The following is a 130,492-nucleotide window of genomic DNA, read 5'->3' as shown; positions in this document are numbered from 1 at the left end:
GCTGCAGGAACTCTCTGAAGTCCCCAAAGCTGATAGTTGAGTTGAGGATGTCTTTGGGAAAGGCAGATGACTGGAACAAATACCTGAAGTGTGCTGTTATCATTGGTGGAGCAGCTGGTGAGATTGCTGTGTGATAGGATTTTAAGAGAGAGGATTTTTACAGTGTGTAAGAAGACCTTGTTTTGATGAGGGATGGCTACTGCAGTGTTAAATTTCATGACCACAGGCAAGCCAGGTCTGTCTCCATCAAAAGTGCCAGCGCTTAGCACGGCCCAGCAGCCAGCTCGGGGTCTCAGAGATGGCATAGCGCAGGGTGGACACGGGGCACATGGGCTGTGAGAGAGACGGCGCTCTCCTGGGGATTCAGCCAAGGGTACTTGGGTTATAAACAGGATTCTTCTGCTGACCCAGTCACTAGCAGGAATACTTGAAGCTACAGTATTAGTGCTGGTCCTGTATGTTTGAGTTTCTTCTTTCCCAGGAAAACTCTATGTATAACATAATATCCCTAGCTGGGGTTTTTGCTTTTGTTTTTTTTTGTTTTTCCTTTCATTGGCTTCTAGCATTTGTGTGGCTTTGTGTTCCACTGGAAGGGACAAGTCAGGAAGGGTGCTGCTGGAGGTGACCCTCCTGGTTTTACTGGAGGCTCGTGCCTTGGGCTTATGAGCTTTGAGAAACTTCTTGCCCATGGTTGCCCAGTGGGAAACAGCCCACTGTGCCAGAGGGCAGCCCTTGGCACTAATGTATTGGTGCTTTTTTCTGCATCCTGAAAAAAAAGAAAAGGCTCTCGGGTCTGGCTGATGTGGGGCAGAGAAGAGGCCTGATGAGTTTGCAGGAGCGTAGGCAGCTGCTGTGGGATCCTCCCTGAGAGCTCCGAAGGAGCTGCTGGGAGAGGTCAGGCAATCATTAGTGGATTTAGCTCATTCCTTGGAGTTGAAGTTATCAGAATGCTCTTAATGACATTCAAATTGCCATTTTCCCATCTTCGTGCCCCCGGGCTGTGAAATACTTTGATGTTTTGCCTTGTGCATGTTTTGCCAGCTTTACAGGTGGGGCCTCTTCTTACCCAACCTTGAAAGGGGCTTCCAGTGCTGGGGCATGGTGTGGGCTGCCATGGGGAGAATCCTAGAGAAAGTAAATTCCTCGAAGGGCTTCTCCTTGCGGAGGTGCTTTTGGTTTTGTCTGCTGCTTTTTTTCAGCCAGCGCTTCCTTGCCTTTGCAGTAATGAAACTGAAAGAATATTTTAGCTGGTAAGTATCAAAAGTAGGGCTGGCTGAGGAGGGAAGAAAGACATTCACATCTTCCTATCTTGGTATTTTGGTCTGAATGCCAAAAGCTGGTCCCCATATTTGCAGACTGCTGTTTAAGATGGATTTTCAGGTGACTTTTAAGTGGCATTTGGGTATGTTGTACTTTTTTGAATGCTTCCCTTGTCTCTGCTTGGTGAGCTGTTGCTGCTGTTTCATCTTCTTCGGCTTCCCAGCTGCCTCCCACTTCCCTATAGGGAGGTCATAAGGGAGGGTATGGAAACTAGATGAAAGACTGGAATTGTTCCCTTCATTGTCATCAAGGCGTCTTTGCCATCAGCCTGGGGGGAGACCTAAAGCTTTTCAAGGCAGGTTTGGCCCGTATGGTGTGTCGGGGAGGGCTCCTGGCCACAGGATACAGGGCCGCTTTCACACATCCTTCTCCTGGTGCTTCCCTTTGGGTTTGCATTCACTGCTGCAGCTGCCTGAAGCTGGGCGAGAGCTGCTCCTTCCTTCTCACGGAGAAAAGCAGAAAGGGTAAACAGATTTTTGCTGTTTTTGTGCTGCCAGGTGAGTCCTTCACCTGGGCAATGTGTGTTCTGAGTGGGGGCTTGGCTTGCAGGCTCCATGGCTTTGCCTCTGGGTCTCGGGCTCTCTTCTGTGGAAACCTGCTTGGAGTTGAAAGTCCTGGCTGTCGGGACTCTGACAGGAGCAGGGGGTCACTTTTCCGGGATGGCCACCAGGCTGTGGCTGAAACAATAGCTGAAAGCTGCCAGGTTCGGTAGTGGGGAGGGGATGGCTAGGCATTAAGGCTCATGCTTTATTCACGCTGCAGGCTTTTATAAAGGCAGCATAAATCATGCAGGGCAGTTGTGAGCTCTTCAGACACATCGTTCAGCCTCTCGGAAGTATTGATCTGCATGCTGGAAACTGAACTGTCCCCTTCACCCTAACCCGAGCTGTGGGAGAGGCCTGGCAGGTGAGGATGCCGAGATGCTGTACTGCACATCAGCTCTGCTGCCTGCCTCCCCTGTGTACTAACCTATTTTTTTTTTTTTTACTATTTCGGGCTCCAGCATTGTTATGGTAAGGTTTGCACAGCACAACGTGGTTTTCCCTCCAGTTGATTTTCTCTTATTAGCCCATTTTTTCTCTTGCCCTCATTCTGTTTTTCCCCGCAGTATGCAAACACCGTTTGCTGAGAAACTGTGTCAGCCTTCCTCGTAATTAAGAGTCTGGCAGGAGCCAGCGCAACAGTCATTTTGGAGATGACGCGTCCAGTTTGGAGCTGACGGTAAGCTGGGATGCTGCGGCAGGGGCTCGATGCTGGGGACGCGGGGATGTTCTCTGGCTGAGTGGGGCAGGGAGACCCACGAGGAGCCCAGCGCAGGAGCAGTGAGTACCCTGGGTACATCTCAGGTGGGGTATTTAAACTGTGTGCTCTTAAAAAGCAGCTCCAGGAACATTAAATTCTAGGTTGTATCACAGGTTTAGCCCTTTGGGAGGGAATCTGCATGTGTGTGTATAGGACAGGAACAAATTGCATTGGCCCTAAGTCGGCCACATCTCTCCTGCTCAGAAATAGTTGTAACGTTGGAAAGCAGGGTGGAGAGCTCGCCAATCAGATGGCCTAAAAACGGGTAAATAGAAGTTATTCTTGGCACTCAGTAATTTCGCTTCGGATTTTGTAGTTCTTTTATTAGCAGGAATGCTCAAAGCAAACAAAAGGAGACAGGAGCTGGGGATTTGCTTGCCTCAGGAGGTTGTGGATGCTAAAACCTTAGAGGTTCAAAGAGTGTTTCACAGCAGAAAATCCACCAGGGTCTATGAAATCAAGGCAGCCATCCCTGGCTGAGAAAGCTTCAGGCTGCTGATCCCTGGAGGGTGGAGCATGTGGTGGGGAGATATCTCGGGCGTCTGTCCTGCCCGTGTACCCTCTACAAGACGCCAGGATTTTGGTCTACTGTGGTGGGCTTGCCTGTATGCTTTATGCGAATGGCTGAGAATTTATGTGAATTCATGAAAAATGTGAATTTCATGTCACGTTGTCTTATGGTTTCCAAACTGTCGCGTCCACAATTGCGTCTCTCCTCCTCCTCCCGAGACAGAAGTTGCTGCCGAAGGTGCTTCTGGCCCTTGCTCTGAAGGAGCCTAGAAAGGTGTATGGGATCAGATGTCTCATATGGCCGAAGAAAACCCACTGACTTTTTTTGATCTTCCTAATGACACTGCAAGTGAGACTAGGAAAACAAGTTGTGTGGTTCAGGAGCTCCAGCAAAACACAGTAACACCCAACTAACCACATGCCAAAGCTGACCTCCTTCCTCTCCCACCCCATCCACAGATGCTTTCAGCTAGGGAGAAGTAAAAATAAGAGCATATGAGGAGATATTAAAAAAAATATATAGCCTTTGTGGTACTGGCAGAACAGAATTCAGCATTTTCCCTCTGGTTGCTGTGTCAGATTTGCCTCTTGGGGGCAACCTCGCCCTGCTCCAGCTGGGAGTGCGGCTTCTGTCACTGCAAAGGCAAAAGGGAAAGCAACATGCTTGGGAGGCGGTGACTCACTGCGCATCTCTCATCTCTCGCTGCCTTTGCATTATCAGATCGGTTTTGGCAATCGAGGTCATTATTTGCTGAAAGGATTTAAGGAAAGCCATCGGGGCTGGCTGTTCACGGCCTTTCAGAAATGATGTGATCGGTTCTTGAAGGTCCCTTCCCAGGCTTGGAATCCTTCAAAGTTTTTCCTGCCCTGCTGATCTTCACAGAGAGGAGGGTGGCATGGAAGGACATGTGTCTTGTGGTTCTTGTTTGATGGATAAAGCGTAAATCTGTGCAAGGAAGATTTACAGTGATCTCCCTGCTCTTGTTTTGCCCGGGTTCCCTTGGGCTATCACTAAGCCTATCAGATAGTGCTGTGGTTGCTCTGGCTCGCAGGTAGGGGAGAGAGCAAACTTACTGCTCCAGCTCTGGTTTAGCCCCATGTTCCTGAGCAGGTGTCTCATACAAACCCCATCCATAAATAACCATTTGCAATTATTTAAAGGGTGTTGAGGTATACAGTGGAATAAAAGGAGTATTATTCACGCTGTGTGCTGTGGTTCCTAATGGTACTTTACATGCTGATACGACCTACAAAAGCTTGTGGTTTTGTGCCTGCAGTCCTCTGATGTTCTTACCCTGAGGGTCAGAAACGACAAGAATAAATGATCGTGATGGGTGTCTTGCAAATCTCGGCTCCCTCACCTTGGAAGTGTCCTTGCAAGGGCGCAGCTGGGTGACATTGCTGGCGAGGCGGAGGGGGAGGCAGCATGCTTGTCCGGCTGTGGGAGGCAAACAGGGTGGCCTTTGCCTGAGTTGTGAGGGCAGATCGATTTATCCACATTCCTGTTTCACCTTCTCCCCGAAGTGCAGGGATGTGGCTGGGGCTGAATAAGGGGTGCTGGCCCAAGCCCAATGCTCATAGGACCCCCCCCAGGAAAACACCAGCAGAGGAGGCTGGAGTGAGTGGGGTTAAACACAGACTCCGACGCGTAGGGACTGCCCTGAAGAGGGGTGCAGGATGGTGCAGCCTGTTTCTGCCCTGCCCAAGGAAGGACTGAGTCAGCCCTGCTGGGACAGCAGCTCCTGGCTCCAGCCAGCCTGGATGCTCGGACGCAGCGCCCGCAGCTCATTAACCCAGCCCTCCGGCACCCACCGGCTGGCCTTGACACTGCCCTTAATAGCTCCCTCTTCTTTTTTCTCTCTTTCTTTCTTCCACACCCCCCCCCCCCCCCTTAATAAAGGTAAATTAGCTATATGGATATGTAGGAACATGAATCAAAGGAATTCAGCTGACTCTCAAATGTACCATTTGTACAGAGATGTGCTAAAGCACCAGGATGTGATGGATGCAGTCTGCTCAGAAAACACCTAAGGACAAAAGCTGCTTGTAAGGCATCTCACTGCAGCTTCCCAAAATCTGATTGCGTAGGGGAAGCAAGAATAAAAATAAAAAAAATCAACAAAAGCCCAAGTTCTGGAATACATTAACTCAGTCGAACAGTGCAGGGAGAAGGTACCAGCAAAAAGCAGATTATTTCTTGAAGGTTGCAGAGAAATTTCACTGACTTGGAGCTTCAGAGCAAGGCTGGCTACACTTAGAAGAGTTATGTCTCACCTGAAATATTTAACATTGGCCATTTGAAATGCTCTGTGTATCTAAAGAGCCCATCAAAAATCTACTTATGAGGAGATGTTAGAGGAACCTTGGGCTCAGGCCATGCTTTTGATGGGTTAACCCAGACATCTGATTAAAAAAAAAAAAAAAAAGGGAAGGAAGGATAAGACTCTGGCCTCTGTCACAGAGAATCAAAAATTACCACGTAATGAATGCCGGGCTGCTTCTGGGACATGTGCTGATGGATCTGTTGTTAGGAGGGAGATGTTTCCATGGCAAAACCATCATCCTAAATGGCACTGTAACTCAGCAGAGATGTGGTGGTGGTGGCCCCGGGGACTGTCTTCCTGGTCCATTCTGAGCATCCTTCCAGGGGAGGTGGGAGTGTGATGGCAGGGGACATCAGGGCAGCTCGCGGTGATGCTCCCCGTGCTGCTGCTGCAGTGCCAGGGCTCTGTTGGCAAGGCTGTCAGCTCAGCTTTTTTCAGTCCTTTCCAACTTTAAAAGAATACAACAACAAAAGGCAAGCTTGAAATAGCTCATTTTATCTCTGCAGACAAATAACTTGCTTTGAGCATCATTGTCACTCAGGCTAAATTACTTTTAGATGTTTTTAATGACCGGGTAACATTTTTCAGCTGCTCATTCTGCAGCACCCTGCTGGGGGACAGTCCATCTGTAAAGACCAAGGACTCAGATAGCGTGGTTGTTCTTACTGACATGTGTTTGGCTTTATTATTTGATATGTGATTCCCTCTGGTAGCGACGTTTTCAGCTAAATTTACAGCTACAAGCTCTTTTCTTTACATAAGGGGATCCATTTCCAAACAGGGCTGCGAGGCTGACTATGTGTGGAGCAGCAGGAGGTCAGGGATGTAGCGGAGAAACTCTGGGACATTCAAGGTGACAGTCCAAATCCCATCTGCGTTAAGGTTGACATTACCATAGGGCTGGAGGGATTTTAACCCGTCATTTGTTACCCCTGCCTTTCATTTCACTTGTAATGCACAGCACGGAGAGCTGTGACTTGCAAAATGATCCCAACAGGGACATGGTTTGCAACATCAGCCACGCAGGTCTCCCAAATCCCTCTTTCCAAGGCAGGCACAGCTTTTGCATTCATTCCCAAAGGCAGCTTTTAAGCCACTTGCCTTCGCCATCTCCAGGTTTTGCACTGCTTCTAGGAGATGTATTTTTAAATCCAAGCTCATAAATTTTGGAAGCTCCTCTCCTTCCCCCACCCCCTCGCCCCTATCAAAGTGTCAGAGCTGAAGAAAAACTGTGAGTGATGGATGCCCCCGGCTCTGCTTGCCAGTGCTCTGCCTGGGGGGGTGGGGGTGTTATTTACTGTGCTGCTCGGGTTATTTCTTCTTTGATGGCAGCGATGGCAGCACTGGGGTTCGGTGCCTGGGAAGGAGAAGCAGGCTGCCCACGGGTCAGCCGAGCTTTGGGATGGAGCAGGCAGGGCTGGGGAGAGGTCGCTTGAGCATGGGGGCTTAGATGGCCGAAAGGCGAAGCCATGGCCCAGAGGGTGGATGCTGAGACCCATGATACCCTCCTGGCTTTAGTTCTTCGGGGTGCGGGTTACCTCCCCACAACAGCACCTCTTAAAAGCCACCAGTGTTGTGCCAGCCCCTGTGCAGCCCCGGGGACGCGTGTTGCTGCTCTCGGCAGTGTGCAGCCGGGACCCAATCTGCCGTGCAGGGGAAAACACAGAGGGCTGTGCCCCAGCCACAGGAACAGAGAGAGAAACCACTGTGCTCCCTGGCCAGGCTGGACCCTGCCCGCTTTTGCTGGGAGCAGCTGGGATGACGAGCAGAGGGGCTGCTGGTGTCCAGCTGAGCCAGCCCCTTCTCCTGGGGCTGGAGCTGTGGCTCTGCCCCTTCCCCACCTACAGCCTCCTTGGTCCTGCTTCTGCCCCAGCGCCAGGACAAGACTGTGTCAAGCCCCAAAACGCCACTCTTGCCTTCCCATGGGATTCCCAGTGGCTGCCGGCATTTGCCCCCCGTGCTGCAGGAGCATCCTGAAGCAGACCTGCCCAGTTGAAAGGCAGGTCAGGAGCCCGCCCTCCTGCAGTCTCGCCAGCCCTTCCCCACAGGTGCGCTGCCGACAGATCCCAAGCCAGGGAGATGCGTTCCACTGGCTCAGAGAGGTTTTCAGACGAGCAAACCAAACCCCGCCGGCTCCCCGTGCGAGTGCCTGTCCTCCGTGAACTCCCGCGTGTCTCTCGCAGCCGGGCTTGTGGGAACAGATCAGAGGCTGCTGTGACTCAGCTGCTTCTCCCCTGAGAAAATCCACCCTGGCACCACGCTTGGCTCTGCGGCTGGGGCTGCCAGCACCTGGCAGCCTTCATCAACAAATGGCCTTGGGCAAAACATCCCAATTTCCACCGCCAAACACTTACAGGGGAGAAATCCAACATCTGATCTTGTGGGAAGTCAGGGCAGCAGCTCCGCTGCTGTACTGAGCTGGGGAGAAAAGTCCCATCCCTGCCCAAAACGGAGGCTGGAGCGGCTGCAGCATAGGCTGGCTGTCCAGCTGCCTCACGGCCTGCCCCTGCCTTTTTCCAGCTCGTTATAACTTTCTCAGACAAATTCTTCTGCAATTGTAATTTTCCCTGCTGGCTCTCAGCCCGAAGAAACAGTGGTTTGGAAAGTTTACTCAATGACTTGAAGGGAAGAGGCTCCCGAGCCCACTGGAATATTTTTTTTCCCTGGGGCTAATCTGCAGAGCATCATACTTGGCTTGACGAGTCCATGATGCTCTCAAGAAACAAAGCCAAGCCTGGTGAGCATGCACTCAGCTGCTGGGAAGCCCTGAGTGCCACTGCCAGGCTCCAGGCATCACCGGTGGGTCTTTTCTGCTCCTCTGCTTCACGCAGCGCTGCCAGCCGGGAGTCTGGGCAGGCTGGTCCTGGGGTGGGCAGAGGGGACCGCTAAGGTGGCAGATGCTGGAGGAGTGACACTGACCCCATGGTGTGGGGCCGGAGTGCTCCCCACTAGGCTTCTCTTCCACGGAGGCAGGCAAAGCAGCAGTGCCGTGTCACAGCATAGCTGAGGGATGGAGGGAAAGGCTGGTTTGCTCCTGGGCAGCCCCGCAGCCCAGGGAAAGGCTGGTTTGCTCGTTGTTGCTTTCTCATGTCGGAAGGGAAAGGTACCTGGTTTTCCGCTGGTGGTTTTGACATGATAACGCCCCTTGGGCTGGCACGGCTTTAGCATGAGATTCACGACTCTTTTGCAGGTTTCATAAATCCCCAGCTGCTGGAGTGCCGTGATTTTGTAACTCCCAGCTGGCTTTCAAACCGGTCCGGAGAGCAGCTTGAAATGGTGGGCTGCCTGCTGCCCCTCAAACAGCAGAGGCTAGCAAACCAAATCCCAGAGACTGGGGGTTCGTTGCTTTTCTGGCTTGAGGCGAGGGAAAGGCAGGCTGCAGGCGCTGCCAGGGAGGAGACAGACCTGCCCCGGGAAGGCTGCAGATCCTGGTCAGCCCCATGGGTTTGATAGGCACCAACACCTGTCAGTGCTGCAACCCCAGAACTGAGGGCTTTGTGACACCCTCTGGCATGGTGTGCACCCCTGTCAGCGTATTTCCAATTTAATGCTGCCTGTTACTTGATCCTGCTAAGCTGTTTGTATTTATGCTGCTGTGATCCATAATGAAACCCTCTTCCCAGTCAAACCTGGTTTCCAGCGGTGGGAGCAGGAACACACAGCAGCAGGGAGGGCAGGGGTCCCCTGCCAGTCACCTGGGACACCCCCATGCACAGGGCATCCCCTATGGTCCTGGCCATGCAGGATGAACTTGAGAGGGGGCAAGGGAACTGGAGGCGATGGAGGCTGGGGGCTGGCACGTTTCAGGGCTGCAGGCAGGGTGGGGGTCCCTTGGGGCTCAGGGTGGCTGAGCTACAACCAAATCAGACAACGCTTTATGCCCAACAGAGCCTGAGGCACAGCAGTGTCGTGCACTAAGCGACTTTATGCATGTCTTGTGCTGCAGCTGGGTCCCTCACATCCCTGCAGGAAGGCTGCAGGCTGGTGGTGGCTGGAGCGATGCCTTTGGCTGGGGGACTGGCAGGGAGTACCTGGCAGCGCTGCTGCCCTGGGCGCTGAGCTGCAACCTGAGTGCATGCAGGTCACCAGCTCCCAGCCTCGGGGTGAGCACAGCATGTGTGCTTGGAGAGCTGATCCGTGCTAATCCCATCAATATTTCACGGCGTTGTGGCCCTGTTATAATTCCTCACATCAGCTGGGATGCCAGCTGGGACAGGGGTGCGGTGCCAAGTGAAACACGAGGCTGCTGCGGCTTTGCCCTTGCTCCTTGGGCATCGGAGGGGTGAAAGGGGCTGGCTGCAGGCATTTCTACCTGCTGCTGTGCATAGGGTTATCTGGCAGAGATGGGTGAACCCAAACAAGCTGGCTGAGTGTGGGCAGCGTGGGCATCCACCTGGCTTTGCTGTGTGCTGGAGTGGTGGGTCTGTGCTGTGATGGGCAGCTGCCAACACCGGCCAAGGGCAGCTGACCCTGGCGTGGACAAGGCTGTGACATGGGCTAGACCTGCTCTGCCCACTCCTCTCTCCATGGGACACAGTGTTTAAGCGACAACAAGAAGAAATTAAACAGTAACCAGATTCTGGGCTGGTGATCAGCGCACTAAAGCATCTCCTTTTCCTAAGGGCTGTTTGGATCGAGGGGGAAGAGAGCGTTAGGGATAAAATCTTGCATGGTAGTTTCCCAAGGTGCAGTGGCACAACCTGAAGGCTCCCCTGCTCTTGGCTATCCCCTGGGCTGGGACAGGAGCTGCAGGGCTGCTCAGACGGAAAATTTCCCTTCCAGTGCCTTGCTGGCCCTGGGCTGAAGTTGGGGCACAAGCAAGACCTCCCCACTCAGCAGCACAGCTCTGCGGGGCAGGGGGACGCGGGCACAGGAGGGGGCTGGGGCTGCTCCTGTCTGCATCCTGCCCTGGCTCCTGGGAAGGCCATGCCAGTAAGGGCAAGGCCCTGGCCTTCAACCTTGTGGGGCTCTAAATTCCTTCAGATAATCTCACGGGGGCAGCAGAGCAGGCGAAGGCTCTGAAAATAGATCTGTTTCCAGCTGCTGATGACTTGTGTTAATTAATTAAAGCCTTGCAAGCTCGGGCCTGTAAATACGCAGTGCCGAGTGCGCCAGGTTCTGCTCGTTCTTCACTAATTACCCCACTGCGAGGCCAGGAGCTAATGCAGCTCCAATTTGTGCTGGCTTCAGCTTGCAGCCACGTGGGAGGATGCCTGCCTGTGGTGCCCATGCAGGCAGGGAGTATGGGACGTGCACAGTGCCCTGGAGAGGGAGGGAGCCTGGGGCAGCTCTGTCTCAGCCCTGGAAACCCCTTCCCCAGCGCTCGTGGACCAGTTCTCCCCATAACTGGCCCCACAGCTTCCAGCTGTGCTGGCTGCTGCTGAGGTAGGGGATGGGGTTCAAAGTGGATGTGGGGGACTAGCCACGTCGCAGCACCCAAACCGCCCATCCCTGGGTAAGACAGGCTGGCCAAAAGCATCCCTGCCTCGCAGGCAGTGCCTGCTGCTTCAGCCTGTCCTTCTGCTGCCCACGCAGCGCTCTGGGTCCAGCTGGTCAGGGCTGCAGGTGAGCCTGGCTCCCGGTGCGTGGGCATCCCGCTTCCGCAGGGTGGGTGGAGAGGCGAGGTGCGGCGAGGCGTGGAGGAGATGCTGGGATTTTGCCCAAGGACAGGAGGAAATGGTAATTAGCCTCTGGAGCATACAGCAGGTGAAGGCAGGACAGGGAGCACGGCAGGAGGTGGGTAGTGTATCTGCTCTGCTCTCCTGGGAATGGGGACAGGGAACGGGTCCTGACATCTTGTGCCAGGCAATGGTGGGTGCTTGGTGAGTGTGCACGAGGGTGACAGGAGCCACCCCATCCACAGGAGTACCCAGACGGGTCCCCCCTTAGCTGAGACCCCTCAGTGCATGAGGACTGGGGGGATTCAAGCCTCTGCTGCTCCCCCTCCAACAGACGGTGTTTTTAGGAGACAGGACCCAGGCAGTCAGAGGCCTTGCGAGCGGCATGTTTGCCAGGCTCCCCATGGGAGCACCCTGCCACCCTTACTGATCCTAAAAGGTCCAAGTGGTGGTGAAAGCTCAGCCGGGGCTGACCCTCATCCCCAGACAATGCCCAGCAACTTCAGTGTGACCTGCTCAGCACCAAGCCCTGCCGCAGGTCTGGCTCCAGCTCTGCGGGGTGTGCGGTCAGGGTGGCCCTTGTCCGCTTCCCAGAGACCTCACCCCTCGTGGGGGTCAGGATGGAGTGGAGGGGATGAGCCAGCACCCCGGGTGCTGGTGCTGGGACTGAGCGCAGTGTGGCTTTGTAACCACGGGCTGGCAGCCCCAGGCCACCCTGCCAGCTTCAGGAGCTGGAATTCCGTGTGCGCAGGTACAGCATCTCTTCCCCTCTCACTCCAGCTGATTTCCAATTACCCTAGATCCAACCTGCTGATTGCATCCAGCGCTCAGGGTTTTGCTTTCGGGAGGCTTGCCACCGCCTGGTGAGGAGCCAGGGCTGGCCAGGTGCTGAAAGCTTGCAAAAGCAAAGCAAACACAGGCCTGAACCTGGCAGCTCCTGCCTGTAGGGAGGAGCCACAGAAGCCACCCAGGACAAAAAGGCTCCACACAGGGCCCTGGAGGAGCCATTACCTGCCCCTGTTCCCAAACAAGTTGCCACCACGGGGAAATGCAGAGTGCATGGGGAGGCACGGGCTGGCAGGGGGGACAGGATGGGGTACGGTGCCTCGCTCAGGTGTACGAAGTGGGGTGCGAGGGGCGGGCTTGGGGATCGAGGGGGCTTGGTGGTAGCGGTGTGACAACACGGCGTGTGCTGTGTTGGCAGCGCAGAACGATGCTTATCTGCATTCGGTAAAGCTTCCTCACAGCTACAAGCCCAAACCAAGGGCTTAAGCACAGGCTCACGCGTGAACGCGAACCCCCCAGCCCACCCCACGTGTCGGTGCCGCCCGTCCCTGGGGGGGAATGGGGGGTGGGGGTGTCTCTGCCTGTCGTGGCTCTGCTGCGGGAAACGCTGCCACCTGCCCCCCGGCGTTTGCTGGCCTGGGGTGACCCACTCGCTTCCCCCCCGCGCCGCCCCTGTCCCCCCCCCCCACGCCCCTACCCCCCGGGGCCCCACGCCGGCGGCCGGGCGGCTGCGGGCCGGGCCGGTGCGGTGCGGCTGTGCGGCCGGCAGGGGGCGGGGCGGCGCGGGCGGCGCGGCTCGGCACGGCACGGCACGGCGGGGCTGCGCACAGCCGGGCTGCGCCGGACCGGACCGTGCCGCGCCGCCGAGCCGCACCGCACCGCACCGCAGCAGGCAAGTGCCGGGGGGACGCGAGCGGGGACAGCCGCCGGGCCGGGTCCGCAGGCAGGGCCGGGGCTGGGCGCCGTGTCCACAGGCAGGATCCAGAGCTGGATCCGGTTGCTGGGTCCGGGCGCTGCCAGGCGGGGCTGGATGCCGAGTCCGCAGGCCGGAGTCGCGGGTGCTGGGTTTGGGGTGCTGGGTCTCAGTGCGGGTCCGCAGGCGAGACTGTGGTGCTGGGTGCGGGCGCTGAGTCCCTTGGCTGGGGCTGCGTCTGCAGGCAGGATCTGTGGTGCTGGATCCGGGTGCTCAGTCCGCAGGCAGCATTGGGGGTGCTGGGTGCGGGTGCTGCGTGCACAGCAGGGCCTGGGGTGCTGGGCGCGCAGGCAGGGTCCAGCGAAGGTGGGGCAGGGGTCTGACCTGCTGGGGTCGAAGTGCTGGGGGTGATGCCTTGGGGGCAGGACTGAGGGGGATTCGGGGGGATCTGATGTAGGTGACGATTTGGGGGTGACAAGCTGGAGCGGAGGTGGGGCTATGCAGGACCCAGTGACAGTGCAGGTGGCTTTTTGGGGGACAGGTGTGGGGTGAGGCGGGGCTGGGGGACATGGCGAGCGTCTGAGGAAAGACAGTGGTGGGCATTACAGCCAGATGGGGCACCAGCTCCTGGAGGAGGGCTAGATACAGCCCCTCCCCTCCCCAGCAGGTCGGGGGGATGGGGGCAGCTGGGGTTAGTGTTTGGGGAGGTTGAGCATTACCTGGGGGCAGCGGGTGTTTCAGTTGGCTGGGACGAGGTGCTAAACCAATGCAGGTGGTGCAGTGCAATCCCTGCCTCCCCCCTCCTTCCTTTCGGGAAACTGGGGGGGGGCACGGGACGTGACTTATCTGAGCCCTGAATCTTGGGATTCATCTCCGTGGGGTGCATGGCTGTGGGGCTGGCGGATGCCCCCAGGCAGAGGGGGACCGGCTTGTCCTGGGGGCTTCTCTGCACAGGGCTTTGTGCCGCATCTCCCTGCCGATCCAAGGTAGAAGGGACCTGCTGTGCAGCCGGGCAGGACCGGGATTTGGGGCTCTCTCTGCCCTCCCCGTCAGTGCCCAGGTGGGCCAGTGCTTGTGCCTGGCCTTTAAAATCGAGAGTGGGAGGGGGAGCCATGAAAGGGCTGTTCAGGTGCCAAGAAAAACAGTCTCCAAAGACAAAGAGACTGCCCAAAATGGACGAGGAGTGCAGATTCCCCCGGAGGCAGGGAAATTATTAATAACAGTGATGGCATTTCTTGTGCTAGCTGGCCTCCCACCGCGGGTGCAGGCTGCTTTGCCTCCCTCCGCGGTGGGCGCAGGCTGGGACCCCCGGCCTGAGCCCCAGTCCCTGGTGGGATGGCTGGAGCGATGCTGCACGCCTGTCCAGCTGGACACGTCTCTGCTTCATCTCGCTTTGGCCGCTCTGCCCGGAGGGTTGAAGGGCAGGGAGCTTCCCCCCCCCAACATGCCGAGATTCCTATCTTGACTTTGTTTTTGTGTTGCAACCGGAGGCGAAAAAAACACCAAAACCCCAACAACCCTTTCGGTTCCTGCAGCTTTGTGTGGTAGGCTTGCTCTCCCCCCCTGCCTCTTCCAACATGCATTTGAACCTTTCACCACTTTCCCCACCAGGAATGCAGCAGGTTTGCTGGAGCCGGGGCGTTTATTCAGCAAATCTGGCAGGTCGTGTGCCGGGAAGAAGCATCCAGGTGCGCTCGGCAGGGCCAGCGAGGGGGGGCTGTGCTGGCACCCTGTGCAGGAGGGCAGCAGTGGGTGCGGTGGAGACGCAGTGCCAGCCTTGCCTGGCTGCCTGTGGGGAATTTCCCCCCCCCTCCCCTCCCCGCGCTTGCCCGCTGGCTCCACTTGGCATCCTGATGGGACTTGTTGAGAAGCGGCCCATGTGATGGATGGTTTGGTGAGGGGGAGCTGGTCCCAGGGCACCCGCTGCCTCTTGGGGAGGTGGGGGACAGTCCCCCCTGAGTTTTTGATGTTCACCTGCTGTGAAAGCCCCCTGGCAGTGGCTGGCTGCTGCTGTGGGTGCTGGCCAGGTGCCTGTGCCTGTTCAAAGGTGAGAGCTCTCTGTCCTGCTGGCACGTCAGGAGGAAATGCTGCTGCCACCGTCCCTCCCCACCTGGCTGTGCTGCCGCTGCTGGTGGTGATTTACACGCACGCACGAGGGCTTTGGCTTAGCAAGGTCATCACCAAACCCATCCCCTTCTTCCTCCTGGGGCCCAAGCTCCGCTATCCAGAGACAAGGGAAGCCAAGGGTTTCAGGCACCATGTTACTGCCTGGTGCGGGGGCTGGGATGCAGCTTGGCAATTCAGGGTGTGCTCCGGGTTGTGCTTTTCTTGTTGCTCAGAGTTCCCCCCAGGGACAGCCCCATCTCCGTTACCTGATGGAGGGCTCTCATTTGACTGTTGCAAAGCCCAGCCCATGTAAATAAGGTGGGGAGCTGATTTTGGGGCAGCAAAGCTGGTGGTATGCAAATGGCTGTGGGAAAGGCCAGGCGCTACTGCTTTGCACCATGCAGTTTTGAATGCGGAGTTCAATATCAAATTGGGTTTGACCCCATATTTGAGCCTTTATTGGAGGGAAAGCGAAGGAAACGAGAAGAGTTTGTTAAAGATGGAAGCCATAAACTGCTTCCGTCATCTGGTTCTGCTGAACTTTTGAAAAGAAAACAGTTTATCTTTGGAATAAATAAAAGAGAGAGGGACAGGCTTGTGGTAGAAAGCTCCGCGTTCGTGCCGGGTGAGCTGGGTTGTGCTCCAGCTCTTGCCCCCCCTTCCGAGGGGACCCCAGGTTGTGTGAGATTCCTGAGCCTCGGTTTCCCCTCAGGGAAGGGGGATGGTGGGAACCGCCGATGGTAGGAATCCCGGGCATTGCCAAAAATGTCTTTGAACCTCATACCTGGCTTTGGAAAAAAAATGGAAGACAAACCGGCTCTGAACAAACACCCGAGTTAATTCCTTGTCTGGCATTGTATGAGCCCAGTGAAATGAAACACGGCGCAGCCATGGGGATGAGCAAATGGATTCAAATGTATAAAAAAGCCCCAAAATCTCCTGGTTCTGAAATGTCACTTTACGTTTAGGGTTGGGATTTTTTCTTCTTTTCTTTCTAATTGTTCCTGGGAATTTAATTCTACAATTATTTTCCTGCTTCTGCCGTGGAGACAGCGTGCTTCAGCCACAAAGCCTTTGAAGGCTGAACTGCAGATGCATCGGGTGCTGAGCCACTTGGATGCGAACGCCCCCTCTCTGGGAAGCTGGGCTGTGGTATGGAAGGCTGTCTGTCCAGCTGTCCGCCTGTCTGTCTGGGCTGCTGAGGGGCTACCGGCAAGCCAAGGCAGGAAAGGATGGAGAATATTGGGTTTTTTTGGGGTGACATTGCTAGCACCGAGCGTGCCTCCTCCGTGCAGTGGAGGAGGTGGGAGCCGTGGGGGGTTGCAGCCCGCATTCCAGGGCTTGGTGGCCATACTCTGCCTCCCCCGTGGCCTGAACGTGAGGGCAGGCTGGTGGCAGGTGAAGTCAGTAAGGCCACCATGTCTCAGCATCATCCAGTTTCACTTCCCGGTTCCTGCGCAGCTCCTGGCTGAGTTCTCAGGCTGCGAGGTTGGCCCAGGGCTGCTGCCGTGGGGTTTCTGCAGGGGGGAGACGTGCTGTGTGGGAAGGAGAAGCTGCAGGGACTGTGTCCTCACTGCTGGCTTGTAAGAGCTAAACAGCCTCTGGCACGCAGGGAACTGCTCCTGTGAGGAAAGATTTGCAGCTCAGCCCAGGGATGCTGGGTCCAGGCTGGCTGGGGCACCCCTTGGTGCTCTTGATCCCACCACCAAGCTGCAGGGGCTTGCCCTTCAGCCCCCCCTCCCTGCACCCTTCCCTCCCAGGCCAGCTCTGAGCGAGGCTTCTGGGGCAGTGGAGCCAGACCAGGAACTGTTTCAACTAACAGCCAGTGTTGGTGGGTTTTCCATACGGATGGGGAGCGGAGGAGCGCTCTGTTGTGTCATCCCAGGCAGTGTGCTCTTGCTGTCCACTTGCGGTGTGCTCAGAGCTGCTGGAGTGGAGCCGTCCCTGTGCCTGGTGTGCAGCTGCACAGGCCAGAGCAGCGTTCCTTGTTTCATCAGTTGGGTTTTTCTGGGTGAGTTTGGGTGAGAATGTCAGGAGAGCTCCATGGGGACTTGGCAGTGAGCTCTGTCAGTGCCTGGCAGCCCCTTTGAACCTCCTGCTCCACACCAGACCCAACCTGATGGAGAAGAGGAACGAGTTCTTGTAAGATCAGTGAAAACAGGGAGCTGGGGAGAAGCTAAAATGTCCCGATCCCTGCAGCCAGGCAGGGGGCAACTGTGGCTGGTCCCTGCCCCTTGCTGGGCGAGCGGCATCCCCTGGGGGGGTGCTGCAGGGAGATGAAGATAAAGGCACAGTGCTGGGGCACTGCAGATCTCTCAGAAATGGGGCTGTTGTTAGTTTTACTGCTGATGGATCAGCTTGTCTTTTCAGGGATGTTTAGATGTCTGGCTCCCGTCCGCATCGGTGCCCCTTAACTTGGCCCACATCCCCGGCTGGCTCCGCTCGCTCTCACATCCGTCACTTTGCTCCTCCATGTGCCTCCCCCCTGCTGTGACGTTGGTGGGATCAGAGCTGGGCACTCTCCTCTCGGCAGCGGATGGCAGCTGTGCCATGCCAAGGAAATTTTGAGCCGGTTCCCATGGCCCAGGGTGCCTGCTGCCCGCCCCCCGGCTCCGTGGCGGCTGTGCTGTGTGTGGGGGCTTCACGGCTGGAGAGGGCAGGGTCTTCTGGAGAGGAGATGGTGTTGCTGCTCTCCCTCCCCTCCTCTGTGCTCGAATCCAAATTTGGGTAAAGGAGGGATATATCTGCTTCCCAAATCACTGAAGCTCTCAGTGCGTGTCTGCTGAAGCGCCTCAGGGTCAAGCATGGTTTTGTTTAAAGAAAGCAACTAAAATAAACTCCGCGAGGGGCTCCCGGGAGGTCACAGTGCTCCTTCCCTCCCCGTCCCTAGCCCCCAAACCCAGCATGGCTCCCCTCTTCCTGGAGGGCTTTCGGCAACTTGGCATATTTTTCTTGCTGTTGTTGACAAAAATCCTGGCTGGTTGAGAAATATCTGTGCAGCAGCACCAGCCCAGTCCCACGGGTCAAATCCTGCCCCTGCAAATCTCTGCCGGGAAGGGTGGCTTGTCCTAGGCTGGCCTTTGGGGATGCTGCCAGGGGTGACCCATCACCTTGGAGGGCGTGAGGCCATGAGCAAGCCCCTGTGATGGACAGATGGATGGCTGGACACCACGGGCTCAGGGTGGACCCGACATGTTGTCACTTGCTGTTTGGGCTCTGCGGCAGAAGCAAAGTGCTGGAAGTTCGTCAGGGGCTGAATTAAAGTTGCCTGGCAACCTCCTTCCCTGCTCCTCTTCCCGCATCTCGCAGGATTTTCTGCCTAAGGTTTGCAGGCTCCGGGGAAGGGAGGCCCATAACACGCTGCGCTCGCAGCCGGGCAGGGGCCAGGTTGCCTCTCGCTGCATGGCTGCTTTCGTGTCATTCCTTGGCTCCTTCCCATGCCTGGGAGCCAGCAGCTCTCCCTCCCTCATCCCCCAGAGCAGGTGCCTTTCCCCTCGCGCCCCTGGGCACTGGGAATGGGTCGGGCTGGTTTTGGCTGAACCCGAGGGCAGATCCTGGGGGTCCCTGGCGGGGTGAAAGGGTGCTGGGGCAGTGGGAACGTGGCTGGGGGAGCCAAGGGAGACAGTGGGGTTGTGTGCTGGATTTGGCCCCCATGAGTGAAGCTGGATTGGCTGTGTGGGGTCTGGAGTGCCTGTGCCAGGCTGCTGTGAAAAAGCAAGGTGTAAACCATGTCTTCTGGTGCAGTCTTTGCTGGGAATTTTGTTAAGGCTGTTTTGCAACCCCGTTACCCCGAGGAGACCTGCAGGAAACCCTGCCCTCCCTGGGAAGCCAGCAGGTTGCTTGTAGGAGTGCACAGTGCCAAGGGGGGCAGCCCATGGGGAGGGGAGAAGGGTCCAGCAGCCATCCTAGTAGCCTGCATGGGCTTTACTAGAGCTTGGTGGAGCAACCACAAGCTGTCCACGGAGTAGTGGGATGGGGAAGCGTCCAATCCCACTTTGCAAATCTCTGTCCTGCCATCCAGGATGGTTGCTGGGGGTGAGCCAGAGAAGGGCTGCTCCCACTCAGTGTTTCCATTCTTTCTCCCAGGTTCCCTTTAAATTAAAGAGCTGGCGTTGTTTTCGGCTGTGCTGCCAAGGAAACAACCGTGGGGGGCCCATAAGACCCCAGCTGAGGTCCCTCCATATTTGCCAGCCCCACGGACAGCGCAGTTTCCCTGCATCACAGCTTCTCTGCATCGCAGCTTGTGGCCACCTCTCGGTCCCAGGTTTTGCTGCCTCGTGGCCAGCTGGAAGTGGCCACCATGGCTAGCAGAAGCTCCCAGTGCAGCGGCCATTGAGGGCAGCAGCAGCTTTGACTGGTTTCTTTGGCTGGATCCAGGCTGGCAAGACCTGCCACCTGGGAAATTCACTCATCAAAAGCTTTTTGTGCCTCCCGAGACGCTGGTCGTGGGGATTTTAAGGAGGTGCCGACTGGGCCGGCTCGTTTGGGTGTGCTGTGCCGGCCGGGTGCCGGTGGGAGGCTGAGGCCAGCACAGTCATGCTGGCACAGCTTCCACTGTGACCCAGTAAACCCAGTCAGACCTGACCGGGGCTTGCTGGCTCCCCTGCACACTCACGCATGCCTGCACGCCTCCACCACCCTGCTGCTTCCCTGGTGTTCCCTGCGGACCAGCAAACCTGTCCTGCCGGCGGCGGGAGCTGAGGCTGGGGTCGGGCTTGCCTGGCTCCATGCTGGGAGCCGTGGCTGCATCCCACAGGAGCACCAATAGCTGGCAGTGGAAGGGTGGGCTTTGGCCCCCATGGACGTTGCACATTGCAGTTAAAGTGTCTGGTTCCTGGCTTCACCCCACCCTTGTGGCAGCCATCGGCCCCATGGCCAGATCCTGCCTCCACCACCCTTCTCCTGCAGCATCGCTGGCTGGGGCGGGAGCTGGGGCCTGATTCCAGGTCCTGTGTCGGCCCCCCTTGCTCTGGGAAGTAGGTGAGGTGCCAAGGGGCTTGGGAGCTCACTCCTGGGGATGGGATAGACTTTTCTGGGAAGTTGTTCTCTAAACCTCAGAGTTCATTGGAGCTGCTGCTGCTTTTCAGCCTCTTCCTCTCCCACTTTTGTGTCCCTCCTCCAGAGAAAACTCTCTGTGGCTCTTCCCCATGGAAGTGCTGGGCTTGAGCAATCCAGCCACCCCCAGCTCAACTGGACCCACAGACCAAAACCTCCTCTGCCTGCTGTGCCAGCCCTTGTCTTCACACAGCGCTTTGAATTTGCACCCTGCCAAGGGGGAAGTGATGGGTTTGGGGGTGCTGGGTGCAGCTGCAGCCTGGGGTGATGCTCTGACCAGGGCCAAGGATGGTTTCAGTACCTTCCTCTTTCTCCCCCACTCTATGAAAAATAAAAAATAAATAAAAAAATAGGGAAGCTCAGCACAGCCCTTCCCTTCAAGTAAAATATTAACTGGCTCTTACAGCTAACTGATTAAATGTCCTTTAGGACAAAGCTACATCTGATCTTGGGCGAAGTAGCCTTTGGAAATGGGTGTAGCTGCTGCCCTGGAAAAAGGGAAGGACCCAGCCCTGGCAGCAGGGGAGGCTGCTGCCCCTGCCCGGCTAGGAACCCGGCACAGCTCTGCAGCTTCATTTATTATTTTTTGCCCCCTGTGCTGGCTGAGTGCTCGTGCTGGTTAAATGTTAGCTGGGGCTGGCTCACAGGGCGGCACTTGCCCTGCAGTAAGCACCATCCCTGCCTCCCTGCCCGGCCACACTCCCAGTTCCAGTCCCTGTGATGGCCAGAGCTGGGCAGTAGGCAAAGTTCAGGGCTTGTTTGTTCAGGGGAGATAAGGCGAGGATGCCTGGGAGCACGCAGGCGGCTTGCAGGGCTGTTATTCATTTATTAGACAGTGTTGTTTGCCTTGTCATAAGAAGGTTTTTCCTCCCTTCTGCTTTCCCAGTCCAGGTGCACTGCGGCTCTCATGGCTTGTGCATGATTCTGGGCTCGTGATCCCTTGTAGAGTCCTGGGGAAGGGTCACGACAGCTGCCTAAGTGTCCCCTGTCCTGCTGGCAGGGTGGTGAGGCATCAGCGTGGGGCTGGCCGGAGCACTTTCGGGTGCTTTGGTGCTCCAGATGCGACCCTGCTGCTTGCTTCGTCCAAAAAACTTGGTGGTTTTGGCTCGTGCTAGACATGGTGCCACTAAAGCAACTTCTCACTGACCTCCATCCCCACTCATCTGCTTTGCATCGCCCTGTCAGGCCCATCACTCACAGGCAGACCCTCGGTCCAGACAGGGCTTGTCCCAGGAACAGGAGTTAGTTGAAGGAGGGACACCCCAGGTCACCATCCTCTGCTCCCCGGGGAGCTCAGCCCTGCGTGCAGCACCCTGCCTGCACCCGGCATTGGGTGCTCTGTCCTGGACCAGCGTCTGGGGGGTAGGGAGGCAGGAGGGAGCAGGGGGGAACATCTTCCCCCAGCCCCATTCCTGGGTGGGGCAGCAGCCAGTGCAGGTGCAAGGTCTGGGTCTGACCCCCCCCAAGAGAACAGCAGTTTAGTGCACACTCCAGGACTACGGCTGGATCCCACATCTGGCCTCTTGCTTCCCTTTTCAGCCCCAAAGCCCTTTTCACTTTCATTTCACTTTGGGTTTACCTCCCCTCTGCCTGAGACCCGGCAAGGTATTTGCTTCGGGGAAACCGTCTGCAGCAAGCATGTTTGAACAGCTTCTCTACAGGGCCAGGTATTTGGTTTATATAGATAGATAGAGATATATATTTCAACCCCTCTAAGCAGACGTACAGGTGCTGGTTGTGTATGGGGAGCTCTCCTGCTCAGAGATGGCCAGGTGTCTCCTTCCTCCTGCAAAACGACCTGGTGGCTTCCCCTGATGCAGCTGGGAGAGGTGGGGTGTTATGTGGGAGGCACAGGATGCATGAAAGCAAGAGCCAAGGTAGATGCTGAGCTTCAAGGCAGCCTGGGATGAAAAAGAAACTGAAATTTTGTGGAAAAACACTGGAGGGAAAAACTGTACTTCCCTGAAAAGACTTCAGCTGGAAAGGTGAAGATGCCAATGGCTTCTGTATGGGTTTTCCTTCTCGCTGCATCGCTGTGTGCCTGAAGCATCCTTCCCCCACACCTGTGTCCTCAGGAATCTCGTCATTTTAGGAGGGGTAGAACTTTGGGGACAAGTATCTTGTGTGGCAGGGGATGGCCAGCTGTGCTTTTGAGGAGGAGTGGAGCCTATGGGCTCCCTGGGACCCTCCCCCACCACCTGTCCTGCCACAGCCCAGGGCTAGGGGGCTTGGCCCTGAGCCCCGCTCTTTGCTTTTGGGGGTAAATGTGGCTGCTTTTCATGTGTGAAAGTGCAAGGGGAGATCAGCTGGCTCTGCTGAAGCATGTAATTCGGTCAGGGAGAGCTGCAGGAAAAGATGGCTGAGAGGGAGGGAGGGAGGAGTGCAGAGCAGACCTGGAGGAAAACAAGCCTCCAAGCAAACCAAACCAAGCACTCAGCAAGTGACTGCAGCCCCATGACGGAGCAGATACTGAGCCAGGGGGATGCTGTGGGGGTCGCTCTGCTCAAACTCCCCTCCCTCCCCTGTGCTGGCTGCAAGCTTCAGCACTGTGCCTCAGTTTCCCTTTTGGCAAACGATGTTTTGCTTTTCCCTGAAGCCATCCCTGGGCTGAGGCTGTGCCTGGTCAGGTGTCCATGCTTGTGCATGGCTGGCCTCTTCCCAAGCCCGCTTGTTCATGAGATGCTGGGGACAGCAGGAGCGTCTGACTCGGTGCTGTGTGTTTCAGGAGGTTTTGGTGGCCAGTCCCATCCTGGGGAGCTGGGGAGCCCGTCCCAAGCCTGTGCCAGCCTGGCAGTAGCAGGCTGGGTGGCTGCCCTTGCCAGGGAGCAGGAAGATGAGCGGAGGCACGGCCTATCTCCTGACAGTTCTCTTCATGGTGACTGTGGCAGTGATGGGCTACCCGTCACGGCGGTCTGCCACCGACCTGGATGCCACCCCCAGGACAACAGTCACCTTTGACGGTAAGGGGGTACGGGCCTTGGTGGTGGGTATGAGGTTTAGGATGCCAACACCGAGTTTGGTGCATCATGGCTGCATCCAGTCTTCGCCAGCCCCCCAGAGTGGGTGGCTCAGCATGGGGGGGTGGGGTCGGGGGTGGGCTAGAGAGGGGTCCTCTGGTCCCCTAGGCTTCAGAAACTGGAGCCTGCATGACTGTCCGGTGTTGGGTGCCCAGAGCCGATGTGCCCCAATGGATGGAGCAGGGCAAAAGCATCTCCCTGAAAGCCAGGGGGGACAAGGACATGCAGGGAGCCAGCCTGGGCCAGCCCCTGGCCCTGCCCAGCAGCCCTTGGAGGGTGTCCGGAGCTGGACACCACACCTGGGCTGGGCTCTCACAGCCCAAATAGTCGGCAGGGAGCTTGGCCTCCAGCTCTGTGGTGTCAGCCAGACCCAGCAGTGTCATTGTGCCTTGGGCATCCACACAACTTTTTTGATCTTGTTAGTGAAGCCCAGCTCAGCGGTCAGCAGCGGGAGAGGATTTCATTTGCAGCTGGGGTGCCATTTTCTCCCCAGGCAATGCCTCCTTTTGGGGGACTCATTCCCTCCCTAGCTCCCTCTGGGGTTACAAGCCCTGTGGGATTTTCTTCTCCTGCAGTGGGAGGGTCCGAGTCTGGCTTGGGGTCCCTGTGGCCAGGGCTGAGTCCCACCTCACGCTTCTCAGCCCACCAAACTGGGTAGTTTCTCTGGCTCGGTGGGCAGGGAGCACCCAGCCGCACTGCAGAAGCCCAACCTGTGCAAGGCAGGGCAGTTTTGGTTCAGTTTTTTGCATCCTTCCTTTTGGGCTGGCTGGGTTTGGTTTGGAGCAGGGGTCACTGCCCCAGCGTGTTTTTGGTTCCTCCAGCAGTTCCCCAAACTGCATGACAGGTCCGTGCTGAGCATGGACTTTGCAGCTCCCACCCCTGAGCTGCCATTTTAACTTGCAGGGAGAAATCTCCCCTGTAAGCCTGAGCCAAATTAGTGCCATTCGCCTCTTACCAAACCTCCCCTTTTCCCTTCCTCCTGCCGTAACCGCTGATACCCACCACTGCCTGTCTGATAACCTTGGTGGGTGCTTTCCCACACACCCCTGGCTCCATCCTCTGTCTTTTCCCAGTGGCTTGTGCTACGCCTGCCCCGGGGTCCCCCCTAAGGCCGCTGTTCCCTTTGCAGAGTTGTTGGGCGTCCGGCACTTCAGCGCACGCACCCTCAACTACAGCACCCTGCTGCTGGAGGACGACCGCGGCATCCTCTACGTGGGAGCCAGGGGAGCCATCTTCGCCCTCAATTCCAGTGATGTGGCCGACGGCTCCCACCGCACGGTGAGCCCGGCCTCTGCCCGCTGCTGTCTGGTTGTCCTCTCCTGTCCCACGCTGCCCGGTCCCTGCCTGAATTGTGGCCACCCTACCCCTGCTCATCCCCCCACTTGCCATCTCAGGTCTTGCCTGGAGGTGCTGTCCCCAGTTCTGTCCCCAGATCCCCCGTGTGTGCATGGTCCTTCAGCCAGGCAGCGTGGGGACAGCAGTGCAAGATATCCCCAAGCTCAGAGCTGCCTGCTTCGGGGACACCCCAGCAGGATGAGGGGCAAGGGCGAAGCACACCCATTTGCTCCCCCTGGGAAGGACACCCCAAAATCCTCCAGGGTCCTGTGGGTGCTCTGGGGTTTCTGCCTGCAGGTCAGGGTGTGGGACTGCTGTCGCCCTGGGCTTGGGGGGGATGCAGGCAAGGTGCCATCTCACGCTCTGAACTGCTGTCCTCTCTCTAAATAAAAGAGAGGATTTTAGCATCTCTGATGGCTCTGGCAGAGTCTGGAGCCTGCAGTGACAGGGGGACCATGCAGTGATGGGGGGTCATGCAGTGGCAGTCCCTCTTCCCCTTGCAGATCCACTGGGAAGCCTCCCCGGAGAAGCAGATGGACTGCCTGCAGAAGGGCAAAAACAACAAGGTAGAGCTGGTGGGTGGGTGCTGGGTGTTGGGGGGGCTGCCGCCGCTTTCCACAGCTCGTAATGCCTGTCCTCCCCCTCGCAGACCGAGTGCTTCAACCACGTGCGGTTTCTGCAGAGGCTGAACAGCACCCACCTCTACGCCTGCGGGACCTACGCCTTCCACCCACTCTGCGCCGCCATCGTGAGTACTGCTCAGCCCCACAGCTGTCCCCTGTCCCCTTCCACCGTGTCACCCTGGGGTGGTGCAGCCCTCCTCCTCTCCCACTGTTCCCGACCCACAGCCCCACTCCCTTTCTGCCCTCATCCCAGCCCCTCCCCAGCTTGGGAGCAGGCGAGTGACCCCCAGCCTGGCATGGGTGGGTTTGAGGACGCAGCCACCGTGACACAGATGCCCAGAGTCCCCACCCCGGTACTGGAGTTGGACTCTGATCCCATAGCAAGGTGGCTGGGAGTGGATCAGTGCTGGAGGGGGACACATGGGCTCAGCGGCACCGGCAGGTTTGGATGTGCCAGCACTGGAGCTGGTCCCCAGCGCCTGCTGTTGCAGGGTCCCTTCCCAAAGTAGGGGGCAGACTGGCTGGTGGTGGGTGGCAGGTGTGCCAGGGGAGGGTGACAGTGGCAGGGATGACTCAGCAGCCTCTCCCTGGGGATTTCCCAGGTGAGGCCAGGGGTCCCTGTGTGGCCGTGACTCACAGCAGAGTGGCTGGGGACAGCCACGTCCCTTGGCAGCGGGACTTTCAGCCCTGTGCAGTGGCTCCTCAGTGACTCAACTGCCCACCTCCCCTCCCTGAGCTGGGGGGCAAAGAGGCCTGAGGGTCACGTCCCCAGTGTGGCCGGGGAGCCCTGGAGGGGCCATGCCCATTCCCGTGGCTGTGCCACCGGTCCGGTTTGGCCATTGCACACCCTGGGAGCCAGGCGGAGGAGCTGCCGAGCTGGAAGGGCTCATTATTTAACATGCTTTGAACTGCAAACCCCAAAGAACGTAACTCCTGCTGTGATGAGGACGTCACCTGGGGGGACCCAGCCCGGCTGGGCAGCGTCTGCTGGCCAGGCACAGCCCAGGAACATCAGCTGTGCTGGCCAGGCCCTGCCTGGTGCCCACATGATGCCAAAGTGGGGTGCTGCGGCTCCCCTTCACATCTTCGCCCTCCCCTGCTCTTGGCTGGGGGCTCTGGCTGCCCATGTGGTTTCTGACCAGCTGGAGGGTGCTGGGAGGGGTTGTCTTGCTCAGACAAGGGCACAGCCGTGAGCATCACTTTGTCCCCACTGGCAGCTTCTGCAAAGCCTGGGGCTGGCAAGCATGTCGGGTCTATCCCCTCCTGTCTAACGTGGTCCCCTGTCCCCCTCAAGGACGTGAACAGCTTCATGTTGCCATCCCACTTTGAGGAGGGCAAGGAGAAGTGTCCGTATGACCCTGCCCGTGGCTACACCGGCCTCATCGTGGGTAAGCGACACCTTTCTCAGGGCTGGCGGGAACATGCGGGATGCCACCAACCGTGGCCCATCCCCAACACCCCCATGGGAGGTCCCCAGCCAAGTGAGCTTTGTGGGGGGGGGCCTCAGCCAGCCAGGACTTGGCCCTTCTCCCCCTCTGTGTGGGGCGTGGGGGTGCTGGTGGCTTTCAGGGCTGTCCGAGGGGTGTGGGGCCATGCTGATGGGTGCCTGCCCTACCCAGATGGTGGCTTGTACACGGCCACACGCTACGAGTTTCGGAGTCTCCCCGACATCCGGAGGAACCTGCACCAGCGACCGCTGAAGACGGAGGAGTCCCCGCTGCACTGGCTGAATGGTGAGATGTCCCTGTCCCCTGCGGGACTGGCGTCACGGACTGTGGGATGCTATGTATTGCCTTGGGGAGCTTGGAGCAGGGGTGGGGGGGAGCCCTGGGGTCCTGTGTGGTTTGCCATGAGAAAAAACCGAGGCGGGGACAGATCCCCCATCCTGTGGTGGATCCCCCATCTCTACCTCTTGCTTTGTGTCCCCTAGATGCTGAATTTGTGGCCTCTGTGCTGGTCCAGGAGAGCAAGGACAGCCCTGTGGGTGACGATGACAAAATCTACTACTTCTTCATGGAGCGGGCAGGCGAGGAGACCACGTCCTTCTTTGACAAGAGCCAGGTGGCTCGAGTGGCCCGGGTGGCCCGTGTCTGCAAGGTAGGCATGTCCTCAGCCACAGGGAGCCGAGTGCTGCTCCTCCCAGCGCAGGCTCTACTGTCCTGCACCTTGGGGGAAACTGAGGCACGGGCAGAGCGGGGCACACACCGCTGCCGGCCAGTGCAGAAATTCTCCCTGCACCCTTCCAGAGTGACGTGGGGGGCAAGAAGATCCTGCAGCGCAAGTGGACGTCCTTCATGAAGGCACGCCTGGTCTGCTACATCCCCTACTATGAGGTGCTGCGCAGTGTCTGCAGCCTGGACGGGGGCGGCTGGGCCAGCACCATCTTCTATGCCGCATTCACACTCTCAGCACAGTGGTGAGTGGGGCAGTGGCCAAAACGGCTGGGGCCAAAAGTCTGCGGCACGGGGAGGACTGAAGATGCTTGAGGGGATGTGCAGGCAGATGCTGAGCACCTGGGGGTGCGTCGGTGGGGCGCAGCCATGTGTCTGCCTGGGCTCAGGCAGGGCTCTGCCCCCCAGGAGGACCATGGAGGCCTCGGCTGTATGCCGCTACAGCATCTCAGCAGTGCAGCATGCCTTCGAGGGCCCCTACATGGAATACCAGGACTCAGCTCGCAAGTGGTCCCGCTACGATGGTGCGGTACCCGAGCCCCGGCCCGGCTCCGTGAGTGCCATGGGGTGCAGAGTGAGGGGAGCATGGGGCAGCCGCATCCCCCCCTGACCCCCCATCTCCCCCGGGCAGTGCATCACGGACCACTCCCGCAGGAAGGGCTACAACTCCTCGCAGGACCTGCCCAACAGCGTCCTGGACTTTGTCAAGCTGCATCCGCTCATGTTCGAGGAGGTGAAGCCGGCTGGCGGGGAGCCGCTGCTGGTGAAGAAGAGCGTGGCATACAGCCAGCTGGCTGTGGACAGGGTGCGAGCCCTCGATGGCCGCTCCTATGATGTGCTCTTCATGGGGACAGGTGAGCATGGGATGAGTTTACCGGGTCTCTGCTGTGCCGGGAATGCACCCCACAGTCCCTCCTGACCCCCGCTCTCCTCTCCAGGAGACGGCTGGATCCACAAGGCTGTGGTGCTGGGCTCTGGCATCCACATTGTGGAGGAGATGCAGGTGTTCAGGGAAGCGCAGCCCGTGGAGAGCCTGGTGATCTCCCGCACCCAGGTGAGGGGTGGAATTAGTAGGGGGGTACCACACGCGGGGCATGTTTGTGCTGCGAAGCTGCCATTGGGCTGTTAGAGGCACAGGGAGGGACATGACTCCTGGGTCACCCAACTAGGATACGTGCCAGTGCCCGGTGGGGCAGCCTGGGGAAAGGGACCGGCCTGGCCCCCACCTCCTTGGCAGGTGCCAGCTGCAGCCATGGGCACTGATTGGAGCTGGGGGCCCTGCCCCATGCACCCCCACCAAGGGAGAGCTGTGCTGTGGGGCTGGGGGGGGGGGGAGGGGATCTCTGGGCACCATGGGGCACCCCACAGCCCAGCTGCACCATGGCAGGGCAGTGCTGAGCCAGGCCTTTCCCCCCCAGAGGAGCCTGTATGTGGGGGCAGCCAGTGGGATCCTGCAGGTGCCCCTGGCCTCCTGCACCAGGTACACCTCTTGCTATGACTGCATCCTCGCCCGGGACCCCTACTGCGCCTGGGATGGCAGGGCCTGCCGCGCCACCGCCACCGCAGACAGGTAGGAACAGGCTGCCTGTCCTTAGCGGCGTCCCTACGAGCCTTCCACCTGCCCCATCCCTTCCACCTGCCCCATCCCGTGCTGTCACATCACCCCATGGCACAGCCGCCCTGGTGCCACCACCGAGTCTGGCATCTGGTGGTGGCTCTCCCGGTGGCTGTGATCCTGTAAGGGTGGGCTCAGCCAGGGCTGTATGGCTGAAGCCCCCTATGCCTTGCAGCACCGGGCTGGTGCAGGACATTCAGAACGGCAACGACGGATGCCGGAGCAGCTCGGGGCGGGGTGAGTCTGTGCTGCCCCTCGGGACCACGGGGGATGCCAGTGTCCAGTGTCTCTTAGGGTGGCTGGGATGGGTGTGAGGCGGTGTGTGTCCCCGCAGGCTCCCTGCTGTGGAAGAACCGGACGGTGCTGCAGGGGGACGACGTGCTGCTGCCCTGCGACCAGCGCTCCAACCTGGCACGAGCCATCTGGCTGCTGAACGGCAGCGAGGCGCTGGGCTCAGGGCAGGACCGGCTGCGCGTCGGGGTGGACGGGCTGCTGGTGACGGACACGCTGCCCCAGCACAGCGGCGAGTACCGCTGCTACGGGGAGGAGCGGGGTCTCCGGATGCTGCTGGCCACCTACAGCCTAACCGTGCTGCCCGAGCTGCCTCGTGGTCCCACGGCCACGCCCCAGCCCCACACCGCCAGCCAGGTGTCTGGTGACACGAAGGTGGCTTATATCTCCGTCATTGTCACCTTGGTGGTACTGTGCGCCGTGCTCAGCACCGTCCTCCTCTATGTGTCCTGCTTGGAGAAGCGCAAGGGCAAGTATGTCCTGGGGGAGCCGCGGCCAGCCAGCGTGGAGCTGCAGACCATCTCGGCCAACTGCCTGCGCAAGGGCCGCCGGGAGGAGGAGGAGGAAGAGAAGGAAGGGCTCACCTACCCTGACGGCTGCCTGCGGATCATCCCTGGCGAGGCACCCACAGCTGCCACCTCCCCAGTCAAGGAGCTGCCGGCCGCCGTGCCCCCGCTGCCGCCGCCGCTGCCAGCCGAGCTCACCAACGGTGTGGGGGCTCTGCCCAACGTCCTCCGCAAGATGAACGGCAACAGCTACATGCTGCTGCAGCAGCAGGAGGAGCCCCTGACCTCGCCGCTCTACAGCGCGTCCTTCACCGAGGAGCTCAGCAAGATCCTGGAGAAGCGGAAACACACGCAGCTGGTGGAGAAGCTGGATGAGAGCTCCGTGTAGGGGCTGGGGGGGGTCCTGCCAGCGGGACCCTCCTCCCCTCCAGCCCCTTCTCCCAACCCCTGCCAGCAGTGTTACAAGACTCAGGCAAAACTACCTCCTGGATGGCAGAGCCGGGCCGGGCCCGGGCTCAGCCGTTCCTTTGGCTTTTCTCTCTCCTTTTGAGACTCACTGTACAGAAAAAAAGAAAAAGAATCTATTTAAATTTGGGAGCTCTATTTATGTATAAAAACCCACTGACGGTGGCCACGAGCTGGAGGCAGGAGCTGGCACCTGGCTGAAGGTGGACACCGGGGGGAGGGTTTCTGTCTGCCCGCTCAGGTGTGAGACGCTGTTGTGGACGCATGGACTCAGCCTGCCCTGCTGGGCATCCCTCGGCACACAGGAACGGGATGGCTGCTGAGAGGTGGGTGAGGAGCAGGGAGGGAGGCTGGGGGCTCTCACAGGGCGCAGGGTTCCCTCCCAGCATGGGGCCAGGTTGGGTTTTCCCCAGCTGCCCACTCACAGGTGGGAGAGGGGCTGCGGACACGTCTCATGGGGCGGGGTGGCCTTGGTGGCTGCCAGCCCCTGCCCGCCGTCCCACATCTGCCCCCTCAGGGTCTCCTCTCCAGGAGAGGATGGTTTGGCAAGGGATGGAGCCGGGGCAAGGAGCTGACATCCCAAACACCCCAGAGCAGCTGGTGGAGAGGTGCATGCCCGCTGCGAGGAGGCCCCAGGTGAAATGCAGGGCTAGATGCCCTGGGGAGGTGGCACCCCTGCAGCCTCTGACCCTGACAGGGCTTTACCCCCTCTCCCCAGGGTGCTGCACAAGAAGAGTGGGATGCAGCAAGATGCACCGGCAGCAGGACCAGCACCGCCATGCCCTGCAGCATGGCAAGGGACCAGCACACCACCCACATCCCCCCAACGTCTGCAGCAGTCCCATGGCCCTGGGAAACAAGTTTCTGCCCTCCTGCGTGGTACCATTGGAGAACTGGGGTTCAGACACAGCCCTATCCCCTGCGGACAACATGTGGGAGAGGAAAAATCCTCAACACAGCAAGGAGGAGGAACTGTGGACAAGGACCTGCCTCCCTGTGGGGCCTCCTGCTCTTCATGGCACTTTCCAGGGGCAGCCACTGTCCCTAAATCCCCCCAACTACCTCTACTCCTGCCGCCTCCTGGGGGACCCAAGGGATTAGGGTGACAAAAGCATCTCTGCCTGAGGACAGTGCAGTAACACCAGAGAAGCTGGGGAGGGACAGACTTGCTGGGGTGTGTGTCCTCCCTTCTGTGTTCCTTGCTGGCACCTCCAGGATCAGGACATCATCTGGAGCTCAGCCCTGCAGAGGGGGCAGGCGGGAGTGGCAGCCCCTGGGGTCCCTAAAAAGGCTGGAGCCCAGGGCCTCCTGCCCTAGAAGAACAAGGCTTACTGGGAAAAGGCAAGAGCTGGATGGCTGGGCTCTCCCACCCTGCCCCCACTGTTGCTTTTGATGCAAGGGGTGGGGTGAGCCACCCCCGAGCACATATGCACACACCCTCCACCCCACCCCAGGAAGGGTATTGCCCTCTGTGTCTGGCGTCCCTCGTGCACAGCCCCCACACACGCCCTGGCAATAAACGCGGCTCTGTCTGGACACGGCGTGGTGGCATCTCTCTGCAGGCAGGAGGAGAGATGGATGCGGAGGCTGGGGGCAGAGGCTTTATTTGGGCTGCAGGCGTGGGCCCTGGACAGTGAGGATGGAGGGTTTGTTGGTCAGAGGGTGCCACTGGCCCTGGATACTGGGGTTGTCAGTGTGGAAGGGTTTGCGGATGCGGATGATGTCCAGGCCAGACTGCCCAGCTAGCTTGGTGGCCAGCTGCACGATCTCTTCACACGTCTTGCTGGCGACGAGCTCCTCCCGCACAGTCCCGTTCACTGTGACAGAGCAGGGGGGTCAGGCCAGACCCACGCACCCCCACAGCCCACATCCCCCCCCCCCCCCCCCCCAGGGAGCAACTGCTGTTCTCCCATCCCACAGGGCTGCCAGCCCCAGCACCGACTGCAGCTGAGCAGAGACAGCTCCTGTCCCCATCCTGCCCCTCCCCAAACCTCCGTGCCCCCCTCAGCACTCACAGTACTCGGCCAGCAGCAGCGGGGCCCGGCCAGAGCGGGGGCTGATGTAGAGGACGACATCGGGGTGCTGCCGGGCAAAGTCCAGCGCCGCCTCCTCCACGAAGTCCCTGTGGGGGGATGGGGGGGCCGTCGGCCCCAGTGGGGTCACAGAGTGGCGATCACCGCAGCCCCCGCCCCAGAGCAAAGAGCAGAGGTAGGGTCACCCCCACCCTGGTGCCCCTGCCCGCGGGAGGGGTCACAGTGCAGCGGTCGGGGCAAGTCAGAGGCCACCACCAGCCACCCCTGCGCCAGGGGGGCCGAGGTCAGGTCGCAGCGCCGCCTTCGAGCGCCGCCCCCGTCACGGAAGAGGGCCCGAGTCACGGCGCCGCCCCTCCCCCCGCCTCTGTGGGTCAGAGGTCAGCAGCACCTTCCCCTTCCCTATACAGAGGTCACCACAGCTTCCCGTAGGCCCCTCCTGCAGCAGGTCGGGTCGCCAGGCCCCCGCGCCATCCCCGGCGCTCAGGGGCGGCGGGTGCGACGCCTCCGACGGTACCTGGCGCCGCGGGCGTCGGCCGCGGTCGGGCTGAAGAGGAGCTGGAGGCGCTGGAGCTGCCGCACGTAGCGACCCACGCCGTTGTGCAGGACGGCCGTCAGGAACCGGCTGGGCGTCCCGCGGCCCGTCATGGCGCCGCTCTCACCCGGCACCGGAAGCGGAGCCGCGCGTGGCGGCCAGGACATCCGCCCCGGGTCCGCTCGCGGAAGTGACGCTCCGAGCGCGGCGGCGGCGGGGTCAGGCAATGGCGGCGTCCGTGGAGCTCCACGTGAGGGGGGCAGTCTGAGCGGCACCGGGCCGGGGGCCGGGGGTCGAGGGGCCGGGGGGCCGGGGACCGCGGGGCAGCCGCCGATGCGGACCGGCAGCGGCGCGGGCGGGTGCCGCGGCGGCCCGGGCTGGGGCGGGCGCCGGCGGGATGGCGGCGGTGCCGCTGCGGCCCTGCAGAACCGCTGTCCGCCTCCTGCCGCTGCTCAGCGGCGGGACGAGGAGCAAGGGAGCCTCCCTGAGCCCCGGCGTGCCGGGCCGCCTCACCCAGCGGCGCTACAAGAAGGACGTGCTGCCCTCCCCCGAGGGGCCCGTGCCCTCCGTCTCCATCACTGAGATCCGGCAGTACCTGCGGGCCCAGGGCATCCCCTTCCACGATGGGTACAGCTGCCTGCACACCCCCAGCCTCTTCACCAGTGGCCAAGAGGCCCAGCCGCCGCCCTCCAGCTCTTCTTACACGCTTTTCATTGACAAGACCACGGGCAGCTTCCTCTGCACGGCCACTCTGGCTGAGGGCACCTGGCAGGACTTCCAGGCCAACGTGGAGCTGCGGCACCGCGGCATTCCCCTTGCCAGCTCGGAGGAGCCGGAGGAGGACACGCAACAGGCTCGCAAAGATGCCCACAGCATCTGGGACCGGGCGGTGCCACTCTGGGAGCTGCTGGATGAGGAGGAGACCAACGAGACCAAGGCCATGTTCGGTATCTCCCTGGTGACAGACACCACCCTGAAACGCTTTGGGGTGCGTTATCTGAGGACTGCCAAGTCACTCGTCTTTCCCTGGTTCAGCCCCCGCGATGCGACGCTGAAGGGCTTGAAGCTCATGAAAATGGAGAAGAAGGGAGATGTGATATCTTACGTGGAAGAAACATTACCCCGCTTCGATTCCTATCGCAATCTCTTTGGGCTGCCCCTGATCAGCCGCCGAGACACAGAGCTGGTCTTAACTGGGTGGGAGCTGGACGCCCTGGCCCTGCACCAAGCTACGGGGGTAGCCAGCCTGGCCCTGCCACGGGGGACCACCTGCCTGCCCCCTGCCCTTCTGCCCTACCTGGAGCAGTTCAAGCGCATCACGCTGTGGCTGGGGGAGGACCTGCGCTCCTGGGAGGCCGCCAAGCTTTTTGCCCGCAAACTGAGCCTCAAGCGCTGCTCCCTGGTGCGCCCTGGTGACCTGCAGCCCCGGCCTTTGGAGGCTCTAAACCAGGGCCTGAACCTCACTAGGATCCTGCGTGCTGCCCTGCCTGCCAGCCACAAATCCATCATTTCCTTCCGGAAGCTGCGCGAGGAGGTGTTTGGGGAGCTGGTCAACACCGAGCAGGTGGCTGGCATCAAGTGGGCGCGCTTCCCCGAGCTCAACAAGCTTCTCAAAGGGCATCGCAGAGGGGAGCTCACCATCTTCACAGGTGATGGGCAAACAGCTAGTGGATGGGGGGAGCAGAAGGCTCTTCAGTGGCTTCATTCTCCTGGTGGTGACAGATCACGAGCCTTCCAGGTCGCTTTCTGCTCATGGCTTCAGCTGAGCCCATCTTGAGGATGTGTGAGAGGCTGGGGCATGTTCCTAGGTGCCGTGGGGCCGGGCATGCCAGTGTGGCGATGGGTCCCTGCCTGGGGTGGCACAGGATGTCCTGAGATGTCCCGAGAGGTCTCTTACCCCTGCTTCCATCCACCATCTACTGTCTGAGCCCTCCCTGTGCCCCCGCTACTGGCTGCCAAACATTTCCTTACACCCCACAGGGACCTGCTGGCTCTTGAAGATGACAAATGTGTGCCCAGACATCTAGCCTAGCACAAGATGCTGCCTGTTTATGGTGGGAGCACTGTGGGTGGGCTGGTCTTATCCCTCTCCCTGTCACTTCCACCTCCAAACAACTCCCCCCCAAGTATGTTCAGGATGGGTCAGGTCGTCTCCCCCAGCTAATTCATCCTGTTGTTGTCCCTGTGCCAGGCCCAACAGGCAGCGGGAAGACGACCTTTATCAGTGAGTACGCGCTGGACTTGTGCATGCAGGGGGTGTGCACACTGTGGGGCAGCTTCGAGATTAACAACGTTCGCCTGGCCAAGATCATGCTGACGCAATTTGCCACCCAGCGCCTGGAGGACCAGCTGGAGCTGTATGACGAGTGGGCTGATCGCTTTGAGGACCTCCCGCTCTACTTCATGACCTTCCATGGCCAGCAGAACATCAAGTATGAGCCCACATCTTCATCCCCAGTGGCGTTTACCCGTCATGGCGCGTGCTGCAGGACCGTGGGGAGCCAGGGCTCGTCTCCTGCAGTGGGTCACAGACTTGGGGCTGGTAGGGGGCACGTTGGGGCTGTTCAAGTCCCGGTGTTGGCCTGTGGGAACTGCATGGCTCACCTGGGTGCATTCCTGCTGATGCGGGGACTGTCACAGCCTCCCTGTGTAGTGGGGGTGAAGGGACGAGACAGGTCCCTGCGCTAGGCGGCTGCTCTACAACCACCCTCTGCCCCTGGCAGGATGTGCCCTGCCCCGGGTCACCTAGCAGCGCTGCTGTTTGCTGAGGAGCGAGGACAGGCACCTCCACCTCCTCTGATTCACTAGGTGCTGTGGTGTGTGCACGCATCCTCATGTGTTCTGAGGGTCCCTGTGGGCTTGGGGGATCATGGAATAGTGGGCAGGGGCCACGTGGGCAGCAGCTGGCCTTACCTGTGGGGATGGGGCTGTGTCTGTCCTGTGACAGGAGATGTGGGGGTGGGACATGCCCAGGGCCCAGTGGGAGCCAGGCTGGTACCTCCTAGCTCTGCCTCTCCCTGTCCCCATGCCTGGCTCAGCATCCCCATCCCTGCCTTTGCTGATCCCTGGGGCTGATCCCGGTCTCCCCCTGCCCAGGACAGTGATTGACACCATGCAGCATGCCGTCTACATGTACGACATCACCCACGTGGTTGTTGACAACCTTCAGTTCATGATGGGACACGAGCACCTCTCTGTGGACAGGTAGCCTTTCTCCAAACCACCTCCTTCCTGCGCCAGCCTGTCACTGGAGCTGGCCCTGTTGGGTGTCACACGAGGGCTGGGGACCCACGCAGCAGGTCCCCTTTAGTCCTCTATGGCAGCCCTGTTTTGTTGAAGGGCAACTACCGCCCTGGGGAGGGAGAAGTGGGGAAGGGTAAGCTGGTTACCTGTGACCGCTGTTGTGCCCTATCTCTTTGGCTGTGTGGGTCTGGCTGCTTCACAAAGAGTGAGCCCAGACCCCTGGATGCTTCCTGCTGTGGGGCAGAACCTGGCAGCATCTTGCTGCTCCCCTGCACTGAGCAGTGGCAGCCCCTGACCCCATTCTTGCTGCTGTGGCAGGCTCGCTGCCCAGGACTACATCGTTGGTGCCTTCCGCAAGTTTGCCACGGAGAACACTTGCCACATCACACTGGTCATCCATCCCCGCAAGGAGGATGATGAGAAGGAGCTGCAGACAGCCTCCATCTTTGGTTCTGCCAAGGTGAGCTGGGCTGGGGTGGCCCTCCTGTCCCTCAGGCACAGCATGTTCCCAGGAAGAAGCTGGGATACATTGGGAAGCCATCCACAGCTGTCCCCAGCACCCTGAGTCGTCACTCAGGGCCTGAAAGATGCTGTGAGAGGCAGGACATCCCCAGGCCTCCTGTCACCTGCTGAAGATGTGGAGTCCCAAATTGGCCAGGCCTTGGTAGGGAGATGCAGACGGGGAGGAAACCCTTTGCCAGCTAAAGCTCTGCTGGCCCTTTAGGTGCAGTTAATTAATACTCATCAGCTGTGAGTGGGATGTAGTATGAAATAATTAAAGAAGGAGCTAGGGAGGGTGCAGGGTTGGGCTCTCTGAGTGCTCCAGTCTGCTGTGATGCTGAACAATCCTGCAGTGGTGGACAGGAGGAACTCTTGAGTGCATGGCCCTCCCGTGCTCGCTTGTTTCCCTAGGGCATGCTGTGGCTTCAGCTCATGCCTGTCTGCCCAGTGGGTCCCTGGGAAGTCCTGGGGGAACACAATGGGTAGATGTTTGGGAGGTGCTGAAGCTGCTGGGGTCTGGGATGCCCTGTTACAGTGCTCGAAGGAGCTGGGCAGGCAGCCTGTGAGCACCTCTGAGCCCTGTGACTGGCTGCATCCCCAGCACCCTCCTGGAGATGTTTTCCTCCCCCCCCCCAGGCCAGCCAGGAGGCTGACAACGTGCTCATCCTGCAGGACCGTAAGCTGGTGACAGGGCCAGGGAAGCGCTACCTGCAGGTATCCAAGAACCGCTTTGATGGAGACGTGGGCGTCTTCCCCCTGGAGTTCAGCAAGGCCTCGCTCACCTTCTCATCTAGCAAAAGTAAGGTCAAGGTGAAGATGAAGGAGGAGAAGGCGCTCTTAGCCAAGAAAGCACCGGAGGGAGGCTCGGGAAGCTCCAAGAAGCGATGAGCCTGGCAGGTCTCTTCCTTGGTCTGTCAGGAGGGATGGGGACTGGTGCTGGGGGCATGGACCTGGGGCGTGTCGGTCCCTCCTGCCCCAGGAGCAGCAGCCGCATGCCGCTGTGGCCCTTTCTCCTCCTGTGTGAACAAGCCTCATGGCCACCAGCATGGTGTCTCTGAGATGTGGGGCCATCATGAGAGAAATGGGCTCATCCCAGATAAGAGTGGCCAGGGGAAGGTGCTTTGGCAAACACTGGCCGCTCTGTACTGGTGCTACGTGCGGGGGGAACTGAGTCAGCAAGGGTTGAGTGAGGGGGGTGGGAGGGTCAACTCTGGACCTGGGGCAGGTTGTTAAATTGTGGCTAAAATGGAGCAAAAGTCCCGGGCTGTCACTGGTGGGGGGAGCTGTGCAGAGGGAAACATAGTGGGAACCCTCCAGTCACAGGTGGGGCCCTCTGGGCTCGATCCTGGCTGGTATGGAGCCAGCGGGGGGAAGGAGGTGGAGGGAAGCGTGGGAGATCGTGGATGGCTTTTGCCCCAGAGCTGTGCACTCCTCGTGGGATGTGGTGGGAGCTGAACCCCCACAGCACCACTGCTCGTGGCAGGGAGGGCAGCACTGTCCTGCACCGGCAGCTGCTCTGGCCGCTCGGCTAACGTCGGCTCAGGGTCTCACCCGGCCCCTCGGGGGGCCGTCACCAGCAGTAAAACCTCGGGGGGCGCAGCCCTGCCTTGTTCTGCGGGACTGGGGGGGTGGCCACCCCCGTGCCTTCTGGGCTGGGGGCAGCGAATACTGTGACCTGGCCAGTCCTTGCTGTGGTAGGACAAGTCCACAGCTGGATCTTGGTCTAATCCCTTTGGGGTTGTTTTTTTTTCTTTCCTAGTTTTATTAAAACATAAATGCGAGTGCCATTTCTGTGCTGCTGACCCTGTGACTGGGAGACCCTGAGGCTGGGGGGTGGGAGGGGGACTCCAGAGGACTTGGGGGATGCAGTGCCCGGGGTTGTCCCCTCTGCGCAGGGCATCCCGCCCGGCCCTGGCACACGGGTTATTGCCAGCCTCCGCACCAGGCATAGTTTTAACCTGAGCCATAATGAGGGGCCGGGGCAGGCAGGCAGCACACACCCAGCCCCGGGTTTCCGGGGTGCACTGGCTCTGCCGGAGAGCACCCTTGGGTGCTGCTGGTGCGGGTGTAAGCGCCCCCCTGCCCCGGCAGGCCACGGTGATGGCAGAGGAGTGTCCCAGGGAAATGGAGGTAAGGCAAGCGGGTAGCCGGGCTCCCAGTGGAGCTGGGTCAGGATTTGCATGGGGGGGTGGGGAGGGGCTGCGGGTGTCCCCCCTCAGCCCGAGAGCCCCCTCTGGCCCCCATTTTCCCCTAGTGTAGCCCGGGGCAGGTGCTGTCATGGGGCTATGGAGTGGAAGTGGGGCAGTGGGAAAGCCCAGGATCCCCAACTCCCACCCATCCCTTCTTGGGGCTGGGAGGGGGTGATGGAGCTGAAGCTGAGGGGGAGCCTGGGTGACCCCAGACCCTGGGCGGCCCCAGACCCTGGGCGGCATGGAGGTGCCCACAGCTCCCCAGGCTGTGAGTGGGTTGATGTTGGTTTTTCTCCCTTGTCCCCCAGTTTGGGACTTTTGCGGAGCTAGGGGATGGCAATAGCTGCAACATCTCATGGTAGGGGGGTGGGTGGGTAGGGTGATGTCCAGTGGGGCTGACACACGCACCCCATCCCCCTTGGCGGGGTGCTGGGCTCCCCAAATAATTTCGGGGGGCATATCCTCGGAGGCGACCTTCACCCCGCGGGTCTGGGGCTGTACTGGGGGACGCAGAGCCCTGAGGTGGGGTGTCTCAGCTGATGCAAAGAAGGGGACAAGCTCTGCGACCCCGACCCCGACCCCCCCCCCCCCCAAGCCCGGAATCCCCCGGAATCAACGCGTCTGGCACTGTCCTAGGCGAGGGTGACCCACGCGGGGGCTGCCCCACGCAGCCCCCCCGTACCCCCATCTCCTTCCCGCTGGGGGCGTGGCCTCGGGAGGGGGCGTGGCCTCGGGAGGGGCGGGGCGGCGGGGCGCGGCGCGGCGCGGGAGGGCGGCAGCGGGGCCGCGGTGAGTGCGGGGGCCGGGGCCGGGGGGTCCCGCGGGGCCGGGGGCCGCTGCGGCGGCCCTGGGGGCGAGCTGTGGGGCGGCCGAGCCGCGGGGGTCCCGGCGGCCGCTTCGGGGCGGGGGGGGGTTGAGGGAGCTGCCGGCGCTGGGGGAGTCGGGCCCCCGGGGCCGCTCTGCGGGCGGCCGGGGCGCTCTGGGGGTGCTGGGGGGCGGCTGCGGCCCTGGGGGTCCGTGGGGCGCTTCGGGGGTGTTTCAGGGGCACTTCGGGGGTGTCCTGGGCGCGCAGAGGCCCAGGGGTCTGCAAGGCAGTTTAAGGAGTCGCGGGGCAGTTTGGGGGTGCTTTAGGGGCGCTCCGGGGGGGCTGTGGGGCAGCGCAGGCCCAGGGGCGCCGTGGGGCGCTTTGGGGGCGTTTCAGAGCACTTTGGGGGTGGCTTAGGGCCACTTTGGGGGAGCTGTGGGGCAGCAGAGGCCCAGGAGCTCTGTGGGACACTTTGGGGGTGCCTTAGGGGCACTTTGGGGGAGCTGTGGGGCAGCAGAAACGCAGGGGCCCAATGGGGCACTTTGGGGGTGTCATGGGGTACTTTGGGGGAGCTGTGGGGCAGTACAGGCCGCGGGGCTCCGTGGGGCACTTTGAGGGTATCATGGGAAACTTTCAGTGTGTTTTAGGGCACTTGGGGGGAGCTGTGGGGCAGCAGGGGCCCAGGGGTGCCGTGTGGTCGGGCAGGTGGAAGCACCGTGGGACAGGCTGGGTGCTGTGGGGCTCAGTGGGGCAGTGTGGGGTGGGTGGCAGGGCAAGGGAGGCAACACCACCCAGGGAGCCTCGGGGGGTGGGATGGGCTGGCAGGAGCATGGCTTGGCATGGGGGGGTGCCCACCCCACAAGCGCCGGGTGCGTGGGGAGGGGTGAAGGGCTGATCCCCCCTGCCCTGGGGGCCCTGAGGTGCCGTCGAGGCACAGGAACCCCTGGGGGCCTGGAACACCCACAGCTCGGGGTTGGGATCCAGCCGAGCAGGGGCCGAGGCTTCCCTTGTTTCGGGGTCGGAACGGTGGGATCCGGCCTCGCTGTGCTCCGGCCGGAGCGGCCAGTGGTGACGCCACTCCAGTTGCTGACTGGTTTTACTGGGTGGCTGGAGGGAGGTTTCCCAGGGTGCTGGCGGCCGGCTGGGCTGGCCACCTCACTCCCCAGCCACTTGCCCGGGGGGCAGTTGGACCCTCTCGGTGGGCCGTGGGGGCTCGCGGGAGAGAGAAGATGGAGTTCCTTCCCAGCGCCTCCCAGCGTGGCCACTGAGCGCAGGGCCCCAGCGGTGGCAGTGTCCCCTCCGTGGCTGTGCGGGGACCCGGCTGTTCCCAGGGGTGTCCCCCTGACCCACACGTCCTAGGGGAGTTTCGCTGCGGTGGGGTGCTGTGCTTTGGCTGGCTGTGGCTGGGGGACCCCAAAATGTCCCTTTGGGAGTTCTGTGTCCCTGTCTGGTCCCTGATCCCTGCTCCTGCCCCTCCAGCAGCAGCAGGTCCCTGTGAGGGGCCACTGTCCCCACCACCCCTCCTGAGGTGGCCGCAGCCCTCCAAGGGCACTGAGAGTGGTGTACCTGCTGCCGGCCCCCCCTGCCACCCTCTGTGCCACGCTGGCACCACCTGCCCCAGATCTGCATGTTGAGGCACTTGGGCGGGGGGGGGGCTGTGGGGTACACAGGGACCCCTGATGCCATTTGACCCCCTGACCCCCTCCTCTTTCCCCTTCCTGCCTCAGGGGCCGGTGGAGCTGTGTTTGCAGTGCGGGGGCCAGAGTGGACCGGACGGATGGGCAGCAGCTGGCGAGGTGAGCAGAGCTGGGCAGGGGGTGTCACCCAGTTTCCCACCTGGGGGTGTCAGGGGCACAGTGTGAGGTCACGGTACACGGAGACGGCACGTGTTGGTGGGGGTGACGGTGGCAGGAGGGCTGGCTCGCTGGCATCTCTCCCTTGCTTGCCCCACCCTGGGCCCTGGCAGGCGGATTGATTTCAGGTGACAGCTCTGCAGGCGAGACCGTGCGGGCAGTGGCCCCCCTGACCCGTGCCCCATGCCAGCCGCAGCCATGTGCAAGATACGATGAGGCAGCAGGGGACAGATCCGTCCCGTCAGCTGGCTCCCGTCACGCAGGCGTATGGCGTGGGTTGGGGCAGGGGGGGTGCAGCGGGGCACTGGCGGAGTGCCCTGGCTCAAGGGGGGTGTGCGGAGTGGGAACAAGGGGCACCTGTGTAGGGGCTGGGAAAGGGCCTGGTGCCCCCATTCTGGACCACTCGTCTACCTAGCATCTGCCCCCTCAGTCACACTCCCTGGGGGACCCTGCACCCTGTTGTGGATGGCTGGGGGTGGGGGGCACCCTCTGTGCAGTCACTTCAGAGAGGTGGTGGCTGTGGGGCAGGGGAGATGGTTGTTTCCAGTGTGTGGGGCTGCCCCCAGCTCTCCGTGGGGGTTGTACTGGTGGGTGCCACGGGACAGGCAGCGCTGTGGGGCAGGCAGACGGGCAGGCTGCCCGGGAGTCGGCTCTCTGCAGGCCTCTCAGGATTCGCCTCCAGCCCTGGCATGCTTCCCGTGGCAGGGTCACACCGGGGCACAGCAGGGGGCAGGACCGCATCCTCGCTGCCCCACGGTGCCACCAGCACCCCACAGCCCCCGGCAGCCCCAGGTTGCTACGCCAGGATGCTGAGTCCAGCTTGGAGGGGTGCTGGTGCTGCCCCCCCAGCTAATCCCGGTTTTATTACGGTTTGTTTGGCATTTCCTTCTGCCTGCTTCCCTTGGGCTGGCCTGTGCCCACAAGATCAGGGACAGCGGCCAGGGGTCCAGGGGTGCCCCCATGCCCACCTGGGGATGCTGGCAGCTGGTGGGGCATAGCCAGCGGCACCCACAGCTCTGATGCCTTGTCTCCCTTGCCCACAGGCTGCCCGCGTGCCCCTGCTTGCCGGGGGCCCCCCTGCCATGGCCATCGTGCAGACGCTGCCTGTGCCTCTCGAGGCTGCTGCTGAGGGGGCTGCGCAGCTCCACACCACTGCCCACTCGCCCACCACCACCATGGGCAGCGTCGGCAGCCTCCTGCCCAGCCGGCCCCGCCACGACCATGCCAGCCAGCCCTGCGACGAGGAGCCACCCAGCACCTCCTTCCGCAAGCAGGAGGGGCTGCTCCGGGTCACCCCCCGGGACCCCCTGTCACCTGAGGAGCCCCGCGTGGCCATGCCTGGGGTCGCCCATGCCTACGCCAATGGGGGCTTCTGCAGTGACTGGCTAGATGCCCCCTCTCCCACCAGCCCTTGCAGTGACTCGGATGAGCCCCGCGATGACCAGGCCCTGAGTGATCACCTCCGGGGGCCACCCCCCAAGCTCGTCCCTGTCTCTGGCAAGCTGGAGGAGGTGAGGTGGGGGCAGAAGCAGGGCGGGTGGGTGCTGGGGTCTTGACTTTTCTCCCTATGCCACACTGGGGCTGTCAGTGCGAGTGTGTGAGCTGGGGCCACATTTTTGCTGTCCCTGGGGAGGTGGCAGTCCCTGTGCCCTTGATGTCTCCCTCTTCGTGCCAGGGGTGTGTTTGGGAGCCCACCCATGGATGGGGGATGGAGCAGACAGCAACTGGCCCTTGTCTCCTTTGGGGTGCAAAGGCATTGGGGCTGGGGGCGCGCCCCCCAGGCACCCTGTAGGAGGGGTGGTGGGTCCCCCCCAGCCCCCTGCTCTCCCCTCTTCCCCTGGCAGAACGTGGAGAAGACCCTGATCCGCCCCATGGCCTTCAAGCCGGTAGTACCCAAGCTCCGGAGTGCCCAGTCAGGCACGCGTCCCGGGCTCTCGGAGAGCCAGGTGAGCCTCACCCACTTGCTGGCTGCCGAGAAGCCCAGCTCTCTGAGCTGCCGTGCCAGCACCCTCTCGGACTCGGGGCGCAACTCGCTCTCCAGCCTGCCCACCTACAGCACAGGCTGCAGCCAGCACCCCGAGGTGGGCGCCCTGCCGGCCACCCCCCACGGTCCCCCTGACCCCCCGGGGGGCTGCCGCCCCTCCAACTCGGACAGCGGGCGCTCGTCCTCCAGCAAGAGCACGGGCTCGCTGAGTGGCCAGGGCCGGCCCTCCTCAGAGAGCGGCTCCTGCGGCCGCTCCCCCCTGCCCGGCGAGGAGGCCATGCTGGTGCGGGAGCTGGAGGACAAGCTGCGGGAGAGGGAAGCCGAGTTGCAGCTCCTGCGTGACAGCCTGGATGAGAATGAGGTGGCCATCTGCCAGGTATGCCCCTGGCGTCAGCCCGTCCTGTCCCTGTCCCTCTGTCCCCAGGGCGCCCCTTGCAGACAACCCCCCCTGGTTGGGGGGTGAGGGACCCCCTTTGGGGACCTACTACAGACCCTTGTGTGGGGATGCTTTTTTCTGTGGGTCTGGGAACGGGGGTTTTCCCACTGGTGGGCAGTCACATGGAGTCCCTGGGGGAGCCTTGTATGGTCTGGGGGGGGGTAGTTGTACAGACTGGGGTGTCTCATCTTGGGGTGCCCTTTTATGAGTGTGCCTGGGACCTGCAGCTTCTCCCTGCTGGTGGTAGAGCTGGGGGAGCCCTGTAGGCTCTGGGGGTGCTGAAACGGGGGGCCCAGCATGCAGAGGGATGGGGGGGCACCACCACATTGCACCCTTTCTGGACCCCTCCTCCATTTATGGGGGATGAGTTGCCCCCCTTCCTGTGGGCAGAGGGTGCCTGTCCTGGAGAGGGCAGCAGAAGTGGGGGGGTGCTGTGCCATCCCCCCAGCGTGTGTCTGTCCGTGCCCCCCCTGCCCAGGTGTATGAGGAGAAGCAGCGGCGCTGCGAGCAGGAGCTGGAGGGGCTGCGGCAGCGCTGTGCAGCCCAGGCACGGCAGGCAGCCCAGGCAGCGCAGCGGGGGCAGCAGGTCCTGCAGCTCCAGGTGCTGCAGCTGCAGCAGGAGAAGAAGCAGCTGCAGGAGGACTTTGCCCAGCTGCTGCAGGAGCGGGAGCTGCTGGAGCGTCGCTGCGCCTCTTTCCAGCGTGAGCGCACTGAGCTGGCACCCCGGCTGGAGGAGACCAAGTGGGAGGTGAGTCGCCTGACAGTGTTGGGGGGTGCAGACTCTGGCAGGGGCAGGTCCTGGCCGGCGCCTGAGCCCCGTCATCCCTGCAGGTGTGCCAGAAGTCAGGGGAGATCTCACTGCTGAAGCAGCAGCTGAAGGAGGCGCAGGCAGAGCTGGCGCAGCGGGGGGCCGAGCTGCTGGGGCTGCGGGCTCAGCTGCGGGAGGCGCGGGCGCAGCTGCAGGTGGGTGAACGGCGGGCGCAGGGGCTGCAGGAGGCCGCCCGCCTGAAAGCGCTGGAGCTGGAGGTCTGCGCCAACGAACTGCAGCGGCGCAAGAGCGAGGCCGACCTCTTCCGTGCCAAAGCTGGCCGGCTTGAGCAGGAGGTGGCGGGGCTGCGTGAAGCTGCCCGCGGGCGATGCCCCCCACCCAGCGAGGGGTACCCCTCACCCAGTGAGGGATGCCCCCAGCCTGGCGAGGAGCCCCGGGGTACTGTGGGGCTGCGGCGGCAGCTGGAACGGCTGCGTGCAGAGGTGGCCCTGGAGCGGCAGCGTGGGCAGGAGCAGCAGGATGCCTTTGAGCAGGAACGTGGCACGTGGCTGGGTGAGAAGGAGCGGGTCATCCGCTACCAGAAGCAGCTGCAGTACAGCTACATCCAGATGTACCGCCGCAACCGACGGCTCGAGCAGCGGCTCCAGCATCTCCGGCTCCAGGGCGAGGACCCCCTGCCCGAGCCCTGCGACCCCCCTGGCCCTGACCCACCCTTCGAGGAGATCACAGCCACCGAGATCTGAGATGCTGCCTGCCCTCGCCCTGTGCTTAGAGGTGGGGGGGCCTCCAGCCCCTGGGATTTTGGGACCTGTGGGGCTGCAGGGGATCCCTGCTCTCCCCCCAGCTCTGGAAGGACTGCTGGCACCGGGAGGGGGCAGAGGGGACTGCAGGTGCTGCCCCCTTCCCAGCATGGAGGTGCTGGGGTGAGGGTGTGTTGGCACCCACCACAGCTGGGGGTGCCCATGAGATGTGAGGCCAGGTGGGGGCCGACTCCTGGCCTCAGGGCTGCCCAGAGCTGGTTCCTGCTGATCCTCTTAGCGCCCAGGAGATTAGCGGCGCTGGCTTCAGCCGGGGTCACCTTGGGCAGCGGGAGGGCTGGCTCGTCCCTTCCCTCTCGTTCCTGCTGGCACTGTCACCCAGCCACTTCTAGAGGGACAGAACCTGTGCACTGTCCCTGCCCATGCCAGACTCCCCCCCTGCCCCCCATGTGTTTGTCAGGGGATTCGTTTCTGTGCCATTTTAAAGAACTCTATTTTTATAGGACCTACCAAAACATATCACCCTCTCCCAGCTCATACCTTGCCTGTCTGTGCCCCCCTCACCCCTGTCATGGGGCAGCTTGCCCCCAGTGCCTTTCCCATGCCCTCGGCCCCAGCATCCCTCTGTTCCCCGCCCCCCCCCTCAAAAAAACCAAAACCCACCTGGTCCATGCCCCTGTGATGCCCAGCCTGCTAGGGGAGAGGGGCAGGCTGCCAGGGGTGCCAGCTGGGGGCACCCTGGGGACATCCCCAGGGTGGGCAGAGGTGGGGGGCCATCTGGGCCCCTAGGGGTGTCAAACCAAAGGAAAAGCCTGGCCGTGCCCAGCTCTGGCTTGGTCGTCCCCGGCTCTGGGGGGGATTTTTGTACTTTATTTCGGTTGTGTCCCGTTCCCAGAGCCCGGCTCGCCTGTGTACCATGCGGAAATGCCGATTAAAAACAGGCCCCTGGCTGCGTTTTTTTTTCTCAGGGCTGCATCTGTGTGTCCGGAGCAGGGTCAGGGGCTGCTTGTCCTTTGACAATGTTGCCGGTGGTGCCCCCTACTCAGGTCCTGTTGCAGGCAGCTCCCCTGCGCCTGTGGGGCAGGTCTGGCTCTCGCATCCTCCGGCTGTACTGACTGGCCACAGCTCGGTGCAGGAATGAGCCGCGTGGGATGGCTCCTCGAAGCAAGGGGGTACAGCATCACTCCTGGGGGGCTCCAGGCACCCGCACCACCAGCTCCATGGGCTCCTTGGCTTTGTTGCGGTAGGCCTGGCGGATGATGTCCACAGCCCGCTGGTGGGTGACGTTCTGCAGGCTCTCACCATCCACTGACACCAGTTCCTGCCCAGCCTGTCCCCCCCAAGGGAAAGCAGTGGTGTGAAGTGCAGCTCCTTTTGAGGTGCCAGGGGACTGCCAGCACCCAGTGGCACTGTGGGATGGGGGTGTCTGGATGCCTGCTCACTCCCCAGGGTCCCCATACCTTGAGGATGCCACTGAGGAAGGCAGCTCCTCCAGGGAAGATCTTCTCGATCTTCACAACAGGCTGTGCTCTTGACTCGATGCCGCCAGAGATGCTGATCCCTGTGAGGGAGCCGTGAGACCCTCACACCTGCGTAGGCTGAGACCCCCGCACTCGCTCCCAGACACAGCACCCCCTCCCGTGGGCAGCCATGCCTCCATCCTGCCCTGTTTTGGTAGGCCCTACCCAGACATGCCAGGCTGGGGCATGGGCAGGGGCAGGTCCTCTTCCCTTCTAGTTCCAGAGGAGCACCTGGGGTTTTGCTCCCTGCCCCTTAAATGGGGATGCCCCTTGCCAAGGAGGTGCAACCCATCCCAGTGATGCTGGTGCCAGGAGGAGGGTGCCCACCCCACCTCTGGGGTACCACCCATGTGCTACCCACCCAGTGAGTGCTTCAGCTTGGAGAGGGTGACGGTGAGCAGCCGATACTCCTCCTCTTCTTCCTCCCCGCCAGCATCCCCGGGGCCATTGGTGGCTGCCCCAGCCCCCCTCTCACCCCCTGGCCCCCCACAGAGAGGTGCGAGGGGGGATCGTGCCCGCCGGGGCCTCCCCAGCACCTCAGCCCCTCTGTCGGGCGCTGTCCTGGGGGGCTCCCTGTGCCAGGTGGGCTGGGGGCTGCGCGAATGCCTGTGCCCCTCACCCGGTGGGGGCTCGGCCAGCAGCCAGTTGGGGGGACGGGGGCCAGCGGCAGGTGGGGGGTGGCTGGTGCAGGCGTAGGCATCCACTGGCACGTCGGGGAGCGGGGTGTAGGTGCGGGGGTGAAGCCGGCGGGGGCTGGGGGAGGCCCGCAGCCGGGCTGGGCTTGCCTGCAGCCCCCCAGCTTCCTCCGGCTCTGGGGCCCCGACCGGCTTCAGCAGGAACCCTCCCCGATAGTCTGCAACAAGAGGGGCTCAGGGATCCCCCCCAGAAACCCCCACAACCCCACTCTATGGGACCCCCACCACCCACAGATCCCCCAGGACCCCACAACCCAGCTGTCTGGGACCCCCACTATCTAGAGATTCCCTGGGAACCCCAAAGCCCTGGGACCCCCTTGGTGCTAAAGGCCCCAGATCTTCTTCCTCCAGGGACATTCAGACACCCCAGCCACCCTCCCTCGCACCTCTGACACTCAGAGACCCCCAGGCACCCCAGCTCTCACCACAGACTCCCAGTCCTCCTCCCCAAGACACCCCTGGCACCCAGGATCCACAGATCCTGCTACTCCAGGACCTCCCAGCACCCAGGCGCGCCAGGTGCCCTCTCCCCTGGGACACCCTGCACCAAGACATGCCAGCTCCCTTTCTCCTCCCCCAAACTGCCCCCATACCCCCTCCACCCTGTACCCCCACCATGGGGCAGCCCAGTGACCAGGCAGACCCTATAGGGTGGCACTCACCAGGCACTGGTGTGATGAGGTGTCTCTTGGGGGGGACGTCATGGTGGGCTGGGCGGAGGGCAGGTGAGCGCACTGCAGTCAGAGCGAGCCACCAGTTACCCCCTGGGCTGTACCCACCCTGCCCACTACCACCCCCAGCCAAGGTCCCCAGCAGGCCAGGCTCTACCTGAGCGGCTTTTCAGGGCGTCGAAGGCTTCCAGCTCCAGGGGCATCACCATGCTGTCAAACCGGCCCAGGTCTGTGGGGGCCACCACGCTCCTGCCACGGCAAAGGGAGGGGACAGGTTGTGGCAGCCTCTGGGATGGAGTGTGATCAGGGCTGGAGAGCATGTGTGAAGGTCTGGGTCCGTTCCACCCAGCTGGGCAGTATCGGGATACCCTGGGGTACCTCCAGTACCACCCACCTCACATCCCGCAGCAGCAGGACCTTCTCAGGCCGGTCCAGGATGGCTAGCAGTGGCCGCACCAAATCCTCCACGCTGCCCTCGTGCAGGTACTGCGGGTGCAGGAGGGGTGTCAGTGGATGGGTGCCTCCACGTGCCTCAGTTTAGCTCCCAGAGCTTAATGTGGGCAGGTAGCGCTGACTGCGGTGACCCCCCGGGATGCAGGAGCTGCCCAAGGATGAGCCCGGGGTGCCAGCACTGCTCTGCCTGTGCCCTGCCTGCACTCTGCCTGCAGTGCCATACCCGGGAGCAGTGGCGGAGCACGGCTGTCACCTCGTCGGGGCTGAGGAGGCGTGTGGCGGTGTCCTGGATGTGCGGGAGCCGGGCCTCGGGGTCACTGCCATTGGGCTGCAGGGTGGCAAAGCCCATGGGACCCAGGATGCTGGCACGCCGGCTTTTCTCTGGAGGAGCACAGCAAGAAGGGGTGGCCAGTGGGGCAGGGACTGCCCCAGACACCCCAGAAAGCCCCCCACCCCAACAGATTGCTCCACACCAGAGTCAGGCACATGCAGCATGGAGCCAGGCGCATGCAGAGCCTGCCCCCACCCCCCCACCCGCTGGGCACACAGGCACCCCCGTTACCCCGCTTCAGGCTCCGGATGACAAACTTCTGCACAGCACCTACTGCAAGGGAGATGGAGAGGGGTGAGCAGTGAGCACCCAAGGAAGCTGGGCCCATCGCTGCCCATTGCCAAAACTGCATGGCTGGGGACCCCCCGCCCCCCCATGCACCCCCTCCATGCCAGGACTGCCACAACAGGGCCATGGTGCCCACAGAAGGGGGGGACAAGTCCCAGATTGGGTCCGTCTCTGCCCTGTCCCCCACCAGTACCTCTGTCCCCATCGGGGCGCCCCAGGGACTTGGCGCGTGCCCGGCGATCGGAGGCGGAGGGCTCCTGGCTGGGGGGGGCCCAGCTGTGGGTGGTGGCACGGCCCCCCTTGAAGAAGAGATTGACAAGGGTCTTGGAGCGGTGCAGCCCCGGGGGGGTTCCCCGTGCCCCCTGTCCCTCTGGCTTCTCCTTCTTCCGCTTCTCCTCTGGGGACAGAGCAGGGGGTTGGAGTGGAAAGACCAGGGGATACCACCCCAAATCATGTTTGGGGGCAGGGAACTTGGGAGGGGAGGGGCGTCGGAGGGGCTACTGTGGGGCACTGACTGGAAGAGCGTCCTGCTGTGTGGTGTAGGGCTCTCCAGGGATCATGGAGCTGGGCTTTGGAGTGCCCAGAAAGCCCCAAGGACACAGGGCTGGGGCTATGGAGGGCTAGAGGATGCCCAGGGTTGGCGGCCAGGGGTCCATATGGTCTGGGGGCTATAGGGTGCCAAGGTAGGGGCCAGAAACTTGGCTACAGGATGCCCAGGAGCATGTGAGCCAGGTATTTGTGTGGGTATCTGTGGGCTATAGGACGCTCGAGCAGGGGACAGGCTCCACATGGGGCAGGGGCTGAGCCATGGGACCCCCAGGGCTGGGAGTGTAGGGTTGGAGAGGGACCCTGGCCAGGAGGAAGTCCCACACGTGGGGCCATGTCCCGGTGCCTACCGGCGACGGTGAGGTCGCTCTGGGAGCGCGTGATGGGCTGCCGGGGCCGGCTCAGCGCCAGCAGCAACGCTGTCTTGGGCGAGTGGGTGAAGGTCCGGCGTGGGTGGGTGGCAGGGGGCTCGTGGGCGCCCTGGCCCCGGATGGCCGTGTCCCGCAGCAGCTCGGGGGGCCGCACCGTGCGCCGCATCTCTGGCAGCCCCTCGGTAGCCGGTTCAGTCTGCATGGCCCGCTCAGCGTGCTCCCGCACCCAGCCCCGCCGTGGCCCGTCCTCTGTGGAGATGGCCACGTCCACGGTGCGGGCAGGGGGCCCTGGGGTGGCCGTCCCCAGCCCGTTCACTGCCCCCGGCACTGGCCCCGAAGAGTAGGAGGAGATGGAGGAGCTGGTCTCTGAGGCCTGAGACAGCTGCTGTAACTGCCCGTTGGTCACTGCAAAGGCACAGCAGGGACTTGGGGTGACATACCGTGGGGCCACAGGGAGCTCCACATCACCCCTGAGGACAAGGGACATCAAGAGGACCCACAGGGCCACAGGGACTGCAGGCCTACTGGTGGTCACAAGGGAAGATCTGCATCCCCTACAAGGGACATGTGGGGTCCCACAGGGTCATGGGGACCGGTGGGCTAATGGCCATTGCATAGGGATCTTCATGTCCACTCCCAAGGATGAGGACAGGTAGGACCCTGCAAGATCACAGCACTGCTGGCCATGGCACGGGGCTCTTCATGTCTCCTCCAAGGATGGGGGTCAGGTGAGACCCTGTAAGCCCACGAGGACTGCAGGTGCTAACCATGACACCGGGAGCTTCATGCACCCTCCAAGGCCACGGGACTCCATAGCATGTGGACCTTCTCCCTCCCCATGGTGACCAGATGCCACTTGCATGGCCCAGCCCCCCCACACCCCAGCCGTGTCCCTGCCAGTACCCGCATGGCACTGCCCTTACAGCGACTGAGCCAGCAGTACTCGGCCACCATCTCCTTGTAGGCAGGGAACCGGCCCGTCTCCTAGGCACAGAGGGAGGATGAGGGGGTCAGTGCATGGCGGCCGAACCCGATCCGGTGCCAGCCATGAATAATGCATCGCCCCCGCTCGCCACGCGCCTGAAACCCAATCAGCCGGCAGCCACACCAGCCCCACAGGCGCCGGGCCGAGCTGGGGCAGCGCCAGCGTGGGGACACATTGACACCCCTCCTCGCCTGGGAGTCCTGTGGGGCTGGACGCGGGTACCTTAATGGTCAGCATGATGTGGGTCTGTCCCTTGAGCACCTCCACTGCCTTGCTATGGCTTATGTCTTCAAACTTGACTCCGTTGGCTGCAAGGACTTGGTCTCCCACCCGAATGCCGTTCTGCTCTGCCAGGCCCCCGGGGTCCACCCTAGGGCAGCAGAGGGGCAGGATGGGGCCAGACCCTTGCCGAAGCCCTGCTCCTACCCCACACCTCCGCCCAGGCAGCTCCGTGCCCCCAGCACCCACAGTGGTGATGCCCACGATGAGGGTGGGAGGCTCAACCAGGGAGGGTTTGCCAAGCCCCAGCACGGGCACCGCAGGGATCGGGGTGCCACGTGCCCCTTGTGCCCCCTGGCGCAGTCGTACTTGGAGACGTAGATGCCGAGGCCGAACTCCCTGCCGCCGCGGATGTTGAAGCCCAGGCAGTAGTCGTCGGAGGTGGTGTAGAGGTGGACGATGCGCCGCAGTCCATCCTCGGAGCCACTCTCTGATGGTGTTGAGCCGCTTTTCTCCACCACCAGGCGCCTGTTCACCACGTCCACCCTGGAGCATGGGCACAGTGCTGGGGGGGGGCTCGGGGGTCCGGCTCTCACCCTCCAGCAGGATGAGGCCATTGGTGTCACCCAGTCACCCAGTGGCAGAGAGTGATGGGGATGGGGGATGTTGAGGATGGGGCTTGCACCCACTCTGCCTGCTCCAGACCTTCCTATCCTACCCTGTGCCCCACTCTGGGCTCTCCCCACCTTTGTCAGAGGCCTCTGATGACCACCACCCTGGGTGTCCCCCAGCTTTGGGATCCTTCCTGTCCCCCAGCATCCCCCACGGAGCCTCCCCACCATGCCCTCCATGGCGTTAGACTTTGGGGTGCAGGCATGGGGTTTGCCCTGCTCACCATGCTGTCTTCTCCTTGGAGAACTTGATGCCTGGCACACGGCCCATCCGCCGGACCACCATGCGGAGGCGGTTGTTGCCAGTGAGGACCTTGACAGCACTGCTCATGGTGATGTTCTCCAGGCTCACACTGTTCACCTCCGTGATCTTGTCACCAACACACAGCCCAGCCTGCTCTGCATGGGAGAGATGGCTCAGCTGGGCACCTCACCTGGCACCAATGCCCTTGTTTGACATCTTCTCCCTAATTGTATCCCCAACCTGATCCAAACCCCATGGGAACAGAGTTGAGGATGCCTGGTAATCACACTGAAGCCATGGCAGGTATGGGGAGCTTGTCACCTTGCTGTGGCTTGGGGATGGAGCTCAGATCCATCAACATGGGGCTGCCCACTCCTGTCCCCTGCCCTTCTCCGTGGGAAGCCTGAAAACCCCACACAGCCAGAGGCAGCAGGGAGCGAAGGGTGGCATCATCGCTGCAGCACTGTGTCACTGGGAGCTCCCCAAGAGGGTCTTGCTGGCATCTGCCTGTCCCCACCAGTGTCCCTCACCCTGCCCCCACTTACCAGCAGCGCTGCCCTCCTCCACTTTGCTGACAAAGATGCCCAGCCCATGCTCAGAGCCACCGCGGACACTGAAGCCCAGCTTGCCGTCCATGCTCTTCTCCACTGTGATGGCGTTGATGATGTCGCTCTCATTGCTGCTAGCTGTGGGGATGGGATGCAACATGCAACATGTCACCCAGGCTGGGTGCAAGCAACGGCAGGGGGGTGTCTCTTGCCGGGGATGTCCCCAGTCCCAGGACAGCTCTCCCTGCCCCCAGACCCAGGGATCCCAGGCATCCGGCCCCCCGGCCACGCGGTGGGCAGAGGGCTGGGACACCCCACTCACCTTCGATGGGAGTGTTGATGAGGATGACGCGGCCCATGGGGGACGGGGCTCGGCTGCCCCGGGCGGCCCCGTTGAGCAGGCGGCTCTGCTTGCTGAGGAGGCAGTGGGGAGCCAGGCTGGCCTCGCTGCTGGAGCTCCGCGACCAGCTGCCTGCCGTCATCCCCGAGTATGCCGTGTCCCAGCTCTGGGCCATGGCGGCGCTGGGCACCCCGGCGTCCGGGTGTCTGGCTCGGGGCTGGCTGCGTCCTCACGGGGCCGGGGCTGCCCGCCGGCCAGGGGGGGACATGGCATAGTCCAGCAGCACATGCCCGGGCTCGGGCACTGCTCCCTCTTAGCAGCACAATGCTGGAGCCAGCTGGTGTGGGTGCTTGGTGCTGGCAGGATGGGTCCCGGGCGCAGCGGCAGGGCCTGGGGGGGACAAGGAGCTGCATGATGCCCTCTCCAGCCCTGTACCCTCCTGCCCTATAGCACCCCGGGGGCCAAACTGCTGCAGGACCCCTGGGGACCACCAAGGGGGCCATGGGCACAGCCTGCTCTGCCCTGGGGCAAGGATGCCAGGGTGCAAAGGGGCTTTTCCTGGCAGCGTAAATCCGGAATAGGGGGTGCACAGGGGCTCTGCCTGGCAGCGTAAGTCTGGAAAGGCTCTGGAGAGGGGGTGCAGGGACCTCAGCTTTACACCGGGGAGCAGGATGTGACCCCCCCGGCCCCTCCCTGGGGAGGCTTTGTAGCAGAAGAGGAGGGAAAGCCGCTCCCCATCCCGCCCAGCGCCCCTCCGGATTTACACCGCCGAGAGTTGCCGTGGGGCAAGGGGCGGCTCCGTGGCCCCCCGAGGTAGTTCCCGCGGGGATTTTCTAGGCGTGGGTCAAACGCCACCACGCCCACGCCCCCCCCCCCCGCCCCCCGCCCCGCTTCGTTCCCCGCTCGCCCCAGCCTGACCTCAATAAATAAGTGATGGCCCCGGCCAGGGGGACACGCCGGTGTCCCCGACGCCTGGCAGCCCCCGGCGGCGCCCCCCCCGCTGCCCCCTCAGCACCAGCCAGCGCTGCCCGCTCCCCGAGGGGACGCCGGGGACCCCCCACTACCGCCGTCTCCCCCCGCCCCCGCCCCGTGCCCTCCTCACCTGTCCCCATGGTGCCACCTGCGAAAGAGACACCTGGCAGCGCGGGGGGATGGAGAGGCCGGGGGGGGGCAGAGCCGCCTCCCGCCCCCCCGCCCGCGGGGATTGGCTGCCCCTGCGGGACCGGCACGGCCATCGGTCGCGGGAGCTGTCAATCAAGAGCGGCCAGGGCTGGCCCCGCGGCTGGTGGGGGGGAGCCCTGCGTGTGTCTGTCCCCACGGACACGGCGTGGCGGGGCCCGGGGGGGCGCGTCCCCCGGCGGGGCTGCGTGGGGCGAGGGCAGCGGTGCCCCACCGAACCCCTCCCTTCGCGCGCAGCATCCCGGGGGCACACGGGGGAAACTGAGGCACGGCCAAGGGAGGGGGCGTGTCGTGTTCCCCCGCTCACGCCGGTGAGGCGAGCCGGCGTCCCCCCGTGCCCCCTGCCCCGGGGGGCGTCGCTTCCACCCCAGGCTGGCCGTGACCCCCCGGCGGGGCCCGGCGCCGCCACCGCGAACCCGACACCGCGGCGGTTTCAGGTGATGCGCGGCGGCCGGGGGGGCTGCGGGGGGGCTGCCGCCGGGCGGCGGAAGCGCTGACCGGGGTGGGGGGGTCCCCCCACTCCCACGGGGCCAGGGTCCGCGCGGCGCCCCGGCGCAGCCCCCGCGGGGAACCGCGACACCGGGTGGGGGGGGAGCGCCTGGGGTAGGGGCGGGGGGGGCCCGACGGGCGTGGGGACACGCACCCACAAGCACATACACCCCATGCACTCGCACCTCCACGGCATGCGTGTCCGTGCCCCTGCGCACGCGCACGCGTGCAAGCCGGGCCGCGCCGCCTGTGCGCACACTCACGCGCACCCACGGAGCGCCGCTGAGCGCGCACGGGCGCACACGCGTGTACACCGCCCCGCTCGCGCACCCCCAGGCGGGCGCAGCCGCGCACGAGCAGCCGCCCGCCGCTGCGGAGGAGGCGCTGCCCGGCACGCGCGCGCTCGCCGCTGCCCCGCCACGCGCGGACGCTGACGCGGCACGTGGGGGCGCGACGTTACAAGCGCGCGGCGCCTGGCGCCGGCATCAAAACCCGCGTGAGCCCGCGGATGCACGCGGCGGCGGCGCGGCCGCCCGGGTGGGCCCGGCCGCGCGCCGGAGCCCGCACGTGGACGGCCACGTGAAAACACACGCGGGCACCCGAGTGAGCGGAAGCCGACGTGAGCGCGCGCAAGCGGAGACAGACCCGCACGTGAGCGCGCACGCGCGCACCCACGTGAGCGCACACGGGCACACCCACGTGAGCACGCGCGCCCACGCGCGAGTACTCCCGCGCACCCACGCGCGCAATCGAGGGGGGAGGGGGGTGGGCGCAGACGCCGCGTGCAGCTCGGCACGTACCGCCCCCCGCCGCCGGCCCGGTCCCGCGTGTCCCCGCCGCCCCCCGCGCGGCGCCGCCCGGTTCCCCCCGCCGCGGGGCCGCCCCCCCGTGACGAGGCCGCACGTCAGCGCGCCGGGCGGCAGCGGGGCGGTGGCGCGGGCGCGGCCCGGGGAGCTGTGAGTGCGGGGGCGCCGGCGGGGGGGGGGGCAGAGCCCCGCTTCGCGCGGAAGGGGGGGCGCGTTTCGGTCCTTGCCGGGAGGGGCATTCCGCCTCCCCTCGCCCTTCCTCGCCCCGCCCCGGGACTGGCGGCAGCCGTACCCCCGAGGTGGCGGTCCCCGCCCCCCCCTCCCCCCAGTGGCCAGGTGCTGTGCTGGGGTCGGGGTCCGTAACTGTCCCGGTGCTGGTGTAAATCGGGTGGGGGGCTCCCCACTGCCTGACTGCAGGGTGAGGAGGGGTGCAGTGGTGGGGTCACCCACCCACCAGCTGCCCCACCTGCTGGGGGGGCTTGGGAGTCCCCACACAGATCTGCTGCAATGGGGCTCCCCGTGTGTCGTCGTGGTCCCCCCCGTGTCGCCCCCCGGCCCCCCCTCCGTGTCCCCCCAGGCTGGGGATCAGCAGGGATGGGATGCACACGCGGGCACTGCATCCCACCTAACCACCCCCCCTCCCCAGGAGATGCCGCCCTCCCTGCCGGCTACCATCAACATCCGGGAGCCCCGCTGGGACCAGAGCACCTTCCAGGGCCGGGCCAAGCACTTCTTCATGGTGACCGACCCCCGAAACCTGCTGCTCTCGGGGGCCACGCTGGAGGAGGCCCGCCGGGTGGTGGAGGAGTACAGGTACCCGGGGGGGGGGGGGTTCGGGGGGGGGCATACCCCCAGCGCCCATCCCAGGCAGAATACAGCCTCGGAGCCATCCCCATGGGTGGGAACGGGAGCGGTGCTGGCCCCCCTTGCCAAAGCCAGCCCCCCAGATTGCCTGGCTGGTCCCCACATAGGTTGGGGGACCAGGCAGGACATGGGTGCGGGCAGAGGGTCTCCCAACGGGTGCTACTTTTACCTGCCAGAGCAGGCACGGTACCCCCGGGGCTGACGGAGGACCAGCTGTGGCGGGCAAAGTACATCTACGACTCAGCTTTCCACCCTGACACGGGCGAGAAGATGCTCCTGGTGGGGCGCATGTCCGCCCAGGTCCCCATGAACATGACCATCACCGGTTGCATGTTGACCTTCTACAGGTACCTGTCCCCTTCTCACCCCAGGGCCAGGAGGGTGCCCCAGGGCTGGGGGAACCCCACAGTGCGCTGGTGCTGTAGGAGCACCAGTTGGCATCCCCCAGTCCCACCAGCATCCTCCTTTCTTTGGTAGGACCACGCCGGCTGTGCTGTTCTGGCAATGGGTCAACCAGTCCTTCAATGCCATTGTCAACTACACCAACCGCAGCGGGGATGCACCCATCACTCCTAGGTAAGCACCCCTCTGACCAGGTCCTCGGGGCACCCCAAAATGCCGAGGGGGTGCCTTGAATAGCTTCTTGAATAGTGCGGGGCTGTGAGATGGGATGGTGGGGACCTGGTGCTGCCAGAGATGGACAGCAGTGGGGCCGTCAGGGTTGGTGGTAGAGCTGGGAGAGGAACCCAGGTGCCCTGGTGCTATTGGAGGGCATACTGTCCCCTCATGTGGAGGCTGGGGGTGGGATGGGGGATCCTGGCTTATCAGTGTCATCTCCTGCTCTTGCAGCCAGCTGGGGACAGCCTATGTGAGTGCGACCACAGGAGCAGTTGTCACAGCGCTGGGGCTCAAATCTCTTACCAAGGTAAGGTGGCCCTTGGCCATCACTGGCCAGGGCACCTGGACCCTCCCTGGGGGGTCTCCCTGGAGCTCTGAGCTGAGCAGGAGATTCACCCCATCACCTGGGGCAGGGGAGAAAATGGAGGAAAGGGGCTTCCTGGGGACACCCACACAAGGCAGCCCCTCTCCCCCGTGACAGCTCTGGAGGTGACCTGTCCCTCCAGCCCTGCTCCATCCCCAGCTGCATGTCTCCAGCTTCCCCCCAGGGCTGGAAGGGGATGTGGGACCCCCTGAACCTCCTGGGCTTTCAGCAGCTGGGAGTTGCAGGGGTGGAGGGAATGGTTTCCCCAGTGGGGCTGGGACACCCTGAGGTCTTGCAGGGGGACGGTGGCAGACCCAGGGACAGCCAGCTCTGCCCCCAGACCCTCTGCATGACGTGCTTCCTGCTTGCCCCCCCCCAGCACTTGCCAGCTATCGTTGGCCGGTACGTACCTTTTGCAGCTGTGGCTGCTGCCAACTGCATCAACATCCCGCTGATGAGGCAGAGGTGAGCCCCTGGGCTGGGCTGGGGTGCTGGGGCTCACATCAGGGTTCACCAGGCACTGGTGGGGATGTGGGGAGCAGTGCCCTGGGCTTGCAGGGGACTTCTGTCCTGGCCCCGCTGGCATCCCTTACCCTGGGGGGTTGCTTTGAGGGTACAAGCACCCAGTTGCATCCCAAGGGGTTATTGGTTAAGCTGGCTGTGAACTCCCCATCCCCATCCAGCCCTGTGGAGGACCCCTCAAGTGAGAATGTCGGTCTAGCTGTGACCCCCCCCCACTTATTATGCAAGCAGTGGGTGGGGGATACACGAGGATGCCAAGCTCCCTTGGAGCTGTGCCCCTGTGCTGTGTTCCTGCCCTGTCCCTTGATCCCCCCACCCGTATACCCTGGATCCCCCTCACCCCTGCTCTCCCTGCAGAGAGCTCAAGCTGGGGATCCCTGTCACGGATGAAAATGGGAACCGCCTGGGCGAGTCCACGGCTGCAGCCCAGAAGGCCATTTTCCAGGTGGTGGTGTCCCGCATCGGCATGGCAGCCCCGGCCATGGGTGAGTGTCCCCTCTTCCACCTGTGTCTGGGGGCTGCAGCCAGTCCATGGCAGCATGGGACGGGGTCTCAAGGCTGGCAGGGGGCTGTGAACACTGGGTGGTCATCTCCTTCCCCTCTGCCGCAGCCATCCCCCCGATGATCATGAACATGCTGGAGAAGAGAGCTTTCCTGAAGGTACTGGTGGTCTTGGGACAGGAGGGTGGGCAGGGGTGCATCCCCGTAACTTGTCACAGTTCTGGCACCCCTCGGGGCTGGTACTCCATGAGGGAACAGCCACCTTCGCACCCTGTCTGCCCCACTGACACGCAGCATCTCCCTGTCCCCGGCAGCGGTACCCGTACCTGAATGCTCCCCTGCAGGTTGGCCTGGTGGGACTCTGGTAAGTCACCCTCCACCGATGGGCATCACCCCAGGAACAGACCGAGCCTGGGAATGGGGGGAAGTGCTACTGGGGGGTCTGCTTGGCAGGGGAGGGAGGTGAGGGCCAGCCCAGAGCTTCTTGAGGGGATGCCAGAGCTTGGCCAGGCTGGTGCCCCCACCACAGGCACCAGGTATGGGATAAGACATCCTGGGACTGGGAGCTATTTTGGTCTGTCTTACGTCTCTCAAGCTTGCCATGGGCTCCTGCTCAGCATTGCTGTTCCCCAGCACTGATGGGGACAGGCTTTGCCCCACTTCAGGAGCCGGATGTAGGGTCTGTGGAGCTTGGAGAGGGCATTCCTTACCCCTTTCCTGGCTGAGCACCCAGCGTAGCTCTGGGCTGTCTCATTGTTGCTTGGGGATCAGGCCACGGGCGGGAGCAGGTGATCGATGCAGCCCTGCTTCTCTCCATGTCTTTCCCTGGCAGTTTGGTGTTTGCGACCCCGCTGTGCTGCGCACTCTTCCCACAGAAAAGGTAAGGACGGGCACCTTGCCTGCATGTGTGGCTCCCATGGGGCAGGGCATGGGGTGCAGGCAGGGGGTCTGTAGGCTCCTTGTGCTCCCTGACTCCCAAGAGATGCTTTCGCTCTTTGAGCAGCTGGAGGCTTGAAGCTCTGTGCACACACATGTCCCCGTGCACCGACAGTGATGCAGACCCAAAGGTCTGCACTGGGCCATGGGGACAACGTCCCTGTGGGGTGCAGCAGGTGGTTTCCCAGCCTGAGGCCACTGGTGGATATTCCCCCTCCATCCTCTGTATCCATGTCCCCTTGGCAGCTCGATGGCCGTGAGCCGCCTGGAGCCTGAAGTCCAAGCTCGGATCCGGGAGAAAGACCCACAGCTGGAGACTGTCTACTTCAACAAAGGGCTCTGAACAGGGGTCCCGGGGTAGCCGAGATGCGTGCTGCAGAGCCAACACATTGCTGAGCTTCGCCCCTCAAATCCCTTCAGGGCTGCCACCTCTTTCCCTTGGCCATCTCTTGTCCGTAGGTCCCAGGTGCTCTGCCCTGCTTCCCGGGATGCCTGCAGCCACGCAGCACCGCGCTGCGCTGAACCCCATCCCCACACCTGGGCTCAGCCCGGCTCTGGGGACCTGCTTGGCTGGCTCACCCTGTGTGTGCCCATAGCTGTGTGCAGTGCACAGGGAAGCACTAGCAGCAGCACCAGGGACCCTGCGAGCGGAGGTGTGGGGTGGAGAAGGAAATGGTGCTCCCCAGCTTTAGGAGGCAGCAGACAATCAAGGCGACTGACAGTTGAACCCCCTGCAGGCACCCCGTGTTCCCCAGCGGTTCAGCAGCTGGTGCCTGGGGATGGCAGAGCAGCTTTCAGAGAGAACTCCCCATACCCAAAATAGCTGTCTGTGTGTGAGTGATTTCAAGTGCACATGGTGGCTCAAAACCAGGGGGGCCCTCCCAGCCCAGGCTTGTGCTCTCAGCTCACCCTCTGCTCTCCTCTGGGCTCCTCTGGGGATTTAATCTGGCTTTCTGCTTCTTCCATCCCCAAAGCAAATGGCACATTTTAATCCCAGTAGAGAGTGCCCCTTTTTCTTCTCATGTTAACGCCATCTCTGTTCAGGCTGGGCTCCCCCCGAGGGGTCACTACCCCTTCCTGGAGTTCTTGCTTTCAGGTGGACCTTCTCAAATAGCTTTAAGTGCACTGTGGTTTCCTCTAGTTATTTTTTATATACATATAATGTACCTATATATACCAAATAATAAAGGCAGATTGTTTATAGAAAACAAAAAGCAAAGAGAAGCGTGTTGCTTGCTAATTTGTATACGGTGGAAAGGGACTGCCGTGGGGGTGAGGATGGGAGTGGGAGGGAGGGGCAGATCAGCTGCCAGGGTGCCCCTGTGCCCCCCAGAGCTGGCCTCTGCTCCCCGTTTTCCAGCCTGCTGCCTTTGCAGCAGCTCCTGCTGGCTTGGCGTGCGGTTAAGCTCATCCAGCTGTCAGGAGGGCTTTTTTTAGCACAGTCAGCTTTGCACCTCGCTGCTGTGCAGAGGGGCTCTGCTAAGCTGCTGCCCTGGATACTGGTGGTTTGGAGAGGCCAGAGTGTCCCCCTGGCTCTGCCCATGCTCCCACCCCCTCTTGCAGCCCGTTCACAGGATGCTCTGCTTCAATCCCAGCCCCGAGCCTGCGCCTGCCTCTCCAGTGAAGCTATTTTTATCCCGCTTTCTATACATGGGATCTATCACAACATCTCTGCTGTTGGGGACCCTGGCAAGCCTGCGGGCAGCAGCTGCCTCCCCCTCAGCTTTCTGTCTGGCCCGAGCAGTCAGGAGCAGCAATCAACGTCCATGCAGGGAGAGGAGGGATGGAGGCAACGGTGCTCTGCAGAGCCCCTGCACCAAAGAACAGAGGAGTGAGAGTCACTGCGAAGCCCAAGACGGGCAGAAATGGCAGCTGGTGAGATAAGGGCCAGGCAGCCCAGAGCCACCCTGTGGCTTCCCTGGTGGGCAGGGGCTGGCAGAGGCTTGGCTGGGGGTGCTCCCCCCAGCAGGGACAGCCAGCAGGACACCTGCACCCAGCACCCACCCAGGGTGGAGGGGTGTAACTGGGACAGGCATGTCGGAGATCTGTCCCCCTCCTCCTGCTGGCCCCAGCATATTGCAAATATCTCCCCTGAGCCAGCCATTGGCGGCTTATAAATAATGCAGCCCCTTGCGGTGCAATAAGGGCTTGTCAGTAGCTATTCTGCTCTCATAAATTAAAGATGAAAAGGTACAAGGCTCTTGCCAGAAAAATGAAGACAAATTTTTAATAGCTTGCCAAGACACAGGGAGATGGAGCGCTCGGGAAAAATGAATTACGTTTTTATTATGTGTTTTATTGTGATGTAATTGAACGGGATTAGCTGAGAATACAATATATTTCCAGGGCAGTGCAAAGAAAACAAAAATAATAATGACACCTGCACACCCCCAACCCCCACCCCCAGGCCCTGCACCACAAGCCTGTATGGGGACATTCCCCAGGCATGCAGCGGCTGGGAGGTGGCCCTGAGCTGCTGGTGGCTGTGAGAAGCAGAGGTGGGGATTAGAGGGACACTGAAGGGGACAGGGGAACTGGAGATGCAGGGGCTTGGGGTGGCTGGGTTAGGCTGGATGGGCAGGCAGGGTCTGGGCTCACCTCAAGAGCCCTCAGAGCTGTGGGGCTGGGGTGCAGGGTAGAGTGGCACAGCAGCACTCAGCCACACAGAGCCACTGGGTGTCTTTCACCTGTCCCTGTGTCCCCAGCTGTTTTCATCCCATCCCTGAGATCCCCTTTGGTCTGTCCCCCACCTGCACAAGCTGGCACTGCTAGGCTGAGACCTGGCAAACTTGGCTTGGGTGGGGAGCAGGTCTGGGATGCTGCCCTGCAAACCAGCCATGCTGGCTGTCCTCTCCCAGAGCTAGCAGCACTGCTGTGAGCTCACTGGCTTTGTCACTTTGCTGGGCTAGGGAGGACCTGTCCCCATGGATCCCTTGGTTGAGTGGAAAAAAAGATGACCTACTGGCTGGTGAGTTTTGGGGGACTGACAACCCAAAGGGAACACTGTTGCCTCTGCGGGGGAGCCCAGGACGCAGCAGTAGATAGAGGGTAGCAAGGATGCTCGGTCCCTTCCTGAGCTCGCTCATCCCAGAGGTCACAGGCCAGTCCCCAAAAGGCAGCAACTGGGTGCCCTCAGAGGTGCTGGGTGTGCTGGGCTGGGGACATTGATTGGTCCCTGGCATTTTTAATGAGCTGCCCGACCACAAGCTTTAACCTTGCCCGTAATGAGGGCAAGCAGCAGCAATTCCTACCACCACAGCCGGCTCCCCCAGCCTTAATGAGCTAATCAATACTTGTTCTCAGCTTAATTTCCAGCTAATTGCTCTTTAATGACGCCTGGAAATGGGCAGCCTCTTGCGGGGGGGGGAGGCAGGCTCCCCCTCCCCAGTGCCCATCCCCAGCGAGAGGGGGTGCCGGGGTACTGATGATGGGTCACCTTCCTTGGCTGTGTCCCAGCCCCGCTGATGCTGCTGGAGGGTGGCAAAGGGGACAGCGGGCAAGCGCCACTGAGCTGGCAGCACCTTCTGGAGCACCCACCCGAATCGGGGGCGCTATGCAGCCCCGTGTACACAGGGCAGGCTGAGCAGATGGTCCCCGCACCCCAGGAGGGTCCCCAAGCCCCTCAGGACACTACGTTTCGGTGGGAGCCCCCAGGGTGTGCTGGAGGGGGAGGGTAGTTGTTTTGGGGTGCAGGGAGATGGGGGGGCGCTGAGGTGGCCATGCATTGCTCCAGGATCTGCGAGTCCCAGGTACAGGGTCGGTGCCGCAGCAAGGGGACGGGGACGAGGCCAACAGTGCCCTGGAGGTGGCAGCAGAGACCCCGCTGCCCGCAGCGCCTGCCCGCACCTGTGCTGGGGCAGCCCCGGGCAGTGCGGGGGGACAGGCGGGGACCTGCAGGAGGTGCCCCCGTGTGCGGGGGGTCAGCGGGGCGGGGGGAGCCTGGCATGTGGCGGGGCGGGGGGAACCGCGCCGACCTGGCCCCGAGGTGTCAAAGTTGGCACGGCTGTGTCACCCGAGGGGACGGGCGGGGGGACGGGCGTCCCCGGGAACGCAGCCCCCGCCGCCCGTTTGGTTCCTGGCCCCGGGTTATGCGACCTGCTCTTGAATGGGGCTGGTGAAAAAAAAAAAAACAGCGAAAGCGGAGGGACGGATTCCTGCGGGGAAGAAGCCGAGCCGCATCCAGCTCTGCGAGCCACGGCTCCTACAGGAGGGGCTCAGGGGGCTCCGGCCGGGGAAACCGTGGCAGCCTGGGGACCGGAGCATCCCTCGCCACTGGCCATCGCTCCTCGGGGCCAGCTGAGCGTCCCTTCTGCACACTGCTGCAACCGCTTCCCCGAGAATTTGCTGGTGGGTTTGTTCTTGGGAGGAATTTGGTCTGGAAAAGCCTGGGGAAACCTGAGTCTGGCTGCGTCCCAGCATGGGTCCTGCCTGGCACGCAGGTGGGAAGGACCTGGCTGCTGCCCATTCCTTGTCCCTGTGACAGACCCCCAGGATGCGGGTGGGACCTTCCAAGACCCATGTGGCCTTGCAGTGGACTGGCTGGATCTTGGCTTCGTGAGGCTGCTCCAAATGGCAGGAAACAGAGCAGAGCATCAGTGTGCTTGAAGTGAAATGAAGGAGATTTGGTTTATGATCAGAATGAGACCTCCGTGGCTGCAGGCAGTGTGTGCTGGCAGCACCCCTGTCCCAGCATCTCCCAGTGACAGTTGCTTCTGCCATGACATAACCCGCATTCCCATCCCTGCCAGCCCAGCCCCTGCACTGCTTGCCAGCCCTCCCTGACATGACATGCATTGAGTCACTTGGCCCAGGGCTTTTTTTCCACGGTGAGTTTTTTCCTTGGCCTCATCTGCTGTGAGACCCAGATCCCCATGGGGTGGTCCAGGAGATCAGCCCAGGGTTGGGATGAAGGGGGGCTGTCAGTGGAGCCAGGAGCAGTGGGGCACTCCAGACCGGCTGAGACATCTCTGCCATCAGAGGCACATCCTGATGACAGAGTTCTGGAGGGATGCCATAGCCATGGGTCTGCTGGGAGCATCCACAGCCTCCTGGCTTCAGTGGGGCCATCATGGGGAGGGGAAATGGTGATGGGGAACAACCTGCCAGGGAGGGAGGGAGGGGCTTTGGTGCTTGAAGCTCACTGTGCCTTCAAAGCCCAATTTCAGGAGCTTCACTGGGCTCACGGCAAGTGAGGAGAAAGGTGGGATAATTGGCCAGCATTGGCAGGGAGCAGGAAACGTAATTTACCCCAGTGCCAGGCCACGCAGGGCTGCAACCACCCTTTTTTCCCCCAGATCTGGTCCCAGCAACCAAAGCCACAAGCTCCAGGTGTAGCCCCTGGCTGCACTGATTGAATCGAGGTGTGATTGAGCACAACTTGTTAAGCACAGGTTAGATCTTCCACCCCTCCTCATTCATAGCTGTTACTATTTATTAGCACATTCAATAGTCTCATTAAGTAGGAGGTTTAATTACCTGTCAGGTTTGAGCTCCATCTTACTTAGCTGAGTCACACTACCTGTCGCTTCTAGGTGCTGGGTTATATTCACCATGGCTGGAGCTTGCCCTGCTCAGATCTGTGGTTGAATTTCACCTCTGACTGGGCGATGTCCATCCAGAGATGTGTCCTCTTTCCACCTTGTGAGTGGCAGATGTTGCAATGATGCTCAGATGAATCTGGCACCCAGAGGCCATGGAAACACCAGGCCCCTGGGCCATGGCGCACAAGAAGGAGCTAGGGCTGGGGTCCTCGTGTGTGGGGAAGGACAGCAACACTGGGGGCTATCCCCCCCTGCCAAAGGCAAGAGAAGCAAATAACCAGGGGACCATTGCTGGACCCGCTTTTCAGCAGTGCCTGGGGTTTAAGTGTTAGCTTTGCTCCTGTGTGGGCTGGCATCTGGGGCCAGGCTCACTCCACTGCTTTGGCCCTTGTGTGGGGCAGTGAGGGTGCACTTGGTGGAGGGATGCCCAAATATGCAGGCAATGCTTTGTCCCAGGGTTGGAAAGCAGGGCACGGCAGGGGCAGCCTGGAAGGCTCAGCACCCCTGGCTGGATCACCTACAGCCTGTCCATCCCCTCTCTGCTCCAGCTCTGGGGGTGCATGTAGGGAGACCTCAGCCCCTCCTCATTTTTTCCTGGCTCACAAAGCAGCTGTAGCCCCAGCTGCTCGGTAACTTGTGGATGTGGGGCCCAAAAACCTGGCAGGGCACGCCAGGACCGCGCTGGATGGGCCAGGCGGGGGGAGCCAGGGAGGGAGACAGCCCTGAGCCAAGGGGCTGGGGGCCGCGGAGGGGGAGCGGGATGCAAGGCTGAAGGCAGAGCCGGCAGGAAGCCCCCCTCTGCAGCGAGGGGCTGGAGGGGGGGTGGCTGGCAAAGGTGGGTTTAGGGGGGCTGAAGCCTGGCACGTTTTGTGTTGTTAGGCACGGCTGGATTCACAACGTGACTGAGTGAAAGCACCGGAGCCCGGAACGAATTTGCAGGAGGGCGCTGGAAAGCAAATGCAGATTTTTGCTGCGTGGTGAAGGAAACCAGATCCTCTGAGGGGTCCTGCAACGACTTCGCTTTGCCTGAGCTTTACCAGGAAAGCAAATCCCACAAATTCCTCGCCTGGAGGAGGGGAGTGGGCTGTGGGATCCCCCCGGCACAGCAGTGGGAGCAAGATGCAAATGCACAACGTGTTTGTGCTGCAAAGGCATGCTGGGTCCCCTGCTTCTGGGAGCCAGGGAAACTGAGGCAGGGAGCAGCTCTGGAGCCCCAGCTCTGTGCATGCAGATTTTGTACTGCTGTGGCATGGAGCAGCCCTACCACTGCTCCTGAGCGCTCTGCTCCAACCAAGGTAATGCCATTGCTTGCACCCCAGTACCCCTTTTTACCTGGCCCATAGTGTGGGGTGAGCACAGACATCCCGCAGAAATTATACCCCCGTTTAATTAAAGCAGCTGCTCAGTGTTTTAGCCTGTGTTTCCCACCCAAATTAGGTTGAGAGATGCTTTTGCTCACTTCCCCAGCCATGCCCAACCCTGGTTTTTTCCTTCCCATTCACTTGTCTCCACGGACCCCTGAAAAACTGGTCTCTGCCCCATAGCCCGGTCCCCTCCTGCCCCATGGATGGAGCTGAGCATCAGCTCAGGTCCCGACACACGGCTCGGGGTGACCCCGGTGCGGAGGGGGCCGGAGCGGCAGAGCGCCGGGGCCGAGGTGCGGTGATGGCGGGACCCCGGCAGGGAAGGGGTGGCGGCCAGCTCGGGTCCCGGTCCAGGGACGGGCCGCGGGCCCGGGAAGGGGCGGGGGGACTCACGTTTCGCTGACATCACGGCGGTGCGGAGCAGCCGGGGGCCAGCAGCCCCGCGCCACGGCCGCTGCGCACCCCCGGCCCCCCGGAACAGCCGCTCCTCGGCGCCGGCACCTCCGGTAAGTGGCGGCTAACGGCGGGGGGGGGGGGGGGGAGGGGGGAGCGGGGGGCAGGGGACCCGTGCCCCTTCCCAGCACTCAGCCAGGACCCCCAGCGCCTGCACCCCGGACCTGGGGAGCCAGAGACCGGCTTTGCCGTTATCTCCCCACTTCCCTGCATGCCCCCCTCCCCAACCATCGAGGGCTGGAGCCTTGCTCAGTGCAGCCCGGCATAGGGAGGGCTGAGGGGGGCTCCGGCACCGGGATCCCCTGTTCCTTTCCACCCCTGGGCGCTCGGTGGTCTCCGATGAACAGGACAAAGCTTTGCAGTTTGTTATCCGGGAGGTGTGTGTTTGTGTAACCCATTGACCTGGCCATCCCAGTCACCCCTGCCCAGCGCTGGGCTGCGTTAGCCCCAGAGGGGTGGGGGGGTGCAGCTTGGGGGGCTGCAGCCTGCCCGTGGGTGCTGCCCCCTTCTCTCCTGCTGGGAGCAGCCCAGCTGCCTGGGTTCCCTCCCCAGCCCCACTCGTGCTGGGTGGCCCAGGGGCAGGGGACCATAATTTCACTCCATCTCAGGGAAGGCAGCCAGGGTGTAACCAGGGGCCCGGGGATGTTTGCGGAGGGGCTTGGTTCATCATCACCCCCTCGGGACAGGCTGCAGGACCCCGTGTGTCGTCCCCCCCAAGCAGACATGGGAAGCCCTGGGCAGATCTGCCTCTCTGCTTACTCGGGGAGGGGGGATGGTAATGCAATTTGGGGACAGGGTCTCTGCTGGGTCAGCACAGGCAGACCATGCTGGGCCTGCTGCCAGTCCGCTGACTGGCCACTTGTGCACTGAGTTCCCCTGTGCTCAGCCTCAGTTGCCTGTGTGATAACTGAGGGTTCACAAAGCTTTCTGGGGGGGTGTTTCTTCCCCTGCTCAGGTGGATGGTGCCTAAAAAAAGGGGTTAGGGTGCTGGGAGGGGAGGAGGACAAAAGCCAGGCATGACCAGGAGCATCCTTCTGGTTCGGCTCCTCTTGGCTGGCTGCCTCCAGCATGGAAAAAGCCCCTTGTCTGCAGGATCAGCCACTCCACTGCACTCATCTGAATGGTGAGGGAGGAAAAAAGGGCTCGTGACTCTTGCAAAGCAATGGGGAAAGGGACGGGACGCCTGGTTTGAGAGCAGCTTCCTGAGAGGAGACAAGGAGCAGCGTACAAACCAGCTGAGCCATGACGGTATAGAGAAGCCTGTCTGGCTCCCAGCCAGCCCTGTGGCTTCCCAGTCCATGGTGGGGACAGGGCAGGCTGGGAACTGCCTGCCAGCCTGCCAGGGAAGGATGAAACCTGGTGGGTCTGGGTTCAGCAGCCCTGTCCCACTGAAGGATGCTCAGTGTCTCAGGGCAGGAGCTGGCTGGGGAGCCCAGGGTGGGAAGGACATGGCTGGGGGTGAGAGGGGCTGGGACTGACCCTCCTCTGCACATCATGCAGCGCTGTGGCTCAGGGCAAGCCAGCCAGGAGCCAGAAGGGTGGGAGATGCTCTCTGCATGGGTAACACATCCTTCTTCCTCACAGGCCAGGATGGCTCCTCGGATCTAGCCAGGGAGGCCAGAGCAGTGCTGGAGATCCCTGTCCAAGTGACAGTGGGACCAGGATACAGGAGCTGCCGCAAGGATGTCTGAAGCCAAGACCCTGAGCTCCTCTTGCCTTGTGCTTTCCTTGCTCTCCTTGCACTGGGCTGTGCTCCAGCTGGGCCAGGCTTTTCCCAGCACCTCCGACTACCTCCAGCGGGGCTGGCAGCGGCTGCTGGAAGAAGGGGAGGGCTGCGCTGAGTGCCAGCCAGAGGACTGCCCGGCACCACGTGGGTGTCTTGCTGGCACAGTGCGTGACGCCTGTGATTGCTGCTGGGAGTGTGCCAACCTGGAGGGACAGATCTGTGACCTGGACAACACCAACCACTTCTATGGCAAGTGTGGGGAACACCTGGAGTGCCGGCTGGACACCGGGGACCTGCGGCACGGAGAGGTGCCAGAGCCCCAGTGTGCCTGCCTCTCCCACCTGGCCCTCTGTGGCTCCGATGGTAAAACCTACGCCCAGATCTGCAGGTTCCTGGAGGTTGCCCGTGCCCACCCTGATGCCAATCTCACCGTGGCCCATGAGGGTCCCTGCGAGTCAGGTACTGCCCCAGGAGCAGCTGTGCGAGCAGCAGTACAGAGGCTTGTACCTTGCAGGAAAGGACAAGCAAGGGGGTCTTAACTATTCCACCTGGCAGCAAATGCATGGTGTTCATAGGGGCATGGCAGTGGTGGGGGCTGCTCCATACGGTGACAGGTCCCTTCTAGTGCCCCCACTCTGCTGCTCTGGAGCAGCTCCTGCAGATCTGACTCCTGGAGAGTTCTGGGAGCAGCTTTGCCAAGTGGGAGTGGGGTTTATGGGAAGCAGCAAATCCTGCCGGAGCAGATGGGGAAGTTGCAAGGAATTGTTAGCAAATTCTTGGCGGCAGTGCTGGGTTCACACTGGCCTGGCGCTCCCGAGAAACGTGGCTGCTTCCTGCAAGTGGAAACCTGGGTTGATTTGACTTGGCTGCGCAGTTTCCATCTCCTGTTTAAAACCTGGCAGGGGGGACAGGCAGTGGGGGGGGGCACAGGTCATCTAATGCTGTCGCCACAGCCTGAGAGGCATCAAAGTGGACTTTATTTTCTGTAGATCACCATGTCTTTGAGTTTTTCCCCCAGATATATTTGGAGGTGGAGACCTTCCCTTGACTTCTGGCTCATACTATGGTCCAGATCTTGGGGTAGGTGTGGGTAGGAAAAGTAGACCTCACTCCATCCCTCCTCCAGGGAAGGGATGTGGGACCTGGCGGTATTTGCTCCATACAGCTCCATACAGCAGTCAGCTGACCTGACCCTGTGCCAGAGCAGAGTCCTCATTCAGCTGGAAGCTCATTCACATCATCCATCCCCACCAGCCTTGAGCTGGTGCCCCTGGGCCTTTCCCCCGCAGGAGTGTGCTCTGATTGTGCAGGAGAGCTTTGCTCTGTAGCATTGCTGCTACTGAACTGTGCCTGCTGCCTGTGTGTCCTTGAGCACCACCATGCAGGCAGGGACAGCAAGACCAGGAGGGATGGCAACGCCTCATGGGCTGGGGGGGGCTGGGGAAGGATCCTCCAGTCCCAGCTGTGAGGAGGGACTGTCCTGGGACAAAGTGATGGTCTGCCATGGGTGCGAGAGGAGATGGGCATGGGAAGAGTCCCAGCATTTCTACGTGCGCCAAATGCTGCCAGCCTAGGAGAGCCCAGGGGGCCTGCTGAGGGTGGGACCTCTTCTGAGACCACACTGCCCTCCTGTCCCCCCTCTCCAGAGCCCCAGATTACCTCTCCTCCCTATGACACGTGGAACATCACTGGGCAGGACGTCATCTTTGGCTGTGAGGTCTTTGCCTACCCCATGGCATCCATCGAGTGGAGGAAGGATGGCATGGAGATGCTGCTGCCTGGAGATGACCCCCACATCTCTGTTCAGGTGAGTGGTGTGACTAGGGTGTTGGACATGGCTCCAGGGTTACCCACCCCTTCCCAGATCCCAGGGGCAATCAGACCTGAGGGTGGTCATCCTCTGGGGGTGGCCAAGCCTGGCTACCTGGGGATGGGAGGGAATGACTGGAGCCTGCACACCGTGGCTGAGCCAGGGCTGGTGCCTCAGTGGTAGGAGCCATCAGCATAGCTCTCTTCTGCAATTGTATCTAGTAGTTTTTGAACTTTTTGTTCTTTGGGACATGCAGAATCCTGCAGCAAGGAGTTTCCCACCTCCTTGCCTTTAGTTTGCTCTGCCAGCTGGCTTCACTTGCAGCCCCACCAGCAGGGCTGAAAGAGGGGACCTGCCAAGGCACCTGGGTTATCCACTCGTCCCACCAGCAGACTCAGGCAGTCTGTGCCGTTTTCTGCCCATTGCTCCAAGCAGGGTTCCCTTCCCAGAGCTGGCAGGGGTCAGCATCCTGCCTGCGGCTGCCCCAAATATAGTACCCAGCTATTAGAGGGTGTGGGCAGAGCAGAGGGGCCGTGCGCCGCAGGCAGGCACCAGCAGGGAGAAACTGGTGGGGCAGATGGGGGGAGGCAGGGGAGCAGGTGGGACCTGGCAACATTGTGGGGTGACGTGTGGGTCCCCTTCCATCTTTCTGCACTTCATGCCACTCCATAGCCTGTTGCACGGTCTGACTGAGCCTTCACCCCAAGCCATGCTACCCCTGCCTGGCTGGAGGAGACTCAGCTGGCCTCCACCCTACCACCACACCATAATAGCAGCTTGCAAACACAGCTGCAGCCTAGCTGGGTCAGGAAAAGGTTATTTCTTGCTGGGGACGAACAGAAAATAGCATGGTTGGTGCCAGAGCAATCCCAGGACCTCACTGTCTGCTGAAACAGTGGACTTGGGGCTCCTCTGAGCTGTCCTGGGCTAGCTGTGCCCATGGCACAGATGCCCTGTTGCTTCTGCCACCCTGCAGGGCAACAACGCCAGCATCCTCCTGCTGTTTGGGGACCACAGTGGCACTAGCGACACAGCTGGGGCTCTGGTCACATCTGCAGGGTCCTGCCCAAAGCAGGACTCCCAGGCTGAGGGCAAGAAGATGCCCATTCCCACCACCCTCCCTGGGTAGTGGGAAAAGGGGGGACCTGCATCCCATACCCTCAGAGTGGTACTTCGTGAGAGGCAAAGAGTCCCTGGGCTTGCTTTCCCCTTCCCATCCACCCAAGCCTCATGGGGGGCTTTTCTGGCCTCATTGCTAACCAAAATGCCCCTGTCTTCCAGTTCAGAGGTGGTCCCCAGAAATACGAAGTGACGGGCTGGCTCCAGATCCAGGGTGTGCGGGTGACAGACGAAGGCACCTACCGGTGTTTTGCCAGGAACAGGGTCGGGGAGGTGGTGGCATTAGCCAGCCTGACAGTCTTCACGCCGGGTGAGCACCACGTCCTTACCCCACGCTCTCATGGGGACAAGGGAGGGGATGTTTGGGCAGGGTGCACTGGTACGGTGGGAGCTGCTGGAGCACAGGGCTGTGCTGGGGGTGCCCCAGCAAGCTGCCATGCACAGTTTGGCTTTGGTCCTGTGGGGAAGGAGATAGGCACTGGGGGGGACAGTGTGACATTGTCCCCATGCTGCTGTTTCAGACCAGCTCAACCTGACAGGCTTTTCCCTGCCGAAGCCCCGCACGATGCCTGAGGACTACGAGGAGAGCGAGGAGGACTATTACTAGCCTGGAGATGGGATGTCTGGCTGCAGAGATCACCTTGGCCGTAGTGGCTGTTCCCAGGGGTCAGGGACATCTCCAGAGCAAGCACCCCCCAGCCCAAAACTTCTTTTCTGAACAGTCCTGGCACAGCAGCCTCTTTTTGGGGTGGGAGATGGGGTGGCACATCCCTCTGCTGGGTTGCTGGGGGTGGGGGGATGCTGGGTGGTTGATGGCACAAGACTGAGACCAAGGGTGGCTCTGCCTGGGGCAGGGAGAGCGGGACGTGGTGGCAGGTGGGACACCGCGGAGACAGCCACACTGTGTGTGACAAAGACTTGGTGCTGGGGGTGGAGGCAGCGCCCCCCGGGAGAAGGAGGCCAGGGCAGAGGCATCTCTACCCTGTGTGAAGTGTTTTGGGGAAGCCAGAGCAGAGGGCTGGGACCTGGCTGTGACAGCCAGTGCATCACCCCCGGGGCTGATCTGTGTCTCCCAAGCACAGGGAGAGCCAGGCTTCTCCCCAGGACCCGGGGAACCTGCTGCCAAAACATCCTTCTCTTCTGTTTTGTTTTTAACCAGAAAAGTAGTGATTTGAGGAAACCAGACACCTGTGGTCTTCAGTGCTGTCTTTTCTCTGGCCCAACCACCCACGTGGTCAGAAACACTCTGGCCTTTTTCAGCCAACATTGTGCTTTTCCTTCCATGGAGCTCTTTACTTTGCCATTTCAGCTGTTAGTTAAAATATACATGTAGGTCAAAGCCAACACAGACCAGTCTGCTGTCCTCCATCCACAAGAATTATTCTGGGGGTGAGGGAGGGTGCAAACGCTGTGGATGCTACCTTGTCCATTGTGGGGGTTCTTGGGTTGAGAAGCCCTCCTGCTCATCTTGGTGCTCACAGCTGGTCTTGGCATAGGTCCTGGCTATCTCACCACATGTGAGGATGGGGGTCCGCAGCAGACTATCCCCTGTGCAGTGGGGGTGCATCAAGCTGGTTGATTGCACCCCCCATCAATTCGGATCTCATCCCACTTCTGCCCATCTTCATCTTGGGGTTCTGCATCCCATGACACTGTGGTCGTCACCCAGGTGACCACAGCTTTGCCAGCGTGGAGGGGGCAGAGCAGCTCTGTGCCTGGCTGGGGAAGGACAGAGAGGCTCCCATTTCCACTGGAAATGCTCCATTTGAAAAACAAACACCTGCCTTCCAAAGCTGGTGATTTAGAGCAAACCGTCATTTTGGGGGAGTGTGGGAAGGAAGCCTAGAGCTGTGCTGTGCTGTCTGTGCCTGGAGGGGGCTGGCAGGACCCCTTCCCGTGGGCATCCCAGGGCTAAGCTCACACTCAAGAGGTGCTCTGTCACCCCACACCCCCCAGCCAGCAGTGTTTACAGGACTTCTGAGACTCAAAACCTCTCCATGGACCAAATCACTCCTGGTTACTTGGTCCCAGCTCCAGGGGTCTCAGAGCTGCGGCAGGGAGCCAGACCCCAGGCAGGATGCAATGAGTCTGGCAGCTCGGGTGCCATGCTGCTCTCCGTCCCTTGTTTTTTCTTTTCTTCCTCTTTATTTTGAGAGCTGGCTCAGGCGATGCAATTACAGCATCGAAACCTGAACAAGCAAATAAAAGGGATTTGTCTGGAGTTGGCAGCAGAGCCAAATTCCTGCAGCCGGTGAGGCTGGGCCAGCCCCGGCCCCTGTGCTGCAGCTTGACAGGGCACAGCCAGCAGTGCTGCTGCCCTGCCTGCCTGTCTGCTGGGCTGCCTGTCCTCTCTGGCAGCAAAGCCCTTTGTGGCTGGGGAAATGCAAGAGCCACCTGTGCCTCAGTTTCTCCTTCCATATAATAACATCCTCCTGGGGCTGCTACATCAGAGTCACAGGGTGGGGTCAGGAGAGTACCAGGGACAGAAACGTGCCCTTGGCTTTTATTTTGCTTTTTTTTGGGTGCAAAACCCAACTTCAGAGAAGCCAAGGTGTTTTCACCCGTGCTGATCTCCTCCCCGTTTTGCACACAAATCAGCTGGTGGAACTGGGCCATGCTCAGGCTGAGGCTGCTGCAGGGAAACCCGAGAGCGCCCGGAGCTTCAGCAGGCAGGAGCGGCTGGCTGGGCTCCCCGCCGGTGCCTGGGGCTGGCCCCCAGCCAGGGCTGCCATGCCAACCCTCCCCAGGGCCAGGCCCCACTCCCCCTGCTCCCCCTGCCCCCCCTGCCCATGTACACACGAATCCAGGTCGTACAGGGTGTGGGTGCAGCACTGGGCTGCCTGGGGGGTGACGGATGGGTCAGACCCCATCCATGGCTGTCCATGTGCTTTGCATGTGATGCCCTGCCCGGACACAGGTGGGCATCCACATTTTGGTGGCACTCCTAGCCTCCCTCAGCCTCGCACCTGGTCACTGTGGTATCCCACAGGTACCTGGCAGGGAAAGCTGTCAGCTCTGGCTCTTGCCCTGCAGGGTGGGCAGCGGGGACGTGGTGGCTGAGAGAGGGGGGAGCTTGAACAAGAGCCCTTGGCTAAAATTACCCAAACTGGGGGATGTCTCTCCTAGCTTTCTCAGATCCCACTATGGGAGAGGGTTGTCTGAGTTGCAGGCTGGCAGCTCAGCCAGTATTGGAGCTCCACTGCCCCCAAGATGAGGGACAGCAGAGTAGCTCCAAGGGCACAGAGGTGGCTGGTGTCCCCCTGCCCCAGCTCCCAGTTTTGCCATTTCCAGCCGCTTAAAAATTAAAGGAGCCAATATCGCTGCACAGCTGGAATCGGTCACTGCCACAGACCTTAATTGAGGTTATTTGTTGGCTCTAAAAGTGTTTGGTCAGCTCTGCTGCCAGCTGCTCAGATGCTTCCCAGAGCCCCTGCCCCTGAGGAGGGAGTCCCCCCGGGCTCTGCAGGTGGTCTCCTCAGCTCTGGGCACCTGGATGGTCCCATGGACCCAACCAAACCTGGTGTCAGTGTGGGACAGAGAGTGTGCCCTGATGGCGTTCAGCACCAAATCCCTTTGTTGCCCAATTTTTGGAGTGGTTGCTTTCTGGGGGCAGTGGGAGCAGAGGGGGCTGAGTGGCTTCTGCTAGCACAGCTGCCTGCTCTCAGAGCAGCAGCTCAGCCCAGATGTTGGGCTGACGTCAGGGATGGGGTCAGCAGGATTGGGAAGCGCTGCCATGGCCACCACCAGCCCTGGGCACGCACCAGCCCTGGCACCTCCCAGCTGCCTGGGGTGAGCAGGGTGCGGGTGCCTCTCCCAGCACTGGAGGTCACTGCCAGGCTGGGGGCAAAGAAAGGGGGGCTCATCCTGCTGGCACCTGAAACACCTTGAAGACACACGCTAATGGAGCCAAAACTGTGTGGTTAAAAACCCACTGGACCCCAGTCCCTGGAGGACATGCACAGGGCTGGCACTGCTGTGCCACCATCAAGCATTTTGGCCACCCTGCTTGTGTACTCGCAGCACTGGGTGCAAGGGGGGTTATTCAGGAAAAACAGCCCCCCCCCAGCTTCTAAAACAGCTGCTTTCTGCCCCAGGCTTGCAGTTCGTGTTGCACCCAGCCCCTGCTGCAGGCTGTTGGAGGGACCTCGGCACTTGTCACTGCTCCAGCCTTAACTATGGGGGCACCATCCAGGTCCCCAGACCACTCCAGGGATCACCATGGGTCAGGAGACCACCGAGACAGTCGGAAGCTGACCCAGAAATGACACCGGGTTGCCCTGCTCCCCGAACAGCCGCTCCAATACCCCCAGCACCTCCCTCATCCTTGCCCCCCAGTCCCGCAGCGCTGCCCAGAGCTCGCCTGGCAGCAGCCACCAAGCCACGGGGTTTGTGGTCTGTGGGGACACCCCACCAGGTTTGGCAGGTAAATATGATTCAGGAGCGAGAACACACTGTCCCTGTCCCTCTGTGCCCTCGGGGGTGCCGGGACCTGCCCCCATCTTGGGCCCGGGCAGGAGGCACGTCTGCTCCTGCATCCCAGAGTCCGGACGGGGCCACCGGCGGGATTAGCCGCTAAACAGCGCCACCACCTGGCAGAGCCACCGGCTGCGCCGAGCCGCGCCACCGCGCCCGGGGGTCGGCAGAGGCACCGCTGGAGCACCCCGACCCCTACATCCAGCCCTGCCCGCCCCATGCCCTCCCCCTGCCCCCGGCAGCAGCTCTGCCTTGCTGTGAGGGGCGATACTACCTAAGGGACATGGGTGATAAACTGTCCCCCGCGATGATGACGGGAGTCAGAGCATCCTCTTGATATCTGCTTTGGGCAGCTGTGGCTGGCGCAGCTGGGATGGGGCAGAGCTTGGAGATGTTCAGTTGCTGTCCTTGGGGGTGTGCTTTAACCCAAGGCTGCAAAAGGGTCAAAACGCCTCGTTGCTACCCTGCCCATCCCCATGTGCTGTGGGTATCTCCCACAGACAGTCGATGGCTTCTGGCAGGGGTCTCAGCCAGCCTGAGTGCTGGTCATGTCTGGATGTGATTTGCAGCACCGTAACCTTGCTGTGCTAATGGGTAAACTGAGGTACAGAGCAATCAGGTGTGGGGAACTCAACCAGAGCCAGAGAGACAAGCAGGGCAGAGCGGCCAGCTACACACAGGACTTCTGTTGCCAACCTGTCCCCATCCCTGTGGGAGGTGACATTTTCCCTTGTGCCCCCTATATGGCACCTCTTTGCCCTGCTGTGCTGGCTCAGGGAGAAAATAAAAAGAGCAAGACCACTTCCCTACCTCCACCCAGCACTTATGCCATCTGATAAACAAAATGGAAATAAATCCTCCTGTGTTTGCAGCAAATAGGTCTCCATGGGGGGTTGCTTTCAATAATTCAAATGCTGTTGCAGAGCAGAGCCCACGCCAATGGGTTTTAATAAACACAGCCATAATGTGACATGCAATTTATTATTAAGCTTAAAACAGGAAGCAAAGAGTTTAATAAAAGCACCAGGATCCCTGTATCAGTCACAGCAAGCGGCGGGGTGCTGGCTGTGGGGGGAGGCTGGCCAAGCTGACTGCAGAGGCACACAGAGCCGGTTTGCTTTGCTATGTGCCCCCTCAAATGGGACTGCAGGGACCATGAGCAGGACATGGAGATGTGAGCCAGACCAGCGGGAAATGGGAATTAACACATGGACAAGGGTAAGGCATGAAATGATGCCTGCACCCTGCGTGCTACGCCCCTTACAGCTGCCCATCCACCCAGGGCAGCTTTAGCCCTAGCATCACAGCTTAGGTTTTGTCCCTCTTGCCCCAGACTTTCTCACCCACACCCCTTCTTAACTCAGCTTCACATGGGCAGCCCTGCCCAGCTGCTCCACCTTTGCCGCTGCTGGAGCTGCCTTTAAAAGCAGGCAGAAGGGGCAGCTGAGCCTTACACTGAATGTGTATTGTATGGCTGTGTGAAGGCGAGGTGCTGCAAGGTGTGGGGTACAGGAGCTGGTAGCTGGCACTTGCAGCTAGCCTGTGTGTTGCCTACTGGGCTGCATGGCTATCCCTTTGTGCCATGGATCTGCTCCAGGGCTGGTGAAAAGCAGGAGCTCTGCAGGGAGGTGGCTGAGCTGAAGGATGGAGCTGGGTGTGAAGTAGGCAGTCCAGCTACCTCTGGAGGCACTTCTGTGCGTAGGTGAGTCACAGAACCACAGAATAATTTGGGTTGGAAAGCATCTTAAAGATCACCTAGTTCTAAGCCCCCTGCCATGGGCAGGGACACCTTCCACTAGACCAGGTTGCTCAAAGCCCCATCCAACCTGGCCTTGAACACCTCCAGGGAGGGAGCATCTACAACTTCTTTGGGTTCCAGTGCCTCGCCACCCTCGCAGTAAAGAATTTCTTCCTAATATCTAATCTAAAAATGAGGGGTGAAGGAGGTGGCAGCATCCCATGTTTATCACCTAGAAGGAGGTGGGCACTGTTTTCTCACTGTGGGCTTCCCTGGGCACTTGAATGCTGACAGTTCCCCCAGGGATGTGGCCTTTTTGTCTCCACTCCATGGTCTTGCATCCTTTCTGTTTGGGAGGGGTTCTGGCAACCCCCAGTACATAGTCCTGCAGAGACTAGCACAGCAGCTGGAAGAGAGGTGAGAAGTGGTGCAGGGACTGCCCGTGCAGGTTCTCTGGGGAAATGGGGGTTTGTATGACTGCCTGTGCTCTGGCTTGGGGGAATGGCCTCAAGGAGAGGCAATTCCCTGGATGCAAGCTTTGCCCATCCTATACGAGACAGCAAAGAGTCCCTTCCTCACCGAGGCTGTAGGAGATGGCAGGCTTTGTCCCAGTCCAGCCAAGTGACAGCCTGGGGCCAAGCCAGAGTCTCCAGGGCACCTGCGGCTGCTTCAAGCAGAGTGAGCAGCCTCCTATCTTAAGAAGGGCTTTCCAGCCAGATAAAGCCACACAGGCAGCTTCCATCTTACAGCTTGGCTGAAGTGTTGGCAGGGCTGTGCGTGGGGCAGCTTTCGTGGGCTCTTTAGCTGGTGTTGACAGCAGAGGGTTCATGCTGGGATTGATGCTGAGTAACACCCTCAGGCTTCTGCCAACACCTTTGCCTGGTGGAGCCTGTAAAAGGTTTTAACTTGATACTGCTTTTTTTCTCAGCTGTGTTTGCTGAAAGCCCTGCTGCCTCTGGCTTTAAAAGTCCAAGGGCTGCTGATGTCACTCCATGTGTCCACTACTGAGCCTGCAAACGGGATCTTGAACCTGGATCCGGTGAAGGGGCATGGTGTCTTGCCTGTCCCCTTGAGGTGACGATCATTGTGCAAAGTTGTCAAGAGTGGCACCAGCCCAAGCAGAACTGGAGGTCCCCTGCAGCTCTCCAGATGGAGTAGAGTCTCCTTGCAACACAGGTGGCTTTTTGACCTTCACCCATGGTCAACTGGGAGAAAGACGTGCCCTTGGTAACATGTGGGGACGGCGTGGAGATGGTCCTGATTATACCTCTGCTCATATGCTAGTCTGATGTCCTGGGTCCGCTCCCTGTGCCCAGCACCACTCCCCTTGGGCTGGGCTTTCCCCTCTGCACGGGGGGGCTTTGGCAAATAACCCGTGCCAGGGCACAGCCTGCAGAGAGCACGGGTACCCTTCGGGGAGTGCCTGGGGTGCGTTATCTCAGAGGCAAGGAGGTGCTCAGCAGGGACCTGCCTTATCTGAGCACTGGTTGCTGTCTCTCCTCGCAGCCCCCCCACCCCCCACCCCGCCCCGGCGCTGCTCTCTGTCACTTCTCTGCTCCATAACAGCCAGAGGCAGGCGGAAATGGGAGCCCCTTCCCCTGGTCCCTGCCGGAGCACGCTGTTTCGGAAGTGGGGGGGTATCTGGCTTGCAATTACTGTGCCTTTGGCTTGGCAGGCCTGAAAGTGTGAGTGATGGGGTCTCTGCAGAGCAGCCCCTGAGCCCTCATGGGCTGGGGAGTGCTCAGACCCATCAGCAGTTTCCCCAGCTGCCTGGGCTCAGCTGGTTTGGAAACATGGGAGGGAGCATGGGACAGCAGCTTTTGCCTACTAGCGAGAACCCCAAAAAATCACCTGGCTGGATGGCCACACTCAAAGCACAGCCTGAGCCCTCCTCTTTAATAACCTCCCTCTCCCAGCCACAGCAGGGGGGAGAGGCAGAAGCACTAGGAGACTCACAACTCCTGTTCCCATCTACCATTCCTGCTTTGCTGCTGTGTGTGGTGGAGGGCTGGGGTTGCCATTCAGCATCTCTGAGACATCTACTGGAGCCAGTCCTTCCCCTCCAGGAGAGCTCAGGTAGGGAGGAAAAAACAGCAAAAAAAAAAATAATCTGCTATTGCATCTTGGCTGGGGTCAGTGGGACCAAGAGGTTTGGGGAGCCCTGGTGTGGTGTGTCCTGCAGGTACAGCTGCAGCCAGTGGACTGAAGCCTTCATGTCTGTAGGTAACAAGCCATCAGCTGCTGGGCTGCTGCGGTTGCAGGGTGGGAGTGGCAGCTCCCCCGAAGGTATTTTGGGAGGGAGGATGCTGCCTGTCCTGCCTAAGGGCTCACTTTAAACATGGGGAGAGGGCCGAAAGCACTGAGCATGTTAGCATGGTGTCCTCAGGAGTCGTCCTCTCTCCCACCACCAGGTTGCCCTGACCTTGGGGAAGGAAGGGTTAAGTTGCAGGTCTCAGCAAAGAGAATGCTTTCCAAAAAAGCCAGCCAAGCTACCCAAATGCTGGTCTCCCCTCTGCCCCCACCCTTATCCATCTCTCTTATCTGCCCTGGGCAAGAGCAGGGCATTTCCCCTCCTTGGGCTGACAAGGACCAGAGCTGGCGACAGGCGGAAGCCAGCGCTGATGGCGTGCAGGGCTTGGGGAGGCCATGGCCATGGTGTCCTGGCCGCAGGGTGGCCTCTGCAGCCGCAGATCGCAGATGTGGAGGGGCAGTAATGTCCACCATGGGGCCAGACCCACTGAGGGGGTCCCCTGTCCCTGGCTGTCTCACACCCCAGAGACCTCCAGGGGAACCTCATTTCTGTAGTAGGCATGTAATGAGCTGCTGGGTCTTAACTCCTCTGGGAGTTAAGCTCGCATCATAGGGGATGATGGCTCTGCAAGGTTTAAGTACCCTCTGGGCACTGATATCTGGGCATGGCAGCCCAGTTTGGGGTGGCGTCATGCAGCTGGGGCTCAGCTCTGCCTGTGCTGGGGGTGCAGATGGAAGCGGGGGGTGGGGGGTGGGGTGGGGGTGGGTGTCCAAGTAGCCCAAGTAGGGGTGCTTCACCCAGTGAGGGATGCAGTGTAAGGTGCCAGGGCATCTCTGGCAGCACAGCAAGTTCTGCTGACGTGAGGCAGGCTTGGATGGGCTGTTTAATTAAATGTGAAGGTCTCTCGCACTTCACAAGCTGCAGCCCTCACCACAGCCTGAGCGACTTCAGGAAAGAGGCCTTTTATTAAAAGAGAGAGAGACTCTGGCTCTGCCAGGCAGCCATCAAATGGCACATTTAATTGTCTCTGCTTGTTTAGCTGTCGCACGGGGAGGGATGCGCTCTGAGCTCTTCAGCCTTCCCTATACGTCCTCCCTGGCAGGCACACATGCTGCCTGCATCCTGGGTGCTCCTGCTGCTCTCCAGGAGGGTTGGTGAGGAGGAGCTGGGAGTTGAACCTCCATCCAAGGGCACCACTGGGGGCTTGCTAGGGAAAGTGGGCAGAGCCCTGGCTTGCTCAGTGCACTGATGGCCCAGCCTTCCCAGGGCTGAGCACTGGGGTTTGAAAGGACTTGGGAAAGCCTCTGGGGAGATAGGAGCCTTCTGGGGTTGTGGGAGCTGTCTGGAAGGCAGGGGGTAACTAAATGGCAGCTTAAAAGTGTCTTCTCAATTATTCTCAGAGGAAGAACACTTCTGGCTCTGAAGAGGCCATCCTACTCTGGCTGCAATTTGGCAATCTCAGTGTCTAAGCTGTGGGGCAGGCTGGCAGTGGATTAGGATCATTGTGCTGCTCCTCTCCTCTCAGAATTTAAGTCCTTTGAAATATCTTCTGGGCTCTGCACCATCCCAGGTGGTCTGTTCGGGGTGCACATGGAGGGAGAAAGAACCTCTGAGTGGCTTTGCATTAAATTTGCTGGGTGATATGGAGGGATTGAATTTGGGTTCAGCTGCTGGTACCGAGCACATCATCCTGGGCCAAAGGCTGTTTGGCTGAGTGAGGGGAGATGCTGCTGCAGGGGGGAGTCGCAGCCTTTCCCTTGGCTGTGCAGGAGCAGCCATGCCAAAGCTCACCATATGAAGAGGGGAAAGGAAAAAAGATCAAGAGGGGAAGGAAATGCAGGCTTTTATCAAAACCTCCTACTTCAAAGTTGTCCAGCTGAAGTGCTCCCCCTTGGTTTAATTTGAAGTGATGTTTCCTTCAGCAACTGCAGCTAAATGGCATCAAACGAGACTGAAATGGCCGGAAAGCCTGGAAAGGCACCGTTTGGGAATGGCTTGAGGCACACCTTCCCATTAGGGTCATCCATGAAAACCTTTCCATGGGGATAAAAACTGCCAATGTTGGCATTTCTCATCCCTCAGCTCATGGCATGGGATAAAATCCAGACCTCTTTGGGAATGGGAATGGGGGTAATTTCCCATCCTGGGCACCTGGGGGTGGCTCTACCACTCTGAATCAGCTGCAGTGTCTGTGCTCATGAGCAAGGGGAAGGCAGGAGATGGACACCTGGGTGCTGCTCTGCCCTGAGGAGCCAGCACATCTCCTAGGCTTGTGGTTCCCAGCCTGCAGCCCACCTGAAGTCAGATGCTGAGAGCTGCTTTGGCAGCCCCTCCACACGAGTGAGAGCTAAGCCAGATTTCAGGGAGCACCAGGGGAAGGGGCATGAACCAACCTTCCTGATGAACCCCTCCAAACCCTCCTGGAGCAGAAAAGGTCACCCTCTACTCCCATTGCCTGGGGAATTCCTGTGGGGGGGCAGTGGGGAAAACCAGCAACAGCAGGGCACGTGCTCCCCTGTCACAGCATCCCTTAACTACTAAAAAACTGCCTGAGAGGCAAAGCAGCTGGCTTTTCCTGGGAGAGCCCAATATGCTCCTGTCTGCTGCATAGGAACTGATTTTCCACATCTGGCTGAAAAATGGAGAGAAGCTACTTTGAAGGCAGCTGTGTCCTGTCCCTGCTGGGACAACGGGGCTGGGTGCCTCCTGGGCAGTGGGTCTGTTCACTGGGAGGGCAAAGGTGAAAAACAGGCCAGCAAATCTGAAAGCTTCTCTGGGAAAAGATATGTGTCCTGGGAAACAAAGAGAAAGATCATGGTCATCTCTCAGCTCCAGCAGTTGAAGCGAGTTTTAATGGCAATGATTACGTTAGCACTAAAGCCGCTGGCCAGGGAGGAAAGTGAAGGACAAGTCACTTGTCACTGCATGTGGAGGAGGGATGCTCAGTGCTGTCTGTCTGCTGGGGACTGCTCATAATAGCACCTCCAAACCTTCTTCCACCCAAGACTTGAATGTTGATCCAGCCAGAGGCTGCTTTATGGAATGGGACTTCAGAGACTTGTGATGGTAGCAGAGCTGGGACCCTGATCCCAGATTTTCTTCCAGTAAATCTCGAGGGAGAGATGCTCAAACATGTGTTTGTGCTTGCAGTGATGGGAGCTCCATGGAGCAGAAGGCATCCGACCATGTGCTCTTTCTCATGCTCTCCTTGATGTTTGGGAAAAGATCTCTGCCAGTCTTACGTGAAGCCTTGAAGCTGCATGAAGAGGCAAGAAGGAAAAAAACAGTCCTCCCATAAAAGTGGGCTGAAAGAAGCTGTAATTTCTCTTCTCCTGGTCCAGCAACCCCACGTCCCCCACAGCAGCACTGGTAGAGTTGTTGCTTGCTCGACTCTCCCCTCTCCTCGCCCCCTCCTCTGCCTCCCCCCAGCTCTGCTCCATGCACTCCCAGCTGCTCTAGGATGATACAGGCAGGCGTGGAGTTCATGGGAGCCGTACCTGTGCTTTGTCTTCATCTGTCACCCCTCCTGACAGTCAGATCCATCTTAAAACGGGAGCGAGAGGGGAAGAGAAGGAAGCAATAATTAACCTCTGCGCAGGCCGATCCTGAAATGCTGCAGTCTGGTGATGCACGAAGAGATGTCCCTGACACTTTTATTGCTACTCCAGTGCCGTGCTGCGTCTGTAGGAGGTGATTTGGCCGAGCTGGGATACCTAAGACTTTCATTATGGTTGAAGAGCCACTGGCACCTGCTGCCCTTCCTTGATGGGTGCATTAGCAGGGGCTGCCTACCACCCTCATCTGGGGAGCTGGGGGGCAAAGCTTGTTTGAAGGTGTTTGCAGACAGATTGGGTCAAGGGTTTCATGGCGTGCTTTTTGGAGTGGTGTGTGTGTGTTAGATTTAGGGGTCGAAGTTTTTTGTGGTGTGGGTAGAATACAGGCATGCAAGAACAGAGATGGCAGGGTGGTCTGGGATGGGTAGTCCCAGCCCCAGAGTGAGCTGCCAGGATGTGCCTGAGGTCTAGGGCAGGACCCCAGGTGTTAAGGAGCCTGAGCTCCCATTACTTGCAACAGATCTTTGGTGGCAGCCTTGTCCTAGACTGGAAAATTTTCTCAATGGGGAGATGAAGTGAGTAGAGAGGCTGGGAGCTTTTGGGCTCCCTTGTGATGCTGTGCTGGACCATAATGCCATCTTGGTAAGGGATGGTGCTGAACGTCCCCCTGGGTCCCTGCAGACCCTTGCCTGGGTGCCTGTGGGTCCCTGTGCTGGCACCCTTGGAGTGGGGTGGCCCAACAGCCACCTCCCAGCAAGGCTGGGACAGCAGTGACACTGCACAGCTGACAAAGTTAGCTATGCACCTGTCTGCTCGGGTCCTGGTAGCAAAGGAGCTCAGCAATTAAAGCTACTTTAATGGCCAAGCTCCATGAGATGCAAAGACAACAGTTGTTTTTGTGAACCCAGTGGAGCCCAGGGACAAATACAGCCTGACCCTGCATGGAAATCATGAAAAGCTGTCCACGGGCTGGTGTCTAGCTTGGTTGTCCACTCTTTGGTTCTTCTGCAGGATTGCTGTGCTGTCAATCAGAACAGCGACTGCATTTCATTACATGCCAATGCCCATTCAGCAGATGTTGCAACCTCATCTCATACAAGCGTGAGAGAAAATCAATGCCAAAAGCACTTGGCAGCCAAACCCTGGGTTGTGTTGATGGAAAGTGGCTCATAGGCAGGCTGGTGGTGTATCAGACTCCTGGTCCTCCATGTGGGAGTGTGGAGGATAGGACAGCACTGGCCAGAGCTGGATACCAGGTGTAGGGCCAGATCCTGGTGTGGGATACGCTGTTCTGCAGCATCTTGCAGCACCTTGGACATGGAAGGTCCTGTGTCTGGGGAGTGGAGCAGAAAGGACTTCTTGGGATGCATCTTTGGGATAGCACTGGCATGTTGTGTTTGTCCATGAGATGGGTTGCAGCAGCTGTTCCTCACCAAAAATGATCCCAAGTAACCAGGACTGTGAGTGGGCAGGAGCCCAGCATCAGGTTCCTCTGCTGTCTCCAAGATCTGCAGCAAGGGGCAGCCATGCAAGGGCTGTGAGCTCCCCAGCATGGAGGGTCGGTAGGTCACCGCCATTTCTTGGGTGGGAGGATGGAGGTGCCACTGGAGCTGGCACAGGGAAGAGCCACGGTGGGATATTCAGGCCCAGAGGAAACACCTTGTAGGGTCTAGTGGATTGAGCTTACCAAAATAAGCATGAGTGCCCCTGGTCACCTTGTAAGGAGGAATCACCAGGTGCTGAAGGACTAGCTCATGAAACTAAGAGAGAACATGAATCTGGACCCAAGTTCAAACCAAGAGAAAAATATTTTTAAATAACATTAATTTTGGTTTTCAGTTATTTTAGCAGTGAGGGGGGCTCTAATAAGCTCATCCACTAAAATCAGAGGTGGCTTAGCCTGGTCTTGTTGTCTGCAGAGTAAATTGGGATCCTTTTCCACCTATTTTTGTCATAGAGATGCTTTGAGCAAACCCAAGTTGCAGCTGGTCATGTTTGGAGGCAGGCTGATACAACCTGCCCTGGGTAATTTCAGAGGCAACTGCAGAGGATCCTGGCATCTCTCCTAGCCTTGAATTTTCTTGTTGCAGCCTCAGTCCTGGCAGGTTTCTTACTCTACCCAGCACCCACGTCTTATGAACTGTCAGCCCCATAGGTATCCCCAGACTGTTTCTAAGGAGTCTTTGAAAAGCCATCAAGAAAGGCAGAGGTGGCTTCTGCACAGGCCAGAATCTGGGGCAAATTCCTAGTGGAAGCAGTCTGTGCTTTAAAGAAAACACAGTTTCTGCATGTAAGAAGCTGCTGCTCATATCAATTGGAAATTGGGAAACTGAGGCACGGAGGATGAGGCTGATTTTTCCCAGCTGAAGCAGGGACCTGGTAGCAAGCCCAGAGATGACTTAAAGTACTGTACAGCTTCCCTCTTCTAGCTGCAAAAGTATCCATTGGGAACAGGTCAGCAGATTGAGGAAAACCAGCCCCAAACTTTCCAGCTCAGCCTTCAAGGGGTAGTTTGCCAGTGGTAGAGGGGGAAAATGCTCCTGAACACCTGAAATGTCCCAACAGGCTGCAGATGAGGCCGTGCACAAGTACTGCCAGCTCCCTGGCTTTTGAGCAGCAGCAAGACTCTGCCTTCCCTGCACAGATGGGGGTTTAATCAGGCACAGTTTAAGCACATGGGTGTTCAGCACTAATCCAATTTCCCTCCATTCATTAGGGTGGTTATTCATCACTCAGGAATGATGAAAGACTGTGAGTCTGTGTGGATGCTGGAGAGCAGCAGCACTGCTCGATGCCAGTGTGCAGCCGCAAGCCCTTCCCTCGCCGCTGAGCCTGACCGCCGGTGGAGATGGCGAGTGAGCTGCTGGATGATCCCAAACCCTTCACAACACCAAATGGCAAGCTAGGCTTGCTCCACCAAGCTCCAGAGATCAAGTCATCTTAGGCTTGTCCAGCAATCAGATGGGAAACTGGCTGAAGCATGTGGAGGGAGAGCTGCTGTGCTGGGAGAGGACCTGAAGGGATGGAAACATGTGGCCCCGCTCTGCTTCATCAGACTCTTGCATTGCTCCTGAGGGTTAGTTGTATGGTAAGCTTACAGGGCAAAGCTGATCTTCCACTGCTCTGCGAGCCCACAAACCACCGTGTTCAGCAAACTGGTCCCAACCCTACTGAGAAAGGCCACGGTCTGTGAGAGCAGAGCTACAGGGAGTGAGTGAAGGGGTGGCCGGTGCCCCAGGCTGGGCAGGACCTGGGTATAACATCAGCTGGAACAGCCACAGGGAAGGTAGCTGCTTTGGGTGCATGTTGGCTTCTTCCAAGGGTTTGGCAGATGCACTTCCACCTCTGCCACCCGCTGCCTGGGCAGACGGGTCAGAAGGCTGCCAGAGCAGATCCTAGCTGTGCCCTGGGACCATGGCATCCAAGAAAAAGGCAAGGGATATGTCTCCCTCTGTCCCTTTCCCCCATATGTAAAGCCCAACAGACCTTAGCTTTCCAGACAAACAGCAAAGTTTGCACAAGCATGCAAGATGTTCCTCCTGTCTCCTAACTCCTGTCTTCAGTACAAATATTCTGGCTATTAAAGGCAAAAAAGTAAATTACTCTCCATGGTTGGTGTAAATTTTGGTGTGAGGTGAATGAAAGGGCTTGCAAACACTGGACAGGAGGAATCAAAGGCTGTTGAGTGGATGCAAGTGTATCTCCCTGCTGCATTTATTCCCCCAGCTCTGGTAAATGGCCCTCGTAGCATGGCTCAGAGGGAGGAAAATTACTGCCCTGCCCCAGGGAGCTGAAGGGTAACTACCAATTAGTGGCTGGAGAGTTATTGGATAATTCTGATTATCATGAGGTATCTGGGGACCTCCGGGTCATTGACATGGGGCACCTGGGCTGTGAGCAGGTATTTAACCATGTTCTGGAGTGAACCAAAATGACTTTCACATCCTGGCCAAGGCTTGGTCCTTCAGGCCCCGCCTGGGGGTCCCAGTGCAGAGCCCAAGAGGGGCAGGGGGTGGGAGCCACTTACCACCCATGGAGCTGAGCTCCTGAGCTCCTGGCCAGTCCATCCATCCTGTGCTCTTCTTGGTTGGGAGCTGGATACTAATGCATCTGAGACGCTGTCCTTCTGGACCTGGATGCTGAACACACCTTTGAGGCCCTGAAATCATCTCCAGGCTGCCTGCTGGCATGGGGTCTCCTTTGCCTCCTCACTTTCCCTCTTTTCTTTCCTCTCCTTTGCAGGATTCCTTCTCCAAAGCATTGACCCCTCAGTCCCATCACCTGAACCCCTCATTCACTCAGACTCCAGCTAATGGCATCTCTCAACCCCACCCCACCCCCCGGCATCCTCGCAGGCCCCTGCCCACCCTAAGCCCGTCTGCCCTCCCTCCCCAGCACCCCACTTCCCAAACCCCGGCCGAGTAGCAAGGCGCTAACACCAGCACCCCTCTACCTTCCAAAAGGGGCTGGTGGTTGTGTTTGATGGGAGCAATCCATCTCCATCATTGTAATGACCGTTCCCATTAATCGGCCATAAACTAATAAAGTAAGCACTTTCCCCTCCATCCCCACCCCCCCCCCCCAAACTTCATTAAGTCTTTAGTACATTAATACGTCTTACTTAGTGTCTGCTTTGGCCTCTGTTTGTTTGGCTTTTTTTTTTTCCCCTTTTTTTTTTTTTGCTGTGTGTAACAGGGGTTTACCTGATGATGTTATTCCCTGCAGCCCCAAGGAAGCTTTGACAGCCCAGGTCATCCCTACGGTGGCAGGAGCATCATGCGTGCTGGTGAGCTGAGAAGAAAGGGACAGGGATGTGGGGGGCGGAGGGAGGGAGGAATAAAAGATCCCGTACACCTCCAAATTAAATTTGTGATGCCTGGCATCAGATGGGCCCGCAGCCAGAGATTAATTCGACTGATCAAGTTATAAAGAGCGCTGAGGCGGGTAATCAATCTTGGAGCTGTCAGGCGAATAGGCAGCAGTATTAACCTGGCAGGACTCACACACACATACACACGCACACACGCAGAAGCCTTTTTAATTCCTTTCACATTGACTATTATTTTCCAGGCCTGTTTATTTTGGAAGGGCTGGGGGAAGGCGGGGGGCAGCAGTGCTTTACTTTCTCCTCTGTTCCCAGCAGCAATAGCCCCATCCAAGTGAAGCATCGTTCTCCCCCTCATGTGCCTGCCACCTCCACGTGCAAAGGGGAAGCCCTTCGCCATGAAGTTAGAAGCCTTTAGGTTCAGTTTTCCAAGGGACAACACTGGATTTTCTGATTGATACTGGAAAGATTCAGGCTGGATTTCATCCTTTCCCCAGATCCTTGGCTGTGGTGGTACGCTTCCTGGACAGCCCCTGGGCTGGGACTGGCCCCAGGCTTGTGATGCCCAGGACACCCTCCCAGGCAGACACAGTGCCCATGTGTCCCCAGAGGGTCACAGGACCACTGAGCTGCACTGGGTCAGCTGCAAACTGGAGCTTCTTGGAGCCAAGTCTGCAGAGCCCATAGATAAAGGCCAGGAGCTCTCTTTGGAGGTCTTCCTCAGGAATGGGGTGCAAACAAAGCAGATTAGAAGTGATGAGAGTGGGAAGCTTCCTCTTTTCTATGAGCCTTGGGAGTGACAACCTGGCAGGCAGCAGAAGAGGTCTCTACCTTTATGGGCTGGAGACCCCTGTGCTGGTCAGGTGCTGTGCAGAGACCTTGTCTGGTCCAGTCTTGGAGGTGGACAGGGCAGGTCCTACAGGCTCAGGGCTGGGAGTCTAAAGAGTCTTGAATCAGCTCCACAGAGAGAAGGAGACTTGCAGGTGAAAGCCAGGGGCAAGTCCAGCCCAGGGACCTGGGAATGGGCTGTTTCAGGAGGGAGCTAAAACTTGGGCCAGCTGGAAAGATGACAAAAAGAGCAGGAGTTTGAGGTGCTCAGCCAGCAGCCAGCACTGCAGTATGTCTGGGAGACACCCAGTACCCCATGGGATCATTGGCAAACCACCCAGGAAACTAGGAGGCAGTGGGACCTCCTTGTATGAGGAAACCTGTCCCCTGCTAAGTCCTCTCTGGCTGGGGACACCTTCTCAGGGGATGTAGTCAAGGAGCAATGTCTCTGTGAAGAAGTCACTGCGAGCAGCCACCAAAAGCTGTTGGTTGTGGATTTTTTTTGCCAGGCCAAACACACGGTGACCCACCTGGCATCCTCCAGGAGCTGAGAGGGGACCTGGCCAGGTGAACCAGCTTATACTGGTCCCCGCTTTGAACCCGAGTGCTAAGCATGACCCAGTTGCATGGGGACTGGGAGCTAGCACCGCAGGGTCCTAGCCCTGGTGGTTGGTGGCCATGGATTAAACTGTGACATGGACTGCATCCAAATGCGAGTGCTTTTTTAATGAAAAGGCTCTGGCACAAGTCTTCCCTATACTGCAGCCCTTCTGGTCGTCCTGGCTGGCCAAGGGGCTGAGAGCCCATTCTGAGCCCCTGGGCTAGTAGCCCTTCATCTCAGAGCCGTGCTGCCCCATATCCGGGCAGGCTGGACTTTTGCAGTAGCCCTGTAGTTCTTTCCAAGTGCGAAAGCTGCAAGCCATCAGCATGACACAAGCAGGACACATGGCTCAGGCTGCTGGGAACGCTGTGGCCTTTCCAGGATGCTCAAGTGTGTCCTTTCAGGCTGGAACAAACTGCGTGGGCAGCCCAGGGGTCTCTGAGAACTGTTCTGGGGTGGGAGCTGGCATCCCTGCAAGACAAGTTGCTTTCCAAGCAAGGTCTCCCGGTCAAACATTTCAAAATCCTTTCACTCCCACGGTTTCCCTGCACACCCCCTTCAGGGGCTGTCAGTCAGGCTGCAATGGCCCTGCTGCGAGCTGGGTCATCCAACACAGCTGCAGCTTGCAGCCAGCTCTCATATCTCTGCATCCAGCACAAACATGTGTGGAAGGGCTGTGCCAAGTGCTGAGGAGGGCACTTGCCTTTGGGTTGCTTGGGGTCGGTCCCCAAAGGAGGCAGAGGTTGGGGAAGGATTGCTGGTGCTCAGTGCCAGCACCTGTCCTTTGCATCCCTCCCTTTCTGAAGGGGATGCAGGGCTTCCAAGAGCCTTCTTTTGATGGCTGGTGTGCCCCAGGGGTGTCCCCATCCTCCCTCATGTCCCCCACAGAGCAGAGCAGAGGCGTAGGGACTGCTCTCATCCCCATGCTGGGCAGATGTCCTCTCGCCTCTGGTCAGAGCACATGGCTGCAGCCATTCCCCCATCTCCTGTCCCTATGGCCCCATCCCTGCCATCCTGCGGAGCTCTGATTGATGCTGTGGCTCCTTCCCCTGGACCTGCCGACAAACACCTGTATCCTCTGCCGGCTGTGCTGACCCCACCAGCTTGCAGGGCTGCAGGCAAGAGGGCTGCATCCTGGTGCCAAGATGCTCCTGCTCAGCTCTCACTGGCAGATTTTGGAGCCGTTCAGTGCCAAAGTCTTCTCCAATTAATCTTCCCCCATCTCTGGCTCTCTCCCCTCCTCGCTGGGCCACGTCTTGGGGAAGATCCATTGATCTCGGAAGTGCCCAAAAAAGCATCTGGAGCTCTGGCTAGGCTGCATTTCCCAGCACCTTCTCCAGGTTGCTGAGTACCAGTGCGGATGTTGTCTTCATGTTTGATGGGATTATTAGCATGGGGGGAGGAGGAGGGGGGAGAGAAAGCACTAATTGATCTAGCAATAAAGTTAATAGAAGCTCTTATGAGCTTGCCCATTAAGAATAATTAAGCAAGGGTGAGTGAGGGGAGGAAGGTGAAGGGAAATCCACTGAGGATGGGGGCTCACTTGGTGAGGGTTTGCAGAAGCTCTTTTACCCACACTCTCTGCCTTTGGCCTTCACCCCCAAACCCTCTTTTGTCCCTGCTCCCAAGGTCCCAGGCATGTTCGACTTCTCCAGCTGGGACTGGGGCAGCTGGGAACACAGGTCACCCAGGCCTGGGAAGGGTGAGGCTGGGACCCTCCCCGTCAGTACCCAGGCAAGGCTGGGGCCCTGTGGGAACTTGGCAGGGACGGTGACGGAAGAGAATGGAGGACTTCTTCCAAAGATCTTCCAGCAAAAGGTGAGCATCAGTTTTTGCCAGGCTTTTCACGGATACCAGGGCTGCTCTGGTTCACCAGCTGGCTTGGTAGGAGCAGCTTCCCTGTGCCAGGCTGTGACCACTGTGGACCTTCCAAGCTGGGAAGGGCCAGGAAGCATCCTGGGCTGGAGACAGGGTGGTTGAACTCTGGCAAGGAAAAAAAAGCCAACCTCCAAGTACCTGATAAACCCAATTGTCAAAAGAAGACAAGAGCAGCTCGGCAAGGTCAGGGGTTAATACACACAGGGCTACTGCTACAAACGGCAAGGAAAACAGGTAGGATTTCTGTGGCTGATAACAGGAGGCAGCAGGGACAGGAGTGCAATGGGGCTGTGAGCTGCCGTAGAGGGGACCAGCCTGGCTATGGGGCAAGGGGCTGCTGGGTACATGGGGGCAATGCAGAGTAAGCCCCCCACTCCTGCCCTGCCTATGGAACTGCAAACAGCGTGGCACAGGCTGCCCACAGCACACCCTCCCCAGACTCCCGGAGACACTATCCCCTACTTTCCCCACCTCACAGGGCTCATCGTAGGTGTGTGGCCAGCTTGGTCAATGCTGCCAGCTACCAGCACTGAGCTGGATTCCGCGGCATATGCCAAATAAACAAGAAATTCAGAGGATGAGCATGATGCTGCAGCTCTGTCCGCAGCAAACAGCCATCACCCAGCTGTCGAGCAGTGAGTTTACCCAGGGAGTCTCAGCAGTGCTGGCCCCAACTGCTGCTTGTCCTTGAGATGGGGCTGGAGGCAGAAAGTAGGGCCCTGCCTTCCCCTGCGGCTCTGCCCCTGCAGCGATATGCAGGCAGCCCAGACTCGCTCTGCCTGCAAGCTGCCCCAAAGAGGGGCAAAACCCCCCTGGCTCCCCGTTCCTCTGCCTGCTGCCAGTCCATCCATCTGCAACCAGCTGGGACATGCAGCCAGAGCTGGGCTGCGGGGCTGGCAGATTCAGGGCTCCTTGGAGTAGCAGGTGTGTTTTGCCACAGGCGCTGAAATGCAGACACCGGGCAGTGGGGCTGGACTGGCTGCCCTGCCACCATTGCATGTCAGCTCTGCCCAGCACCCTTTCCCAGCCCAGACCTCTCCACATCCCCCTGCCCTTGGCTTTGCAGCTCGGCTCTGGCCCTCTCTGCCCATCCCTCCAGCACCCTGCAGATGCAGTGCTGTGCCCACAGGTCTCCAGGCAGCCCTGATAGCCAAATCCATGCATGGCACTGACTTCTGTCCTGCCTGTAGCACACAGAGCATGGCTTCATCCTTGTGCGAGTGGCACAGCAGCCCTGAGACCTCCCGCCATGGGGAGAGATGAGCTGGCTACTCCCACCAGCAGGATGCAAGGAGGAGCCAGTGCCTGGGCTAGCAGAGGGGAACACGTGGCAAGTGCAGCCGGGAGCTCCCAGCCCAGCCTGGGGCTGGCTGTATGCAGCCTCCATGAGAGGATGAAGCCTTCCCCAGTGCCCCCCAGGTCGGTGCAGCAGGTGACGATGTCTGTGTTTGTTTGCTTTGGGAAAAGGAGTGAAACCAGATCTAGCTGTGCTACTGTTTGCAGCAAGGCCCCGACCCAAACAGAGGCAGGAGGCCAGTGCTCACCGGAGAGGCCACAGGGAAGCATGTCCATGGGACTTATCAGGACATCCATCTCTGCCCCTCCTATCTCCACCTGCAGCCTTTCAGTGTCCTGTCTAGAGCAGAAAACCTCATTTGCTGGCGATTTTGTAGCATTGCTGTGTGATGTGCCAGGTACCAACACATGCATGCGGACCAGGCTGGTAGTGTGACCCTGCAGAGGTCCCTGGACTCTCCCACCACTTCAGCCTCATGTGACCAGCAGAGGGTTCCCACAAGATCAGTGACATCTTAAAAGCTACTGCAACGCTAGCCGGCAGCTTGGAAACACCCATATGCTCTGCTGGGCTCTGGGGAGGGCAGCCAGGGCTAGCAGGCTCCAAATATTGATTATGGCCAGGATGATCATGCAGCATCTTCCAAGCCCTGTGATCATGGAGAACCAAGGCCAGATGTCACCACTTAAAACACCCTGTGGGTAAAAAGATGTGGTGCCTGCTCCTTGGAGCCCAAATAACTCAAATCACCTCCCTGTGTCTGTCATCACCTGTGGGTGACAGAGCCACTCACTGTCACAGCAGACTGGGGCATGTTCTGTGTGACCGTGAATCACCTCTGAACGGGGGTGACACCCTTTCTCCCCTGTGAATACAGGCTAGCTAATGGGGCTTGGGATCCTTTGTGGTAATCCTGAGCAATGATTTACATTTAATTAGCCAAATTAATATGAAAATAGACTCTGCCCAAGAGCCTACTAATAACTTTCTGTGTTAATGGCTTGAGCTAATATGACTCCTCCCCGGCAGATCGCTGTGCTGTGCAGTGTGGAACAAGATCCTCGGCCAGGCTGCAGGGAGAACCGAAGCCATGCACACTAGTGAGCAGGGCAGGGGGCTTTGCCACCATGAGGTCTGTGACCACAGTCTTTCCCCTTCTTTTCAATGGGTGCTGCAGGTCTGATGTGATCAAGGCTCTAAAACATGTCCTTATAGCCTAACCTCATGGAGATGGCTCAGTGGTGGCTTCCTTGGTCCTAAATTTGGTGTTGTGTTGATTAGCAAGCTCTAGATCTGAATAAACAAGCATTTTGTTATTGAGGCAAACAATACGAGAGGAAGGAACCAGGTATAACCACAGCAGAAAGATCAAACAGCAAAAATAGTCACTATGCAGAGCCAGCCCAGGAGCTGGATTCAAACCACATCACATCGCATCTGACACCTGTGAGCTTGGTAAGGGCTGGGCTACAACCCCCCCAAGCTTCCCCTCTTTAGTCCCTCCAGCAGATGCAGAAGCATCTCTGTAAAGATGCTGGTCATCAGAAACATATCAGTTGGTACCCACAGGGCACAGGAAGAATTCTGCCCCAAAAGAACAAAGCTCCCAGGCTCGCCTGAAAACATGGGCATCACAAGAGGTTGCCCTGGACAGGAGGGGAAAAGGGCATTTGGAGTCAGCTGTTACCAAGGAATTAAAAAAAACCATCCAGTTTGTTCATTGATTAATGTTAATGAATTGTTAGTTAATTCATTACTGTTAATCAAGCCAAAATGCTGTATGTTTAAAATTTATTTTTTAAATAGCCTCTGCCCCCAGGCTAGTCTGCTCTCAGGGCATCAGAGGGCTGGCCTGATAAACCTGCAGACTAGCGTGATGGACGTGACCTAAGAACTGGCTTTGATGGCTTTGCACTAAATCACAGATGCACGGGGTTGTCAGACCGTGCCTGATTTTTATGTGTGTTTGGTTTCTTAACCTGTCTGAACCCCATTAAACATGATTAAGGCTAATATGGGGCAGATCCACTCAAAATCTCCTACAGTGGCCTGGGGTCTCCCCAGTCAGTCTTGTCTCTGTTTGATTTCTTGCTGCCCAGGAGCCCCCCAGCATCTGTAATTGAATGTGAGGGCTTCTGTCCAGGGGAGCGGCACTGCATTAATCACTGCAACCTGGCAGAGTCAGGCCGATAGATCTTCCCAGAACGTGAAATACCTCATGTTAATCACTGCTTGTGATTTACCCGCTTCTCTGTCTCGTACATGAATTACTCAGGGTAGTGCTGGGGGAAGCTGGGGCAAGGAAAGCTAGTGGGGAGAAAGTCCTGTGGCTGGCACAGGAAAGCCCTGCTCCCCCAGCTGGGAGGGCAGAGTGGGGTGCAGTGGGGCTCCCGCTCCAACTCTGGGCACATCCAGGTTGCAAGAGGTGCTTGGCCGGGGTCTCCACTCACAGGGTCCACTGGAAATTAATTGCATGGTCGACAACCATGTGTTGAACTCTCTGAGCATCTCCACCTGGGTTTCTCGGGACAGGCTCTTCTCCCATCTGTCTTCGTGCTGGCTGCAGGGCTGTGTCCGTCATTGGCGCCACATTTGTTTTGCTGTGGGTATTTTTCTTTAGCCCCAATTATGCTCAGGCTTACACCAAAACAAACAAGCCCTAGGACGTGGAGGTACCTGGCTGGCTCAGACAGGCTGGTGCCGCAACTGGCCCCAGGGCTGATAAAGGACCCACGGTGTCGCTGCGCTGGAGTCTGGGCTTGCAAAATGTGACATGGTTTCTCTTGACGATTAATCACTGGGGAGCAAGCAGCACCAATTAATGGGTAATTGGCCTCATTTTAGGTCAGGGTTTCCGGGATAGGCTCTTTTGGCCCTCTCTCCACTGCAAGGATGGGCATCTCATTGCAGCGCCTGGATGCATAGCCCCAAGGCAGATGGTGGATGGAGGTGTGGGCTGATCACCCAGTGATGGCAGCCAAGGGGGTTATTTCCCTGGGTGAGTGGGAATATTAGCAGCAAACCCCGAAATGGGGAAAATGGACCCAGCAGGGGTGAGGACGTGACCAGCCCTGTGCTCACCACTGCCGTCTGTGCCCCAGCCAGGCTGGCAGCACGTGTCCAGACTGAGCCATGGGATGTTTTGGGACCTGGATGCTTTCAGGGGTTCATTTCCCTGGGTGGCCCCATGGCGGGGCAGAAGCAAGGGCTGCTGGCTTTGCATTTAGAGGTGAATTGAGATGCCTCCAATGCTGGGAAATGCAAATATTTCTGGTCCACTCTTGCTTTAGCAAAGGCAGCAGTGAGGTGGCTGCTTGCAACACTTAGTGGGGAAACTGAGGCACCAGAGCAGCTGTCCTAAGACTGAAAACCCCCTGATGAAACAGTGCCCTCCCAGCCACACTGCGTAGCGTGGGGGGCATCCCCAGCCCTCTCCAGTGCAGCAAACAGGTTGAAGGATGGAGGTGCATGTTGACCTGCCATCAGGGAGAGCCCTTCTGTCTGGCCACAGACCACATCCCGCCCGGCGTAGCTGGTGAACGCCGATCTGGAAGCTCTAAAACAGTTCAGCGGAGGAGTATGGGATGGAAGAGTAATTTGATGCTCTGAGTGTCCAGAAGAGATCCTGCTAGAAATACCCATCTGACACTGCTTGAGATAACGCAGGGGAAGCGGCTTTACTTTAGCTTATCGGACACATTTCCTCTAGAGAGATCTCCATCAGCTTGGGGAGGAAACTACTGAATTTTTGTGTTTTGGTGGCTTTTTTCCTTTTGAAATTTTTCGAGAGGAACAAAGATGGTTAAGTTAAAAATAGTTTCATTTGGTCCTTATTTTGCTGGTGAGAAAGTTTTAAATTGGAAAGTTTTTGTCCATTTTCTTTTAGTACCAGAAATAGAAGATTTAAATTTTAATTTTTTTCCCCACAATTGAGATGAAGTAAAAAATACTGCCTGGAGAACGAGGTGGAAGATAAATTTTAGCCTGAAGAAGAACAAGTGACACACTTAGAAATCTGTATTTTTCATAATTATCCAATGGAGACAAAGTGAAGCGCAAGCACAACGTGGGAATTTCCCCCACTACTTCAAAGCTGATTTAATGAAATTCCATTTTTCAGGGAAAGAAGCAGTTTGTCAGAAAGCACTTCCACATACCTTCATCCCTGGGACCCAACCCCATCCTTGGGACCTGACCCCTTGCCTCCCATCCCAACTCTTTGCATATGCTGGGGAAGTGCAAAAGGACATTGTGAATGCCCTCACCCTGTGAAGACCCACAGGGCTTTACTTGGCCTCTCCTGCCATGCAAACTGCTTCACTCCCTGCATCTGCTCTCACCAGTCTTTTCTGGGCAGGTTTTGGGGTTTCAGTGCCCCCCAGCTCCCCCAGTCCCATTGCTGTGGGAGAGAAGGGGCTGCCAGCCCGGTTTTCTTCTCCAGCGCCAGCACATCCAGGCACCGAGGCTCTCAGCGGGGACCTCCCCTCCAGGGCATTTCCTCCTGGGGAGGTGGGGACCCTCATCTCCCCCACCTCCCGGCACCCTCTGCCCCTCGCCAACCCCAGATGTGCACACAGTGGGGCATGTGAGCAGGATGCTGCAGTGCCAGGCAGATGGCTGCTCGCCTGGCACAAGCCCAGGGAGCTGTCATCTCACTGCCACTGTGCTGCTAAGCATCAGGCGTTCAGCATCAGTGCCCCAAAACCCATCAGCAGCTTCAGGGGATCCACCTTGCAAGCTGCAAGTGCGAGCAAATGTGTCACGGTACACCAGCATCTCATGAAAACTTCTACAAGGCTGTGAGCACATAAGTACCAAGTTTGATACAGCAGCATGTGGGGACACCACCCTGGGGAGCACAGCCAGCCCTCAGGAGCTGGAAGTGCTTTCATCCATTTGACTTTCCAGCTCCATTTATAACGCTTTCTGAAAACTGTTAGCACTTGCTAAGCATTTTGCAAGTGCCCCTTTGCACCCTTGGTCTGGGAAATGCTACCCTGCGATTATGCTTTCCCCACTGATGTATCCTAAAAACACTTGCATTCATTTTCCTTCAATTTTTTTCCCCAAATCCCTGCTCTGTTTCAGTGAGGAGACACTTCTCCCTCCTCCCAGGTTTTCTGCTCTCATTTTCAGCTCCGTGTTCACCTGCCCCATCCATCGCTGAACATGAGGTTTGATTTTGCTGGTAGTCCTAGTGCATTTCCTCACGGCCCTGGCATTCGGGACCATGATGGCTTCGTGCACTCCTATGGGCAACAGGTGAGGAAAATGGGTGCTGGTGAAACACAACAGCCTGGAGAGACAGGTCAGCAGGAGAAACAGCCCTTGCTGTTGTGTGGGCAGGGGTAGGATGTGCTGGCCCAACAGTGATCTGGGTTCCTTGCCAGGCTGGCAGGGGCATTAGGTCCTTGGAAAGAGAAGTTTCGAGGATCTCGGTGACCTCTAACGCCCAGCAGCAGGCCAGGTTTGGTAGTGTGTTAGGTAGCTGATTGGGGTGGTGATGGATGGGCGAGGTGTTTGGGACTCATTAATTTCCTGGCAAGGATCAGCTTGTCCCATCCTATAATGCAATCAAAGTGGGAACATATCTCACTCAGGGAACACAAGGAGCACTCGATCAGGAGACAGAACACTGCTTCACAACACCCTCCACCTGGAAGAAAAAAAAACCCTCACCACCACTGTGGGGGTTTAATCCTGCTAAATTCTGAGCACCTGGGGTGTGGCTCAACCTTGGCCCCTATAACCCTTAGCAGGGACACTGCTTCTGTCTGGCTCATTTATCCTGGCTGCCCAGAGAAAGGTGGCTGTGCAGGGGATGCTAGAGCTTAGTGCTGCCTTGAAACCCCACCACCTCTGGGCTGCAGGTGTCCTCAGAAGCCTCTGTCCTCTGGAATTCTGGATGGGCTGGACCACCCTTCCCTCCCCTGATCCGGCTACAGCCAGCTTTGGGGCTTGGCAGGATCCCTAGGGCAGGGGCTTCGTTGCTCACCAGGGGTAATCTCCCCAGGCCAGGCATGTGCTGGGTGCAGCTGGGCTCCCAGGGACATGTTACGGCTGATGCTGCCACAGCCAGAGGATGCTGTGGGACAGGGCTGAGGTGGAGGGTCAGGACAGATGAGCTTATGCTCCTTCCCAGCCTGAAACTCCCCAAATCCCCAAACTCCTCTCCAAGAAGCTGCTGCTTCCTGTCCGAAGGAATGGGAGAGCGTGGAAACCAAAAAAAAAATAATTAAAAAAACAAAACCCCCCTGTGGTGACAAACAGGAGCAGCATGGCTGTGAACCAAGGCACCACTCAGCCACCCTGGGGGTAAGCTGGGGGTGGGCTGGGACACGCATGGCCCCTCTGGCCAGGTCTATGGAGGGGGGAGGTTAGTTTTCCAGCATTGTTCTGTAGGACCTGAATAAACACCCGGCCAGGGGCACCCAGGCAAAGGACACGTTTCCCTCCCAGTGCCCGAAGCCTTCAAGGAAACCCCTTTTGTGGCTGCCTTTGGCTGGCCCTTGGAAACTACCTCCACTCCTTGCAGCCAGCGATGCCTGCAGTGGCACGGTGGGGGGTCACTTGCTGTTGGGAGAGGGTGGGACGGGTCTGCCCTCCAGCTCCTGCACACATATCTGGTGCATGGTCTCTTCTGAGGGGGTTCAGATGGCTCATCTGCTTCTTCAGAGCCTAAACCCTGCACAAATGTGGCTATGCTTGAGAAGTACTTTAATCTACCATTTTAATATATATATATTATTCAATAGTAATTATTTGATAACTATTTAGTTATTAATACTGCTTGTTTGCTACTATTGATTGCTTTGGTTTTATGTTACTTGCAGACAGTGGGGGGCTGAGGGCAGGCTCAGCGACTCCACAGCAAGCTGCAGCATCCCGAATGAGGGGAGAGATGTTCAACAGTGACTGTCCCCAGGTGGGACAGGAGTGGGAAAATGCCACTCCCTGGGCTTATGCAAGCAGACAAGGTTTGAAACCTGCTGATTTGTGGCCAGCTCCAGCTGCGGGGTGGTGGCTGCTCTATGGAGCTGCACCTCTGTTTTTGCGAGACTTTCTGAGCCCACCCATCAGCCACCCTGGGGGGTACAGAGCTCAGCTGGGACCCACTGGGCTCTCCTGTCCTGGCGATGCTCTAACAGCAGAGAAGACACTGGGCTGGGGGAGGCAGCTTCTTGCCCTGGGCACAGAGCCTGGAGCTGGTACATTCCCCAGCTCAGCATGGGGTTCTGGCTTTGCCTGCTGAGGCTTTCGCAGGTGCAACAGCATCTGATGGGCCCAGGACAGGCCCTGGGTCACTCTGGGAGGACAATGGCACAAGGATGCTGCAATGTCCAGGGATGCTGCTGTTCCACAAGGCAGCGAAGGACTCAGTGCAACAAGCTCCAGAGGCACCAGCAAGCAGGACCTGACAGGCCAGAAGTGACGTCGTAGGTATAATTTCCCCCTACCATGCACAATTTTTAACCTGAGCATGTCAGTGCTTGGAAGCACCTGCACCCTCATTTTGTTCCATGCTGAATCAGACCTTGCCCCGGGCAAGAGCTGCTGCCTGCCCAGCCTGCTCCACTGTGCTGCACTGGTGTCGCCCAGAGAAGACAATTATCTTCTCCCCAGCACAGGAGTTGAGGAGCACAGGCTCCTGGCCAGGCAGCAGGTTAGCAGCCCACTTTGTGTCTGTTATCCAAAGCACTGAAAGGGCTGCAGATGAACTAAGTGAGGGACTAAGTAAATAAAGGATTGACCTTCCACCCCGGGGGCCAGAGGGCAACTACAAACTAGTGCTAATGTGAAATAGAGAGCTAAACTTTGTAAGCTCTAGAGGAATTTGCCCTGGAAGCATCAAAGGCAGTGAAGGACTGGTGTATCACCCTGCTTGCATTAACACAGGGGTGATGGCTCTGCCACCCAGAGGACAAATCTCTAGCCAGTGTCTCTGGGAGGGAGGCTTTGTCAGATCAAGGGCTGGAGCAGGGAAGAGCTACAGGAGAATCCCTCACACGGAGGCCTGGGGCTGCTCACGCTTTCAGCATGGTGCCCTGTGGGTGTCTTGGCACAAGCAAACTGCTGTGTTTCCCCCAGTGTCCCGCAAAGCATTCATGGGGCTGCTCTGTGCCCTGCGGATGGAGGGACCAGGAAGCTGGTGCTTTTATGTTACCCTGTGGGCACTGGGAGCGGGGAACCACTGGAAAAGCTTGGGCTGTGCAGTACAGAGTTTTCAAAGGACTTTCTAAGAAGGGGTCACATCTAAATGTCTCAGGCTGGGCAGTCAACATCCCTGGTTACTTCTGACCATACGCGAACTAGCACGTGGCTGACAGTCACACGACACGGGCAGAAGACCACGAGGGATGGACAGGTCTGGACGGGTCAAGAGGAGATGGCAGATGGACGCAGCCACTGTAGAGAGAAAGGCAAGCAGATAAAGGTGAGAACTGGAGATCAGCAGAGGAGAGCTAAGATTTGATGAGGCTGTTTTGTTCTGACTGGGGGAAATTGGACCAAGGAATGGGGTTTGTTGTTGCTTTTCTTGGTCTTGCATTGGCTTAGGGAGAGAGGGGAGGCTCTGCCCATTATTAATAGCTGGGGACCAGCGGGCTGGCACAGAGCACTTCTAATGGCCCACAGGGCCCCCAGATGCTGCATAATGCATAGCTGATAGCCAGGCACTAATTCAGTCACAGGACCATGATACTGTGCACAAACCTCCCTAGGCCTGTTGCATGATGAAATGCTGTGAGTGATTTACACCCTGTTAGTAGCTAACTGATCTGCATGTTACCTTACAGCACAACCGGACCCTCTGGGCTAGTTATGGCTCCACTTGCCATTTCAGTTGATCCCTGGGAATGGCTCTTCCTCCCTTGCAACTGATTCCATGATACTGCGCTTGCTTTCCCCCGGTGCAAAAAAATCCCCAATCCCCTAAAGCACCCTGTTAAGAACTTCCACATCTCATTGAGCTGTTATTAATAGGGGGATTGTCTGGTGTCACAGCACAGGCATAAAATACATTAACATTATCACATAATCTTATTTAGCAAACACTTGTGTCACTTCGCCCTTGGTAATTGCATTTGGGAGATGCAATATTTATGAAAGGGAGAAGGAAATGTCGTGACTCATCTCCTCTGAGCAGTAAAAGTCCTGGGGAAAAAAAAAATTATTCTGGGGGTTTGCGAGAGCCTGAGAAGGGGATGTCAGACCTGCTGCTTCCCTTGCAGCAAGTTTAGTGTTTGGTGGAACTCAGTCTAAGCTTGAGCATTGCCACTGAGCTGCTCCTGGACCTGAGTGGGATGGGATATGGATCTAGTTTTGCAAGGGCTCTTCTGCCCGCACTAGGCTGTCTTGCACCACAGCACTCTCCTGGCATCTCCGCAAGTATCGCTGCGAGCTTACATGGTGCCTTGCGTTAGCTCTTACTCCTAATTGCACCTGCGAGGCTCTCCGGTGAGGCTACACTCTGGGCTGCACTCTGAGGATGCTGCCCGCTAAGCACGATGATTGATTAGGATTTCTCCCAGGACTGAAATCCAGCCAGCCAGCCCTGCATTTCTGTGTAGGACCTCACAGACTAAGAGCAGGGTCTGAGGAGCAGAGTTTTATCCTGGATAAAGCATCCTCGACCCTGGGAGCTCAGATCTGGATGTGCACCTTTCCCCTCCACCTCTGAAGCACTGGCTGCTGCCACTTCCAGTTTGGGGGGATATTTGCAGCAGGGTAGGAGCTGCTGGAAGTTGCCCCTGTTTCTCAGGGCATGCTGTACTGAGCTCAGCTCTAGCAGTGGGGTGGAAAGGAGAACGCCGTCTTGGAAGATGATTGAATGACTCGGACAGCTCCATTCTTTCAAAGTGTTCAAGTATTTGTCCCCAGAAATTAAAGCTCATTTTCCCACCTGCAACAACCCATGTCCCTTCATGCCCCCGGTGTCCACGGGGGACCCTCACCAGCACCGTGGGCTCCGCTAAGGTCCTGAAAGCTCCTGGAGAGTCGCAGAGGGAGCAGTGACACCAAACAGCGACTTTACACAAAACCCCGATGCTCTCGGTGCTGGAACTGGCAATTCAAAGCCGCTGGTGATGGGCATGGGACTGAGAAACCAGTGTCACGTACTCTTCTCCCCGACTTATGTTTACACACCCTGTTTAATTTGTTTGTTTTCTGTCTTGCCCTCTCTAAGCTGCTTTTCAGGATTCCACCTGGGCGCTTAGAAACATCCCAAAGGTTTTGAAAACTTTGGGATGGAGCCAGCTCTGTCTTCCCGTGCGTGCTCGGTGCCATTCGAGAGGCTGTAGCACTGGAAATTACAACTAATGACAGATGGAAAATACAATTAATACAATATTGGAAAATGCAATTAATTAATTAAACTTACAAGTGTGAAGATTTCTATTTGCATAAATGGCCGATGGTGTTTAATCCCAGATAATCCCTTGCACTCCCCATCCCCGAGGAGTCGGTCCCCCGGGCGGAGCTCGGCCGGTGTTTGACCGAGCGGGTTGCGGTGGGACGGGCGGGTTATGCCAGGGGGAGAGGATTAGTGTTTGGGAACGCCGATGATTTTCTATTTCTAGATCGTTTTCCCCCCCTTTTTTTTTCTTTCTTTCTTTTTTTTTTTTTTTTTTTTGTTTGGTTATGTTTAATCCCAAACACGCTCTGTTCTTCCGCACCTTCTGCGCTGCAAACGACGTGCGGCGAGTTTTAGAAGTGCCCTGCCAGAACCGGGAGGTATTTCTGGCGGCGAAGGAAAAGCGTCCGAACCCGCTGGAGTCCCTTAACTTCGGGGACCGAAGGGACCCGCGGGCAGGACGAGGACTCGTCCCCGCAGCCGCTCACCTGTACGGCAGCTGCCGGAGGATGGGGGGGGGGGGGGGGGGGGGGGCTGTCCCTCCTGCCCAGCCCTCCTCTCCAAAGGCTAATGCAAACAACAGCAAATTAGATTTAAGTTTACCCATTGGTTCTGCCCTAATTTGTATTTGCTTTTTGCGTGCTAATTAACCTCGGGGAAGGGAAGGGGGGGGGATAAATAAACGCGAAGATTTACGTTTTGAGATTTTTATAGTTAAGCCCGTAACAATGTTTGCAATAATTAAGACCATTATTATTATTGGATCTTCTTGTTCATTAGTGAAAGCTACTTTGTTAGCGGAGACGGCAGGGCGTGCCGGCTCCCTGTCTGCCCGGCGTTTGCGGAGCTGCCTGCGCCCCTGCCCCCGAGGGCTGCTTTTTGGCGGAGGGGGGGAGCACGGGGGGAGAGAGACGCAAATCTGTTGACAAAACAGGACTTTGTCTGATGGGGAAAAGGCCTAGGGCTCGGGGCGGCCAGGAAACAAAAGCAGTCGGCGCTCCCCCGGCGAGCGAACAAACAAGGCAGCTGCCGGCAGCCGGGGCCGGGGGCGGCGAGCAGCCCCCCGTGGCCGCGGGGGAGCCGCAGGATCGGGGCGGTATCACACCCTCTGTGTCGCGACAGGCCTGGCTGTCGCAGGGGTCAGAGCTTCTCGGAGCGGGGGAGGCGGCGGAGGGATGTGGGTGTCCAGCTCTCGCCTGCTCCCTCACCGCGCGGCTGTATTAACTGGCACGGAGAGTGTAATTAAGCTGGGAGTTAATAACGGGGCAGAGCCCCCGGTGTCCCCCGCTGCAGTCGGTGCCTTCGGGGGTGGCGACCAGACGCCTTTCATTAGTGGGGCTGGTGCGGGGCGGGTGGCCAAGGGGACAGGGCTAATGGGATTACACGCATTTCTGCACGGTGGAGAGAGGGGCTGGTGCCGCAGGACCAATAATTTATCGGCAGATGCTCCTCCGGCAACCGGCGACATTGAATATTCATGGCGCGCCGCCGGGCACTTCAGCCCCGTCGGCCACCACCCCGCTCCCGCCCCTCCCGCGGGTACCCCCGGCCGGGGGGGCCTGTTGCACGGAGCCGGTCAGTCCCGGGGCAGCGGGGGGCAGCCGGCAGCGGGGGGTTGGTGCAGACCGCCCTGCCCGTCGGGGCTGCGTGCGCCCGTGAGTTGCGACCGTTCTCTTCCCTCTCCTGAACGCTTTTTCTCCAGGCAGCCTGCGGCTACAAGTTGGCGAGCGGGGGGTTTGCGGGCCGCTCCAAATACTTGTTTTTGGTAGAAAACAACGGGCCCCGGAAGATGTCGTTGACAGAGCGCGGAGCCGGCCGCGCTCCCCACCCGGCCCTGCTGCGCTCCCCCGGCCCCGCCGCCCCTTCCCCACCGTATTAACTCGTAGCCCCTCGGTCGTTTGTAACCATAAAGGGGAGAAATATTGTTGCGGGCGAAGTTCGTGCGATGCTGTGGCTCCCGCTGCGCCGGGCACTTTATACTCATTAAGTGCAGCGGCGCTAAGTCATTACTGTAATACGGTGTTATGCTGAATACAAGGGGCCACGTTTCCAAAGCCATAAATTACAACTGTCAGTGCGTATTCGAGGGATCAACAGAGCTGGGAGTAATTATTTACAGCGTGCTTTATAGAGCAATTAAAAATTCCCCAAATGGTGTTAATTGCTTTTAATGCGCAGGAAGCGCAGCTCGCCCTTCCCGCGGACGCGGGGCCGGGTAAGAGCCGCCGCCGCCGGGGCGGGGAGCTCCGGAGACCGGCGCTACCGGGTGGGATCTGCGGGAAACGAGATTTGGCGTTGGGAAGCCCGCACCGCCGCCGGAGGCCGGCTGGTGGGTGCGGGGGTCGCCCTGCTTCGCTACCAGTGCCTGTGGCGACACATGCGACATTGGTCAGTGGGAGCGGCAGCGCTGAGGCAGAGCCCCGACGGCAGCGGGGACCACGTCTCCCCGGCCCAGGGAGCGGCGGGGCTGCCCGGCGGGGCTGCCCGGCCAGCTCCCGTGCTCAGCCCGGGCCCCGACGGCCCCGCATGGGCACCGGCTCCGCCGCCGCAATTGATTTCACAGGGTTCGGGAGGGGAGAGAAAGAGCTGCCGGAGGCGGTGGACGTGCGCAAGGGGGAGTAATCACCGGGGGCTGGGGGAGCCCCCACCCCAGCGAATTGAACGAATTAAGAAGTGAGGAAGGGAAGGAGTCGGGGTGCACCCTTCTGCTGAAGGGGTAAGCGCGTGCTTGTCACCGTGCACCTGCTTGCAGCAGAGTTGCTTACTCTCCTGCTAGGAAAATAGAAGGATTTCACAGGTTCCAGAAAGCACTTCTAGAAGTGCGGGTTTCGGGTTGAGCCCAGTGTGTTTTGCTGGGACCTTGGCAAGGTCCCAGACATGCCACTTTTGTCCCTGGTCCCTGCAGGAGGGCTTGAATTTCGTAGCAGGGTCTCAGCCAGCAGCTGCGAGGCAGGGAGGCAGCTTGCGCTGCTGAGCTCCTGGGAGCCCTGAGCTGCAGAGGAGCTCAGTGGCTAAAGGGAGCCCTGGAAAGCCAGCAGGGCAGAAGAAAAGGGGAACAGAGTGTGGAGGTCAGGCCCTGGCTGGGCTGCCCCTCTCCACTAGCAGGAGGCAGATGCACACGATCAATGAGAGAACCTGAGAAAGGATCCCTGGGCCTTCATGAGGAGGGAGAGGGGAGCCTTACACAGCACGGGAAGGGCCCTTGTTTCCATTGCCATCTCCCAGCACAGATACACCAAGCCCTCAGCTGGGGCAGGATTGAACCACCATTTTGGAAATCACCCTGTCCCAGCAGCTGCTAGGGGCCAGTGAGGAAGGGTAAAAGTTTCGAGGTTGGCAAGAATAAGTAAGTGGCTGTGGGTGCTTGAAGGGGGTGAGATGCTCTGGAAAAGTAGGGATGAAGTGCATTGGGCTCCTCAACGTACTGATTTTGCAGCAACTTAGTGCATGTGTCAGCCCCTGCATTGGAGGCTTTCTTCCAGCTCTGAAGAGGGCTGATCCAGCTTGTTGATTTTTCTTGCAGAATAGGATTTTGCTGGCCAGAAACAATCCCCCACTGCCCTAAACAGCTCTTTAGGCAAACATCAAAGAATGCCTGTCTTCCCAGGCTCTGCTTAGAGTATGATCTCTGAATTTTTTCTTTGCAGGGCCTGGCATCCAGAGATCTAGAAAAGATGGACAAATCCAGCCCTTGGCAGGTGAGAGAATGCTGTCTGGGGCTCTGTCCTCAAACATCAGCCAGACAGAGCTCTCTGGACTGGGGTGCCTCTGCCCCCCCACCCCAGGGATCCATTTGTAGGATCACTGGATGCACCTCAGAAGTGTGCTGACCCTTGTAAACTCTCCTGTTGGGATGTGAACACAAGAAAGCACCAAGACTGGCCCTGACATATCCTGGTGTGTGTGTTTTCAGCACTGCATACCCTCTTGGAAGACTAAAGTCCTCTTTGGCCCCAGAATTGGGGAGCTGGATGCAAAGGCTATAAATTAATTGCCAGCTTTCACGAGACAGGGTGTTTCCAGAACCTCGTGATCTAGAGCCTTGCTCATGCCTTAGCCCTGGAAAGACCAAGGGGAAACTGAGGCCAGGAGCAATATGAACTGAAGCATCTGAAGCTTAGATGTGCAGTGCCCAGACTTCCAATGCCAGAAGCTGTGTGGCTTTCTCAAGGCTGTAGGCGAGGTCTGTGGCTTGTGCAGGGATTAAATCCTGGACCAGTGCATCAAGCTAAACCTCATTGATAATTCCCATTGACTTCCAGAAGTCCTGAATGCCAGTTGGGACCTAGCCCTGCCTGCCTTTCTCCTTAGTCCTTACTGGGTGCTGAGCAGAGGACATCCCAGCTTACTTGTAGTTTGTCTCCTGGCAGGTTTTACTGCCCAAAAGCCCCTACTTTTGGGCTCAGCAGCTGGGGGCTGTGACCCTCATTAGCTGGCCTGGCTCACTGGTGGTGACCTTGTGTTTTCTTGGGGCCAGTCCCTCTGGGGCCCTCAGCATCTGCTCAGCCTGGGGGATCTCAGGCACAGGGAAGGCTGGAGGCTTTACTCAGCATCGACTGGGGCCTTTGGGATGCGCAAACAGCATCAGACTGCTGTGTTCTTTACTGGAGAGAGGGCACCTCCTGGGTCTTGGCAGCAAAGCTGGGTCCCTTTGGATGTCAGGGCTTACTCGCAGGGGACTCTTTGGCACTGTTAGGGGCTGGCATGGCACTTAGGGACACGGTTTAGCAGTGGACTTGGCAGTGCTAGGTTAATGGTTGGGCTCAATGGTCTTAAAGGTCTTTTGCAACCTAAACGACTCGACTCTTAATTCTGTGATTCACTGTGGAGACAACCTGAGATGCTCTGGGCTGGTGAGCAGACGCTGTTCCATGTCCCCTGTGTGGGAAGGGGTTGGAAAGGAAGCCGAGGCTGGTCCTGGAGAAGGGCAAAGGCAGCTGCAGCCCTGGGGGATGAGAAGGCCCCCTGCCCGAGGGCAGCCTCCTGGCCCCGGCCCTCCCTCCCTCCCTCCCTCCCCTCCCAGCTCCTCCTAACCACAAGGACTTTGGTTGATGGAGCTGGCGCCAGCGAGTTCCCTGAAGAGTTCAGAAGTCAAGAACTGAGGCAGGTATGGGGAGGGGGGGGAAACCCGACCCCGGCGGGCAGGCAGGGCTGGGCCGTGGAGGGGGAGCAGGCTGGCCAGGCACCGGGCACCGGGTGGGCATGGAGCCGAGGGGTGGTGTGAGCTGCTGCCACCACTTGTGCCTCCCCAGCTTCCCCGGCATGGGGCTGTGGTGGTGGGTGTGGTGACAGTGGTGGGTCTTGGAGTGTCACAGCAGGGTTGTGGCTGGGGTGAGGGTGGCAACAACTCACAAGTACTGGTGTGTCAGCGTGTGTGGGTCTTGGTGTGTCTGAATGCAGAGGTACAGGGGTGCCTTAATGCCTGTCGTAGGGGCGAATGTGCTGTGTGAATGTGTGCAGTTGTGAAGGTGTGAGCAAGAACATGGGTGTGAATTTGTGTGGGTGCAGGGAAGGCTGTGAGGGTCTGTGAGAATGAGGGGGCATGTGAGTAAATGTGTACAAATGTAGGTGTGTGTGCAAGCAGATGTGTGGGACTGTGTGGCAGCATGGGTGCATGTCAGCTCTTGAGGGTGTTGGTGAGTGTGTGTGCATCTTTGTGAGGGTGAGGCCGTGTGAGCAGGTGTGTGTGAGGATGTAGATAGGATGATAGCTGTGGCTGTGAGGTGTACCTGAGCACATAGGCACGACTGGCTATGCCAGTACATTTGTATTGCATAGGGGATGCCCCAGAGTGGGCTGTCTTGCGGGACCCCCATGGTCCCCCCCGTGGGCACTAAACCACTGGCACACTGAAGACATAGAGGGGGGCGTTTGGCCTAGCCAGGGAGGAGGGGGCCTGTCGGGCCGGCCCCAGCCTGGAGTGAGGAGGATGGAGCGGGCTGCCCGGTGCTGGCAGAGCACAAACCAGCCGGGAAACCCTCAACACCGGTGCCGGGAGCGTGGAGCCACGGTGGGCAGAGCCAGTCGGAAGCAGAGAGGGGGCAGGAGCCGGCCGTACCCCGGCTGCACCGGCGACTCTGCCCCCTGCCCGGCTGCACGGAGCCGCAGCACCGACGGGCCAGGGCCAAAACAAGTTTTGCATTGGATTACGGCAACGACTTGCAATTTTTAAAATTATTATTTATTTCTTTATAACGAAAACATTGATATCCCCGCAGGCAGTCACGGGCAGGGGTGGGGGCGCGGGCGCCAGCAGCCGGTGCCCGTTCAGCCCTCGCCCCGCCGCGGTGCGCGCCGCTGCCCCGGGGGGAACAGCTGGGGCCGGGCCTCGTCCAGCGGGAAGGAGACCCGGTTCTCCGGGGGGGAGGTGTGCCCCAGGCACTCGTCGCTTCCTCCCATGATAACCCCTCCACGGCCCTCCTGACCCAGCGGTGCTAACTTTTGAAATGGAGAACACCCCCCCGGGAAAGGGGGCACGGCTGGTCTAGGACCTCTCCAGGAGGCGATCCCACGGGACCATCTGATCAATGGCCCAGGGCCCGACCTCCCCACCGGGACTGGCAGCCAGAACCCCCCCTGCCCAGCAGCCCAAGGCCACAAACTCCGGGACAAAACGTCCCCCTCCATTGCCAGGTACCTGCTGCTCCTTCACCCGCCCCAGAGCCCTGCGCACACCCAGCGCTGCCTTTATAAGGCCGAGCCGGGTGGTGATTTCTTTTTTTGGGTGGGGGGGGTGGCGAGGGGGAGCTGGGGAAGAAAAAACTCCTTTTTTCGTGTGCTCTTCTCTGCTGTCATTCACTCGGCTCCTTTCAGCATCCAGCCAATGGAGAGTGAGGGCCTGGGAGCAGCAGGCCTTGGGTAGCGTGATTGATGGGCAAGCGGGGCGGCGGGGCACTCGCACTCGCACTCCGCCGCGCTCCGCGCCGCTCCGCGGGGCTCTCGGCTCCCACCGCCCGCGGCGGCAAGGGGTCCCCGGGGCACCTGTGTGTGTGTGTATGTGTCTGTGTGTGTGTGTCTCGGGTGAGTGGCTCCTGCCTTGGGGCCGTTGTGTCTCGGTGGCGTGGGAGCGCTGGGTCTCACCGGAGCGGGACCAGCGTGCGCGGGTGTTGCGGCTGTGCTGCTGGAGGCTGTTGGGTGCGGTGGGTGTGCGTGGCGCGGCTGTCCCCGCTGTGCAGCTTCTGTGCCTCGGCCGGGCACGGCGGGGGTGCGCTGGGCTGCGGGGTGGCTCAGCTCCTGTGCCAGGGCTGTGCATGGCTCTGGTGTTGGGTCCTGGGGCTGAGCGCGTAGCTGCCGCGTCCCGGCTGTGCGCGGCTCTGCTGGCGTGTCCCGGGCTGCGCGGCTGCCGTGCCATGGGACTCAGCGCGTAGCCGGCGCGTCCCGGCTGTGCGCGGCCCCGTTGCGTGCCGCTGCCGTGCTGCGGGGCGGTGCGGGGCTCTGCTGCCCTGCCCGGAGAGCGGGTCCGGCCCCGGTGCCCCGGGGCGTTGTGCGCGGCTCCCCTGCCGGGGCCGGGCGGCGGCTCCCTGGCGGCGGCATGGAGCACCTCGGTGCTCACCACCTGCACCAAGGCCAAGCCGAGCCCATCAGCTTCGGCATCGACCAGATCCTCAACACGTCGGAGCCGGGCAGCTGCATGGTGTCGCACCCGCGGCTGCAGGACTCGGCGGATTACGGGCTGGGCTGCATCGTGGGCAGCGCCTACAATACGGTCACGGGTGGCTACGGGGCGAGCGGCGGCGCGGCCGGCGCCTACACCGGTACCTCCTGCAGCATGGGCGGCCTGCCCGGCTCCTACAACGTGAACATGGCGGTGAGCATGAACGGCAACACCTTGAGCTCGGCCGGGGGGGTGATCCGCGTCCCGGCCCATCGCCCGGTGGCCGGCGGCGTGCACCAGCCCCTCTCCGCCGCCGTGCCGGCGGTGAACGGCATGAACAGTCTCACGGGGCTCACCTTTCCCTGGATGGAGAGCAACAGGCGGTACACAAAAGACAGATTCACAGGTGAGTCGGGCCACCGGGACCCCCCTTCCCTCCCTTCTCCTGCTGCCCCGCTCCATTCCCCGCCGCTCGGCCTTGGCGCGGCAGCCGGCGCCCGCCGGGGAAAGCAGGATCCGGCCCCGGGTGGAGAAAGCGGCCCGGATCGCCCTGGGAAGTCGATCTTGGAGGAGGCCAGAAGCAAGAAGGGGTGGAAAATCAGGCGCATTCAGTCCCCCCTGAGTCTGTTGGTTTGGGGTTTTTTTGTTTTGGTTTCCGGGGGCTTTCTTGTTGTTGGTTTGGCTTTTTGGGGTGGTTTTGTGGGTTTTTCTTGTGGTGGTGTTTTCTTTTTTTTCTTTCCCCCCACCCCGGGATCCGGCTTGGGAAAGGCGGGCAGGCAGGAAGCGGGATGGCAAACTCCACACACCTCCCGCAAGCCCTGGGCGCCGCTGCCCGCTCCCCGCCGCTGGATCCAGCAGCCGGGGAAAGTTTCCTTCCGAACAGCGGGTTATTTCGGGGGCACAGCCCGGACCGGCGGGAGGGGAGCCCGGCGGCCTCGGTCCGAGCTCGCCCGGGAAGGCCGGCCCGTTGCTGGCCGCTTTCCCGTGCGCACTGTAACCGGAATGGTTTTCCCCGGCTGCGGGTTTCGTTTCAGCCTTCCCCCCAAAAAAAAGGGACATTTTGCAGCCCCCAGCAGAGCCGGGTTCGGGCTGGAGCTTCTTCCTGGACCCGCCGCCGTTTCCAGGTGTATCTGGGCTCGTCTTTCGGCGCTAACAAAGCGAAAACTCGAACAACGAAAATAAAAACAGTAACAATAAAAGCAACGAAATGGAGACGGGGAAAAAAATCAGCCCCGCTCCAGCAGCGCCCGCACCAGCTCCTCTTCCCGGGGGCAGAAGCCGAGGCCCGATTTTTGGAAGTTCACGTTTAATTTGGACCCGGTGGCGCTGGGCTCGGGCACGGCGGCGGGCGGGCAAACGGGCCGTTCTCCTGGCAGGCACCGGGCTGAGTTTCACTTACCCCTTTCCTGGCCTGGCCAGGAGTTTTCCCCAATTATTTTTTCATGGGTAGGGGAAAGAAAACCCCAAAATATTAAAAAAAAAACCCAAACACACAACGAATCGCAGCTCCTGTTTCCAGCCCGGGAAGTTATTTCCCGCCTACGAAACGCCGGGGCCGAGGACAGCGGGGTTACCGCCGCGCCCGAACGAAATTAAACGGAGTCCCGGCGCCAGGACCGGCTGCAGCTGCTGGCCCCGCCGCCGGGCACCTCGCCGGGCCAGTGGCCGCCTTCCCCGCTGCCAAAGGCGAGCGGGGCCGGCGTGGGGCTGCAGCGTCCGGGGAAGGAGCCGCCGCCGCCGCGTTTTTTGCAGCCCGTGCGCGGGTGCCGGCGGGGAAGCGGCGGCTTGGCCGCGGGGGGGTCCCCAAGCCCATCGCCCGGGAGCCGGAGCCCCTCTGCTGATGTGTTGCTGCTTGCTTCTTTGCCTCTCATCCCCCCTCCTCCCGTGTCCCCCCCAGTGGCCCTCTCACCCTTCACTGTAACACGCCGTATAGGTCACCCCTACCAGAACCGCACGCCCCCCAAGAAGAAGAAGCCGCGCACCTCCTTCACCCGACTGCAGATCTGCGAGCTGGAGAAGCGCTTCCACCGGCAGAAGTACCTGGCCTCGGCTGAGCGCGCTGCCCTGGCCAAGGCCCTCAAGATGACGGACGCCCAGGTGAAGACCTGGTTCCAGAACCGGCGCACCAAATGGAGGTGAGGGACTGGGGGGCTCGGCGGACCCGGGGGGCAGGTGCTGGGGCAGCAGGCCTGGCAGCCACCGGCTCTGTGGTGTGGGGGTGTGAGCCCTGTGAGTGCACATATGGGTGAGTCACACGTGCGTGTGAATGTGAACGTGTGTGTACACATGCGTGCAAATGCGTGTGTGCACACAGAGCAGTGTGTGCGTGCAGTGGCTGTGGATACGAATATGCGTGTGGTGTGTGTAGGCCGTGTGTGCACATGCCTGTGCGTGTGCATGCATGCGGTCTGTATGAGTGTGCGTACACCTGCATATGCCTGTGCAAGCAGGGCATGCATGTGTAACTCTGCACAGTGTTTGTGAATGCCTTTGTGTGAAGGCCATGTGCGCAGGGGGGTGTATGCGTGGGTGCTTGTGCCTGAGTGTGCATGGGGGTGTGCATGCAAACTGGACAGCTGCATATGGATGTGTGTGCACTGTGCGTGCAGCAGTGTGCATTCCATGTGTATGCGGGGTGAGCGCATTGGGTCTGCGTGCAAGCAGGTGTGCATGAATGCGTGTGTGCATACACATGTGCACTGTGGTCTGTGTGTGCTGTGTGCGCGGGGCTGATGTGTGGTGTGTGCAGTCGTTGTCACTGGTGGGTGCAACAGCTCCAGTGCCTCGCTCCCCGGCGGCAGCGTGCGGGAGCCCCCGGCCCGGCCCGTCGGGGCCTCCGGGGCGGCTGCGGGCCCCAGGGGGGCTGGCGCTCGGGGTGCGGAGGGTGGCGGCTGGGGGGCAGCGGGACCCTCCGGCGCCGGGGCAGGGCCGCACCGCGGCGTGGGAGTGCGACTGGGGCCGGATCCCGCGCCCGGGCTGCCGGGATGTCGGGCTCCGCGTAACGCCAAGATTTCCACCCCCGCGGGCCTTCGGCACCGCTTTGCCAAAGTGCCGGCTTTGTGTTCTCCTGCCGGGCGTGTCGGTAGAGCCGGGCAGGAGAGGAAGAGGAGACCGGGCTCACACGGAGCCTGGCAGGCTCCGACACCGTGACCCTGCCCCTCCCAGGCTGCAGCTTCCCGGGGTGTCCCCGGGGGAGGCTCCCCGGTCCAGGGAACATCCCCTGCCCTGCCCCGGGCTGGGGGCAGGCACCCTTCGAGGGGCCGGGGGGGAGCTGGGCAAGGGGCAGCTCCGCTGGCAGGTCAGGGGAAAGGGTGCACAGGCAGGCAGGAGCTTCAAGGCAAGGGGACATGGGCTTCCCCAGAGTCTTCCCGAGGGTGAATGGGACAGCGGTTGCCTGGAGATGCTGGGGTTGGGTAAGAAATGGGGGACAAGGAACTTGAAACCAAGGGTGTGGGTCAATCGCCACCCTCAGCATGCCCTTCCCTAAAAAGCCTATGGTAGAGCAGCTCCCCAAGCGCCAGGAAGTCTCTAGCTGGATTGATCTCTGTTGGCCAGGAGCAGAGTCCTGCAGGAGGAACAGTCCTGCCCTGGCCTGCACAACGGGGTCAGCTATGTCTTCTAACCTGGTTTCCTAAGGAAGTGAGGCAAATCCATCTGTCAGTACTCCTTGCGTCTGTTGGCTAAGTTCAACCTCCTTTGGCAGAGGATACAAACCTATTCGTATGTTTCATAAAAAATAGCTGGGTAAAGAGAAACAAAATCCTGATTCTGCCGAAGGGAAAGGCTGCAGCCTGACCTCAGTCGTAGTATTAGGCATGGGAGAATCCCCACTGGCTTGAGCCGGAGAGACAAACTTGTAAGCTTGGCTTGTTTGCATCCCTGCCTGCTGGGTGTTGCGATGGAGAGGTGGGTGCCCCTGGCTGACAGCACACCCAGCTCACCGCCCTGGGCCCCTGCACAGGCTGGTGGGCTCTGAGCACCCTGGAGCACTGGGTGCTGGAAGGAGCTGCTTGCAGGCACAGTCTGAACTAGGCAGCAGGGAGTATCTGAGAGAAGGAGTGTTGCTTTAAGCCCTCTGATGGATTTAACTGCTTAAATAAATGCAGGCTAGCAGGGGGACAGTCTTGCCTCTGCCCCTTGCCTGAGTGTTTCTGCTGGAGTGAGGTGGCTGTATGATCCCCTCCCCAAATCTGGGCTCTTGCTTGGGACATGGGCATCAAGGTTTAGTTCCTTCCAGGCAGATTTGAACCTGCAAATCCCAGCCAGGCATGAATGCATGAAGGTGCCAGCTGGCTGGAGCAGGAAGATATTTGGGAGCCGGGTGATCACAGCCATTGCGCTCCTGACTGCCCTGGATGTGGGGCTCCCTCCCTCCTCCTGGAGCATCTCTTCATTGTGCAGGGAGTCATTAAATATTCATCGAGGCAGAGAGGGAGCCGCTCCCGGCTGCGTGGGGAGGGCGGGTGCTGCTCCGACACCCCTCTTCCCGGGATGTCTGATGTGAAATGTTGACACAGCGATTAGAGCAGGGACTGAGCCCCGAGCTACCTGCCCAGGACAGGCGGGAACCCTGGCTGCATGCCTGGAGGGTCGGGTGCCCTGGAGGCCCATCACCCATCCAGCCCTCGTCTGCTTCCCGGTGGGGAGCCAGGGTCCCTCTGCCCTGTGCTCTGAGATGTCATCATGGAGCTTGGAGCTGCCACTTCCAATCCCCACAGCCCAAGAAGATGAGACATCCCACACCCCCAAGTTGCTACATTAAAAAGCTGCTGTTTCCCCTGTCACTGATCCACTGAAGCTGCTGGGGGAGTGTCAGCCGGGCCGGGGGGTGTAAGGGAGGGAGGGTGTGCTTTGGCAGTCACCCTGGAACTGGCACTGTGAGCTGCTCCCAGGTTTTCCCAGCAGTGTCATTGGAGGTGCCAGGTGATGTTCACCAGTAAAAGCAAAGGTCACTGCAGGCTGCAGCCTCTAGACTGACCCACCATCCAAGCAAGGGGTGTGTGGGATTTTCATTGTGGATTTATATTCAGGCCATTTCTACCTATCCCATCCCCTCCTCCCAGGCAGCCCAGAGCTGAGAACCTACCAGCGCTGGAAAGGGTGCCTGCAGGCCCCCTAGTCCCCCCCCCCCTTGGCAGGATCAGCTCTGCTAGTGCCATTCCAGACAAGTGTATGTCCAACCTGTTCTTCAAAATATCCTCCTTCACCCTGCCCGGATGGTTTATTCTGAGCTTTGATTCTTCTCACTGCTAAAAATGTGGTTTTAGTGTTTAGCTGATGTTTTGCTGATTTTTGTCCCGCCTGCCATGGGTATGTTGTTGCCTTCATGCAGCCTCTTGGCAGCTGACTGCCACAGCCCAGCAGAGGAGATGGCAGACCTGGGTGCTGGGAAGGGGGTGCGCAGGATGATGTTGCCCACCTCCCAACCACGTGGCACTGCCAGTCAGTGAAGTCTCACCTCGCTCCTGCCCTGTGTTCCTCGCTGGGACATTGTGCACTTGGCTTTAGCTGCTGGTCACAGAGCACGTTTGCAGGGGATTGCACCTTTTGCAGCCCTGTTGTGTGCCTCTTTGGGTGCTTTGGCTCTGCTTAGATTTTCCCCACAGACTGCTCCTGGCTCTCCTTGATCGGAGCAATTTTTGCTGGGGCCAGTAAGATAGACAGCCTCAGTATATGGGATTTATTGGCACTTTGTGCAGGGGATGTGGAACCACATTGTGGCTAGGCACCCTCTCCTACACTGCCCCAGCCCTGAGCACCCAGCACAACCTATTCTCTCCAGAGATACCCCTCCTTTGCCCCCCCCCCCCCCCCCCGCCCCGGCCCCCCTAACCGCTCCCTCTCTCCTAGGAGGCAGACAGCAGAGGAGCGGGAGGCTGAGCGGCAGCAAGCGAACCGCATCCTCATGCAGCTGCAGCAGGAGGCCTTCCAAAAAACCATCAACCAGCCCATCCAAGCCGACCCCATCTGCGTCCACAACTCCTCTCTCTTCGCCCTCCAGAACCTCCAGCCTTGGTCTGACGACTCCACCAAGATCACCAGTGTCACCACCGTCGCCTCTGCTTGCGAATAAGGCTGGCACCCGCCGGCGGCACGTGCACCTTCTGCCGGTGGGGCTGTCCCCGGGGGGCCACGAGACATCCCTCTTTCTCCCCGGGGAAGGCTGGCACCCCATGGTCCTCCAGCCACATGTGCATCCCACACGTCCAGCTGGGGAAACCCTCCACGAGGACTGAATGGAAGGGAAAGCACCCCAAAAACTCTCCCTGCCTGTGGGGTTGCTGGAGCAGCGGTGGTGTCTCGCCTCCCCCCAACCCTTTTGTTCTCTTGAAAGTCTCCAGCGCCGACCATGAAGTTGCTGACGTGCTGCCAGACAAAAGCCCAGCCCTGACAGACACGGCTGCCAGCGTTTGCCCAGCTCAGGGAGAGAAAACTTCCTTCGGATTATGCTGGCAGCAGTGCAAAGCCTGGGGTTACCCTTATATATCCGTATATGTATATATATAAAGCGTTTATATATATATATATATATGTATGTATACTTTGGATTGATGGCTTGAAACAAAAGGAGGAGGCTCCCTGGAAATCACATCCCTGCTGTGAGCCTCCTTGGGTTGTCCGCGCAGGAGACATTCGAGGATGCAACAAATGGAGGAAACAGCAGCAATTTCTGCTTGCGCCAGATGGGAACCCTTCAGATCTCACCTCGCCGTCTCTCCTCCCCTTTTTCATTAATTTTTTCTTGCAAGGGGGGAATAAGAGAAGGATCTGACAGACTCCTGAGGATGGTAAATATGATATCTCAATTGTATGAAGAGCCCAAACTGTCCCCGGCTGCCACAGACTCCGTGCCCATCAGCGTGTATTTTAATAATGAGAAGACCTTGGTGGCAGTTTGTGGGGGTAATGCAGTTTCTTTCCATGGATTATTTCCATATCATTTGCAAAATATTGTCCAATGTTTTATTTTACCTGTTTCCCTTTAGAAGGCAATTCCTGACAGCAAAAAATCAATTTCACTCTCAACTGTTTAACTTAGTTGATTCTTCAATTGTACCAAGGGAATGAGACACAATTAAACAAAGCACTTCTTATAGCAAATGCCAGGAATATATAGATATATATATACAGTATATATTTTTCAGTTACTTATAATCTAAAACAGCACTGCCAATTTAAAGCAGCAAGTACAAACAAGCAATCAGAAAACCTATTTTCAGTGAGATTTTTAAAGGCATTCGTTCATTTGGTTTTTTTAAGTTATGCACTTATAAGGCGTTTTATGTGTATTCATTTTATAAAGTGCTTGTGTAATTTATGTGGAAACGAAAAGGAAAATAAAAAGAAAAAAAATCTCCAGAGTACTGAATAAATCATTTAAAGCCTTGCTCTTCCCTGTCTATTAGTTCCCCGAGAGGAGACTATATCACAACTACTTCTGAAGCCTCTGCTATTTTTTTAAAGTGAAAATAGATTTAGCATTTCCATTTGACTTGCTCAGGTTCACTTGGCTTTGGAAGCTCCAGGGGTAATGTTCTGTATTTTAATACCTGATCCTGTAAACATTTTTAGGGTTCAACCCAGCAGTGCATTTATCACCTGCTTTAATTGAAGCCCTTCTGGGGGGCTCACTGAGGGTAGGAGGAATTGCACAGGGGCTCAGCCTTAAGCTCATGTTAAATAATTTCTTGAATAAGAGATTGGAGCAGGGTCTCGTCTGGGCTGAGGGGGGATGTCTAGAGATATTAATGTCTGAAAGTTTGTATGGAAAGGGGAATCTGAATGTAAAAAAATAAGCAAGAGTACATTTTAGAGATAACCTTGCAGGGAATTATTCTAGGCACCATGTTTTTCGTTCGCGCTCAGCCTTACTTGAGGACATTGTCCCCGGCTAGGCAAGCCTTTCTCAGAGGAAAATCAAACTGGTGGGAAAACTCCTGTTGGTTTCCTAGGGGGACACTCCCAGGCTTATGGTCAGGGAAGCTGGGCTGACTTCAGCCTGGCGTTTCCTTCCAGCACTGGGGATTACTGGGTAAAGGATGTTGGAGGAGAGGGCTGAAGAGGGTGGCCAGCCACAAGCCCCTGACAGGGACCCCCTGAGGGGGTCGAGGCTGCCTGTGGGATTTGTGAGACAATATTCCTCAAGCCTTTGATACCTGGCGGTTCATAGTGCTCCTGGAAGACAGGTTCTCTGGGTGCAGCATGCTGGGGAGCTTGTTAAGGGAGCGTATGAATAGGTTGCTTTATCCAAAATCGATTACTGCAGGATGGTTGTGCACACACCATGGTTGTGCACACCTCTATCACCCGCAACGCTGCCAGGGATCAAAATCTATTACTGCAGGACTGGGCTGAAAATTTATGTTGCTGCAAGATTTTCCCATCCTGCAGTCCAATGCATAAGTGAACACAGAGAAATATTTGCAGCGATAGAGACAAGAAATGGAAAAAGAAAAAAAAAACAAACGATAAAACACAGGAAAAGAAGTAAACACGGAGAACATGCACTTTTGGAGACATCTTTAAAAGACACTTGATTACCCCTCAAAAACTGCTAAAATAAAACACCTTGTATTTTTTTCCAAGATACATTTCACATGTCTTGTATTTGAATTGTTTTGTACTACGGTCAGTTTTTTAGGTGACGGTTAAGCTAATTACTTAATATGTGCCCAACTTTGGCTACAAAGATAATGCTGGGGTTAGGGCTTCCTCCTTCAGGAGGTATTGCTGTGTACAAATCTTTAATGATTTACCGTTTGTTGCAGTGTATATTTTTGTTTTCAAGGTTTCTGTGTAGGAAAAAGCACCAACCACAAAATAATAATAAAAAAGGATGATAGAGCTCACTGCTGATATTAAAAGTGTTTTCTATTTTATTATTATGACACATCAATATTGTAAAATTTAATTCCAAGACAGCTATTTTATAATATCCACATTATTCAGTTCATACTCCAAAATGTTCCCTGGTGAAGTTGAATGTATGATAATGCACATTCGAGGGTATGTGTTTAGATACAATATTTAGCTACACCTTGTTCTTGAAACTGTTGGCTTCCTCCTTTTCTTATCAATCTTTCCTGTTAAAAAAAAAAAAAAGGCAAAAAGAAAAAAAAAAGAAAAATTGATATAAACAACGATATAATAACAATGTAACATTGGAACCAGAAAAATACTCTTCTGGTCTTTTTTGTCCCTGGAAAAATTTGCTTCTAGAAGGGGTTTACCTTAAAATATTTCTCTTGGATTCATTTTAAAAATTGGCTTAGTGGCAGGAGATGTTCTTGATAATCTGCATATGTGCTTCCAGTTATTAATATGATGATCTGTATCTGGACAATAAAAGTTGCCTGAAATATGATGGAATTAAATCAGTAAGCAATGACATGAAATGATGACACATAACGATATGTTTTGTAGACTGACATCACCTCAGCCATATCCTGGCGCCATCCATACCACGTTGAAGGCTGATTTAATTTTTCGTATTATACCTATTTGGGAACAGGAATAAAACTGCATTAAGATGCCTTGAAAGTCATTTCCCCCTTCCCTCTATCTCAAATTGTAGCGAATCCCAAATGTGAAATGGGACTTTGGAAGAAATGTTTTTTTACTGTTCGCCTGTATTTAGGAAATATAGACCAAAGTAGAATGAACATGGGCTGGCACGGGAAAGCGGGCACGAAGGGCACACGGGTATTGCCAGAGCGTGCCGTGGGCTTGCACACCTCTATTGCCACCAGGGATCAAGAGCTATCGATCATGTTGGGTTGGCTATGGATGTGCTGAGAATTTGAGGGCAAAATCTGGGGGGGGAGAAAAAGCACCATCTTTGCATAAGCAAGCGGAGTATTGAACATCTGTGTGGAGCTGGAAGAGACGAAGCCCAGCTGGACAGGCTGCGGTTGTCTGGGTTTGGTCCCAGCTCAGCAAACTATGTGGGCAGGAGGAACCAGAGGTCTGGCCCCCATTTAGCCAATTAGTTAAGCACGTGACTCATCCAAACGAAGATCAGTTGGTTTATCTCTGCAGAGGGATGGGCCCACGGAAAGACTGAAGGGTCTTTGCTGGAGCCTCCTGCCTGTTTCCTGGGCACAGGCCAGTCCATTTGGCCCCTTGCAGTACTTGCATGCCCCAATTTCTGGTAAGTACTTGTAAAGATCCCATGCAGCTTTTCTTGGGCTGTGTTATCTCATCTACAGGGCATTCGTTGTGTGCTTAATTCCATTTTTCCTGCAGCAGCATCTGCGAGAGTCACCTGTATGCAGCACTTACTGGAGGAAGACCTAGGTGAGCATATGTGTCGTTGAATATGGTTTGTATAATTGATAATAAAAGGAGGCTACGACCCCACTAACACCCATATATAGGATCATTTTCCTTACCTCACCAAGGCTGTAGATCAGTATTTTTGGATGTGCTCCTAAGTAACCAACCCATCAAAAATGAAGCTTAAACCTGGGGCTGCTGCCTCAGCACGGCGCCAGCGGGAGCCCAGCGCCGCGGAGGGCAGCCCCCTCCTCGCTGCCGTGGGCGAGATGGGGTACAAAACACAAGCCCATTTACTGAAAAAACTGGAAATGGCTTTGCTGAAAACTGTTTTGGTTACAGGAAAAAGCCAGCCCTGTCTGGGCTTCTGGGACAGCTGGAACTTTTTGAATTAATCTTTTTTTTTTTTTCCCCCCTGCCAGAAGCAGACTGGCTGAGTGACACTGATTTCTTTGTGCAACAGTGAGCTTTGACGGCCGCTTACTTGAAAAACATTTGTGAAATAAGATTTGGAATTATCAAAATATCCTGGGTGGAAAGTTTCTAAATTAAAAGGTCTTAATTTGTGAAGAAAAACTAGATTTAAAAAAAATTTTTTTAAAAAACAATATTAAGGGAAGAAGAAAAGTATGCAAAGCTATACATTATCACAAGCTTCTGCTGCAGTCAAACCAAATTGTCTCTGGTTTTGTATATCTTTTATTTCTGAAGCTAGCCAGGACTTTGAAATTTATTTTTTTTTAAATTATTGTTATCATTATTTTTGCCTTCGTTACAGTAGGAAATTTGCCTGGTGTGTCAGTGCTTGTCCAAGATTAGGACAGAGGTTCTTTGCCCCTATTCCCTTCCACTGAATAGAAAGAAACTCCTTGTTGTTTTGGTAGTTGAAAATAGATTCTATAGGCTTATTCAAATCAAACTTAAAAGTGTACTGAAAGAGATAATTTTTTTTCTGAAGGCAATGAAAAAATCTTGATTTTCCAAGTCTAGAAATTAATTTCTGGCTTCCTTTTTTGTTTTTTTTTGCAGCTAGCTGTGGTAAGCACAGGGCTGACTCTGGCAGCTTTTAGCTGTGTAACTCCAAATTACACGCCAACCTCCAGCACGCCGAAGCTGTGCGGATCCCCTTTGCAGAGAGCTGCAAACCCCTGCCTTGCGCTTCCTTGGGGCTGGAAATTCAGCACTTACCTTCAGCTCAGCTGCCTTTTGCCTTGCTGCTTCTGAAGCAAAAATAAAATGAGCAGAAATAGATGGGGAGTCCCCGCTCCAGTTTTTAAGGAGGAAGGAGCCAGGCTTGAGAGAACTCGTTTTGTCGTTGCCTGCAAAGAATGTAAACCCGCTGGTCTGAGAGCTGCGGTTAACTGTCTGTCTTTCCTAGACTGCAGCCGCCTAAAAATAACAAAGCAGCGATTAAAAAATATCAATCAATACATACTGTTTTTAACTACAGTTGGGAAGGAGTACAAAGATGGGGATAGATGAAAACATGGAGAAAAGCTCTGTTTTCCAGGGGCTTTCCTGTCTCAGCAAGAGGAATTTTTTGGAAAGTTGCTTTGTTTTGCGATTGATACCTGCTGTTGCTGATGCCTGGCTTTTGGGCACGTCAGGTCTGGTGAGACTCTTCCTCTCTAGGCTTTCATCTAGAAAGCACTTGGTTTGCGATGCTGGTGGTCAGTGGGAGTAAGACCAAACCTGGGCTATCTGGTTTATTGGCCCTAAATGTGCTGAGAGGCAGGGCTTGACCCCAAGATCTCCCCATGGAAAGTGGCAAAGGGGAAAAAGGAGGCAGCGGTGGGGAAGAGGCTTGCTCGGGGGCATCATGAGCAAGCGAGCACAAGTGCATTGAGTTGTGGCCAGGTCTCTGCACAGCTCTCGATCTCCAGGGATAAAAGCCTCCGCAGCTGATCTGGCTGTTTTCACAGGAGAGCCCTGAGAGCGTGGGGGAGAAAGAGGGTCCTCTGAGGCCAGGCTGGAGGACAAGAGGACAAATGCCAGCAGGTCCCTGGGAGCCATGATGTACCAGAAGAATGCTCTTTTGAAAACTGCAGAGAAAAGGCACCAAGTCTCTGCAGGCCTGTGGGGTATGGGGGCGAGCAATGAGGGGCAGCTGGGATTTGGGCTCCTGGTCCAGTGGGAGCCTGGGCTGGGCAGAGGAGGGCTGCCCCCCAGCAGGGTCTATACCTGGCTTGTCTGGCCCTGCTGCAGGTGGCACGTGCTGGAGGGGCTCACAGGGTCTGGAGATGTCACATCATGAGAATGCTGCTGAAATGCATGTCTCGGCTACTGCATCCCCTGGTGACACAGGTGTGGAGCATGGCAGTAGCTGCTGGGCCGTACCCAGGGCACTGCCCTCCTTCCAGGATTAAGCTCCGGGAAGTTTTATATGCATTTGCAACACTGTTGGGTTTCTGCCACTGCCAGGCTGTGCTCTCCTGCCATTGGAGGGACCCCACAACCACAGAGATGTGTTCTGGGCATCCCGCCCACCAACACGGCCACTCACAGAGGCAAGTGAGGGATCTGTGGAGACGGCACTCCCCACTGCCCCCCGTCCTCACGGAAATACTTGGAGAGATCTGGCTTTCATTTCAGGATGGAGTGAAACAAATGTTGAAACCTTATCGGTTGTTATGACAGGTTTGAAACCTGCCTTGGCCGTGGCTCATACCACTGTGTCCAGAGGCAGAAGGTGGGATGCAGAGTGTAGTGTCCTCTCCAGGGAGCAAGGCAAGAGGAATCTATTGGTGGACCCACAACATTTCTCATGCAGTCTCCCTCCAGTCCTGGTCCTTTGAGGATCTGGGGGTACATACAGCCTTGAGCAGAGCTGTACCACGTACCATGGGCAGAAGCAGGACTTGTAGCAGTTGGGTGAGGGAGCGCAGAGCCTGCACTGGGACCCCAGGGTGCACGTGTGTGTGCCAGCCCCTGAGGAAACACACGGCAGCTGTGGCAGGGAGAGCCCAGGGCCAGGCAGACACACCTGTAAGGTCATACGGCAGAAAGGGTTTCCTGAGAGAGCTTGTGGCTGCAGGTGCTGCCAAGGGAGGTGAGCAGTGAGGGACGGGGTCCAGTTGCTGAACATCTCCTGCATTTTGGGAGCCTGTTTCTCACCCCTGCCAACAAGTGGGATCAGGAGTTAGGTCCTGACTCCAGTCCTTCCCAGAGGAAACCGTGGCTGATGGCTCAGCCCAAACTGGCCTTGGTGGGATGAGGGGTGAAGACCTTCCATACAAGAGATGGTGTAGTGGGGACGGGTGAGTATTCCCTAGCAGGGCTACAGGTGCTGCCTTGCACAGCTCTGACCCCACCGTCCTTCTTTCCTTCCTCATGCAGCCTCCCTTCCCATTTCAGTCTCAGCACACATCCTCCCTTGTTTGCCTTTAAGTGCCTAGGGATGTTTTCTGGATGGGAGCCAGGGGACCTCAGGCCTCTCTGCAGTGGATGGAGAGAGGGGCACTTGGCTGTCTGGTTTCCCCCAAAAGATGGGGTCTAGGGCAACGTAACCCCTCACCCAAGTGCCTTGAGACAAACAGGGGCCAAGGCTATGGGTACCCCCAGCACATGTGGCACCACCCCTCCACAGATGAACCTGGTGCACCGTGGCCTGCGGAGCTGGCCTAAGCCGCAGGACGCTGCACACCAGCTGGAGTGACACGGTGTCCCGGTGGCCACCTCCCCCGCCAGGTGCGACCACCCGCGGCTGGGTGAGACCGGCAGGACCGGGGCGCGCCCGCCGCTGTGCCGGGGGAGCGGCTGCCAGCGGCGGGCAGCGAGCGCCACCTCGCGGCCAGAGAGCGCCCGGCACCGTCCCCCGCGGCCCCCCCTGGTACGGGCGGCACGGCGTCCCCCGCCCCAGCTACGTGGGGGTGCCGAGCCCCAGGCCAGCCGTGGGGAGGGGACTCAGGCTGGGAGAAGGGCGACCAAGCCCAGCGCCGGGTGTGTCCTTCGGGCCACAACGTGTTCCCCGAAGGGTCTCGGGGAAAGCCAGCCCTGAGACACGCAGGGGATGGATTCCCCTGGACTCAGCATTCCCCGCCGGGATTTAGAAGTGAGACTTTCCATGGGATGTCCCATCTCTGATGCTTTGTGTGATGGGTGGGTGGGCTGGACAGCGCCGGGATGGCAGGTGTGGGTGGGCGCAGGACCGCTGCTCGGGGATCGCAGCCACGCAGGGGACACAAAGCTGAGACCCCTGCGCATCCCCGAGTTCCAGCCAGGCATGGAGCAAGGGGTCTGGCTCCATCTGTGTCCTGGCCACGCATCCCTGCCTCCTGGCTCATGGGGTGCAGTAAGTACTGGGGTGAAACCGCTGGGACTCCTTTAAGCACGGAGGGATGTGCTTTGGTCAGAGCAGGCGGCTGCAGCAGCTCTCTAGTACAGCCAAGCAGCTGCCTGCATTCATCAAAAGAGAAGAAATATAAACCCAAGAAATGCTAAACCAGATAAACAAGGAAGCAATGATTTTCTCTTTGTGGCATAGGAAGTCAATAAAGCTCAAGGAAACCACCTGTATTTTATTACCACATATTCATATGTTTAATGCTATTAAAACAAGAGTCTGGGGTGAGCTGCAGGAAATCAGAGCACTTAATGGTGCAGACACAAACCTTCCCTCCTCCCTCCCCAAAGGTGATTTGAACCAGTTTAAGCAAATGTGTCTTCATCTTTTAAAATAATTATGTGATTTAGAGACACTTTTCCCTGGCTCACATCAAATGACTTTAATGGGGTCTGCTCGTGTGTGTGTGTCTGTTTAACAAGTTATTGCTTTTTAAAGCAGCATTTATTCCCCAGTATTCACCAGAAAAGTAATTCTCTCTGAGAAGGGATTATTCGTGTTCCACCATCACTTGGCGTTTATTCCACAGTGCATTTAGTAGTGAAATGGTGCCCAGAGGGCAGAGGCCAAAATGTGATCTAAAATGATATGCTGAAATTTGGGATAAACATCCTCTGGGTGGTCTACCAGCTGTGAACTTTCTCTTCTTTGTTTCCTTTTTTTAGACTGGTTTCAAAAAAACAAACAAGATTTGAGTGCGCTTGCATGTGTGTGCGTGCATTCAGATGAGTCTGTTGGGGTGTGTATCATCTTTGTCTAGCAATTTTTGTCCTCTCTGGCCCAATTTTGGCCACTCCCATGGCTGTCCTCAAGGCCAGGCTGAGCTCTGCCTTCCCTGCTTGTGTCCTCCTCACCACCCTGCCCAAAATGGAATTTTCCTGGAGCAGAAGAGAGCTGGCAGCAGTCCCAGCCAGCCTGGGATGGGAACTTGAAAGTGGTTTTTACACATGCCACTGCGTGAGGGGCAGGTGCTCTGAGTGGGTCCTCACAGGTGACCTTGCTGTCCTTGTCCCACAAAGACCTGTCAGCATTGGGGAGAAAAGGGCTGATTTAGGGGCTAGGTGAGCACACAGGGGTGCAGCAGGAGCCCAGCTGCATTTCCAACCCCCAGCCATAGCTGGGCCAGCTGAGGAACAACATCTCCAGACATTCAGGGTGGTGCTGAGACCACTTGCTAATGTACAAAAGGAGGAGAAAAGCTGGGAAGAGTCAGAAACTCTTCGGGTTTGGTGGAAAGGAGGGCAGGGGAATGCACGGCAAACCTGCTGCAGAGCGTTTTCTGTGGCAAGGGGAAAGCATTAACACTGTAGGGTAAAGGCCAGGTGAGCCCTGCTTGGCACAATCCTCAGTTCTGGGGAGGCAGAGCACCGAGGTGTGGGTGCATCTGCCCTGAGCCGTGCTTCTCTGGGAAGACACTTGCTGGGTGAGCTGCTTCATTTACCCATTGTGCTGGAGGCACTGGGAATCTCTGAAGCAACTGAGCTCTGTCAGTGAAGCAGCTAATTTCTCCTCACAGGTGTATTTGGCTGCTTCAGGTAAGGGTAAAGTGAAGTCTCACATGCAAGTCATCAGAGCAGCCTGGGGACCAAGTGGGACAGTGACAGTTCAGCTGCAACTAATCTGTATTTCTTGCAGAGAAATATCACCAGCACACACAACAAGAGGTGCAAAAGAAAGGGCTGAGCAGTTAAAGAATCAGGCTGTTGGTGGCATAAATCCTGCGTTAACAGGCTAAAGAGATGGTCTCAGCAGGACGTCTCCAATCTCAGCCACTGATACGAGGGAAGCGATGGGTACCACTGAGCAGGGAACCAGGAGGATAAGTGAGATGGTGCTGTCTGCAGAGTGCCTTTGTATAGCAACAGGCTGTGGAGCTGAGCTGGCCCCAGCAGCAGCAGCTGGGCAACCTCCTCCATGGGATGCTGGAGCAGAGACCACTGGTGCTCTGGTGCTCCGCTGGCTGCTGCAGCCTACAGGAGACTCCTCATGTGCCTGCAAAAGGAGCCCAGGGAACACTACCCTGGCAGTAGGATCGAGTCACTCCACCAAAGCAGACACCAACATTGCAAAGAATGTCCAGGGCTGCAAAAGAAAGTCTGGGCTCTTTAGCCATGCCAGGGCACTGGCTTTAGTTTGCAGGTCTCCTCTCCCAGAACCACATGTCATGGAGCCTGGCATTGCTGGATCTCTCTGGGGCAGGGGAAAGTAATGCAGAAATGGAGGCAGGCATATGAAACGTTTCAGTGACTCATTTGTGCAAGAGATTAATGTGCTTTGTGACCACAACACATCCTTACAATTTATCTGACCTACTTGATCTCCCAGACACAACAATTTTGCCCCTTAGTTTGTGCTTCAGGCTGTTTCTTCCTCTTGACTTGCAGCAAATCCCCTAGAGGGATGTCAACGTTTGACTAAAGGGGCCCTGTGATAAACCTACCCTCCTATCCAAACCCTGCAAGGCTTCTAGCATGTTAAAAGTTGCAACTTTGACCTCAAATTGCTTTGTGTCAAATCCTGAACTCATTGAGCCTTTTGTGTCTTCAAGATTGAAGCAGCAGCTTCCAGTGGTAGTAGGTTTTGTTCCCATGTAGTTTAAATTTATCCTGGAGGAAGAAATCAGATCAATTCTCACATCCTTTGTGTCCACAATAGCTGTGATTGCAAACAGCTGCAGTCCCTGTCCTGATATAAAAGCCACTGAGAAGGGTTATTGCTCTCTCCTGACCTTCCATCTCTTATAGAATCAGAACAAACCACTTCAGCTCCTTGTAAATGGTCTTTCCTGCTCTTGGCCTGTTGCCTGCGTCACCCAGTGCTCTGATGGGACCATGTCCTTACCTGGTGTCCTTTGGTGGTTATGAGGAAGCTGAAAGGGGTAGGTTTCCCAGGGGGAAGGAATTTCAGCTCCTTTGCATTAGTTTATTGCTGGGGTTATTCGCTGACAGTGAACTAACAAACTCAGCTGAATTCCTCCTAAATGACCTCATGCTGATACAGCAACGATGAAACTGGAACAGTGTGGGGTTTTTTGGGGAACCATGGGTTCAGGTTTGCAGCAGTACGGTGATGGAAATGTAAGTATAATGGGTCCATTACAGCATTTGTACTGGAATGAGGCACCCTGAAATATATCGACTGGTTGCTGTTGGAAAGCATGTTAGCAGTCCTTCTCCCTCCCTCATAATCCCATTCCTCAGGTGGTTGTTCATTGTCACTGATTTCACAATTAAAGATTAATTACAGGCTCTGCCTCAGACTTCTCACCAAGGGACACAGCGGGGAGTCACCCAGCCATCCCCTGCCATCTGCAGCAGTGGGATGTGGGGCTGAAGGATGGTCCCTTCCTGCAGAGGTGCTGAGCTCTGATGCCAGAGTGGAAATTATTAATTTCAATGGTTTGAGGTGGTTTCTCTGAACCTGTAGGCCTGGGCCAGCCCTGTGTGGGTGCAAGCACCTGAACATCTTGAAGCATTGCAGCAAATAGGACATGGCATGAAACCTGGGCTCAATTTTCCCCTGGAGGTGGACATTTGGCCATTCCAGCATCCTACTCAGTTTATCCTGAGAGCCTGATGATGTCTGCCTGAATGGGGTAAGTCGCTGCATGGGTGTGAGCCCCCTTTGCCTGTCTCCTGGCCAGAGGGAGGGAATGCTGTGGGATTTATGGGTGAGGAATCAACACCTAGACTGCAACAATCCTGAGTGGGTTAAACAATCCTCACATCTGTAGCAGGAAAAAGCCCTTGTCCCCACACCTACGAGGTGGCCTGCAAGCTGCTTCTTGTGATAATTTCCCAGGGCAATGCTGCCACAGCTTTCCAGGGAGCTGGGTGCTGGTGGAAACAGTCTAGGTTCTCTCCACGCTCCAACCTGAGGAATACCCTGGCAGGGAGGGTCTGACCCTGTCTTTGGACTGCCAGCCTTGTCCCCTGCTCCTTCCCTGCCTGGTTTCAGCACGTCCTCTCAGCAAAACCCCAGGCGGGGGGGGCTGGTGACACCTCTTTATTTTGCAGACAGCAGCACACAGGGATAAGGTAACTAATTTGGGAAATTACTCCAGCCATCAATTCCCTGAGTGATTTGGTGGGAGAGGTTTTGAATGATCAGCTGAGCCTCACACACTCTCCCTGCCGTTCACTTGGGCTTGAATTACCCTTTTATTTTACTTCCTCCTTGTTCTCATTGCCACACCACTCAAACTAGAATTATTCGCCTACAACCACAAACGCAGGGATATATCACCGGGAGTGCTGTAGGGCTGTCGCCATATATAATGCTCTGAGCTCAATATTTATAGAGCTACATACGGCACAAATCATATCCAGAAAGCCCGTCAAGCTGGAGAGCTAGGTATAAACTCCAGAAATATCGCAAGCCATCGCTCACAAGAGACTGCCCGGCAGACTCGCTGGCCGTACATCACATTGTAATGCCATCCAAGTCCGCGCTCGGTGCTGGAGTGGATCAGAGGTCACTGCCAAGCTTTTCTTCCATAAATCCTGGGCGCTGGCTTTCAGCAAGGTTAGGGGCTGGGAGAGCCCTGCTCTGAGTGCTCCTTCCTCCTGCTTGCTGCTGCCAACACCGAGCTGTCCCAGCACCATGTGTGGGCATTTATCTTCAGGGTCTTGTCCTCCCTTCTCCCTCTCTGCTATAGGAACCAGAGGGGAAGGAAGAAGGGATGCAATGGATCTCACAGCTCAACCGTACAAGCTATGGGGGCTGACAACTCATCTGAAATGTCCTTTTGACGGGCTTTGGGGGAAGGTGAGCCCCTCTTCTTACCCCTCTGAGTCACATCCTCCCTCATCCCCCTGCTCTGTGCAGGGGTGTGAATTTTCTCCAAGTGCTGTATCAAACCCCACATGGTTAAGGGCACCCAGTAGCCTGCCTGTCACACACCAAAGGCACGGGTATCAGGCCAGGATAGTCCAGGTCCCTCTGTCTCTGCTTTTTCTCCTTCTTCTCTCCTCTTTTCCCCCTTTCCAAAGTTTGTCCTTGGTTTGGGTGGAGCTGATGCCTCCCTGGAGATGGGGAACAGTTCCTGACCAGGACAGGCCCTGATGCTCTCCAGGGCTGTTCTGTTGCATTTGAAGTCAATCCAAAGAGCAAAGCACAAGCAAGAAGAGTGCTCTGTAGATGAAGACTAATCCATCTCCAGCTCTTCCCACTCCTGGCAGCTCTCAATCTACGTGCTGGCGGTCCAAAGCACACTGCAGTGGATAGAGAAGATCCAGGAGATGGGATCA

The 130,492-nt window shown here is 58.6% G+C and overlaps 8 protein-coding genes and 2 long non-coding RNA genes across 27 annotated transcripts; 7 read left to right on the top strand and 3 right to left on the bottom strand.

The window, feature by feature from the left end:
* The first annotated feature begins 13,043 nt into the window (after positions 1 to 13,043).
* Positions 13,044 to 31,493, top strand: SEMA4G (semaphorin 4G). Of its 5 annotated transcripts, XR_013930486.1 has the most exons (16): positions 22,660 to 22,894; positions 24,081 to 24,229; positions 24,790 to 24,852; positions 24,936 to 25,034; positions 26,204 to 26,297; positions 26,529 to 26,642; positions 26,840 to 27,006; positions 27,156 to 27,325; positions 27,489 to 27,633; positions 27,712 to 27,934; positions 28,019 to 28,134; positions 28,499 to 28,650; positions 28,871 to 28,932; positions 29,030 to 30,283; positions 30,475 to 30,593; positions 30,676 to 31,493. XR_013930486.1 is itself a non-coding variant. In XM_080402442.1 (15 exons), exons 2-15 carry the CDS (start codon positions 22,768 to 22,770, stop codon positions 29,878 to 29,880), a joined length of 2,532 nt encoding a protein of 843 aa, XP_080258568.1. In that variant the 5' UTR covers positions 13,044 to 14,461; positions 22,660 to 22,767; the 3' UTR covers positions 29,881 to 31,493. The 5 variants fall into 5 exon arrangements, 1 of the variants encoding a protein (XP_080258568.1); XM_080402442.1 differs by adding an exon at positions 13,044 to 14,461 and having other exon boundaries at positions 29,030 to 31,493; XR_013930485.1 differs by lacking the exon at positions 30,475 to 30,593.
* A 52-nt stretch (positions 31,494 to 31,545) lies between these two features.
* MRPL43 (mitochondrial ribosomal protein L43) lies at positions 31,546 to 32,640 on the bottom strand. The gene is made up of 3 exons (XM_080402458.1): positions 32,505 to 32,640; positions 31,973 to 32,079; positions 31,546 to 31,774 (listed from the first exon to the last, which is right to left on the bottom strand). Exons 1-3 carry the CDS (start codon positions 32,633 to 32,635, stop codon positions 31,560 to 31,562), a joined length of 453 nt encoding a protein of 150 aa, XP_080258584.1. The 5' UTR covers positions 32,636 to 32,640; the 3' UTR covers positions 31,546 to 31,559.
* TWNK (twinkle mtDNA helicase) lies at positions 32,634 to 38,053 on the top strand (the record flags this gene model as incomplete). Its single annotated transcript, XM_080402443.1, is given in 6 exon segments — positions 32,634 to 32,918; positions 32,920 to 34,171; positions 34,714 to 34,954; positions 35,619 to 35,726; positions 36,084 to 36,225; positions 36,903 to 38,053. Coding segments are annotated over 6 exon segments (2,280 nt in total). The 3' UTR covers positions 37,155 to 38,053.
* Positions 38,054 to 39,208: 1,155 nt separating this feature from the next.
* Positions 39,209 to 46,027, top strand: LZTS2 (leucine zipper tumor suppressor 2). 2 transcript variants are annotated; one of them, XM_080402445.1, is made up of 6 exons: positions 39,209 to 39,244; positions 40,988 to 41,056; positions 42,157 to 42,624; positions 42,958 to 43,473; positions 44,012 to 44,281; positions 44,365 to 46,027. In XM_080402445.1, the coding sequence occupies exons 3-6, from the start codon at positions 42,196 to 42,198 to the stop codon at positions 45,043 to 45,045; spliced, it is 1,896 nt and encodes a 631-aa protein (XP_080258571.1). In that variant the 5' UTR covers positions 39,209 to 39,244; positions 40,988 to 41,056; positions 42,157 to 42,195; the 3' UTR covers positions 45,046 to 46,027. The 2 variants fall into 2 exon arrangements, with proteins under 2 accessions (XP_080258571.1, XP_080258570.1); XM_080402444.1 differs by lacking the exon at positions 39,209 to 39,244 and having other exon boundaries at positions 39,347 to 41,056.
* Positions 45,890 to 55,470, bottom strand: PDZD7 (PDZ domain containing 7). 4 transcript variants are annotated; one of them, XM_080402439.1, is made up of 17 exons: positions 55,411 to 55,470; positions 52,925 to 53,332; positions 52,600 to 52,740; positions 52,035 to 52,209; positions 51,509 to 51,685; positions 51,143 to 51,290; positions 50,859 to 50,919; positions 49,915 to 50,340; positions 49,212 to 49,415; positions 48,962 to 49,003; positions 48,623 to 48,780; positions 48,341 to 48,432; positions 48,104 to 48,195; positions 47,938 to 48,009; positions 46,942 to 47,433; positions 46,521 to 46,621; positions 45,890 to 46,390 (listed from the first exon to the last, which is right to left on the bottom strand). In XM_080402439.1, the coding sequence occupies exons 2-17, from the start codon at positions 53,115 to 53,117 to the stop codon at positions 46,241 to 46,243; spliced, it is 2,724 nt and encodes a 907-aa protein (XP_080258565.1). In that variant the 5' UTR covers positions 53,118 to 53,332; positions 55,411 to 55,470; the 3' UTR covers positions 45,890 to 46,240. The 4 variants fall into 4 exon arrangements, with proteins under 4 accessions (XP_080258565.1, XP_080258566.1, XP_080258564.1 ...); XM_080402440.1 differs by lacking the exon at positions 55,411 to 55,470 and adding an exon at positions 54,796 to 54,892; XM_080402438.1 differs by lacking the exon at positions 55,411 to 55,470 and adding an exon at positions 54,045 to 54,157.
* SFXN3 (sideroflexin 3) lies at positions 54,159 to 60,445 on the top strand. Of its 5 annotated transcripts, none has more exons than XM_080402446.1 (11): positions 54,159 to 54,558; positions 56,063 to 56,229; positions 56,457 to 56,627; positions 56,758 to 56,856; positions 57,130 to 57,205; positions 57,642 to 57,727; positions 58,142 to 58,269; positions 58,395 to 58,444; positions 58,600 to 58,649; positions 59,118 to 59,165; positions 59,468 to 60,445. In XM_080402446.1, the coding sequence occupies exons 2-11, from the start codon at positions 56,066 to 56,068 to the stop codon at positions 59,562 to 59,564; spliced, it is 969 nt and encodes a 322-aa protein (XP_080258572.1). In that variant the 5' UTR covers positions 54,159 to 54,558; positions 56,063 to 56,065; the 3' UTR covers positions 59,565 to 60,445. The 5 variants fall into 5 exon arrangements, with proteins under 5 accessions (XP_080258572.1, XP_080258575.1, XP_080258573.1 ...); XM_080402449.1 differs by lacking the exon at positions 54,159 to 54,558 and adding an exon at positions 55,118 to 55,257; XM_080402447.1 differs by lacking the exon at positions 54,159 to 54,558 and adding an exon at positions 55,172 to 55,309.
* Positions 60,446 to 60,545: 100 nt separating this feature from the next.
* On the top strand, positions 60,546 to 86,852 carry KAZALD1 (Kazal type serine peptidase inhibitor domain 1). Its single transcript, XM_080402456.1, has 5 exons — positions 60,546 to 66,631; positions 68,163 to 68,763; positions 69,951 to 70,111; positions 71,396 to 71,543; positions 71,755 to 86,852. The coding sequence occupies exons 2-5, from the start codon at positions 68,262 to 68,264 to the stop codon at positions 71,838 to 71,840; spliced, it is 897 nt and encodes a 298-aa protein (XP_080258582.1). The 5' UTR covers positions 60,546 to 66,631; positions 68,163 to 68,261; the 3' UTR covers positions 71,841 to 86,852.
* A 21,390-nt stretch (positions 86,853 to 108,242) lies between these two features.
* TLX1 (T cell leukemia homeobox 1) lies at positions 108,243 to 117,981 on the top strand. Of its 2 annotated transcripts, none has more exons than XM_080402454.1 (3): positions 108,243 to 111,032; positions 112,524 to 112,761; positions 116,477 to 117,981. In XM_080402454.1, the coding sequence occupies exons 1-3, from the start codon at positions 110,564 to 110,566 to the stop codon at positions 116,697 to 116,699; spliced, it is 930 nt and encodes a 309-aa protein (XP_080258580.1). In that variant the 5' UTR covers positions 108,243 to 110,563; the 3' UTR covers positions 116,700 to 117,981. The 2 variants fall into 2 exon arrangements, with proteins under 2 accessions (XP_080258580.1, XP_080258581.1); XM_080402455.1 differs by having other exon boundaries at positions 108,264 to 111,032; positions 112,560 to 112,761.
* A 1,498-nt stretch (positions 117,982 to 119,479) lies between these two features.
* LOC308069701 lies at positions 119,480 to 122,812 on the bottom strand. 4 transcript variants are annotated; one of them, XR_013930492.1, is made up of 4 exons: positions 122,090 to 122,809; positions 120,061 to 120,123; positions 119,857 to 119,979; positions 119,480 to 119,709 (listed from the first exon to the last, which is right to left on the bottom strand). It is a non-coding gene; the product is annotated as an uncharacterized lncRNA (long non-coding RNA). The 4 variants fall into 4 exon arrangements; XR_013930490.1 differs by having other exon boundaries at positions 119,857 to 120,123; positions 121,018 to 122,812; XR_013930491.1 differs by having other exon boundaries at positions 119,857 to 120,123; positions 122,090 to 122,810.
* On the top strand, positions 120,133 to 124,477 carry LOC308069702. 2 transcript variants are annotated; one of them, XR_013930494.1, is made up of 3 exons: positions 120,133 to 120,776; positions 120,872 to 120,922; positions 122,824 to 124,477. It is a non-coding gene; the product is annotated as an uncharacterized lncRNA (long non-coding RNA). The 2 variants fall into 2 exon arrangements; XR_013930495.1 differs by lacking the exon at positions 122,824 to 124,477 and having other exon boundaries at positions 120,872 to 122,152.
* The last annotated feature ends 6,015 nt before the right edge of the window (positions 124,478 to 130,492 follow it).

This window comes from Falco punctatus, assembly GCF_963210335.1.
Source record: "Falco punctatus genome assembly, chromosome: 9".
Lineage (NCBI taxonomy): Eukaryota > Metazoa > Chordata > Aves > Falconiformes > Falconidae > Falco > Falco punctatus.
The sequence above is the reverse complement of the archived record's forward strand: the minus strand, read 5'-3'. Positions and strand labels throughout refer to the sequence as shown.

Coding starts and splice junctions, on each gene's coding strand:
- MRPL43 (XM_080402458.1), bottom strand. CDS start 32,635: ATGACGGGCCGCGGGACGCCCAGCCGGTTCCTGACGGCCGTCCTGCAC. Junction 32,080..32,504: donor GCCGACGCCCGCGGCGCCAG/GTACCGTCGGAG, acceptor ATCCCCCCACAG/GGACTTCGTGGAGGAGGCGG. Junction 31,775..31,972: donor GCTGCTGCTGGCCGAGTACT/GTGAGTGCTGAG, acceptor GCTCTGTCACAG/TGAACGGGACTGTGCGGGAG.
- SFXN3 (XM_080402446.1), top strand. CDS start 56,066: ATGCCGCCCTCCCTGCCGGCTACCATCAACATCCGGGAGCCCCGCTGG. Junction 57,206..57,641: donor GGCTCAAATCTCTTACCAAG/GTAAGGTGGCCC, acceptor GCCCCCCCCCAG/CACTTGCCAGCTATCGTTGG. Junction 59,166..59,467: donor GCACTCTTCCCACAGAAAAG/GTAAGGACGGGC, acceptor TCCCCTTGGCAG/CTCGATGGCCGTGAGCCGCC.
- LZTS2 (XM_080402444.1), top strand. CDS start 40,940: ATGCCATTTGACCCCCTGACCCCCTCCTCTTTCCCCTTCCTGCCTCAG. Junction 42,625..42,957: donor TCTCTGGCAAGCTGGAGGAG/GTGAGGTGGGGG, acceptor TTCCCCTGGCAG/AACGTGGAGAAGACCCTGAT. Junction 43,474..44,011: donor ATGAGGTGGCCATCTGCCAG/GTATGCCCCTGG, acceptor CCCCCTGCCCAG/GTGTATGAGGAGAAGCAGCG.
- PDZD7 (XM_080402439.1), bottom strand. CDS start 53,117: ATGGCCCAGAGCTGGGACACGGCATACTCGGGGATGACGGCAGGCAGC. Junction 52,210..52,599: donor GGAGGAGGGCAGCGCTGCTG/GTAAGTGGGGGC, acceptor TCTCCCATGCAG/AGCAGGCTGGGCTGTGTGTT. Junction 49,416..49,914: donor GAGCGACCTCACCGTCGCCG/GTAGGCACCGGG, acceptor CTCTGTCCCCAG/AGGAGAAGCGGAAGAAGGAG.
- SEMA4G (XM_080402442.1), top strand. CDS start 22,768: ATGAGCGGAGGCACGGCCTATCTCCTGACAGTTCTCTTCATGGTGACT. Junction 24,230..24,789: donor CCGACGGCTCCCACCGCACG/GTGAGCCCGGCC, acceptor TTCCCCTTGCAG/ATCCACTGGGAAGCCTCCCC. Junction 25,035..26,203: donor ACCCACTCTGCGCCGCCATC/GTGAGTACTGCT, acceptor GTCCCCCTCAAG/GACGTGAACAGCTTCATGTT.
- TLX1 (XM_080402454.1), top strand. CDS start 110,564: ATGGAGCACCTCGGTGCTCACCACCTGCACCAAGGCCAAGCCGAGCCC. Junction 111,033..112,523: donor CACAAAAGACAGATTCACAG/GTGAGTCGGGCC, acceptor TGTCCCCCCCAG/TGGCCCTCTCACCCTTCACT. Junction 112,762..116,476: donor AACCGGCGCACCAAATGGAG/GTGAGGGACTGG, acceptor CCTCTCTCCTAG/GAGGCAGACAGCAGAGGAGC.
- KAZALD1 (XM_080402456.1), top strand. CDS start 68,262: ATGTCTGAAGCCAAGACCCTGAGCTCCTCTTGCCTTGTGCTTTCCTTG. Junction 68,764..69,950: donor TGAGGGTCCCTGCGAGTCAG/GTACTGCCCCAG, acceptor CCCCCTCTCCAG/AGCCCCAGATTACCTCTCCT. Junction 71,544..71,754: donor CCTGACAGTCTTCACGCCGG/GTGAGCACCACG, acceptor CTGCTGTTTCAG/ACCAGCTCAACCTGACAGGC.